Source organism: Somniosus microcephalus, chromosome 15 (genome assembly GCF_052327205.1).
Source record: "Somniosus microcephalus isolate GS21.2 chromosome 15, FLI_Smic_1.0, whole genome shotgun sequence".
Classification (NCBI taxonomy): Eukaryota; Metazoa; Chordata; class Chondrichthyes; order Squaliformes; family Somniosidae; genus Somniosus; species Somniosus microcephalus.
Genome location: NC_141001.1, coordinates 84229914 through 84374092, shown reverse-complemented (window position 1 = coordinate 84374092; position 144179 = coordinate 84229914).

Sequence of the window (144179 nt, the reverse complement as noted above, 5' to 3'; positions counted from 1 at the left end):
GCCAATCAAGTGGGCTGCTTTGTCCTGTATGGTGTCGAGCTTCTTGAGTGTTGTTGGAGCTGCACTCATCTAGGCAAGTGGAGAGTATTCCATCACACTCCGTACTTGTGCCTTGTAGATGGTGGAAAGTCTTTGGAGAGTCAGGAGGTGAGACACTCGCCGCAGAATTCCTAGCCTCTGACCTGCTCTTGTTACCACAGCATGCAATTCCCCACCCAGCAAGAGAAACATGCAATCACAAGTGCTTTTCACATTTGAAGCTCACCCATTGTATTAAAATGAGGCTGACCCTGGAGATACGCATTGGTCTGCACGCTGCATACTGCCCCCTTATTAATCATCTACTTTTCTAGTGTATCTTGACAAGACCCACACAAAAACATCTAACATTTCTGATTTCACAAAGTAATAGCATGTCAGGCATGTTTCCTCAACCCAAAATAAAAGTAATTGATCAGTGAAAGTCTGTACATATATCACCTGATGCAGGCAAAGGACATGGGAATCACTATTATCATGAAGTCAGTCGAACTCCATTCAAATACGGATTCTAATCACTAAGCAGCAAGGTGTTTTTCTGGAGATATACAACCATGTTGATTTAATGATGTTGATGTGGCGTGCTATCAATGGCAGTAGGCAGAACACAATACTCACTTTACATCTACTGCCAGTGTCAACCTGACAATTCAGGTCCAACCTCAACCTCTGGAGTATCCTCCACTACATCAGGTGACATCTGTGCTCTTCACTTTGCAAGAGCTGCTCTTTTCTGTCAATTGATGTGCATAGAAAAATAGCTCTAAGCTGCCAATCCAGCATTTTATTAGCACAACTGTATATTTCCAGAGAAAGAGGAGGGCGTTTATGTCAGAACGGTTAATTACAAAGTTTCAGTCTGTGAGGCATTGAGCTTTCAACACTGGGTATAAATCAATTTGATGCCATGTCAAGTTTATTTTCTCCTGGACTGCAGTAATCAAGAGTAATAGAAAATCATAAATGTACACGAGGATTTGGATCCAAACCTAGCACTGGGAACGCTCGGTTAGCACTCTATCCTGCCTAATTGATTTCTCTGATAATTTTAAGCATGATTTAAACTGCCTCTCTCCAAATTAACCTTGTCATACGTTCAATGACAATGTCAAAAAAAAAATGAACACCTGTTATTAGGAACCTTCAACACGCCGAGTTCAGCGGACAAACTGTACACCTGCATAATGACAGGACTCAGTCCTTGCTGCCATATGTTACAACAACAACAACTTGGATTTATATAGCGCCTTTAAGGTAGTAAAGCGTCACAAGGTGCTTCATAGGAGTACAGGAAACTCTCGATTTACCGACACCTCAATAACCGGAAATCTCTGTTAACCGGCAAAATTCAGGAGTAGGTTCAGGTGAGTTTTACTTCATATTAGTGGCAAGAATCGGCAGGAATCGCGGGCTGAGCGGCTGTATAAAGGCTCCCGAGACCCAGGTAAGGCCTCAGTGCGAGAATCGGCGGGAATTGCGGGCTGAGCGGCTGTATAAAGATTCCCGAGACCCAGGTAAGGCCTCAGTGCGAGAATCGGTGGGCTGAGCGGCTGTATAAAGGCTCCCGAGACCCAGGTAAGGCCTCAGTGCGAGAATCGGTGGGAATTGCGGGCTGAGCGGCTGTATAAAGGCTCCCGAGACCCAGGTAAGCCCTCAATGCGAGAATCGGCGGGAATCGCGGGCTGAGCGGCTGTATAAAGGCTCCCGAGACCCAGGTAAGGCCTCAGTGCGAGAATCAGCGGGAATCGCGGGCTGAGCGGCTGTATAGAGGCTCCCGAGACCCAGGTAAGGCCTCAGAGCGAGAATCGGCGGGAATCGCAGGCTGAGCGGCTGTATAAAGGCTCCCGAGACCCAGGTAAGGCCTCAGTGCGAGAATCAGCGGGAATCGCGGGCTGAGCGGCTGTATAGAGGCTCCCGAGACCCAGGTAGGGCCTCAGTGCGAGAATCGGCGGGAATCGTGGGCTGAGCGGCTGTATAAAGGCTCCCGAGACCCCGGTAAGGTGTACCAATCTCCAATCTTGGAACTCAGAGGGAAGGAGAGAGGAAAAAGTAATCCAAGTGTGATGTCACCAGAAAGCGGGTAAGTGATTGGTTGGTGAGTATTTCTCTCTTTTTAAGCTTAAACTCTGTGGTTTATAGTTTCTAAGGTGCGATATTCATCATCTAGAATCGGGGCTGAGGGTATTTAAGAATAATAATAAATTTAATTAATTACATAGAATGGGAGATCAGGTGATGTGTTGCTGCTGCAATATGTGGGAGCTGGTGGACACCATTGATGCTCACGGTGATCACATTTGCAGTAAGTGTTCGCTGCTCGAGGAATTCCGGCTCCGTGTTGAAGAGCTGGAGTCCCAGCTTCAAACACTGAGACACATCAGGGGGGGGGAGAGTTACCTGGACTCTGTGTATCAGGAGGTAGTCACACCAATTAGATTAATTAATTCAGATGTAGTCCGTGGCCAGGGTCAGGATGGTGTGACTAGAAGTGAGGCAGGTACGGGGATCCAGGAGGTAGTGTTGGAGGAGCCACAGCCCTTGCTCTTGTCCAACAGGTTTGAGGCTCTTACTCCCTGTGAGGATGGGAACGGGGACTGCGGGGAGGATGAGCAACCCGGCCACAGCACCATGGAGCGGGGTGCCATTCAAGTGGGGGGAGATAAAAGAAATGTTGTAGTGGTAGGGGATAGTATCGTTAGGGGGATAGATAGCATTCTTTGCAGCCGAGAGCGAGAGTCCCGAAGGCTGTGTTGCCTGCCCGGTGCCAGGGTTAAGGACATCTCCTCTGGGCTGGAGAGAAACTTGGAGTGGGAGGGGGAGGATCCAGTTGTCGTGGTCCATGTTGGTACCAACGACATAGATAGGACAAGGAAGGAGGTCCTGCTGAGGGAGCTTGAGCAGCTAGGGGCCAAATTAAAAAGCAGAACCACAAGGGTAATAATCTCTGGATTACTACCTGAGCCACGTGCAAATTTGGCTAGGGTAAATAAAATTAGAGAGTTAAATGCATGGCTCAAAGACTGGTGTGGAAGAAATGGGTTTTGCTTCCTGGGACACTGGCATCAGTACTGGGACAGGAGAGAGCTGTTCCGTTGGGACGGACTTCACTTGGCCAGTGCTGGGACTAGAGTCCTGGCGAATCGAATAACTAGGGCTGTAGAGAGGGCTTTAAACTAATTAGTGGGGGGGAGGTTTTAAGAGAGCAAAAAATAAAAATGACAGCGGAGAAGGCAATAGGGCAAGGTAGCAGTGGGGGAATTAAAAACCAGAGCATGTCAGGAAGGGACAGAATGTATAATGATAAAGGTAATGTAGTAAAAGGGGTAAAAGCAGGAATAAATTGTCAGAAAACATATTTGGAAGTTCTTTATCTGAATGCACGCAGCATTCGTAACAAAATTGACGAGTTGACGGTACAAATAACTGCACATGGGTATGATCTGGTGGCCATTACAGAAACATGGCTGCAAGATAATCATGACTGGGAACTAAACATACAAGGGTACTTGACAATTAGGAAGGACAGACAGGAAGGAAAGGGAGGTGGGGTTGCTATGTTAATCAAGGATGGATTCACTGCAATAGTCAGAAATGATATTGGGTCAAAGGATCAGGATAGTGAAATAGTTTGGGTGGAGATAAGGAATAATAAGGGGAAAAAGTCACTAGTGGGAGTAGTCTATAGGCCTCCTAACAGTTGCAACTCTGTTGGTCGGAGTATAAATCAGGAAATAGTTGGGGCTTGGAATAAGGGAACAGCTATAATCATGGGGGATTTTAACTTTCATATTGACTGGACTAATCAAATTGGGCATGGCAGCCTTGAGGAAGAGTTCATAGAGTGTATTAGGGACGGGTTCCTTGAGCAGTATGTAACTGAACCAACCAGGGGGCAGGCACTCTTAGATCTGGTCCTGTGTAATGAGACAGGATTAATAACAAATGTCCTAGTAAAAGATCCCCTTGGAATGAGTGACCATAATATGGTTGAATTCCAAATTCAGTTTGAGGATGAGAGAGATGGATCTCAAACCAGTGTACTGAGCTTTAATAAAGGAGACTATGAAGGTATGAGAGTAGAATGATTAAAGTGGACTGGGAAAACAGATTAAAGCGTAAGACGGTACAAGAGCAGTGGTCTACATTCAAGGAGATATTTCACATCTTTCAAGATAAATATATTCCACTGAGGAAAAAGGGGAGTAAAAGAAAAGACAGCCATCCGTGGCTTAGTAAAGTAATAAAGGATAGTATCCGACTGAAAACAAGGGCATATAAAGTAGCCAAATCTAGTGGAAGGATAGAAGATTGGGAAGCATTTAAAAGCCAGCAAACAATAACTCAAAGATTAATTAAGAAAGGGAAGATAGATTATGAAAGTAAACTAGCAAAAAATATAAAAACAGATAGCAAGAGTTTCTACAGCTATATAAAAAGAAAAAGGTTGGCTAAAGTGAACGTTGGTCCCTTAGAGGATGGGACCGGGAAACTAGTGGTGGGGAACATGGAGATGGCAAAGACTCTGAACAAATATTTTGTATCAGTCTTTACAGTAGAAGACACTAAAAATATCCCAACACTGGACAAACAGGGGGCAATGGGGGCGGGGGGGGGGAGGAGCTAAACACGATTAAAATCACTAAGGAGATGGTACTCAGTAAAATAATGGGACTTAAGGCAGATAAATCCCCTGGACCTGATGGCCTGCATCCTAGGGTCTTGAGAGAAGTGGCGTTAGGGATTGTGGATGCATTGGTGATTATTTTCCAGAACTCCCTGGACTCAGGAAAGGTCCCGGCAGATTGGAAAATTGCTAATGTAACACCCTTATTTAAGAAGGGAAGTAGACAAAAAGCTGGAAACTATAGACCAGTTAGCCTAACATCTGTGGTTGGCAAAATGTTGGAGTCCATTATTAAGGAAACAGTAACAGAGCATTTGGATAAACATAATTTAATAGGACAGAGTCAGCATGGTTTTATGAAGGGGAAGTCATGTTTGACAAATTTGTTCGAATTCTTTGAGGATGTAACATACAGGGTGGATAAAGGGGAACCAGTGGATGTAGCGTATTTGGACTTCCAAAAGGCATTTGACAAGGTTCCACACAAAAGATTACTGATCAAGATAAGAAATCACGGGATTGGGGGTAATATACTGGCATGGGTGGAAGATTGGCTATCTAACAGAAAACAAAGAGTTGGGATAAATGGTTCATTCTCGGGCTGGCAATCAGTAACTAGTGGTATTCCGCAGGGGTCAGTGCTGGGACCCCAGCTCTTTACAATCTATATTAACGATTTGGAGGAAGGGACCGAGTGCAACATATCCAAGTTTGCCGACGATACAAAGATGGGAGGGAAAGCAGTGAGTGAGGAGGGCATAAAAAACCTGCAATAGGACATAGACAGGCTAAGTGAGTGGGCAGAGATTTGGCAGATGCAATATAATGTTGGAAAGTGTGAGGTTATGCACTTTGGCAGAAAAAATCAAAGAGCAATTTATTATCTAAATGGAGAGAAACTGCAAAGTGCTACAGTACAAAGGGATCTGGGGGTCCTGGTGCATGAAACACAAAAAGTTAATATGCAGGTGCAGCAGGTGATCAGGAAGGCCAATGGAATCTTGGCTTTTATTGCGAGGGGGATGGAGTATAAAAACAGGGAAGTCTTGCTGCAGTTATACAGGGTATTGGTGAGGCCATACCTGGAATACTGCGTGCAGTTTTGGGTTCCATATTTAAAAAAAGATATACTTGCTCTCGAGGCGGCTCAGAGAAGGTTCACTCGGTTGATTCCGGAGATGAGGGGCTTGACGTATGAGGAAAGGTTGAGTAGGTTGGGACTCTACTCATTGGAGTTCAGAAGAATGAGAGGCGATCTTATCGAAACATATAAGATTGTGAGGGGGCTTGATCGGGCGGATGCGGTGAGGATGTTTCCACTGATGGGTGAGACTAGAACTAGGGGGCATAATCTAAGAATAAGGGGCTGCCCTTTCAAAACTGAGATGAGGAGAAACTTCTTCACTCAGAGGGTAGTAAATCTATGGAATTTTCTACCCCAGAGAGCTGCGGAAGCTGCAACATTAAATAAATTTAAAATGGAGATAGACAGTTTCCTAGCAGATAAGGGAATTAGGGGTTACGGGGAGAGGGCAGGGAAGTGGACGTGAGTATAGATTCGGATCCTCCATGATCCTATTGAATGGCGGAGCAGGCCCGAGGGGCCGTTTGGCCTACTCCTGCTCCTACTTCTTATGTTCTTATGTTCCTGGATCTGTGGTCGTGTAACTGGGGTTCCTGCACTTGTGGGATGCTTGGTCTGTGGCTGGAGTTCCTGCATCTGTTGCTAAGCAACAGGGAAGCTTGGATTTGTTGCTGTGTACGGAGCTCTCGTACCTTTTAACTATACTTCTCTGTAACCCGGACCTTTTGATAAACCAGCACCACGCCGGTCCCGTCGGTGCCGGATAAAAAAGTGTTTCCTGTATTATAAGACATATAAAATTTGACACAGAGCCACAGAAGGATAAATTAGGGAAGGTGACCAAAGCTTGGTCAATGAGGTAGATTTTAAGGAGCGTCTTAAAGGCGGATAGAGAGGAGGAGAGGTGGAGAGGTTTAGGCAGGGAATTCCAGAGCTTAGGGCCTAGGGAACAGAAGGCACGGCCACCAATGTTTGAGCGATTATAATCAGGGACGCTCAAGAGGGCAGAATTAGAGGAGCGCAGATATCAAAATATGTGTTGAAATATCCAATGGATGGTTCACCTTCCTATTAAACACTATACAAAGAATCAAACGTGTTCAAATTCAACGATCTGTTAATATAAAAATCAAATTTAGGTGCATGATGTCTTCTTCTCTTCTTAGGCATTCCCTCAGAACCGAGGATGACTTGCTTCCACACTAAAAATGAATTCTCAGGTGACTGATGAGTCCAATGCAGGACCTACAGTCTCTGTCACAGGTGGGGCAGACGGTGGTTGAAGGGACGGGTGGGTGGGGTGCTTGGGTTGACATGCGCTCCTTCCGCTGTTTGCGCTTGGCTTCCACTTGCTCCCGGCGAAGAGACTCGAGGTGTTCGGCGCCTTCCCGGATGCTTCTCCTCCACTTTTGTACGGTCTTGGGCTAGGGATTACCAGGTGTCGGTGGGGATGTTGCACTTCTTCAAGGAGGCTTTGAGGGTGTTCGTGAAGCACTTCCTCTGCCCACATGTGGCTCTCTTGCCGTGTCGGAGCTCCAAGTAGAGCGCTTGTTTTGGGAGTCTCGTATCGGGCATGCGGACGATGTGGCCCATCCATTGGAGCTGATCAAGTGTGGTCAAAGCTTCGATGCTGGGGATGTTGGCCTGAGTGAGGACACTGACATTGGTGCGCCTATCCTGCCAATGGATTTGCAGGATCTTGCGGAGGCAGCATTGATGTTACCACTCCAGTGCTTTGAGGTGCCTGCTGTACATGGTCCATGTCTCTGAAGCACACAGGAGGGTGGGTATCACTACTGCTCTGTAGACCATGAGCTTGGTGCTGTGTTTGAGGTCCTGGTCTTCAAACACTCTCTTCCTCAGGTGACTGAAGGCTGCACTGGCACACTTAAGGTGGTGTTGGACTTCGTCATCGACATCTGCCCTTGTTGACAATAGGCTCCCGAGGTATGGAAAGTGGTCCACGTTGTCCAAGGCCTCGTCATGGATTTTGATAATCGGGGAGCAGTACTCTGTGGCAGCGGCAGGTTGGTAGAGGACTTTTGTCTTACGAATGTTTAGTGTAAGGCCCATGCTCTCGTATGCTTCAGTGAAGATGTTGACGATGGTTTGGAGTTCGACCTCAGAGTGTGCGCAGACACAAGCGTTGTCTGCATACAGTAATTCGATGACAGAGGATGGGACAACCTTGGATCTGGACTGGAGGCGACGGAGGTTGAACAGTTTCCTGTTTGTTCTGTACATTAGCTCCACTCCAGCGGGGAGCTTACTGAGGGTGAGATGGAGCATTGTAGCCAGGAAGAGCGAGAAGTGGGTTGGTGCGATGACACAGCCTTGCTTGATCCCGGTCCGTATGTGAATTGGATCTGTAGTGGATCCGTTGGTCAGAATCATGGCTTGCATGTCGTCATGAAGCAGGCGGAGGATGGTGACAAACCTTTGAGGGCAGCCGAATTTGAGGAGGACTTTCCATAATCCCTCACGGTTGCCGGTGTCGAAGGCCTTTGTGAGGTCAAAGAAGGCCATGTATAGCGGTTGGTGCTGTTCCCTGCATTTCTCTTGTAGTTGACGCGCGGTGAAGATCATGTCCATTGTGCCCCTTAGTGGGTGGAATCTGCATTGCAACTCTGGGAGGAGCTCTTCAGTCACTGGGAGAAGGTGATTGAGGAGCATTCTTGTGATGACTTTCCCTGTGGCAGACAGCAGGGAGACTCCTCTGTAATTACCGTAATCGGCCTTGTCACCTTTCTTGAAGATGGTCACGATTACGGCATCTCTGAGATCCCCGGCACGCTCTCCTCCTTCCAAATAAGAGAAATGAGTTCATGTATTCCCGCCAATAGTGCTTCTCCGTCATGTTTTAGCGCCACGCCGGGGATTCCATCTGCTCCTGAGACGTTGTTGTTCTTCAGTTGGATGGCCTTTTCAGCCTCATGCCAGGCTAGGGTTGTGCTGAGGTGGTGGCGGGTGGCTTGCTGCGGGAATGAGTTGAGGACACTCGTGTCGAAGACAGAGTCGCGGTTAAGGAGATCTTCGAAGTGCTCCTTCCAGCGGGCACTGACTGCCTCTCTGTCCTTGATGGTTACCTCTCCGTTCTTGGCCCGAAGTGGGGTAGGACCTTGGGTGCTTGGGTCGTAGGTGGTCTTGACTGCGCTAAAGAATCCACGCACGTCGTGGTTGTCGGCTAGCTGCTGGATCTCCTGTGCGTTCTCCACCCACCATCTTTCCTTTAGGTTGCGAGTTTTTTGCTGGACCTTGGCCTTCAGGCGTCTGTATAGCTGCTTTTTTGCCCTCGAGTTCTGTTGCTGATGTATTTAGACATTGTCATCACATTTAAGAAATACTCCATTTTATCATATTTGCAATACACACTGGGTGTATCTTTGTGCAGGTGAATATTACTGTACTGTACGTGTCAGCTGGGGCTCAGTTGGTAGCACACATGCCTCTGAGTCAGAAGATTGTGGGTTCAAGTCCCACTCCATGGACTTGAGCACATAAAGCTATGCTGACACTGCAGTGCAGTGCTGAGGGAGTGCTGCACTGTCGGAGGTGCCGTCTTTCGGATGAGACGTTAAACTGATGAGAGTCTGCCCTCTAAAGTGGACGTAAAAGATCCCATGGCACTATTTCGAAGAAGAATAGGGGAGTTATCCCCGGTGTCCTGGCCAATATCTATCCCTCAACAAACATAACAAAAAAAACAGATTATTTGGTCATTATCACATTGCTGTTTGTGGGAGCTTGCTGTGCACAAAATTGGAGCTGCATTTCCTACATTACAACAGTGACTACACTTTAAAAGTACTTCATTGACTGTAAAGCGCTTTGAGACGTACGGTGGTCATGAAAGGCGCTATATAAATGCAAGTCTTTCTTTCTTTTTACTGTCTTTCTCTCCATTTGCCTGCCAGCCATATGGGTCAAATTGAAAAACAAAAAAGGGGTGATCACACTGCTGGGAGTGTACTACAGACCCCTAAACAGTGAGAGGGTGATAGAAGAGCAAATATGTAGACACATTTCTGAGCAGTGCAAAAACTCTAGGGCAGTAATAGTAGGAGATTTCAACTACCCCAATATTAACTGGGATAAAATTAGCGTGAAGGGTATAGAGGGTGCGGAATTCCTAAAATGCATCCAGGAGAATGTTTTTTAGCCAGTATGTAGCAAGCCCAACAAGGGAGGGGGTGGTTCTGGACTTAGTTTTCGGGAATGAATCTGGGCAGGTAGAAGGCATATCAGTGGGGGAGCATTTTGGTGCTAGTGAGTATAATTCAGTTAGATTTAAGGTAGTTATGGAAAAGGACAAGGACAGACCAGGAATAAAGATTCTAAATTGGGGAAAAACAAATTTTGCTAACCTCAGAGGGGATTTAGCCATAGTGGACTGGAGACAGCTACTTGAAGGTAAATTAGTGTCAGGGCAGTGGGAGGCATTCAAGGAGGAAATCCGGAGGGTTCAGACCAAATACGTGCCCTTAAAGAAAAAAGGTGGGACTAACAAATCTAGAGCCCCCTGGATGTCTAAGGACATACAAGGTAGGATAAAGAAAAAAAGGGAGGCTTATGGCAGATACCGAGGGCTAAATATTCCAGAATATTTAGAGGAGTACAGAAAGTGCAGTGGTGCAACTAAAAAGGATATTAGGAAAGCAAAGAGAGAGCATGAAAAATTCTTGGCAAGTAAAATCAAGGAAAACCCAAAGATGTTTTATAAATATATTAAGAGTAAGCGGATAACTAAAGAAAGGGTAGGGCCTATTGGAGATCATGAGGGTAATCTGTGTGTGGAGGCGGGAGATGTCGGTAGGGTTCTTAATGAATACTTTGCATCTGTTTTCACAAAGGAGAGGGGTGAAGCAGACATTGCTATCAGGGGGGAGGAGTGTGAAATATTAGATGAAATAAACATAGTGAGAGAGGAAGTATTAACGGGTTTAGCAGCTTTAAAAGTGGATAAAACCCCAGGCTCAGATGAAATGTATCCCAGGCTGTTAAGGAAAGCAAAAGAGGAAATAACAGAGGGCCTGACCATCATTTTCCAATCCTCTCTGGCTTCAGGTGTGGTGCCGGAGGACTGGAGGACTGCGAATGTGGTATCCTTGTTTAACAAGGGAGAAAAGGATAGACCGAGTAATTACAGGCCAGTCAGCCTAAGCTCGGTGGTGGGAAAATTATTGGAAAGAATTCTGAAGGACAGGATAAATCTTCATTTAGAAAGACATGGATTAATCAAGGATATTCAGCACGGATTTGTTAAGGGAAGGTCGTGTCTGACAAAATTGATTGAAGTTTTTCAGGAGGTACCAAGGAGGGTAGATGAGGGCAGTGTGTTTGATGTAGTGTATATGAACTTCAGCAAGGCTTTTGATAAGGTTCCACATGGCAGACTGGTCACGAAGTTAAAAGCCCATGGGATCCAGGGCAAAGTGTCAATTTGGATTCAAAACTGGCTCGGAGGCAGGAAGCAGAGGGTAATGGTTGATAGGTGCTTTTGTGACTGGAAGGCTGTTTCCAGTGGGGTTCTGCAGGGCTCAGTACTAGGTCCTTTGCTTTTTGTGCTACATATCAATGATCTAGACTTGAATATAGGGGGTATGATTAAGAAGTTTGCAGATGATACTAAAATCGGCTGTGTGGTTGAAACTGAAGAAGGAAGCTGTAGACTGCAGGAAGATATCAATAAATTGGTCAGGTGGGCACAGGAGTGGCAAATGGAATTCAATCCGGAGAAGTGTGAGGTAATGCATTTGGGGAGGGCTAACAAGGAAAGGGAATACACATTAAATGGTAGGATACTGAGTCGTGTAGAGGAAAAAAGGGACCTTGGAGTGCATGTCCACAGATCCCTGAAGGTAGCAGGCCAGGTAGATTAGGTGGTTAAGAAGGCATACGGAATGCTTGCCTTTATTAGCTGTGGCATAGAATACAAGAGCAGGGGGGGTTATGCTTCAACTGTATAAAACACTAGTTAGGCCTCAGCTAGAGTACTGCGTGCAGTTCTGGTCACCACATTACAGGAAATATGTGATTGCCCTAGAGAGGGTACAGAGGAGCTTTACAAGGGTGTTGCCAGGAGTACAGAATCTTAGCTATGTATAAAATTATGAGGGGCCTAGATAAAGTGGATAGAAAGAACCTATTTCCCTTAGCAGAGGGGTCAAAAACCAGGGAGCACAGATTTAAAGTAATTGGTGGAAGTTTTAGAGGGGATTTGAGGGGAAATTTCTTCACCCAGAGGGTTATGGGGGTCTGGAACTCACTGCCTAAAAGGGTGGTAGAGGCAGAAACCCTAACCACATTTAAAAAGTACTTGGATGTGCACTTGGGATGCTGTAACCTGCAGGGCTATGGACCAAGAGCTGGGAAGTGGGATTAGGCTGGCTAGCTCTATGTTGGCCGGCACGGACAGGATGGGCCGAAATGGCTCCTTCCGTGCTGTAACTTTCTATGATTCTATGAACAATAACTTGCATTTGTATAATGCCTGTCAACATGGAAGAATGACTCAGAGCAGTTTGCATGGAGAGTATTCTAAGGAGACCAATGGATTAAGTGCAGGGGGGACTGAAAGCATTGCCAAAGGGAGGCTTTTAGGAGGCTTTTGAGGGAAAGGAGAGAGATAATAAGGCAATAAGACTTAGAGGGAGCTGCAAAAAGCAGGGGAAAAGTGTCTGAAAGAACAGCTTTTAATAATGGAGCAGGTAACAAGGATTCATCCAAGTCAGAGGACTGGAGAGTATAGGCTGGGATATATGACTGGAAGAAATTCCTCAAAAAAGATGAAGTGAGTCCATTGAATGACTTTAAAATGCATGCAAAGTCTTTGAAGTTTGTATGCAAAGATAAGAGTGAGGGGTGCTGAGGGAGCAGAGCTCCAGGTTAACTGAAGCATGCGAAAGCGGAGGAGGAGACACCAAGAAGGAGAGTATCCCTCGGTAACTGAACGTAGGTAGTGAGCATAGGGGTGAGCAGAACTTCAAGGTGCTAGAGTTCACAATCAGTCTTGGCAGCATTCATACCGAATTTGATTTGGAAAATCTTGGTTAAATTTTACCCATTTGAATCATTGGGGTTTGAATGGTTCAGTACATGGCAACATGCACAAACTACCTTCTGCATGTGTGCACTACTATATATTTGATACTCATCATCCATGTATTTTCCAGTGGGCAAGATTGCTTGCACATTCTCTGGTGCTCTAGACAGACTTAAACATTGGCTGGCAGAATGAAGATCAATTATTTTGGATTGTTTTACAAAATGTCTGAAAGTTGGATCTCTAAAGTTAAATCTAAAGACAAATCTAAAAGTATTTAAGTTCTCACACTTGCAGATGAATTCTGTTTTCTGGCCGCCTGTCACACCACCTATATGGCTGAGAGTCGACCTGAGATCTCATTAATTAATAATGACACTAAATTATACTTATTTAACACAGTTTAGAAGATTAAGAAATCACCTTTTCTCATGTACAACATCTAGGCAAAAGTAAACAACAAATCCGAACCACATTTAATAGGAATGAAACAAAAGCAAAATACTGCAGATGCTGGAAATCTGAAACAAAATCCTGAAAACACTCAGCAGGTCAAGCAGCATTGTTGCCTTTCATCAGAACTACATTTAATGGCCCAGAAATTAGGTTCGGGGGCTTGCCGTGCGTGCAAGCCCCCGATGTGCTCTTACCCAGCGCGCCGACAGCTGAAGCCTGGGCCTGCTTGGAATTCCTGTCACTGGCCCGGTTTAGCTGTCGGCACGCTGTGCTTGCCTGATCCAGCGGCGTAGTTAGTTCGATGTGCCAGCTGGGATCAGGTGAGCACTGGGCAGCCAATCAGGGGAGGGAAAACTTCATTCATGAGTTTGATAGTAAGAACTGTCAAACTCATGAAAACTACGGGCGCCCAAAACACTACTTAAACTTTAAATAAAATGTAAAAAAAATCCCACTAATTAAATGAACTATAAATAACTTTAAAAAACTATTTTAAACAATTAATCAAATTTTTGAAAAAAGTAATTTTTTAAGAAATCGGGTCTAAAAATACACTTACCTTACTGTAAAGTCCTTAAAAACAATAAAGCTGTGGAAAAAAAGTTATAATTTTAAATAATAGACCACTTAAAGAATCAAGTCCTTACATCTCCTTTTCACATTTCTAAAAAGTTGAGGCCCTTACACACGGGCAAACCTGTCAAAAAGAAGGAAGTTCAACGCGTGCGCGCAGAGTCCTGTGCGCACGCGTTGGACCTCTGAACCCCTTGGAGGAAATGCCGGTTTCCCGCGCATGCGCTGTGCATGCTGAAATCTGGCACTTCCAACGGGCCCACGCGTGAGTACACCGTCCGTACTCACGCGTTGGGACCGGAATTACTGGCCCATTATCTAGTTTATAGTTTCTAGATCTAGTTTCCTCTTGGCTGAATATGATTCAGTTTGCAAAATGCAATTCTGCCACATTTTATAACACAAATCTATTTTTCCCTTATGTAAATCTACCCTCATCACAAAGCAAAGATTAAGAGGAGATATGATATCGTTTTTGAAATAAAGAAGGGAATTGATAAATGGATGTATTTTGGACAAACTAGGACAGAAGAGCTACATAACATTCTAATATGGAATGATCCAAACTTAGCATAAACATAATTTCTTTATACTAAGAACCTTCAATTTAAGGAATATTCTGTTACCTACTGTGATAAATCCTAACATTTGATCATTGGAAAATAATTTATATTCATTTCTCATTCAACAGTGTTTGCAGTGAAAATAGGATGAATTTTGCAAGGCTCCTCTCCTGGTACAGAGCCTTGCACAGTGGGAGTGAGGTTTGGTGAGTCAGGCACAGAAGTCAGATGCAAATCTAACTATGTTACTAAAAAACTGTATTTACCTCATGTGGTTACCAGGGGCTAATCCCCCAATCTTGGCCCACAATCACTCTTGAGCCAAGCCCTCACGTACCTACACCACAATTTAGCTTCCCCTAGAAGCTAGAGGCTTCTCTCTTTAAGCCTCAGCTCCAGAATTGGTCCCATTCCATCTCAATTTTAAAACCAATCTCCACTCTTTAACATCCTACATACCAGTCCCCCCAGTCCCCACATCCATTTCACAAACACAACAAAGTGACACACACACACACACACACAAACACACACTGGCACTCACACTTCCAAAGGCGAGATCATCTCTGTGGCTGTCAAAAGTTCACGACGCTCAATTTGCATCCAGCTCTGCATAAAAGGTGAAAGGAAAATAGAGATATACAATAGAAAGGGAACCAAAGATAAAGAAAGAGAAAGTGTATAAGATGTGTACAGTGTCAGCCAGAAAGACAGAGCAAAAGTGTGTGAGAGGTGTACAGAGATTAAAAGACAAACCGAGAGAGTAACAGGTATACAAAAGGGAGAAGACAGACAAAGATAGATTTACACAAAGTGGAGATAGAATGAGAAAAAGAGTCAGACCAACACTTGGATACAGTAACAACAAAAGGAGAAGTACCTACATTAACTCACTATACTCATTTTTTCCATATGCATTTTGCTAGTGTGAATTGACAATAGTATTAAACTGGTGAAAGTGATGATAGTCCCTTTGTTTGTTCAATTTTCTCCTCAGTTTTGATACCAAATACAGTGACAGCATTTAGATGTCAGCAAGAACATATCTTGTCAGTGAGCATTCAGTGGGGTATGGTAGAATAGTGGTTATGTTACTAGGCTAGTAATCCAGAGGCCTGGACTAATGATCCATGAGATGTGTGCTCAAATCCCACCATGGCAGCTGTGGAAATTAAATTCAATTAAATAATTCTGGGAATAAAATGCTAGTATCAGTAATGGTGACCATGAAACTACCGGATTGTCATAAACATTCATCTGGTTCACTAGGGAAGGAAATCTGCTGTCCTTATCAATAATACACGGACTGCAGGAGAACAATAATAACAGGTATTTACTGAACAGAGGGTACTCTTTTATTTGGACCCAAAAAAAACCCAATTGGACTGTAAATAAACAAAAGTTCAACTAAAACTTAACAAATCAAATTAAAATTTGGTTTTCCGGGTTGATAATGCACTCCAGTCCCTGCGGCACCCACCGGTCGCGGAAATACTCAAGCGCGCCGGTGGACACCGCATGCTCCATCTCCAGGGCCACCCGGGCGCGAACATGGCCGCGGAAGAGAGGCAGGCAATCCGGCTGGACGACCCCCTCGACCGCCCGCTGCCTGGACCAATTGATGGCTCTTTTAGCCAGGCCCAGGAGCAGGTCCACAAGGAGGTCCTCCAACCTGTCCGCTCCTCTCTGCACCGGGTGACCGTAGATCAAGAGCGTGGGACTGAAGTGCAACCAAAAATCAAGGAGCAGCCCATTCAAGTAGTGAAAGAGGGGCTGCAACCTCTCACACTCCATATAAACGTGAAACACGGACTCCTCCAGGCCGCAAAAAATGCAGGCGGCCTGGGAGTCCGTGAGCTTACTTAAAACCTTATTGCACGGGACCGCTCCGTGCAACACCCTCCAGGCCAAGTCCCCGATGGAACAAGGGAGGACTCCCGCATAGAGAGCCCTCCATTGGGGACCTCCACCACCGCCAGTCGGCAAGACGCCACGCCAAGGCGTGTCCGGACGGTAGACGAAGATGGCAAAGTGGAGAGTGTGCAGGAGCAGCCCGTACAGGAAATCCCTCCGTGCGGAATGAAAAGGCACGGAGGGTATTTCCTCGAGACGGCTCAAGTTGTGAGGCGCCGGTTCCCGAGGGGAGTTTCGGGGCCGGGCGCCGATGAGGAATTCCGTCTGAACGGGGGTACGCTCGGACGGGATCGCCCCACGTGCTTGAGCCGCCTCGATACACCTAGTGGAGTCGGGGCCCAGTGCCGCTTTCACCGATTCGATGGCTTCGACCGCGAGCCGGACGTTGGCCCAGGACAGGCGCCGCGCCAGCTCCTCCGGCACCATCCAGCCCGCTCCTCCACCATCGAGCAGGTCCCCGACTCTGGTCACCTTGCCAAGCACAGCCCTGTCCTCCGCCAGCTGCCTGAACCCGCGTTCGTGGAGGTGCGGATTCCTGAGCAGCGGCTCCCGAAGGAGAGCCGCCGCTCCTGACGGGGGAGAGCTCCGCCTGGAAGCAACGTAGTTCCAAACCCATAGCAGTTCCTGGTAGAAGACAGGCAGCTCCCGCAGGCCGGCACGCCTGCCACCCACTTTCGCGAACAGGAGCTGCGTGTCGTAATTGAGGCCGTGCAGCTGGCGGAAGAAAAACGTCGCCAGCGCACACCATCTCGGAGGATTCTCAACGTACAGGTATCTCTGCAGCGTCTGAAGATGGAAAGTCGCAGGCTGGGTGCGAAGGCACACCAGCGCCTGACCGCCCTCCCTAAGCGGGAGACACAGAACCGCGGCAGAGACCCAGTGCTTCCTTTTGTCCCAGAAGAAGTCGATGAGCTTCTTCTGCATCTTGGCGACAAACGCAGGGGGAGGGATCAAAGTGACCAACCGGTACCACAACATGGCGGCCACCAGCTGGTTTATGACCAGCACTCGACCCCTGTAGGACAACACTCGGAGCAGTCCTGTCCAGCGTCCTAGGCGAGCGGTGACTTTGGCCTCCAGCTCTTGCCAGTTCACCGGCCAGGCATCCTCGGCAGGGCTAAGGTAGACTCCCAAATAGAGGAGGTGCATGGTGCTCCAGGCGAGAGGCCTGAACTCCTCCGGCAGGGAGTCCACCCGCCACTGACCCACCAGGAATCCGGAACATTTCTCCCAGTTGATCTTGGCGGAGGATGTGTCCGAGTAAATCTGCTGGCATTCCCGCATCCTCCGCAAGTCAGTGGGATCCATGACCATGAGGAGCACGTCATCGGCGTAAGCCGAGAGGACCACCTCCACGCCTGGCCCTTGAAGAGCCAGTCCCGTCAACCTCTTCCGCAAGAGGCGCAGGAAAGGCTCCACGCAAATGGCATATAACTGACCGGACATGGGGCATCCCTGACGCACATGCCTCCCGAAGTGAAGGGGCGCTGTCAAGGACCTGTTAACTTTAATCAGACACTCCGCGGCGGCGTACAGAAGTCAGATCCGGGATACGAAATGCGTCCCGAACCCGAATGCGCGCAAAGTCCCGAAGAGATACTCGTGATCCACCCTGTCGAACGCCTTCTCCTGATCCAGGGAAAGGAAGGCGACCGACAGACCAGCCCTCTGGGAGTGGTGGACCAGGTCCCGGACCAGATGGATGTTATCGTGGATGGTCCGGCCCGGGACCGTGTAGGACTGGTCGGGGTGGATCATGTGGGCCAGCACGGTGCCAAGGCGAGCAGACATGGCCCTGGCAAAGATTTTATAGTCCGTGCTGAGGAGGGAGACCGGGCGCCAGTTCTTAAGGAGGCGGAGATCGCCCTTCTTAGGCAGCAGGACAATGACCACCCTGCGCCAAGAGAGGGGCGTCTCCCCGGTCACCAAACTTTCCCCCAGGACCCGTGCGTAGTCGCCCCCCAAGACATCCCAGAATGCCATGTGGAACTCCACAGTCAGCCCATCCAGCCCCGGGGACTTTCCCCTAGAGAGCTGGCGGAGGGCGCCAGTCAGCTCCGCCAGGCTTAGCGGAGCATCCAATTTTTCGGCGCACTCCAGGCTGACCTTCGGCAGGTCCTCCCACAAAACTCTGCGCGCATCCTCGCTGGACAGATCCGGAGAGAACAGAGCCCCGTAATAGGCGCGGGTCTCCGCGCTGATTCCCTCCAGATCCGAGACCAGTGATCCGTTGTCGGCCAGCAGCCCCAAGAGCTGCTTACGGACCCCCCGTCTTTTTTCCAGCGAGTAGAAGAAGGGGGAGCCGCGGTCCAGGTCCCGCAGGAGCTGGATCCGCGACCTCACGTACGCGCCTCGGGACCTGACGAGCTGCAGGTCCTTCAGCGCGCCCTTCTTCTCTTCGTAGAACTTCCGCAGGGCCGGGTCCTTGACGACCTGACCGAGACGGGACTCCAGGTCGAGCACCTCCTTCTCCAACCGCCCGACCCGGGCCTCCCGCCTCTTGGTCGACCCCTTCGCGTACTCCTGACAGAAGAGATGGATGTGAGCCTTGCCCACATCCCACCATAGCCTCAAGGAGGGGAAGCCCCCCCGCTTCCTTCTCCAGTCGGCCCAGAACCGACAAAACGAATCCCGGAACCGCGCGTCCTCCGGCAGCAGGTTGTTAAAATGACAGTACGCGGACCCCCCCCCACGCGCGCAGCGGAGTGAGCTCCGTCCACACCAGGTGGTGGTCTGTGCATGGCACCGGCCACATGGAAGCCGCCGGAACGCAGGAGACATACGCCCGGGAAATGTAGAGGCGGTCGATTCTGGACCTTCCTCCCCCAGACCTCACGCTAGTGAAGGCGCTGGAGTCGGGGTGGAGATTTCGCCAGACGTCCACCAAGTCGAAGGACCCGACCATGTCCCTCAACTTCTCCATCGCCGCCAGGCTTCACGGGGGACCCGAACGGTCCCTCGCCTCGAGGGTGCAGTTAAAATCCCCCCCCCGAGGATGACGCACTCGCCCGCGTCGACGGAGCCCAAAAGAGCAGACACTTCTTCGAAGAAGCGCACTTGCTGTGCACCGGTCTGAGGGGCGTACACGTTCACTAGATGGAGCGGCACGCCCCCCAGGCGAACAGTGACCTGGAGCAAGCGGCCCGGCACGTGCTCCTTGACCCCCAAGATCGCCAGCTGAAAATGCAGGGCCAGCAAGATAGCCACCCCGCTAGAATTGTTGGAGAGGTGACTCATGCTGACCCCTCCTTGCCACTCCAGGAGCCATGTGGCTTCGTCTCCTGGAACGGTGAGGGTTTCTTGCAGGAAACACACCGCATACTTCCCGTCCCGAAGGACCGAGAAGTTGTTGAATCTGCGGCGCGCCTCCCTGCTGCCGTTGATGTTGAGGCTGGATATGGTTATCTTCATGTCAGAAGCATAGTGCAACCTCTACCTACACCTAACGGGGGGAGGGAGCGCAGCCGCTTGTCAGCCGCCACTTCCTCAGCAGCCCAGTGAGAAACGTTCTGAGCCGACGCAGCTCGAGCGGGTCCACGCCCTCGTCTGCGCCCATGATTTTAACGGCGGCGCGGACGGACACGATGAGCAGCGCCAGCTCCGACCACCTTTCGAGGGCCAGCCGGATCTTATTTTGCTGACCCCGGCACGTGGCCATAAAGTCCCGGAGTTCCCTTACGGGAATGAGGAGAGACTCGGCGAGGGGCACGAGGTCATCCAGCGCCTCGTGGACGGTGGAGTCCAAATTGTCCTCCGTGCCCATCACCGAGTCCCCATCCTCCTCCAGGGGGTCGTCACCAGCGGCCGACCCGTCCGTCGCGCAGTGCGCAGCGAACGGCTCGGCCGCACCAGCCGGCCCCGCCTCCGCCCGGATCCCACCCCCAGGATTGGCGGCAGAGGATTCCTCCCTGGGCTCCTCTAGGGGCGCCGGGCCAGAATACGGCGGCGGTTCGGAGTCCCCCCCCACCTCAGATGCCAGAATGACCGGAGAAACTGGGGAGAGAACAATTCCCAGCTCCTCCAGTACGTCCGGCACCAGAGACGCAGCCAGGGGGCCATCCTCCTCTCTGCCACCAGCCTCCGACCCAGCGGATGGGGTGTTTTCAATTAAAACCTCCACTGGGATGAGTAGCCCCTGGGAGATTTCCGGGTCGCATTGGGCGAGCTCATTTTCCTCGAGCTCGCCCGACCCAGACCCCAAGCCGCCCGACCCAGCGAGGGGTAACAGCACCGATAAGATGTCAATAGCCGCGGGTTGTTCCGTGACCCCCCCCCACAGGCAGGGTCTCGTCCCCATCCCCGGGAGTCACGTGCCGGACAGACACATCTGCCTCAGCCCCCCTAGGGACAGGCGACCCCTGCTGATCGCTGGTGATGACGACAGCGGGGGGGGGCGCAGTACCCGTGGCGGGCGACGACTCCCCCTGCTCAGAGGGACCTTCCTCGTCCCGGTCCTCCTCCTCTTCCAGGGGGTCGCGCCTTCTTTTTAGCACGGAGGGAGCGAGGGAGACCTCCATGTCTGCAGAGGCCTCCTCCTCTGCTTCCTCCGGCGGAGCAGGTTTGTCGGGTTCCTCGGGCCCGAGCCCAGCCGCAGGTATTGGCGTTACCGCTGCGGCGGTTGCGGCCACAGGCTCGGGCACGAGGCCCCTCCCACTCGCGTCTGCCCCGATTAACTCAGCGAGGAGCGCGGGTGTAAGGGGCGCAAGGGGCAAGGGCTGGCCATCCACGGGGGGACCCGCCCTAAGGTGTTTATTTTTCCGCCGCGCCTTCTTTCCGGCCGGACGCACTCCCTCCCTCCCGGCGGAGGCCTTGGTGGCATCGGCCCCCGACGCCAACCGCGCATCAGACGTTCGCGATGCGCGGGCAGATCCGGGGGGAGGAGCGGCGGCTGCGCCAGCCTCGGCCGCACGAGATGATCCGGCGGCCTTGGAGGCAGGGCAGTTTTTCCGGATGTGCCCCACCTCCTTGCAGGCGTGGCACCGCACACCGTCCGACATCCAGAAGACGCGATAGGCGGTCCCCTCGTGGTGGACGACGAACGCCCCGTCGGTATCCTCCTCCCGCGCCAGCTGGATAAACAGCTGGCGCCAGAAGGAGAAGACGTGGCGAAGGCTGGCTTCCCGGAAGCCGAGCGGGATGGGCGTAATCCTCGACCTCACCTCCCCAAGTTGGCATAAATGGGGGAGGAGGAGCTCACCAGGGACATAGGGCGGGACGTTCGAGATGACGATCCTCTGCGCGGTGGCCTCGAGAGGATCCACCGGCAGGAAGGTTCCCGCCCACGGTGAGCCCCTTGGCGATGGCCAGGGACACCGCCCGCTCCGACCCCAGGAAGAACACAGCCTTCCCATACATTTTTGAGGCCGCGACGATGGCTGAGGGGCCGACAACCCCAGCCATGGCTTTAACGCAGGCCTCAATGGTCAAAGTGGGGTGAGTGTAGCTCTTCATCCCAAGCTTTTTTGTCATAAGTTTAAAAGGTGACGGGGCAGCAGAAGCAGCGGGAGCAGCTGTGGCTGTGGCTGCCACTCCCGCATAAGTCATGGCTGGCCCCGCCACCGGCGAAGATGCAGTCGCCATTATGGGGTGTTTTTATAAGGGCTACACTCACCCCAAGTCACAGGCCTGAAGGTGTTAATGGCCTCAGGTATTTTTTGGTCCTCTATTGAGCAGAGGGAGCTGTTTAAAATGAACACACACCTCTCCCTTTATTGATTGAAATTGGGAGAGGGGCCTTCTCCCCTCTGCTCAATAGGCAATTAATAAAAAAAGATGAAATTGAGGTGCCTCAGCGAAATAGGCAGAGAGGGACAAAGAGAGAGAGAGAGGGGGGGTGGGAAGGAGGGAGGCCGCAAAGGCAGCGTTGCCACTCAGGATGGTGCGTGGGTGGGTGTTGGCAGGGGTGCACTCTCCGATGGGAATTTAAAGTCTTCGAAGGTGGTCTTCTGGCAGGGGGAGAAGATGTCTTCACCTGGGAAAGCTGGAGATGCCCCAGGCTCAGTCCCACACCAGGTCTTAATGATATAATTGGACTTCACCTAGGCAGCTCCAGCTGTCCCAGGTCAGGCAATTGAAGGGGTGCTTATTAGTGGTGTGTGTGGCCTAGTTTTTAACAAGAGCCACACACACACACACAGACACCCCTTGATGATCCGGCCTTGTTTCTTCTTTTCTCCCCCCACCTAAAATACAAAGTCTTTGGGAGAGTGCACCAAATAGCACCCACCTGAAAGATGATGTTGTTCTTCCCTCCTTCCAAACAGTTGGTGGTTGTTGGTTGTTTCTCTCCCCTCTCTCCCTCTCCTGAAGTGGAGGCCAATTTGGGGAGGCAGTAATGGAAAGGCCTCTCCCCTGGTTGGTGTTGTTGCTGGCCTCCCTTCTCCTTCTCCTCCTCTGTCCTCTCTCTCCAGGCACCTCAGTTGCTATGATGATGGTGGAGGTGGAGGTGGTGGTGGTGGTCTATCAATATCCTCCTCTTCCTGGTCAGGAGACCACCACTTTCCACTCTCCTGGTTTGGCTGCTCCTTCTCCTCCTGCTGACTGAGGCAGCTGCACAGCCAGAAATGCTGAAGACTGAAGTACAGAAGCCTGCTATGGCTTTATATACAGGGGTGGTCACTGCCGGTACTGCAGTATAGAATCAGTTCTTCACTTAAAGGTACATACACAACAATTCCTCCCCTTTTAGATAAACAGTACATAACATTCATTTAACAACTAAATAATAACTAATTACAATTACAATTTTCTCTGTACTATATACATCAACTGAAATAATCCTTTATAAGTTCAGTTTTTGAGGAGGCTTCCTGATCCTGACTGGATAGCGCCTTTCTCGAGTATCCTGTTCTTGTGGTGGAGTTGATTCTGGCTCATTGTCACTGGTTGGTTCGTCAGCTTCCAATACCACTGCTTCTGAGGTAGACGCAATCTGTACTTCGGGTTGATTACCAGGTGCACCTGCTCGTGGTATGGGTTTGGCTTGTTCCTGTGACTCTAGAATCTGGTCAGCATGGCATCTCACGATGCTCTCTCCAACATCCACTGTGTACATTAGTGGTCCCTGCTGTGTGCATATCGTTCCTGGCTGCCATTTTTCTGTTCGGTAGTCGCGGGCCAAGACTGGTTGCCCTATCTTGAAGCTCGTGGTTGGCTTCTCATTTATGTGCTGGAATTGCTTATCCTCAACATCTCATCTTATGTTTGGTTTGAGCAAATCCAGGCGACATCTTAGCCTTCGGTTGAAGAACATTATGGCTGGAGCTTGGTTGGTGACTGCATGTGTCACATTCCGGTAAGCAAATAAGAAATTATCCACCTTTTGTTGCGGTGGTATGTCGTCGTTATACATCACATTTATTGCCTTTTTAAAGGTCTGAACAAACCTCTCAGCCAATCCATTTGTGGCTGGATGATATGGGGCAGATGTGTAATGTTTCACTCCATTATTCCTCAGAAACCTCCGGAAATCCTCGGACACAAACTGTGGCCCATTGTCGGAGCAAATCTGTTCTGGCACGCCATTCCTGGCGAAGATGGTCCGTAGGACTGCAATAGTTTTCTCTGTGGTGGTGAAGGACATTTTGATGACCTCTGGCCATTTTGAATGGGCGTGCACAGTGATTGGGAACATTGAGTCCATAAATGGACCAACAAAATCAATGTGTACCCGTTGCCATGGAGATGAGGGCCACTCCCATGGATGTAGCGGGGCCTGTGGTGGAGTGTTTTGGACCTTCTAGCATCCTGTGCATCTCTTGGTCATATCCTCGATTTCTTTATCGATTCCCGGCCACCACAAAAACGCCCTGGCTAGGCTCTTCATTTTTACCCCTCCCAGATGACCCTCATGAAGCTCATTGAGCACTCTATCTCTCAACTTGGGTGGAATTACCACTCGGGATCCACACATCAAGGTCTCCCGGCACACTGACAGCTGTTCTCTCCTTGGCGAGAATGCTGGCAACAGTGAGTCGCCATGTGCTGGCCATCCCTTCACCGTCAAATCATAGACCCGAGAGAGTGTCGGGTCATTCCGGGTTTCCTTCTCTATACTTGAGTTTGTAACAGGTAGACATTCAACTATGGTCGCATGGAATATCTCAACAGGGTCCACTGCAGGTGCTTCCTCTACTGTAGGCAACGGTAGGCGCGACAGCCCATCAGCATTTCCATGCTGTTTCGTACCCTTGTACTCTATGTCGTACTGATGTGCCCCTAGAAAAAGTGACCATCTTTGCAGCCGTTGCGCCGTCGTCACCGGAATGCCCTACTTTGGGTTAAAAATGGAGACCAGGGGCTGATGATCAGTCAGTAGGGTGAATTTCTGCCCGTGCAGATAGTGATTGAACTTCTTCACCCCCCACACCAGGCTGAGGGCCTCCCTCTCAATCTGGGCGTAGTTACGCTCGGCTGAGGTTAACGAGCGCGACGCAAAGGCTATTGGCCTCTCTGAACCGTCAAGGAATTTGTGTGACAGCACCGCTCCGATGCCGTAGGGAGACGCATCACATGCTAACCGAATCGGTAGTGTTGGATTGTAGTGGGCCAATACTTCTTTTGAAGTGATTCGGCATTTACATTTCTGAAAGGCACGTTTACACTCATCACTCCATTTCCATGTTACTCCAGTTTGCAGCAGGGCGTTCAGTGGGTGCAGAATTGTAGATAAATTCGGCAAGAACTTATGGTAGTAGTTCACCAACCCGAGGAACGACCTCAGTTGCGACACATTTTCTGGTGCTGGAGCCTAGAATACAGCCTCAATCTTGTCCGGCGACTTATGCAACCCTTCCTCATCAATCATGTGGCCACAATACGAAATTTGTCTCCTGAAGAACTCGCATTTGGGGCGGTTGGCTCGTAGCCCATATTCCTGTAATCTAGTGAGCACCTGCTCCAGGTTGGCAAGGTGTTCACTGTCATTTTCGCCCGTAACCAGGATGTCGTCCAAATAACACTGGGACCCCGGGATCCCTTGCAGGACTTGTTCCATCGCCCTCGCCAAATAACCGGGGTTGATGCTACCCCGAATACCAGTCGATTGTACTGGTAAAGGCCTTTGTGAGTATTTATCGATAGGTATTTCCTAGATGCTTCTTCCACCTCCATTTGTAGATACCCTTGGGCCAGATCAATCTTTGAAAAGCGTTTCCCTCCAGATAGTGAGGTGAAAATATCTTCTATCCGTGGAAGTGGATATTGTACTGTGTGCAGGACTGGGTCCACAGTTACCTTGAAGTCCCCACAGATGCAAACCTTCTTCGGCTCCCCAGGCGTGCTGCTCAATGATTTCTTCATTACAGGAACGATGGGTGTGGCCCACTCGCTCCAGTCCACCTTGGACAGCACACCCAAACGCTCCAGACTCTCCAGCTCTGCTTCAATGGCTGGGCGGATCACGTAAGGTACCGGTCTGGCCTTAAAAAATTTTGGGTTTGCGTTATCTTCGATTTTTATCGTTGCCGTTACTCCTTTTAGAGTCCCAAGTCCTTGTTGGAACACCTCTTTCGCGTCAGTTAGAATTTTTGACAGTTGTCCAGTTGTGACGTCATCATCCTTTTTGTCAGTCACAGTTAGCACCTGAATGGAATGCCAATACAATTGTATTTTTCGGATCCATTCACGTCCCAATAATGGTGGTCCTCCATCTTGTAGTATATATAGATACAGTTTCTGTGTTTCCTTGCCGTTGTATTCAACTGGCACCCTTATTTTTCCTCTGGGATAGACTTTTTGCCCCGTGTATGTCTTCAATACAGTGGACGTGTCCTTCAAGGGTATGTGTGAGAATAGCCGCTCATAGTCTCGTCGATTCATGACAGTTAGGGCTGATCCTGTGTCCAATTCCATCTTTACTGGGGACCCTGCTATCATGAGGGTGACCCAAATGGTTCGGTGATCCTCCTTTGCGATCACGTTGTGTAACTTTAGACAACTTAGTCTCCTGCTCCCAGAGTCCTTATCACTCTCCTAATCTTCTGAACTACTGTCTGTCAATTTCTTTACTTTCTTGTACTTTTCCTTAGTAGTTCTTGTAGTGCTGGTTTTCTTCCCCGACCTGCAGACTCTTGCTATGTGTCCCATTTTCCCACATTGCCTGCACACTTTGTCCTTAAACCAGCAGTCCTCCTGATCATGGGTTGTTCTGCCGCAGCGATAGCACTTTTCTGTTCCATACGCCATTTCGTTAGCGCTGTATTCTTGTGGTTTCTGTTGTATTTCCGCAGCTTCCCGTGCTGCTGCTTCATAGGATACTGCCACGCCGAAAGCCTGTTCTAGCATCAGGTCCTTTTCCGAAAGTAGTCGTTTCTGGGTTCCTTCACTCTGGAGCCCGCAGACAAACTTATCCCGTAAGGTGTCTGCCAGTCCTGCTCCGAACTGGCAGTGCTTCGATAACTTGCGTAGTTCCGTAAGATAGTCAGCATTGCTCTCATCTTTGTGCTGGTTTCTTTTATGGAACTTGAATCTTTCTGCTATCAGCAGCGGTGTAAGGTTTAGGTGTTCCTGTAAGATATTAACAATCTCTTCAAAACTTTTCTCCATTGGTTTAGCTGGGGTAATTAAATTCCGTAATAGGCCGTACGTTCTCGCGCCCATCAAATTTAATAATACCGAAGCCTTCTTTCCATTGGCCACCTCATTTGCCTTGCAGTACACTTCAATTCTTTCCACATACGTGGTCCAGTCTTCTACCTCGTTGTTGAAAGCAGTGATACTGCCACTTTTCGGCATCTTGGGTGATTTAAAATGGCACCTCCCGCGCTTTTTCTTCTTCCCCAATGGATTAAAATGGCGCCTCCCGCGCTTTTCCTTCTTCCCCAATGGAATAAAATGGCGCCTCCCGTGCTTTTCGTTCTTCCCCTTGCTGCCACGCTGCTCCTAGCATTCTGCAGGGTAATGGCGGCGACCCACGGCTTCGGCGCGTCTCACTTTTCCTTCCCCTTGTTTTATTTTCACTACGCTGCCCGGTTCTTGTGTGTGCTCCACCCTCTCTCTCTCTCTTTTCCTCCCGACGACGCTGCACGGCCCCTTTGCAGAGCCGCTCGATCGAGCTCGAGCCCGCCGCAGTCCAGAAGGGTCAGTGCACTACCTGCTACCAGCACGATTTGCTGGAACACCTTAACTGGGGAGCCAAGCCTAGCTCTCCACAGCCTCTCCTGCAACTCTCCGAACTCCGATGGATTCTTGGGCGGTTGCCCGCGGTCAACGCCCGTTGCTCTGACTTCGACCTCCAAGAAGCTTCTTCTCAGGGAAAGATCCCCGTGAGGTGATGCAGTACTGCAGGTGAGTTCGAACCTGTTCGTCGCCAATGTAGTGTCCGAGTATCAATAATACACGGACTGCAGGAGAACAATAATAACAGGTATTTACTGAACAGAGGGTAACTTAAGACTGAAGTACAGAAGCCTGCTATGGCTTTATATACAGGGGTGGTCACTGCCGATACTGCAGTATAGAATCAGTTCTTCTCTTAAAGGTACATACACAACACTTACCCGGTCCGGCCTACATGTGACTCCAGATCCACAGCAATGTGGTTGACTCTTAACTGCCCTCTGAAATGGCCTAGCAAGCCACTCAGATGTCAAGAAGACAGCTCACCACCAGCTTCTCAAGGGCAATTAGGGATGGGCAATAAATGCTGGCCTTTCCAGCAATGCCCACATTCCATGAACGAATAAAAAAAAAAGGTCTATTTATTCCCTTCATAATTTAAAATGTGGATGCCAAATATATTCTTAGATATGCACATTTCATGTCCATTGCAAATAATGATAACTTTCTGATAGCAATTGCATGGAAGGAGCAAAATAATGTTTCTGTACATGGATACAAGGTTAGTTTGTTCAGCCATAGCTTTCCATTCAAGTTATGGGATGCACCTGGAGAGGCTAAAACTGGCCCAAGGTATTTACCAAATATTTTATCATGGAATGTAGACTTTATTACTTCTACCATCATAAAAGTTTAATATTTCTGTTTTCAAATATTCTGGCCTAAAAATTCAGTTGCTTTGTGCCTCCCGTTAGCACTCTAAGAGGGAGCTAATGGGGCGCAAAGCAACTAGTGCCTGGGCGCGGCGCCACCAACGCCTCCCACGAAATTCAGTGTGAGGTTACTGGTGGCGGTAACCGTTAGCGCCCTGGCTGCAATCTTCGGTAGCGCCCCCTGACATACCGCCGGACGCTATGTCCGACGGGGTCAGGGGGTCCTACCTGCTGCCAGGGCAGCGCAAATTAAAGGGGAGGTGCCGGGTGGCTATTTTTGTTGCAGGCCGCCTGCCAGCACCTGCCCCCATTGCCGTCCCCGGCCTCCTGAGCAGCACCCCCGCAGAGTGCCGGCTGCGCTCCATGAGCCGGGCACTTCTCTTGAGTGCCGGGCTCTTTTGCCGGCACTCAAGAGAAGTGCTATGGGCCCTGACAACATCCCGGCTAAAGTGCTGAAGGCTTGTGCTCGAGAACTAGCCGCACCTCTAGCCAAGCTGTTCCAGTACATCTACAACACTGGCATCTATCCGACAATGTGAAAAACTGCCCAGGTATCTCCTGTCCACAAAAAGCAGGACAAATCCAATCCGGCCAATTACCATCCCATCAGTCTACTCTCAATCATCAGCAAAGTGATGGAAGGTGTCATCGAAAGTGCTACAAGCGGCACTTACTAACCAATAACCTGCTCACTGATGCCCAGTTTGGGTTCCGCCAAGACCACTCTACTCCCGACCTCATTACAGACTTGGTCCAAACATGGACAAAAGAGCTGAATTCCAGAGCTGAGGTGAGAGTGACTGCTCTTGATATCAAGGCAGCATTTGACTGAGTGTGGTATCAAGGAGCCCTAGTAAAACTGAAGTTAATGGGAATTGGGGGGAAAACTCTCCACTGGCTGGAGTCATACCTAGCACAAAGGAAGATGGTTGTGGTGATTGAAGGTCAATCATCACAGCCCCAGGACATCGCTGCAGGAGTTCCTCAGGGCAGTGTCTCCTAGGCCCAACCATCTTCAGCTGCTTCATCAATGACCTTCCCTCCAACATAAGGTCAGAAATGGGAATGTTCGCTGATGACTGTACAGTGTTCAGTGCCATTCACAACTCCTCAGATAATGAAGCAGTCCATGCCCGCATGCAACAAGACCTGGATGACGTTCAGGCTTGGGCAGGTAACATTCGCGCCACACAAATGCCAAACAATGACTATCTCCAACAAGTGAGAGTCTAACCACCACCCCTTGACATTCAATGGCATTACCATCGCCAAATCCCCCACCATCAAAATCCTGGGGGTCACCATTGACCAGAAACTTAACTGGACCAGCCACATAAATACTGTGGCTACAAGAGCAGGTCAGAGGCTAGGTATTCTGTGGCGAGTGTCTCACCTCCTGACTCCCCAAAGCCTTTCCACCATCTACAGGGAACAAGTAAGGAGTGTAATGGAACACTCACCACTTGCCTGGTTGAGTGCAGCTCCAACAACACTCAAGAAGCTCAACACCATAAAGTGCAAAGCAGCCCACTTGATTGGCACCCCATCTATGACCTTAAACATTCACTCCCTCCACCACCGGCGTACCGTGGCTGCAGTGTGTGCCATCTACAAGATGCACTGCAGCAAGTCGCCAAGGCTTCCTTGGCAGCACCTCCCAAACCCATGACCTCTTCCACCTAGAAGGACAAGGGCAACAGGTGCATGGGAACACCACCACCTCCAATTTCCCCTCCAAGTCACACACCATCCTGACTTAGAAGTATATCGCTGATCCGTCATCGTCGCTGGGTCAAAGTCCTGGAACTCCCTACCTAACAGCACTGTGGGAGTACCTTCACCACACGGACTGCAGCGATTCAAGAAGGTGGCTCACCACTACCTTCTCAAGGGCAATTAGGGATGGGCAATAAATGCTGGCCTTGCCAGCAACGCCCACATCCCATAAAAAAATGAATTAAAAAAAAACTCTGATCCTTGGTGGCCCAGCTGGGCCCCGGGTCGTGCTGTGCAAGGCCCCTCCCCTTTAAGAAGGGAAGGAAGGCCTCAGTACCATGGTGCGATGTGCTGCAGACCGTGGCGCTGCGGCACATAGCGCTACAATATTCACTCGCAGCGCCCCAACAGGGGGGCGGGGCGCTTCCAGTAGCACCCCGCTTCCCTCTTGGGGCGCTACCGGTGAACTACGGTCACGGGGGCGCTAGTTTGCACTAAAAGTTGCGCCCCGGCGAAGTTAGCGCCCCAAAGGGGGCGTGGCTCAATTTTTCCCACTCTGTGTCTTAACCCATCAATTTTCTGAAGTACAGCTCATTTTCTACCAGGCACTGTGGAATGTAGGACATTCATTTACAACCCCGTTGTCAATCACTAACAGTGCCATGTTGATTGTCTTTAAAAATGTAAAGAATTTTCAATACATTTTTCTTTTTCGGGAACTTCACTGTCCCAGTTTCATAAAATGTAATTCCAGCAGGAATATTGTGCCAATTATGTCTGTAATTTTGATGGTCTGTCAACTACTTTACATTTCATAGGTCTGTCAACTACTTAACATTTTAACATCAACAACAAATATCATTTAATTTTTTAATATAAAATCCTACGCTTCTGTCACCTACTTCTTCTGCCCGACAGTCCTATGCTAAATCTAAAAATAGAATTCAATCTTTGGCAGTGATAGTGAAATGGGTTCCCATCCAGATGTTGCACATGTTTCCATTATCTTTAATGAGACTAAGGGTGAGTATGCCTCGGATTCATAGCTCTGGTTAATGTTCTGTCAATAGTTTTCTTCCCCACTTAGAAAATATGCAGCACGTTCAAATTCTCCTCCAGTGTTCATCGCCATTTGGCCTAATTTTCAGGATATTATTGGGGATCATTCAGTAAACTGCATGAGTTCTTGATTTCAGCAAAGCCATCTAGAGCTGGCATCAACCAGCAACCAAGTGCTTTCCCATAGGGAGAAAAACCAGAAGGGAAATCAGTTACACCGCCTGAGCACTACCAAACTGATGGCTCATGAACACCATATGTAGGAACCAGGCCATGGATTGCCTGCTGAGCCAGAAAATGGCATTTAGCTCAAGAGACCTACAAAGGAAGAGGATCTAACTTGCTGTATTGTACTGTGTACAACTTACACAAATGTGTTTTTTCAATGAACTTCCTTTGAAATATAACAGAAACCCAAGCATTTGTCTTTCAGATACACCTTTATCATTAATGCTGCTGAGCTTATTGAAAAGCACTTACAGTTTATTTGCCTGTTACAATATTATTTTGCTTTTACAAGAATTTATTGCACAAAACAATAGGATCTCAGGTTTCATCCTGGATCACAGGTACAGGGCAGTTGCTTTCTTGCACATGTTATAACTCTTCTCCCAAGAGAGTAGGTTTGAGACTCTTTCACCAGCATTAGAATTGCAAGGTGATAGCAGTTCAAGATGAGAGGCAGTAAGGATGCAAAACTGTATAACAAGTTGTCCTTCTCCTCTGTGCCAGCCCACAGATTTAACCCACCAACTCAAATGGCCTGACTAAAATAAGGATCTCCACAAGTACAATGCTGAACTCACACTGACAAAATTATGCCCAACATCTGTGTAATGCTGAGATAGTTTGTATGGTTGCCACTTTAAAATTCAGATTTTCCAGTAAACTGAATTCGAACATTCTGAAACTTGCCCCTTGTACAAGCAACATTTAATTATTGCTGTTGAGGAGTAATAGATTTTTAATTATTTTTGAGTCTGTGAAAAAGAGTTGCATTAGTCATAAAATTAGTCTTTTTGTACTGTTGGGTCTTAACGCCATAGAGGACACTGGCTTGATTTTGAGCTTGTAGGTTAACTGCTTTAACTCAGCAATTCGGGAGCTCCGGCTCGTACTTTCATCTTCAGAACACAGGTGCAAATTCAGAATTACATAAAATTACATAGAATGTACAGCACAGAAACAGGCCATTCAGCCCAACTAATCTGTGCTGGTGTTTATGCTCCACACGAGTCTCCGCCCATTCCATCTGCCTCATTTCAGTCTTTCCGCATATCTTTCTATTGCCTTTTCTCTCATGTACTTGCCTAGTTTCCTTTTGAAGGCATCTAAGCTATTTGCCTCATCCACTTCCTGTGGTAGCAAGTTCCACATTCCAACCACTCTCTGACTAAGGAGATTTCTCCTTATTTCCCTATTGGATTTATTAGTAACTATCTTGTATTTACGGCCCCTAGTTTTGGATTCTCTCACAAGTGGAAATATTCTCTCCACATCTACCCTGTCCAACCCATTCATAATTTTTAAGACCTCTGTCAGGTCACCTCTAAGTCTTCTCTCTTCAAAAGAAAAAAGCCCCAATCTGTTCAATCTTTCCCCATAGCTGTAATCTCTCAGTTCTGGTACCATCCTTGTAAATCTTTCTTGCACTTTCTCTGGTGCTTCTATGTCCTTTATATAGTGTGGAGACCAGAACTCTGCACAGTACTCTTAAGTGCGTCCTGACCAGGGTCCTATACAAGTTTAATATAACTTCACTACTTTTGAATTCTATACCCCTAGAAATAAATCCCAGTGTTTTTTTAAAATTGCTTTGCTGACCTACAATTCTGCTTTTAATGATTTGTTCTCATGTATCCCTAAATCTCTTTGCGCTTCTACCCCATTCAGTTTCTTCTTTTCTAAGGTGTTGTAGGAGTCTGTGTTGTAGGAGTCTCTGCACTCCTAACAAAGAATCTATAACTTACTGGAAGTTAACAAACTGAATTTATTGTCTAGGAACTTTACAAAACAAGAAACTACAGGAGAAGCTCAAAACAGGTCTTTTCTCTTTCAATCCACACGAGGACTGGCTGGCCCCGCCCTCTACCTCTGATGTTGTCGATCTAGCTCTGTTTAACCAGAGCCAACTTGAAAGGTAATAACATTGGTTACAGACAATTAATGCTAGAGGTAATAACATTGGTTACAGACAATTATGTAAGTCACTGTAAGAGTCTCTTAGTGGTTTTGCCACATACGCCCCCCCAGAATTGTCTTTAACGAAAAGAGTCAATCGCTGAGGAGGTCGGACAAGTCTGTTGGACCGACTCCGAAATTCCCGGAGGGGAAAATGCTGAGCAGGCGGCCAACTGGTAGGCAGCACGGCGTTGTCAGGTGTGGTAGCGGCCGGCGGCCGGCCGCGGCGCGGGGGCTGCGCCAGCTCGATCGGTCGTTCGAGGTCCAGGTGCGCAGGCTTGAGGCGATCGACAGAGACGTGATCCAGTTTGCCCCCAACGTCAATCACGAAACTCTTGTCCCCTGCCTGCAAAACCTTGAAGGGTCCGGCATACGGTGGTGCGAGTGGGGTACAATGGCCATCCTGGCGCACAAACACGAACTTGGCTTTCGACAACTCCCCCGGGATGTTGGACGAAAGCAAACCGTGCCGTGAGGTCAGAACTGGGCGGAAACAGCGGGCTGCATCCCGGAGGGTCTCTTTTTGTGTGGCCGCGGACCATGGTCACGTAGGTAATGGCAGGAAATCACCTGGGACTCGAAGCAGTTGCCCGTAAACCACCTCCGCCGCCGACGACTGGAGATCTTCCTTCGGCGCCGTGCGGTGTCCTAACATCACCCACGGTAGTTTGTCGACCCAGGATGCATCCAGCAGGCTGGCCCTGAGCGACGCCTTCAAGGAGCGGTGGAACCGCTCGCACAAGCCGTTCGCTTGCGGGTGATAGGCCGTAGTGCGGTGGAGTTTAACGCCCAACACGGAAATCACCTCGTTCCACAGTTCGGACGAAAATTGCGGCCCCTGATCCGACGAAATATCCGCAGGGACACCAAAACGGGCTACCAAGGATGAAACGAAAGCTCAAGCAACGTCCGCAGATGTGGTGGATGTCAGGGGGACTGCCTCCGGCCACCTCGTGGTGCGATCCACCATTGTCAAAAGGTACGTAAAGCCCCGGGAAGGTGGGAGTGGTCCCACTAAGTCGATGTGAATATGATCAAATCGCCGTTCCGGGACCTCAAAGGTGGCGAGCGGGGCTCTGACATGGCGCTGCACCTTGGACCGTTGGCAAACAACACAAGTGTTCACCCAGTCCCTGACGTCTTTGCGTATTCCCCTCCATACGAATTTGGAGACCAGCAGTTTTTGCGATGCCCGCACTCCAGGGTGCGATAGGCCGTGTAAGGCATCGAAAATCGTACGACGCCATTTAGACGGGACGATCGGACGGGGTGCACCCAGCGAAACGTCGCAGAGCAGAGTGGTACCTGCGGAATGGAAAGGCACATCCCTCGGCTGGAGGCTGTTTGGAACCGAACGAAAACCCTGGGTCTCCGGGTCGTCCGCTTGGTCAACCGCCATCTGTGCGTAGTCAATGCCCAATTGGACGGCCTGGACGGCGGCGCGGGATAAGCAATCGGCGACGACGTTGTCCTTACCGGCCACATGTCGGATGTCGGTGGTGAACTCCGAAATGTACGTCAGCTGCCGTTGCTGCCGAGCCGACCATGGTTCCGCAGACTTGGCCATTGTGAACAGCAATGGCTTGTGGTCGACAAACGCGATGAAGCGTCATCCTTCGAGGAGGAAACTGAAATGGCGGATGGCCAAAAACAAAGCCAACAGCTCTCGATCGAAAGTACTGTAGCGGCGTTCATGCCGTTGTAGCTGGTGGCTAAAAAAGGCCAGGGGTTGCCACGCGCCATCGACCCACTGCTCCTGGACGGCCCCCACTGCGTAGTCTGACGCGTCCGTCGTGAGAGCGATGGTGGCTCCCGGCAGGGGGTGTGCTAACATGGTCGCATTGGCGAGTGCGGCTTTCGTCTCCTCGAAAGCACGATTCATGTCCTGTGACCATACCACAGGGTCCTTTCCCGTCGAGCCTCTGAGGGCCTCATATAGAGGATGCATGAGCTGTGCAGCCCTGGGGATGAAACGATGATAGAAGTTAACCATCCCCAGGAACTCCTGTAAAGCTTTCACGGATGTCGGTTTCGGGAACGCCGCAATTGCTTCCACCTTGTCCCGAAGTGGCGTTGCCCCCGTGGGGGTTATGCGGTGGCCCAGGAAATCCAGTTGCGATAGGCCGAAACGGCATTTGTCCGAGTTAACGATGAGGCCGTGCTGCTGAAGCCGTCTGAAAAGGACCCGAAGGTGCTCGAGGTGCTGGCAACCAGAATATCGTCCAAATAAACAAACAGAAAGTCAAGGTCCTGCAGGGCTGAACCCATGAGGCACTGAAACGCCTGTGCCGCGTTCTTAAGCCCAAAGGGCATTCGCAGGAATTCAAAGAGTCCAAAGGGGGTAATTACCGCTGTCTTTTCGACATCCTGAGGGTGCACCGGCACCTGATGGTTACCATGGACGAGGTCGATTTTGGAGAAGATGGACGTCCCCGCCAAATGTGCTGAGAAGTCCTGTATATGGGGAATGGGGTAGCGGTCGGGCGTCGTTATGTCATTGAGGCGGCGATAATCCCCACAGGGCCGCCATCCCCCGCCGGGCTTGGGGACGATGTGGAGAGGGGAGGACCAGGGGCTACTGGACCGACGGATGATCCCCGCTAGCTTGCTGGGCTCTAAACGTCACGCCCTGGCGTAAATGGGCGAGCCGGTAATCGAAATATGGTGCTCCACCCTATGCTTGACGGTCGGAGCCGAAAAGTTGGGCTTCGTCAGCTCGGGGGAAATCCTCGAGGAGGCGGGCAAAATTGTCGGGCTGCGGCCGTGCACATGAAATCGTGTGTGACGCAGCCGTGCTGCGCGCCCCCGAAATATCGTCGAGCGTGGCGGCGCGAACGAGGCGTCGATTTTTCACGTCCACCAACAGGCCGTTGGCGCCTAAAAAGTCAGCACCCAACAGGGCCTGTGAGATTTGAGCGGTGATGAAATTCCAGCTGAAAAACTGTCCACCGAAACATACTCGGACGAGGCACTTCCCGCAAGTGCGGATCGAACCCCAGTTGGCCGCTTGCATAGGGGGACCATGGCTGCTGGAGCGAAGGTCTATGACCGAGGCGGGCAGTATGCTGCATTGTGCCCCCGTGTCGCATAGAAAACGACGGCCGGAGATGGAGTCGGTTACGTAGGTGAGATTCCCGGAAGCACCGATCGCCATCGCGGCAGCGGGGGAAGTACCGGGACCGGCGTGCTTGACTCGCGGCAGTCTGTTCGACGGTCTGGTGACGAAACTGCACGGCGAGCGGCAGCAGCGGGCCTTCAGGCCGAAACGGGCATGGTAGTAGCAGAAACCGGTCATCGGAGGCGCCTTTGTCGGAGCCGGGGCCGGGCTCTTCGTGGTGGGGCGTTGCGCGAGGGCGCAGTATTGTTGCCGGACCGCGTAAATCTTATCCGCCTCTTCGGCGAGCGCGATGCAGTCTGCGGTTTCTGCTCGGGCGAGGGACGCCTGTACTTGCTCAGGAAGTTGAGTAAGGAGCAGTTCGCGAAACAGAAAGCACTGGGGCTCGGACCCCAGGAGAGTCAGCATATGACTCATCATTTCCGAGGGTTTGGAGTCTCCTAACCCTGGTAGAGCCAGTAAACGGCGAGCGCGCTCCGCTTTGGTGAGACCAAATACCTGCAGCAATCGTGTCTTGATGGCGACATACTTGTCAGCAGTCGGAGGACTCTCCAGCAGGCTGATGATTCTCGACGCCGTCGAGCTCTCGAGGGCAAAGACCACGTGGAGATATCTGGTCTGATCCTGAACGATGTTGCGGAGCTCAAATTGCGCCTCGGCTTGCACAAACCAAGAGGCTGCCTGTTGTTCCCAGAATTGGGGGAGCTTCAAGGCCACTGCATTGGCCTCCATCACTGGCCTGTGTTCGGCGTTCACCGCGAAAAACGATCGCGAGGAATCGGGGTCACCAATGTAGGAGTCTCTGCACTCCTAACAAAGAATCTATAACTTACTGGAAGTTAACAAACTGAATTTATTGTCTAAGAACTTTACAAAACAAGAAACTACAGGAGAAGCTCAAAACAGGTCTTTTCTCTTTCAATCCACACGAGGACTGGCTGGCCCCACCCTCTACCTCTGACGTCATGACGTCATCACGTTTCCCGCCGAAGGGGACGTCACGTGACCCACGTGATGACGTCATCGCGTCAGATCGCGATGTTGTCGATCTAGCTCTGTTTAACCAGAGCCAACTTGAAAGGTAATAACATTGGTTACAGACAATTAATGCTAGAGGTAATAACATTGGTTACAGACAATTATGTAAGTCACTGTAAGAGTCTCTTAGTGGTTTTGCCACAGTGTAGGTGATGTTTCTATTTTTCATACCAAAGTGCTTCACCTCACATTTAAAGTTAATTTGCCACTTAACTGCCCAGTCTGCAATTTTTCTAATGTCTTCTTATATTATGTTGCATTCTTCCTCAGTGTTAGTTATACCCCACACCACCCACCATGGTATCATCTGCAAATTTTGATATTGAGTTACTTGTTCCTAAATCCAAATCATTAATGTCAATTATGAATAACAGTGGTCCCAGCACTGATCCTTGTGGAACACTGCTTTCTACCTTCCTCCAATCTCAATAACTACCATTTGCCCCTATTCTCTGCTTTCTATTTTTAGCCGATAAATAAAGAGCTACTCCCTCTCTGCTGTTTGGGAGGATCCTATGTAAATTGAGTTTGGGCAAACTCAACCCAATTCCCAATAAGAAAGAAAGACTTGCATTTATAAAGCACCTTTCATGACCACTGGACGTCCCAAAGTGCTTCACAGCCAATGAAGTACTGTTTGAAGTGTAGTCACTGTTGTAATGTAGGAAACGCGACAGCCAATTTGCACACAGCAAACTCCCACAACAGCAATATCATAATGACCAGATGATCTGTTTTTGTTATGTTGATTGAGGGATAAATACTGGCCAGGACACCGGGGATAACTCCCCTGCTCTTCTTTGAAATGAGCTTTTACATCCACCTGAGAGGGCAGACGAGGCTTTGGTTTAATGTCTCATCTGAAAGACGGCATCTCCAACAGTATAGCACTCCTTCAGTACTGCACAGGAGTGTCAGCCTAGATTTTTGTGCTCAAGTCTCTGGAGTGGGACCTGAACCCACAACCTTCTGACTCAGAGGTGAGGGGGCTATCAACTTTTAATTTTTTAATTTTTATTATTTATTAAATATTAAAAACATTTACAACATCGTGATCATTCCATTGTATCATACAAATCCATTCCGCCGCTCTGCACAGCCATTCCTCCACCACATATTAACATCAAAACTTGAAGGTTAATTTGTCTCCCATAACATATACTAATCTATTGTACTTTTAAAATTAATCAGTAATCATGGCTCCGAATAAGGGAAGTGTGCCTGATAATCCCCCCATCATTTAATCTCCGGCCCTTCCCTTCTCTCATGCTCCTTCCCAACTTTTCGGGCAGCTGTTGCTTTCTCCTGCAGCCTCCGGCTCTTTTTCACCTCCTGTTTGAACCTTCCCTGTAGTTTCAGCCTCTTCCTTACATTTGATTTGGGCCAAGCAGCTGCCCTTTCTCCCTCCTTCTGCCCCTCACTAACCTTTCCCTTTCCACACGATGCCACCCCACCCCCACTTCCATGTCTCTGTCCCCCTCTGACTCCTCACTCTCAAGTTCTTCTGTAATCTCCAGTCTCTGCTCCCCATCAGATACATAATCTCCCTTAGAAAGTCTTCCTGCTATCACAGTTTCTCCAACAATGCCACTCCCTTTGGCCTCATCTCCACCGCTGACCCTTGCTCCCCGTTTCTTCTCTCTCTGGGACAATGGCGCATTTGCACCTATCTTGCTCCCTTCTAGCGTCTTTGTCTCCCTGCTCGCGTCCTGCTGCCCCTTTAAGGCTCCTGCCTCTTGCACCCTCTCCTTGTCTTACCCCCTCCTGCTCCCCGAGGTGTCCGACTCCCCGTCTTTCTTTGGAGTACTTACACTTACCACGCACCCCGCTCCCGCCTCCTCTCCCCCTGTGGACACCAGATTCTTTAGGGAGAGCCAAGCCGTATTATAGCTCGACTCTGCCCTTGACCCATGCTGCCCGTTGCTGTCTTTGTCCTTTTCCACTGTACTTAGTGTGTTTTCCACCATTTCCATCCTGTTCTCTTCTCTGCAATTTCTGCCTCTGCCTGCGCTCTTTTCTCCTTCCATTCATCAGCTGTGTCCTCCGCCTGCTCCGCTCCTTCAGCCGCTCCACTCACACCCCCTGCTCCTTCTCCTTCTCCCATCTCCTCATCACTCAAGGGGCTTCCTTCTGTCACATACTCACAGTGGGTGGGGCCTTTGTGACACACCCCCCCAGCTCTCCACCTTGCAGCTCCGAACGATGTGTCCAGACTCACCGCAGTTATAACAGGAAAAGTCTGGACATCTGCTTACAAGATGGTCGTGTCCAAGACAATAATAACAAACCTTCACTTGGTTATCATGCAGTACCTGGAAGTACTGCACTCCTTCCATTGTCTCAAATTTCATGTTGTACGGCAATGACTTCACCCCCTCTGGGAACCGCACCTTTACATAACAGGCTCCACCTGCTACCCGCGTTCCTGGATAGTATCTCCACTTTATTGCTGAGCAAATTTTAATGTCCCACGACGCCAACATTTTTATTAGTGCATCATCCTCAATATAAACCGGCAGGTTTAAGAATATCATAATCATAATCATAATCATAATCAACTTTATTGTCATTGTTAGTGCACAAGTGCAGTACAACAAAATGTAGGCTTGCGGCTCCCGAGAGTGTACATTTAGATTAAGACATTTAAACATTCAACATTCATTTGGCTTGTAATACATTAACATAAACATAACCATAATAAAGTGCATTGGCAGATGTGCAGGCTTTAGAGTTTATTTGTGGAGTTCAGTAGGATGACAGCCCTGGGAAAGAAGCTGTTCCTAAATCTGGTCGTTCGGGTGCGAACAAGACCACCACCTCTTCAGAATATAGCAGGGTTACCTTGAAGAACTTATCTCCAACCTTCAAACTCAGTAAAAGTCTTTCCACCTCCTCTCGGTCACTGACCGTCACCTCAAGCCCAACATTCTGCTTTGGTTGGCAGGCAAAACACCTTCCCTCACCGCAGTCCTCATGTACCACCTGGATAATATTCCAAGCTCGTACTTCCTTATCCTTGCACTGAACCACCACCATGTTTTCTTTGCCAAACGTCCTGAGGTCCTGGCCCAAATCTTTGGGCTTTTTTTTCCCCTTCCCCCAACATTTTCTCCCCTGATTAAATTCATCTTGGGAACATTGTCCTCTGAGGGACCCGGCACTCCGACCCCTCAGCAGACATCAGGCTGCTGTATAAGAACGAAAAAGCCCCTAAAACCTGAAAAAAAACACCAACTTTTTAGAAACTCAATCCAACTCTCTGCAGTAATCAAGCACCCAGCAGCACCTGCTCACTCCTAGCCCCTCTCACCTAGAGAGTGTGACCCACTCAGCCACTGGCTGACTTAAGTGAAGATACACAGCTCAAAATTACATGCAATTCAACACAAATTATCATCCTAAATCCAAGATGCAGGAAGGATGGCCAGCATAGAAAATGGGGGGTGGGGGGGGGTGGTGAAAAAAGCATCTATTGCACTGGAGTAGTGCTTCCCACACTTTTCCCATGCCAGCTCCCACCCTTTGATTTGACCTATTTTGCAAAGTTCACAAAATTGAAATAATGTCAGTACATATTTGTGAAGGTGTGGAATTGTGTAGTTCTTCAACACCTTTTGGAATCATACAAGAAACTCTGCAGTCCAGTTTGCTAAATAGGCTGGACGTTAGAGCAGCGAGAGAAATCATGTTGGATCAATCACATGGGATTTCCCCGAGTCAGCCTTATTTGCTATTCATAGCTCCTGGCGCAGCTTGGGCCTACTTCTGGGAGTTTACTGTCAGTGGGGGTGGGAAATAATGTTCAGCTGCAACACTTATAGGTACACAAGCTGAAAATACTGGAAAAAGGCACAGATCATCTCCATTTTCTAAGGCATGTCATTTGAGTGTGCCAAACAACCTGTAAGGTTTTAACTTTTGCTGTGCTTTTATCTCCTGATGTGGCTCAGTGTCAAATTTTGTTTGATAACACTCCTGTGAAGCTCCTTGGGATGTTTTACTGTGTTAAAGGTGCTGTATAGATGCAAGGTGTTGTTGTGCACCTTTGAAGTTGTGAATTACTAATTACCTGAACTACGATTCATAACAGAGTCCATGACAACTCTAGGGTCACCTGCTGTAGAACCCATAGTGTGAGAAATCCACCTTTTGTGAATGGTCAGTCTTCTCGGAGACCGGGGATAAAGGTAGCGTGGAGCAGAGGCCTGGGAGTCTAAGTGAGTGGACTACATGCGAGGGAAACAGTCGGCAAGCGACACAACATAGGAGTGATGTCAGAATTCAAAGGTGTCGCTGGCACAAAAAAACTTACCACAAGAGGTGAGTAGAGGGTGAGTAGAGGGTGAGTATTTGTGGTAAGTTTTTTTTGTTTTGTTTTGAGTATATTTCTGCTAAGTAGTTCATAGCCTATCTAATGGAGGGAAGTGCTGATTGGTGGGTAGCTGTTGAGTGTTTATTGTTAGGTTTTCAGCTTATTTCTGCTAAATTACCTCCATAGCCTGGTAAACAGAGGCATGGCAGGGCAGCTCAGTCCCGTGATTTGCACATCCTGTGCCACATAGGAAATCCTTCTTGCGGCCTGGACGACCAGGTGTGCAGGAAGTGTCGCCAACAGCAGCAACTCGAGCTCTGGGTTTCGGAGCTTGAGCGGCAGCTGGAGTCACGACACTGCATCCGTGAGGCTGAGAAATACTTGGAAAGCATGTTTCTAGAAGTAGTCACACCGCAGCCTCAGAATGTGCAGGCAGAGAGGGAATGGGTGACCACCAGACAGAGAAGGAGGACCAGGCAGGTAGGGCAGGAATCCCCAGAGTGCATCTCGCTCACTAACCGTTCTGGAAACTGGTGGGGGTGATGGCTCCTCTGGGGAGAGCAGCCAAAGCCAAGGCCACGGCACCATGGATGGCTCAGCTGCACAGCGGGGGAGGAAGAAGAGTGGAAGAACAATAGTGATAGGGGATTCATTGGTTAGGGGAACAGATAGGCATTTCTGTGGACGCAGACGTGACTCCAAGATGGTATGTTGCCTCCCTGATGCCAGGGTCAAGGATGTCACTGAGCAGCTGCAGGACACTCTGAGGGGGGAGGGTGAACAGCCAGGGTTCATTGTCCTTATTGGTGTAATGGCATAGGCAAAAGAGGGAGGCAGACTATAGGGAGCTCAGAAAGAGATTAAAAAGCAGGAACTCAAAGGTAGTAATCTCCGGATTACTCCCGGTGCCACATGCTAGTGAGTACAGGAATAGGAGGGTAGAACAGATGAATGCGTGACTGGAGAGATGGTGCAGGAGGGAGGGCTTTAGATTCCTGAGGCATAGGGACCATTTCTGGGAAAGGTGAGACCTGTACAGCCAGATGGGTTACACCTTAACAGAGCCGGGACCAATATTCTTGTGGGGAGGTTTGCTAGTGTTGTTGGGGAGGGTTTAAACTAGCTTGCCAGGGGGCTGGGCACCAGCATATAGGAGTAGAAAAGCGGAATAAGGTGCATAAAAGAGTGATTGTGTTGGATAGTACTAGAGAAGAAAGTAGTACTAGAGGCGGAAATAGTAGCATATTAGATAGGAGCAGACGAAGAAAGACTACGAAAAATTCAAAAATGGGTTTAGAATGTATGTACGTAAACACACAAAATGTGGTGAATAAGGTTGGTGAGCTACAAGCACAATTAGCTGTGTGGCAATATGATGTTGTGGCAATACTGGAAATGTGGCTTAAAAACAGTGAGGACTGGGCACTTAATATTCAAGGGTACAAAGGCCTAGAAATTCAGTTGTTAGCGCCAGCCGCTAGCGCCTTAGGAGGAGGAGAAGTGGGGCGCTAAGCGGCTAGCGCCCGGGCGAGGTGCGATCTGCGCCTCGCGCGAACTCCACTCAAGATTTAGCGGCGGCACTAAACCGCAGTGCCCGCTCAGATGCGCGCGCAGATCGTGACGTCATTTCATGGTGCAACGCCCTTGGTGCGCCCCGAACCAGAGCTTCAGTGGCGCCGCCCTTCTTTGCGCCTGGCGCCCCCAGCGACTGGTAGAGGGGAACAGTTCCCAGTCGCTGCGGGGCGCGGGGGGTGCTAATTAAAGGGGACTCCTCCTGCATTATAAGTGGCAGCCATTTTGTGCCAATCCTTCTGTGTGAGAGACGGATATTTGGAGAGAGACAAAGGCAGAGAGCTTTCTGCTTTGACTCAACGCTCGCACAGGTACTTCTGGCTTCAGGCCAGAGCTTCGCACTTGGATTTCACTTTCAGTGCCATAGCCTTGAGTCGCCACATATAATGGGGGCTGCAATGGGTGGAAACGTTGGCTTTCTGCATTGCATTCAAAGGGATCAGAGATGCCATGAGAGAGTGCCAGTCATGGCCAGACGGAGAAGGGCCAACAGGCGTCGGCACAGGAGGCCTTACCCACCCAGGGTATTCCGCCAGCAGTTATCATATCTGAACATGTCTGAGGAGCAGTGTGTTCAGAGGCTGCGATTCAGAAGGGAGGTGGTCACTGAGATCTGCCACCTGCTTTGCAGAGATCTGCAGTCACAGCTGAGGAGCAGGACGTCTCTGTTGGTGGCAGTGAAGTTGACGGTGGCTCTCAACTTCTATGCCACCGGCTCCTTCCAATCCGCTACTGGGGACATTGCCAACATCTCCCAGTTCGCGGTACATTGCTGCATCAGCCAGGTGAACAATGCCCTTTTCAGAAGGAGACGTCAGTACATCTCCTTCCCCATGACCCTGGACAAGCAGCAAGAGCGTGCAATGGGATTTGGAAGAATAGCGGGCTTCCCCATGGTCCAGGGCGTAGAACTGATGAACCAGCAATGGTCAGGCCTTGCTTCAGGGCTGCAGTGTGCAGGGCATGGCAGCCAAACAAGTCGACCCTCCCCCTTTAAGAGCAGCCAGCGTGTCTGCCTTCATTCAGAAACTCGCCGCACCTGTGCTGCGCCCGCCCTCGGTGTTAGCGCCTCGGCATGCCGGCTTAGCGCCTTATGATAGTCGTGCATCGCCTGCTTTAGTGCAGCAGCAACCTCTTGGGGTGATGTAACTGAATATCGGTGAAGGTGGCGTTAAGTTGCGTCGGGCGCAACATTTAGCGAACGCCCGGCTGTAGCACCCCAAACGTGGCTATACTGAATTTCTAGGCCAAAGTGTTCAGAAAAGATAGGGAAGGAAAAAAGGGAGGTGTGGTGGCAGTGCTGATTAAGGAAGACATTGTACTGTTGGAATGGGAGGATGTCCTTGAGGGGACAAGGACAGAATCCATTTGCTTAGAGTTGAGGAACAAAAAGGGTATGATTATGCTATTGGAGGTATTCTATAAGCCTCCAAATAGTGAGAAGGAGGTAGAGGAGCAAATCTGCAGGGAAATCGCAGAGATATGCAAGAGCTATAGAGCGGTGATATTGAGGGACTTTAATTACCCAAATATTGTTTGGGATGATGCTAGGGTAAAGCAAAAGGAGGAGGAGGAATTTCTGAAATGTGTTCAGGAAAATTTCCTTGACCAGTATGTTCTTGGCCCAACTAGGAAGGAGACATTGCTGGATCTGGTGCTGGGGAATGAGGTGGGCCAGGTCGACCAAGTGTTTGTGGGAGAACACTTGGGTACAAGTGATCATCGTATCATAAGATTTAGATTAGCAATGGAGAGGAGCAAGGAACAATCTAGAGTGGAACTTCTAAACTGGAATAGGGCTAACTTCAATGGGATGCGAAAGGATCTAGCCAGGGTAAAATAGAACCAAAGATTGACAGGAAAAGCTGTAATGGAACAATGGGTGATCTTTAAGGAGGAGATATTCCAAATACAGGCTAGGTACGTTCCAATAAGAGGGAAGGGTAAGGGAATCAAAGCAAGGGTTCCTTGGATGACGAGAGAGATAGAGAAGATGATGAAACAAAAAAAGAGGGTGTTTGATGAATGTCAGGTGAATTCTTCAAGGGAGAACCGACCAAATACAATAAGTTGAGAGGGGAAATGAAGATGAAAATAGGATTGGCAAAGAGAGAATATGAGAGTAGAATGATGGTTAACATAAAAGGGAACCCAAAAATCTTCTACCAGCATGTAAACAGTAAGCGGGTAGTAAGAGGCGGGATGGGGCCTATTAGGGACAAAGAAGGTGATATATGCTTAGAGGCACAGGGCAAGGCTGGAGTATTCAATTAGTACTTTGTATCGGTGTTTACTAAGGAGGTGGATGCTGACACCATTGTTCAAGAAAGGGTGTAAGGACAATCCTAGTAACTACAGGCCGGTCAGTTTAACATCAGTGGTGGGTAAAGCTTTAGAGACAATAATCAAGGAAAAAATTAACAGGCACTTGGAGAGGTTTAAGCTAATTATGGAGAGCCAACAGGGATTTGTAAAAGGCAGATCATGTTTGACTAATCTAATTGAATTTTTTGATGAAGTAACAGGGAGGATCGATGAAGGAAATGCAATGGATGTTGTCTACATGGATTTTAGGAAGGCATTTGACAAAGTACCACATAGAAGGTTGGTTAACAAAATTGAGGCTCATGGAATAGGTGGGTCAGTGGCAGCTTGGATAAGGAATTGGCTTAAGGATAGAAAACAGTGAGTTGTGGTAAATGGCTGTTTTTCAGACTGGAGGATAATAGTGGTGTTTCCCAAGGGTCAATACTGGGGCCACTGCTTATTTTGATATATATAAATGACCTGGATATTGAAATACAGAGTAGAATTTCTAAATTTGTTGATGACACCAAACTTGGGGGTGTGGCAAACAGTGAGGATGATACCAATCGACTGCAACAGGACATAGAAAGACTAGCCGAATGGGCAGACAAGTGGCAGATGGAATTTAATACAGAGAAGTGTGAGGTGGTGCATTTTGGCAGAAGGAACAGGGAGAGGCAATATACTTAATGGCATAGTTTTAAAGAGTGTGGAGGGACAGAGGGACCTGGGAGTTAATGTGCATAGGTCCCTGAAGGTGGTGGGACATATTGAGTGAGTGGTTAGAAGATCATGAAACCTCTTCCTGCACTGAAGCCCGGTTCTGCGGATCATTCACAACGAGTTGACCTCCTGGGCCACCTGGATCCACACATAAATAGAGGTATTGAGTACAAAAGTAGAGAAGTTATGCTGAACCTTTATAAAGCGCTGGTTAGAGCACAACTGGAGTATTGCATCCAGTTCTGGTCACCACTCTTTCGAAAGGATGTGAAGGCAGTTGAAAGGTGCAGAGGAGATTTACCAGAATGGTTCCGGGGATTGTGGGATCTTAGCTACATGGACAGGTTGGAGAAGTTGGATTTGTTTTCATTAGAGCAAAGGACGTTGTGGTGTGATTTGATAGAGGTGTACAAGATTATGACGGGTTTGGATAGGCTAGATGGGGAATGGCTGTTCCCACTAGTTGATGCTACAAGGACTAGGGGACACAGATTTAAGATTTTGGGCAAGAGATACAGGGGGGAGGTGAGGAAAAACTTTTTTACACAGCGAGTGGTGAGGACCTGGAACTTGCTGCCAACGGAAGTGGTGGAGGTGGAGACACTCAACGTTTTCAAGGGGAGACTGGATATGCACTTGAGGGAAATAAACTTGCAGGTCTACGGGGATAGAGTGGGGGAATGGGACTGACTGAATTGCTCTACAGAGAGCCGGCACGGACTTGATGGGCTGAATGGCCTTCTTCTGTGCCGTTATGACTCTATGGGCTGGTTTTTTTCTTTGGGGTGGGCTGGGGTCGTGTCATCCGCTTTTCGTGTTATCCGCTTTTCGTGTTATCCACCCGATTCCAAATCGATGTGGGAGATTGATGCGATTTTCACATAATTGGGTAATTGAGTCCCAGCATGTGGGAACCCATGGCCCAATTAGTTTTTTCAGTCTGAAACTCACCTCCGATGATGTCATCATTGCTGCTGCATTTAAGGTCTGCAAGAAGCCTTGCTTCTTCTGCAGACTGCCAACCTTTTGGCCTTTGCAGTGAGAGGGACCCGGAGGCAGACTGAGCAGCGGGAGACCCAAGTCTGCTCCCAGATTTGATGACGTTGTCCTGCACGCTTTGGTGGAGGGAGCAAGAGCTAGTAAGGAGGTGCTCTTCCCTTCTTCAGGGAGGGAGAAGCCTCCCCAACAGACGAAGGCTGTATGGATCCAGATGGCCCAGGAGGTCAACTCTTTGTCGATAACCTGCAGAACCGGGCTTCAGTGCAGGAAGAGGTTTCATGATCTTCTGTGCACTGGAAAAGTGAGTATGACTTTGCCATCACCCTCAATCTGATCCCCATTACCTCTCCTCACCAGCACTCAGCTTTAGCAACCTCTTCCTCCACATCCCACTTGACACTGACATCCATGCACCCTTACCCATTCCCTCTCTCTCTATGCTCACATTCACCTAACTATTCGACTATGCAGCCCTCACACTCCCTATCACTGTGATGATATGAAAACAACTTACAAAACACAGGGAGGGCCCTTAGTCTTGCCATCTTTGCATCTTTGTCTCCTTCTAAGGATCTATGCTATGGATTCTCTACACTCACTCCTTCATTCTCACTCAAACACCACTTGTCTCTCTCATTGCAGGAAAAGAAAGCTCACAATAAGAGGGAAAGAGCGAGGACAGTGTTGCGTTTGCAAAGATAATCCAGAGGCCGTATGCAGAGCTCAGTTCATGTTGCTTTTAATGGCTGATCCAAACACCCTCTTACAGGCAAAAGGAATCAAATACCTATATCCAATGTCAGACACAATACAACGATAACAGCACTATCAAACTCCATGTGCTCAGGCCAAGGCAATCGAGTACCTATCACCAATGTCAGACATAACAGACAGCAGGAGGGCCACCCTCAGTAGCCCACCTCACCCCTTGGGAGGAGGCAGTCCTGGGGATCGTGGGACTCGAGGACGATGCGCAAGTGGGGGACGGACAGACGGGTACATCAGAGAAAGTTGGTGACAGAATAGTTTTTCATCTCTCTCATTGACATTGCATGAGTCGCTGATAATGATTCTGAAGCTCTAACAGATGGACTTATGATCATCTGCAATATGCAATGTGCATGTAACCTTGGCCTCACATCTCTGACTCTTTCCTTTACTCCCCCACAGGAACATCGCAAGCAACCATACCCAATATCCAGGAGGAACAGCCTGAGCCTCCAGACTCATCAGAGGAAGCTGCAACCTCTGAGGGCGCAGTGACAGCAGAATTCAGCCAACCCAGTGCAGTGTATGTGCCTTTAAGACAGAACTACTTTTACAGCTCCTGTATACTGTAGTACCGGCAGTGACCACACCTGTATATAAGCCTTGCGCATGCCTCTGTACCCCCAGTCTTGAGACTACCCTCCTCCAGTAAAGACCTGTTTATTGTTAAGTTACAGCATCCGTGTGGTTATTGAAAAACATCATACTCTCAGAATCACGGATCCAACACCCAGCACCAGCGCAGACACTCACACCTCGGTGGGACCATCGCGAGATAGAGTAGTGTTGGCACTTGGTGTATCACAGCTCACAAGTGAGCATCAGCAGATTGTGGAGACAGGGACAGCAGTGGAGAGTCCTAGTCGGAGGGCACAGGACTCTGCCAGCTCGGTTCAGCTGCATGTCGACCCTCTGCCTCTGGGTCCATCCAGAAGAACAGCGGTGCTGGAACTCCAGGAACAGGTACAGGAGTCTCTGGCAGGTTTTGTCTCCAGGGTTGCTGCGAGTGTGGAGCGAATGGAGGAATCCATCGCGAACATGAGCAGAGACTTTGTGGAGTCATTGGCGCATGAATGCATCACCATGGAAAGGATGGCAATCTCCGTGGAAAGGATGGCTACAGTAGATGAGAGGATGGCTACGGCCATGGAGGTGCTAAGTTACCAGAGTGTAGAAAACATGGTGAGTGTTCAGACTAGACTGACATCTCTGGAGGAGCGATGGTCAGCTATTGAACAGAGAAACCAAACCTTCATGGAATTCCTTCTGAGTAGGACTGCCAGTGCAGATACGGGTCCCCATGGCCCCCCTGATGTGCAGCAAGGTGCTCTCAAGCCACTTGCAAGCGCTGAGGTGGACCTGACCCTTGAGAGGGATGTCGGTGGCAGAGAACAAGGAAGTGGGGGCTCCTCTCCAAACACCCACCCTTCCATGCCACTGCCAAGTCCTTGGTCAGATCCCCACCAGATTTCCCACCCATCTGAGAGCGGCATCTCAACCCCTGCACAGCCACAGGAGCAGGGGACTGTTGCCGAGCCCTCACAGGTTCGCAACCCCAGAGGATGCTCGCCAAAGGTGTCGAGACAGGAGCAGCAAAAACGTGAGCAAGGGGCCTCCACATCTGCTGAAGCCACAGGGGAAGCACCACGTAGGAGCACGCGTAAGAGAAAGATGCTGCACAAATAGTCACAAGGGTAGTCACTTGGGTGAAATGTTGTGTTTATTTTTTAAATGCCACAATAGAAACATAGAAACATAGAAGATAGGAGCAGGAGTAGGCCATTCGGCCCAACGAGCCTGCTCCGCAATTCTATGCGATCATGGCTAATCATCCAAATTCAGTACCCTGTTCCTGCCTTCTCTCCATATCCCTTGATCCCTTTAGCCTTAAGAAATATATCCAACTCCTTCTTGAATATATTTAATGCATTGGCCTCTACTGCCTTCTTTGGCAGAGAATTCCACAGGTTCACCACTCTCTGGGTGAAGAAATTCCTCCTCATCTCTGTCTTAAATGGCTTACCCCTTATCCTTAGATTGTGACCCCTGGTTCTGGACTCCCCAAACACCGGGAACATCCTTCCAGCTTCTAGTCTGTCTAGTCCTGTTAGAATTTTATAAGTTTCAATGAGATCCCCTCTCATTCTTCTCAACTCCAGCGAGTACAAGCCCAATCGACCCAATCTCTCCTTATACGTCATTCCTGCCATCCCAGGTATCAGCCTGGTGAATCTTCGCTGCACTCCTTCCATGGCAAGAACATCTTTCCTCAGATAAGGCGACCAAAACTGCACACAATACTCAAGATGTGGTCTCACCAAGGCCCTGTACAACTGCAGCAAGACATCCTTGTTCCTGTACTCAAACCCTCTCGCTACGAAGGCCAACATACCATTTGCCTTCTTAACCGCCTGCTGCACCTGCATGCTTACTTTCAGCGACTGATGCACAAGGATGCCCAGGTCTTGTTGCACTTCCCCTTCTCCCAATCTATTGCCATTCAGATAATAATCTGCCTTCCTGTTTTTGACACCAAAGTGGACAACCTCGCATTTATCCACGTTATATTGCATCTGCCATGCTTCTGCCCAATCACCCACCTGTCCAAATCATCCTGGAGTTTCTCGGCATCCTCCTCACAGCACACACGCCCACCCAGCTTTGTGTCATCTGCAAACATGGGGATATAACATCCAATTCCCTCACCCAGATCATTAATATATATTGTGAATAGCTGGGGTCCAAGGACAGATCCCTGCGGTACCCCAGTAGTCACTGCCTGCCACTCAGAAAAAGAGCCGTTTATTCCAACTCTTTGCTTTCTGTCTGCCAACCAGTTCTCTATCCAAGTCAATACCTTGCCCCCAATACCATGTGCCTTAATTTTACACGCTAATCTCTTATGCGGGACCTTATCGAAAGCCTTTTGAAAATCCAAATACACCACATCCACTGGTTCTCCCTTATCTATTTTACCAGTTACATCCTCAAAAAATTCCAGTAGATTAGTCAAGCATGATTTACCTTTTGTAAATCCATGTTGACTTTGTCAGATCCAGTCACTGCTTTCCAAGTGCTCTGCTATTACATCCTTTATAATGGACACTAGCATTTTCCCCACTACCGATGTCAGGCTTACCGGTCTGTAATTCCCCGTTTTCTCTCTAACACCCTTTTTGAACAGTGGGGTAACATTAGCTACCCGCCAATCCATGGGTACTGTTCCAGAGTCTATCGAATTTTGGAAGATGACCAGCAATTCATCTACTATTTCTAGGGCCACTTCCTTAAGTACCCTAGGATGTAGATTATCAGGCCGTGGGATTTATCGGCCCTCAATCCCATCAATTTCCCTAACACCATTTCCCTACAAATACTGATTTCTATCAGTTCCTCCCTTTCATTAGACCCTATGTCCCCGACATCTTTGGGAGGTTATTTGTGTCCTCCATTGTGAAGACAGAACCACAATATGTATTTAATTGGTCAGCCATTTCTTTGTTCCCCATTATAAATTCCCCTGATTCTGACTGCAAGGGACCTACGTTTGACTTCACCAATCTTTTTCTCTTCACATATCTATAAAAGCTTTTACAGTCAGTTTTTATGTTCCCATCAGTTGGTTATTGTAAATAAAAATTCTGATGGCAACTGTTGCAGTTGTGGCGTGTGTCATTTCGCAAATGGGACTTCCACATTGAGGGCTTAGGATTACTTGCAATTGTCAGTATGGTGGTCAGAGTGCTAGGAATCTGCTGGTTCTTGGCCATTGTCGATGCTCTGGTAAGAAGTTACGAGGCAAAAGTGCTTGATTGACTAGGCTAAGCAAATCTGGCCAAAATGAATGCGTTCCTTGCATCCCGGGCAGCAATGTTCTCACGTACTGCTGATGCTGGTTGATGGGCCTCTGCAAGATGTTCGTTTTCGCTCTCCTCCTCCTCCTCATCTGAGGAGGATATGTGAGGAGCCACTTGGTCCTCAGGAATCTGCAAGCCATGATGCTGTGCCATGTTGCAAACCACGATGATTCTGGAGACCCTGGCTGCTGAGTACTGCAGGGCTCCACCTGATCTATCCAGGCATCTGAAGCGCATCTTCAGCATGCCAATGGTTTGCTCAATTATGGATCTGGTGGAAATATGTCTGTAGTTGTAGCTCTCCTCAGCTTCGTTGGATGGGCTCCTCAACGGCGTCATTAGCCATGTCTTCAGGGGATAGCCCTTGTCTCCAAGTAGCCATCCGTTAAGTTGGTCTGGCAGACTGAAGAGCGGAGGCACACTAGACTGTTGCAATATGAAGGATTCATGGCAACTGCCAGGGTACTTGGCACAAACATGCAAAATTTCCTTCTTGTGGTCACACACCAGCTGCACGTTGAGGGAGTGAAAGCCCTTGCGGTTGACAAAATTACCTGAATTACGATTGGGTGCCTTAAGGGCCACATGTGTGCAGTCAACGATGCCCTGCACCCTTGGAAAGCCTGCCAGATTAGCTAATCCAACCACACACGCCGTGACACTTGCTTGATCCTTGGAGAAATGGATGTGATTGTGCGCGATGGCAAAGAGGGCATCGGCTACCTGCGTGATGCAAGTGTGTGCGGCTGCCTGGGAGATGCCGCTGATGTCTGCTGCTGATCCCTGGAATGAGCCTGAAGCAGAAAAGTTGAGTGCAGTGGTGACTTTGACAGCCACTGTTAAGGGGTGTACACCTGCTCCTCTGGGCTCCAGGTCTTGCTACACCATTGCGCAGATGTCACCCACTACCTCTCGTGAATATCGGAGCTGCCTTTCGCACTGCTGCTCACTCATGTTGAGGTAGTTGATCCTCTGTCTGTAGACCCTGTTTGGGGGGTATCGCCTGCTCCGACGGGCTTCCATAGGCTGACGCCTTCTGGCCTGTGCAGCTTCAGGTGGGTGAGCAGCAGCTTGGCGCTCCTGTTGTTGCCACTGCTGTTGGTGCTGCTGTTGTTCATGGTTCTGCTGTTGATGTGGCTGGCCTTCGTCCGAATCTGATGTCCAGGAGGATAGGAAATAAATGGTTCCCATGCTTCTGATAGATGCCTCAGTTGAGGAAACGCTCAGTCAATGTGGCGAGAGGGTTTCCCAGGAGGTCACACTGGAGATGGGTGTCAGGCTCCAAACTTCCACAGCTATGGTTATGCCTGCTAAAAGTTCCCCCAGACCTGCGAGAACAAAGTCCTACCACCTGCAAATGTTGACTGATCAAATCTCCTATTTAATTGTGGAGCTGCAGCTGATAGTCAGCAATTCTGCTCCCATCAGGTTTCACCGTTGTGTTTCAGAGGAGACGTGAAGCACGTGGGAAACATGTTAAAATCAGAAAGGCCTCTCAAAATGGGATTATAGAGGCAATTTAATGGTTGTTAAGGGCCTTAAGGGCCTATCCCGCCTCTTGGAAGCGGGACGGAGACGGGATCAGAAACCACGCATTTGGGAAAATTGCTTGGAGGCGGGATGGATGCGGGTTGGGCCTTCCCGCCACTTTTTGCAATTTTAACACCCCACACGCCTCCATTCCCGTCTCCTCGGGCCTGGCAAAATCCAGCCCTATGACTCTATGACTCTTCTTTGCTTTGCCATTTCCAAAAAGCTACCTTGCTCTCGCACAGATCAGTGAGCATGACGAAACAGTGCCCAGTAGCAGAGAGATGGCTGGAGTAGGTTGTTGCCTCTCAGTGCCATGCCACACCTGGCCTCTCCAGTCAACCCCCTCTAATTATAGTTGAAAGTGAGGAGGGCTGGGCAGGGCTACCACTTGATGCAGCACAAGGAGGCAGATGCTCGCTGCAATTGCAACTGGCCCCCACTGACACCATAAGCCAGCCATGTCACTTATTCCTACCACTGGGAGTGAATGTGGTTTTGCCTGCTTAGATAAATTAAAACATATTCCTGTTCATATCTTGCTGTCAGACATACGTAAATTAGGTTAAAATTCTCGCAGAAATCAATAGCAAAATGAATTCTTAGCAATCCATTGGCAGGGTCACTCCCTGTCCATGACTATGCTCGCTGCGGCATATTCTCATTATTTTTCCAGCAAAATGTGCAGATCGGTGAGCACAATGGTTTAATTTATGGCATTCAATGCCAATATCGTCGTCGCGAAAGAACAGGAGAGGAAAGGAAAACAGAAAACAAAGCAGGGAGACTGAAAGAGCGAGTCAGAATTAAATGGAAGTTCTTCAAAGAGCTGCCTGACTTCTCAGGAGTAGGAGCTACTACCTAACTGTCGAGCTTATGTAAGGCAATTGAAATGTTAAAAGATTTTGTGGCAACCTAATTTTGACAGGCTGACTGATTAACATACAAACAGTGAAAGCTTCTTCAAATGCCAATCCTTGAAGTAGGTTTATCTTTAGCTGTTGCATAGAAAAATGTGAGGCTGTATTTTCTGGTCATCATTGATGCTGGTCCTGGATTGTAAACAGGCTCTCGGGGGTTGTGTCAGGAGGCTGGGCGGAGATCAATCTGTAATTCTTCAAAAGTGGTGTGACTATACAGTACTGCCCTAATTTTGGGTTCCATAAATGGGTACACGTGGGGCATACTGTAGCTCATGGTCTACAGAGCAGTAGTGATACCTGCCCTCCTGTATGCCTCAGAGACATGGACCATGCACAGTAGGCACCTCAAAGCACTGGAGAGATACCACCAATGCTGCCTCCGCAAGATCCTGTAAATCCGTTGGCAGTTTAGACGCACCAACGGCAGTGTTCTCGCTCAGGTCAACATCCCCAGCATTGAAGCTCTGACCACACTTGATCAGCTCCGATGGAAGGGTCACATCGTCAGCATGCCCGATACGAGACTCCCAAAACAAGCTCTCTACTCGGAGCTCCGACATGGCAAGAGAGGCCCAGGTGGGCAGAGGAAACGCTTCAAGGACACCCTCAAAGCCTTCTTGAAAAAGTGCAACATCCCCACCGACACCTGGGAATCCCTGGCCCAAGACTGCACAAAGTGGAGGAGAAGCATCCGGGAAGGTGCCGAACACTTCGAGTCTCTTCGAGCAAGCGGAAGCCAAGCGCAGGCAGCGCAAGGTGTGCACATCAACCCAAGCACCCCACCCACCCGCCCCTTCAACCACCGCCTGCCCCACATGTGACAGAGACTGTAGGCTCGATTTTTGTCATGGCATGGGCTGGGGACTTGTCATCCGCTTTTCGTGTTACCCACCCGATTCCAAATTGATGTGGGAGAATGATGTGATTTTCTCATTGGGCAATTGAGTTCCAGCTCGTGGGAACCCATGCCCCAATTAGTTTTTTCAGTCTGAAACTTGCCACCGATGACGTCATCATTGCTGCTGCATTTAAGATCTGCAAGAAGCCTTGCTTCTTCTGCAGCCTGCCAACCTTTTGGCCTTTGCTGTGAGAGGGACCTGGAGGGAAAATGAGCAGCGGGAAACCTAAGTCTGCTCCCAGATTTGATGATGTCATCCTGTAAGCTTTAGTGGAGGGAGCAAGAGCTAATAAAGAGGTGCTCTTCCCTTTTAAGGGAGGAAGAAGCCTCCCCAGCAGACGAAGGCTGTGTGGATCCAGGTGGCCCAGGAGGTCAACTCATTGTCGCTGATCCGCAGAACCTGGCTTCAGTGCAGGAAAAGGTTTCATGACCTTCTGCACACTGGAAAAGTGAGTATGACTTTCCCATCACTCTCAATCTGATCCCCTTTGCCTCTCCTCACCAGCACTCAGCTTTAGCAGCCTCTTCCTCCACATCCCACTTGACACTGACATCCCTGCACCCTTACCCATCCCCTCTCTCTCTCTATGGTCACATTCACCTAACTATTCGACTATACTGCCCTCACACTCCCTATCACTGTGATGCTATGAAAACAACTTACAAAACACAGGGAGGGCCCTTGGTCTTGCCACCTCACTCCTTCTTTGTCTCCTTCTAAGCATCTATGCTATGGATTCTCTACACTCACTCCTTCATTCTCACTCAAACTCCACTTGTCTCCCTCATTGCAGGAAAAGAGAGCTCACAATAAGAGGGAAAGAGTGAGGACAGGAGGAGGGCCACCCTCAGTAGCCCACCTCACCCCTTGGGAGGAGGTGGCCCTGGAGATTGTGGGACTCGAGGATGATGCGCAAGTGGGGGATGGACAGACAGGTGCATCACAGCAAGCTGGTGACAGAATAGTTTTTCATTTCTCTCATTGACATTTCATGAGTTGCTGATAATGGTTCTAAAGCTCTAACAGATGGACTTACGATCATCTGCAATATGCAATGTGCATGTAACCTTGGCCTCACATCTCTGACTCTTTCCTTTACTCCCACACAGGACCATCGCAAGCACCTGTCCCAACTATCACGGAGGAACAGCATGAGCCTCCAGACTCCTCAGAGGAAGCTACAACCTCTGAGGGCGCAGTGTCAGCAGAATTCAGCCAACACAGCACCAGCGCAGACACTCACACCTCGGTGGGACCATCGCGAGATAGAGTAGAGTTGTCACCTGGTGTATCACAGCTCACAAGTGAGCATCAGCAGATTGTGGAGACAGGGAAAGCAGTGGAGAGTACTAGTCGGAGGGCGCAGGACACTCCCAGCTCAGCTCAGCTGCATGTCGACCCTCTGCCTCTGGGTCCATCCAGAAGAACAGCGGTGCTGGAACTCCAGGAATAGATGCAGGAGTCTCTGGCAGGTTTTGTCTCCAGGGTCGCTGCGAGTGTGGAGCGAATGGAGGAGTCCATCGCGAACATGAGCAGAGCCTTTGTGGACTCATTGGCGCATGAACGCAGCACCACGGAAACGATGGCAACCTCCGTGGAAAGGATGGCTACAGTAGACGAGAGGATGGCTATGTCCATGGAGGAGCTAAGTCGCCAGAGTATAGAAAACATGGTGAGTGTTCAGAATAGACTGACATCTTTGGAGGAGCGATGGTCAGCTATTGAACAGAGAAACCAGTCCTTCATGGAAGTCCTTCTGAGTAGGACTGCCAGTGCAGATATGGGTACCCATGGCCCCCCTGATATGCAGCAAGGTGATCTCTAGCCATTTGCAAGCGCTGAGGTGGACCTAACTGTAAAGTTCTCAAAATTCCCACATTCCCCCAAGGTTATTAATAAAAGGAACCCTGCATGGACAATTTAAAAAGGGTACCCAAAAGATGGCATCCGCACCTCGTGACCAAAAGCCTGTAAGATTTTAAAAGCTTTGACTCTGCAGCAGCACAGGCAGCTTTGGGAAATCGAAACTTAAAATGCATTTCTGTGAAAAAGTACTTTGTGTTTGAAAAACCAGACAGTTAGGCAAACACTGAATATGCATTGCGTCAGATCAAACCCAGTTAGGCCTATACATGAGGCCATCAGTTTGTCCGCATAAATAATCGGAAACAGCTCAAGGGAGCCACCAAGGCTGGACAGGCCGATTAAAATGCATTAATGACAATACAATCCGGACATTGAGGCCATCAAGTGCAATAAACAGCCATTAAAATCAGTTAACTTAGATTGGTATAATCATTTAGTACAGCCCGCCAAAAGTTAAAAAATGGACTGACCTGATTTGGCGTGCAGATAGGAGACGAAGGAACGGGTATAATTGTAGGCCCTCTGTAGCTATCATTCTCTTACTCTTGCCCCTTACTCTTGCTCTCGTGGCTCCGGCCTCTTGGGGCTGCTGTCGCTCATACTTGTGCCCTGGCCTCGTGGCGGGTTTTCTTCTCACTCCCCACATTGTGTGAGCAACCAAGGACATCCATACCAACTACAGAGAGGGGAACGAGACCCGAGTCCAAAGCCATACAGGACACACAGGCTGCAAAAGGGGCGAGACGAAATGAGACGAGACAAGGAGAGACGAAGAAGAAGGTAACAACCCGATAAGAGCAGAGAAGGGCAGCGAAAGACGCATTGATAAAGACCGGGCGCCTAGTTATAAGCTGGCGCTTGGGGAAGAAATGTATGGACAGTGACAATAAGTTGGCTATTGAAGACTGCGAATGAGCTGGCGTTAAACACAGGTGTCCACGCCACAACAAATATACTGCCGTTTGACGCTTGGGTAGTAAAATCTAAGAAGTAAAGACTGCCAACCATCCCATAAACGCAACGTTACCGCCGCCGACCGCCCGAGGGAAAAGAAGAAGAGAACCCATCGCGACGAGACGACAACGGTAGCTGAGGAGAGGGAAGGTGTGTCGCAGCAGCAGCTCCAGCGCCGTGCCCTGAGACCACGTGGTGATGGAGTACCCCAAAGAACAGAAGACCAAACCTCAAAACTCGCATCTGTTAAAGCAACAGGCCTTTGGATTGGTGAGCATGAATTCTGGCCCCTCATAGCTTAATCTAGTTAGGTATAGGGGTGGATTAAGGATAAGGGGATTGTTAATGTAATTGTTTTTCCCTCGATGTGCCGTGTGTTCCCCATTCCCTGTATAAGTATAATTTTTGTATTTGCCTGTATTTTATACTAGTGACTTCTCCTAAGACTGTGTTTTATTTCTGTTTTAATAAAATCTTGGTTTTCTTAAACTAAACCACTTGTCTACTCGATTTTCTGTATCGCCGCCTGTACCTAAGTCCGGTGTCTAGAGCCCAGGGGCGTGGGAGTGATTCGAACCGCTCACAGACAGTCAGGGGCATAACTGACTGGGCGCACACGCCACCCGCCTCCCCCTACATGACCCATGAGAGGGATGTTGGTGGCAGAGAATAAGGAAGTGGGGGCTACTCTCCAAGCGCTCACACGACCATACCACTGCAAAGCCCTCGGTCAGAGTCCCACCAGAGTCCCCACCCAACTGAGATCAGCGTCTCAACCCCTGCATAGCCACAGGAGCAGCAGACTGTTGCCGAGCCCTCACAGGTTTGCAACCCCAGAGGATGCCCACCAAAGGTGTCAAAATACGAGCAGCAAGGAAGTGAGCAAGGGGGCCTCCACATCTGCTGATGCCACAGGGGAACCATCACGTAGGAGCATGCGTATGAGAAAGATACTGCACAAATAGTCACAAGGGTAGTCACTTGGGTGAAATGTGATGTTTAATGTTGAAAAGCCATCAGTTGCTTATTGTAAATAAAAATTCTGATGGCAACTGTTGCAGTTGTGGTGTGTGTCATTTTGCTAATGGGACTTCCACATTGAGGGCTTAGGATTACTTGCAATTGTCAGGATGGTGGGCAGAGTGTTAGGAATCCGCTGGCTCTTGGCCATTGTCGATGCTCTGGTAAGAAGCTGTGAGGCTAAAGTGTTTGATTGGCTAGGCTAAGCAAATCTGGCCAAGATGAGTGCATTCCTTGCATCCCAGGCAGCAATGTTTTCGCGTACTGCTGCCACTGGTTGGTGGGCCTCTGCAGGATGTTCGTTTTCGCTCTCCTCTTCTGCCTCCTCCTCCTCATCTGAGGAGGATATGTGAGGAGCCATTTGGTCCTCAGGAATCTGCAAGCCACGACGCTGTGCCATGTTGTGAAGTGCACAGCAAACCACGACGATTCTGGAGTCCCTAGCTGCTCAGTACTGCAGGGCTGCACCTGATCTATCCAGGCAACTGAAGCGCATCTTCAGCAAGCCGATGGTTTGCTCAATTATGGCTCTGGTGGACATGTGGCTGGAGTTGTAGCTCTCCTCAGATTCGTTGGATGGGCTCTTCAACGGCGTCATTAGCCACGTCTTCAGGGGATAGCCCTTGTCTCCAAGTAGCCATCTGTTAAGTTGGTCTGGCAGACTGAAGAGTGGAGGCACACTAGGCTGGTGCAGTATGAAGGAGTCATGGCAACTGCCAGGGTACTTGGCACCAACATGCAAAATTTCCTTCTTGTGGTCACACACCAGCTGCACTTTGAGGGAGTGGAAGCCTTTGCAGTTGACAAAAATACCTGGATTGCGATGGGGGGCCTTAAGGGCCATATGTGTGCAGTCAACGACGTCCTGCACCCTTGGAAAGCCTGCCAGATTAGCTAATCCAACTGCATGCGCCATGACACTTGCTTGATCCTTGGAGAAATGGATGTGATTGTGCGCGATGGCAAAGAGGGCATCGGTTACCTGCGTGATGCAAGTGTGTGCGGCTGCCTGGGAGATGCCGCTGATGTCTGCTGCTGTTCCCTGGAATGAGCCTGAAGCAGAAAGGTTGAGTGCAGTGGTGACTTTGATGGCCACTGGTAAGGGGTGTCCACCTGCTCCTCTGGGCTCCAGGTCTTGTTGCACCATTGCACAGATGTCACCCACTACCTCTCGCGAATGTCGGAGCCACCTTTGGCACTGCTGCTCAGTCATGTTGAGGTAGCTGATCCTCTGTCTGTAGACTCTGTTTGGGAAGTATCTCCTGCGCTGACGGGCTTCCATGCGCTGGTGCCTTCTGGCCTGTGCAGCTTCAGGTGAGTGAGCAGCAGCCTGGCGCTCCTGTTGTTGGTGCTGCTGTTGGTGCTGCTGTTGTTCATGGTTCTGCTGCTGCCGCGGCTGGTCTTCATCCGAATCTGATGTCCAGGAGGAAAGGAAATAAATTGTTCCCATGCTTCTGGTAGATGCCTCAGTTGAGGAAGCGCTCAGTCAAGGTGGCGAGAGGGGTTTCCCAGGAGGTCACACTGGAGATGGGTGTCAGGCTCCAAACTTCCACAGCTATGGTTATGCCTTCTAAAAGTTCCCCCAGACCTGAGACAACAAAGTCCTGCCACCTGCAAATGATGACTGATCAAATCTTCTATTTAATGGTGGAGCTGCAGCTGATAGTCAGCAATCCAATTGTGCTACCACCAGGTTTCACTGTCATGTTTCAGAGGAGACGTGCATCACGTGGGAAAAGTGTTAAAATCAGAAAGGCCTTTCAAAATGGGATTATAGAGGCAATTCAGTGGTTGTTAAGGGTGTTAAAGGCCTATCCCGCCTCTTGGAGTAGGGACGGAGACGGGATCAGAAACCACGCATTTGGGAAAATTGCTTGGAGGCGGGATGGAGGCGAGGTTGGGCCCGTCCGCCATTTTTTGCAATTTTAACACCCCACACGCCTCCATTCCCATCTCCTCGGGCCTGGCAAAATCGAGCCCTGTAGGTCCCGCATTAGACTCATCAGTCACCTGAAAACTCATTTTTAATGTGAAAGCAAGTCATCCCCAGTTCCGAGGAACTGCCTAAGAAGAAGAAGAGGAGTAGCAGAAATGTGGGTGGCGATCAGTTGCACTCGATGTCTGCCCATAAGGTGCATCATATTAATTTCTAGTTGTGTTCAACAGTGCAGGAAGCTCCCACCAAGGAGAGGTGGGATTTATATTTTAATGGGTTGTGGGGGGATGTCATCCCTCCTTATTTCCTGAGCCTTGAATTTCTTCAGTGTTTGTGCCCATTAACACGCCTAATTTGGGCACATAACAATTACTTGGCTGAAAAGATAGTGGAATTTTGGGCATGAGTTATATACGTAACTATAATACGCCCAGATCGAGTTTCCTGCTGTTGAGCTTGCCCAAAATTACAACCTGATTTTCAGGCACAGCAGGAAACAAAGTCTATTTTTCTGGTATTTTGTTGCAATTCTTTTAAGCGTTTTAAAAAATTTATCCTCGCTGAGACCTGCGCCGTATTTTCTGTTTCTTTTAATACATTTTTATGGCATAAGTATAAGTTACATTAAAAATTGAAAAGCTTCCCCGATTGCAGGTTCTTAAACATGCTGTGCCGGATGTGCATGAATGATGGTTAAATGAGCTGAAACTTTAATTTGCATACTTAACGAAGGAATATATGGTGTAAGTTGGAGCCCCGATTGTTAAGGCTGACATATGCCATTTATGTTCATTTTTTTCTATTGAGGCTAAAGGGATCAAGGGATATGGGGAGAAAGCAGGGACAGGGTACTGAGTTTGGATGATCAGCCATGATCTCATTGAATGGTGGAGCAGACTTGAGGGGCCGAATTGTAAGGGGTTTTCCTCGAGAGGTTTCCCTGAGGTTTCTCTCTCTAGAGGCCTCTCTCTCTTGCACAGTAAACCTTGAGTGGTTCGACCCACTCACCCCTTAGATTCTGTACTCTGGACTTGGGGCAGGAACTACAATGTAGAGAAAACTCTTGTAGACCAAGTTTGATGAAACAAAATGAAATTTTATTGCATAAGGAAAAATATCAAATCAAATGCAAGCAGATAAGGGAGTACATGGGAGGGAAAAACACACAAACGAATCATAATGACACAGTACTAACTAAAGCAAATACAGGCATCTTATACTCTACAAAGATCATCATGAAATAAGGAAACACACGGAACATCGAGGGACAACAACGCATGTTAATTGTACCCTTAAATCCACCCCCTAATTAAACCTATCTAGATCTGATTGTGAAGGGCCAGAAACATGCTCACCAATCCCACTAGGAAGTGCAAGGTTTTGAAATCGAGTCTGTGTTTGGTCCTTTCAGGCGTTTCGTCTCCACATGGATCGTGGAGCCCCTGCGAGCTGCGCCACACCTCTCTCCTGAGGTGGGGGTCGGGGGCGGCTGGATACCAGCGGGCCTGGATGTCGACGGGGTCGAGGATCGTCGGCTCGACCCTGGTTAGAGGAGCCTTGGGCTGGCTCCCATCGCTTCTTCAGGTTCCTTTTCTCTCTTCTCCCGAGCCGGGGTGGCTGGAAGGTTTCTTCGCTTGGGACCTTTATTTTTTTTGTCTCTTCTCCCAAGTTGGGTCGATGGCCTCTCGTTCCGGCAACGGCCCGGGGATGGTCGATGATCTCCCAATGTGTTTCCCCGGGGCGGGACGCCGGCTTCGAGACGGCCTTCTCGATGTTGGCTTTCTTCTTCCTCCTGCGAGTGCCTGCTTCTTCTTCTGAGTGTTCGGATTCAAACTCGACACAAGCTGCAACTGTCTCCAAGCTTGCAACTGTGTTCCAGCTTTCCACCCTAACCCCCCTCCAACTGTAACTCCAGTTATACCTTTTCTTCAGAGGCTTTACTTTCCGCCCAAAATCAGGTTAGTCTTTGTTTTATTTTTGGCGGGCTGGGAGCACAGCGGGGTAGTTATTATATTTTAAAATGTCTTAAACGGCTGGTAAAGGCCCATCTCTGGTCTGGAATGACCTTCATTGTTTTTAATGTCCTGCTGATCTCGTTATCTAGTCCTGGGTGCTGTTCTCATGAATATGAAATTGTCCCCTTTTGTCTGGGTCAACATTTTGATGGCCTCTGTCTCCAGGCCGATCTCGACTGGATCTGCATCTAATCCATATGCATACGTGTGGGTCTGGTTTCGTTCTCTCAGAAACGGCTTCCAGAACTTGCTGTAGGTTGAATCCACAAAGCTGTCTGAGGTTGCGCAGGAACCATTTTAAAGTGTCCCAATAAGCTGGTCACATGGTATGGTGCCATTTTGTATGCCCCTTTTTCTGGGCTACTTTTAAAACAGTCTTTAAAATCATGGCCTCTTCTGCCATTTGACCCTTATTAATACAAAGTCCAATTTTGCGAATCCTACAGAATGGCCTACTCCTGCTCCTATCTTCTATGTTTCTATGTTTCTATTTTTACATTCTACTGAGATTGGCAGGAAATTTGAGGGTAATGTGACACGGCAGAATGGGCCCGGGAATTGGCGAATTTTCGGGTCTAACTTCTGGGTGGCGCTGTTGGAGGAAATTCCAGGCTCTTGTGTTTTCACCAGATCTAGACTCTGACACCTACTCGCCCAGGCACAGTAGGTGTCACTGGGTAGCTGTTCAATTCAGAAGTGAAGATTTAATGGGTCCTCATGCACCTTTGCCAGGTATGAAACACAGGTTGGGTCCTGGCTGCTCCTTCACTTTCCCATAGATCCTGCATTCTTGCTCCACCTTGGGGTTCCTTTCACTTCATCCTTTTATCTTTTCACCCTCTCCTCCTTCAACCTACGGGTTCCACCAGATTGAAATGTTTTTTAACCCTTCCTAAATGCTGTAGGAATTATTTCCTCCTATGGATCATTTCACCTACACTGCAATTTTATGGTCATTCCCTCTCCATCTCCCCCCCGCCTCCACTGCCCCCCTACCCCCACGCCATTAAGCTTGCTCCCTGCCCAACGAAAAAGCTGCATTTGGAGTTGTAACTAATTATGGAAATGAGCTGATCGGGGAAGAATTGCAAGCAGTCATTGCATTATACTTACAGCCAGATATACATTAGCTCCTAGTTATTCTGAGCAAAATTTTGCCAGGGCCCAACAACGATGCATATAACAGTATGATGAAGGTGCAATTAAACAGCCTTGATTTATGTTGAGACTTTGCACACAGCGCTTGACTACTTGCAATGAAATTTAATTAACATCCAGTCTACCATTACTAACATAAAGCACACAACATCCATGTGTTTAAAAACAAATTATTAATAACATTATTGATCATCTAATTAAATTCTATGAAGCTGGGTGCATCACTTAACTACAATTTAAATGATTATTAAAAGTTGAGTAACAGCTTTTTTTAATCACATAAGTCATCAGTAAAAATTGGAATATCCAAGGTTAACTACAATTCTAATAAAAAGGCGATAATTTTAACCTAAAAATACAGGTGGGTTGGGGGGCGTGTGGTTAGCTAAAGTGGTAAGAATCTGAATCCCGACCTGAACCCGCCTCCAACCAGCCCACTTCCAGGGGCAGGTTGGAGGCGGGTTTAGGTCAGGATTCTGAGGCAGGACGGAGGGGCTGACAGCCAACCCGCTCCCAAGAGGTGGGTCATCTATTTAAATATTACAATGAGTTTGGAAGCATCTGCTTTCACCTCCATTTTGTATTTAACTTTAGCTGGTCAGGTTGTGCACACCTTGTGGAAACCGCCAGCTAATGCAAGGTGAAGACTGTTGGATCCAGGAGGTAAGTGCCTTTACACTTACCTCCTGGACCCAGGGTCCCTGTCTAACCCACCCCCGCAATCGGAGACCCCCCCCACAAGGCCTCCGATCCCCCCCCCCCCCCCGACAGGTCAACAATCCCACCACCCCCACTACTGCTCCGCTGGCCGTCGATCTTTGCTGACACCACGACCACCCGTGCTTTTCCCAGCCTGTGGTCGCAACAACACTCCCCACATCCACGCTCCTCCCGGCCCACGATCTCTACACCCACCTCCCGTGCTCCTCCCGGCCTGCAATCCTCGCGATTTCTCCCTCCCCATCCAGCTCCTCTGGCTGCTCCACGACCCCCAATCTTTGTGATTTCCCCCTCTCCCCCCGGTTATCTGGCCACTCCATGGCCCACAATCTTCGTCGGACCCCCTGAAGGGATAATTACTAGTCCTAGCCCTTTTCGGGCTACCCCAGATCAGGCGTATTCCCCAGACGTTCACCTTCAACTAAAGTTAGAGGTAGCCGAATTCTATAAGACGCTTAAATGGGTCTAAAGGCTCAGACTATCTCTTGCTAAAGGAAAGGAATGACATGAAGATGTTACCGTCCTCCGGACAGCACTTTTAATAAGTTTAACTAGACTGTAACCTTCCGGATATTATGAGCGTCTGGAAAACCCCCCAGAATTCTGCAACTCCTTACAAAAGAGTGTACAGAAATTGAGTTCACAAGTTTGATACAGAAATACTATTTGAGACAATTCTAAAAATATATAGATTTATTTAAGAGCCGACATACAGTTGATAGCTGTGAGTCAATCACAACTTTAACGGTTCAAAAACAAATAGCTTACATTTCTTATTATTTCTAATCCAGAATATCCACCAAAGTCAAATTAAAAGTACCCTTTGATCCCCGAGACTCAAAGAATTAAAAACTTACAGAGCATGCCTCTGAAGTTAAGAGTCGCTCACCCCTTTCCAGCGACTTCTGACTGTCTATCTGAAAAGCTCTATTTTTATACCTTTTTTTAGTGGTTTATCCTTTGAAGTTTTCTGCTGATGTAAGCTAATTATCTCTAGTCATCTTCCTGTTGAATTTTCTCTATACTTACTGCCAATTCAACTGTTAGCTTGCAGACTTCTGTCTGTTGTTTAGGTGTTCCAAACTTATCATAACATGGCTACAACAGATTAATCTCTTTGATGTCATTCTTATCGAACGTCTTCCATTCAATTCTTAATATTGGCTTAAATGTTTGAAAGCAGACGTTGTGTCTACTAACTATTCCATTTTCAATACAAAAACCATGTGATTGCTTGGTGTCATCTATTGAAGTCATATCTTCAAAGTGTTCTGTTGGTATCATATTTACAACATCTAAATTAAAGACACTTCAACTAGGGTGTTTGTTTTCCTAGCCATCTTAGTTGTTTATATTATAATCATGTTTCCTGTTTCATTTGATGTTACTTTTACAAAGGCACATGTTTTTTTAATATTCTGTGTTCCTGTTCAAAGTGTTAGTTTTTAACACTTTACTTGGGTCATTCCATTGTGTTTCTCCCAAACTCCAGACCTTCTGGAAGCGGCAAACTGCTATTTCAATAGGGCCATTGTTTTAGTATTTTTAACCAATTCCCATTTCAAAAGCTTGTGTGTTAACACTTCATCTTATCTCAGAAGCCTGTATTGACACAGCCCATGTCGCCGAGGCTTTCCAGACTTTTAAACCCAGCATGTCATGTTTTAATAATATCAGAAATCTGTGTTGTATCGCTTGGAATTTGGCTTTTTCCTTTACACCCCCCCATCCCTCTCCCCCCCCAGTGCTCCTCCCAGCCTGCGATCCTCATGATTTCCCCCCTTCGCCCCCCCCCCGCTACTCTGGCTGCTCCCCGGCCCCTGGTCTTCATGATTCCTCCCCTCCCGTCGCTTATCTGGCCGCTCCACAGCCCGAGATCTTTGTTGGACCACCCCCCCACTCCCAGCCTGCGATCCTCGCAATTTCCCCCCTTCCCCACACCGCTCCTCCGTCTACTCCCCGGCCCCTGGTCTTCGTGATTCCTCCCCTCCCATCGCTTTTCTGGCCTCTCCACAGCCTGTGATCTTCGTCAGACACCCTGCACCCCGCAGTGCTCCTCTGGCCGCACTCCCGGCCCCTGGTTTTCATGATTCCTCCCTTCCCATCACTTTTCTGGCCTCTCCATTGTCCACGATCTTCGGCAGACCACCCCCCCCCGCCAGTGCTCCTCCGGCTGCACTCCCGGCCCCTAAACGATCCCTCCCTCCCTCCTCTGTGCGGCCTAGTCCCGCAGGCCTATCTGCCCAGAGCCAGCCAGCCACTCAATCTGGCTGGCTGTGGGTGGGACACAGATGCTTCCCATTCAAATCAGGGCTTGCCATTAAATTCGGAAGGGCCTGTGGGAAACCTGTTCTCCCAGGTTTCCCAACCGCCTCGGAGACCCCTCCTGCCCCAACTCACCTTCCCCATTAAAATTCAGCGCATAATCTTTCATTTAAATTTTTTAAAATGTTGTTCCACTGCAGCATCTGGTCCAGCCACATCACTGTGTGAGTTTTAGATTGCAGTTACACTGCCACTTTTACAAGATACAGAGGACCTTTGAATGAGTCAGGTCCCCATCTGACTACAGAAAGCATTATAGCCATTCAGAATGTTTGGGCATGGTACTGTTTGAGGTATATCTCCAGTGCTGTCTGAAGCAGGGTTTAAAAAACTTGCTGCTGAATTTTTTTTGAAACCTTTTGAGAAACATTAGAGGGCCAAAAATCTGTGGTCCTTCCAGAACATAATGTTGGTTGGAGTCCAATGAAAGGGCTTTAAATTAGTCCTGGATTCAGATATGCCGGGTAATGACCTACACAATTTCTAAATGGCCTTTTGGGGGCCAAGCCTCGAACTTGCCCAAATAAGTCCATCAACATAAAGGGGAGGGTGAGGTCAGGAGTTACCACTTTCCTGATCTTCAGGTTGACTTGGTAGGATCAGCGGAGGTACGTCTGGTAAGACGAGGCAGCAGCAGAAGTGGGACCCACATGGAAGAAATTTGTCATTTTAAAAACCTTTTAAAATAGGACCGTTACAAAGGGGCAGCTTATAGCTATTTCCGAGAGACCACTCACTGACCGACTGGACTTGCAATCTTCTTCTGCTGGCAGACATCCGAGATGCACTCTTAGTGGCACAGTTGCCCATCATTGTGACTGAAAAAAGGGACTTAACCCCCTGACCGTGCCAAATTTGGCAGGGTCAGTGGCGGAAGTCCCAGGCCAGTACATCTCCGTACATACACCAGGACGTACACACCTGCAGATTCTTCTTTGCCGAAAAATTTACTATTTGGGAAGCAGATAAGCACATACATATATGTGGAGTTATATTATGGTGTGCAGATTACGATTACCAGCCAGGCACAGCTCACCATATAACATGGGACTTGCTACCAGCATCAGACTAGTAGTATAATATAACAGCAGCCTCATTTCCCTGATTTTCCCTTCTGTTCTTTTGTAAAATCTTTTTTCTCACACCGACGCTGTCGCCTTGTTTCTCCTTCATTTTGTTATACTGGAATCTATCATTGCTACTGTAAAGTCTGTAAGTTGTGCAGTAAATAACTTCAGAGACTTTAGAAGTACAAACAAAACAGGTCTTTACTATTCAGAGGTCTGGGCGATTTCCGCCCTAGTTAACGTATCACAACCCTTATATACTGGTGTGGTCACTATCGGTATTACAGTATACATGAGCCAATAAATAGTGCCACCCTGAAGTAGTGCTCTTAAAGGCGAACGGTCACATTCTATAGTTCCCTTAAAGGTAAACGGTTACATACACAACACTCCTCCCTTCCTAGCTTATTACTTACAGAATCCCGTTAAACATACAATCTTCAATTTTATATAAACAGGTTGCAGATATACTCTCGATGGAGTCAACGTCATATAACAATTTACAGATATACTCTCGATGGAGTCAACGTCATATAACTTCATGTTTAACATAACATAATAACATATATATCTTCATGTCAAAACAGATCACAGATTCAGTCTCTGTGGAAAACAGTTCATAGATTCAGTCTCTGTGGTGTAGTCGGTTCACATTGCTGGAGTGACTCATTCAAAAGTCCTTCCATGGGTTTAACAGTTTGAACTTCCGAACTGAATTGGCTCCGTTCGGAGGGACGACCACGTGTGTGATCTGGTAGAGGTAATCATGGTTCAGATGGGTCATCTTCTGTTTTGACTTTTCCTTTTCTGCTTCTTGGAGACTCTCTGGGCTCCACTGTCAGCTGCCAGCTGTATGCGCAGTTCCTCCTTCTCTTCCTCCTTTTTCCGTAGTAGAGCCACCTTCTCCCGATGTTCCGTAGACTTTCGGTGCTCCTCCATGATTTCTGTATGGTGGGAGTCGAAGTTACAAGTTGGGCAGGACAGGACATAGTAATATTCGGAGTCGTCCTGAGCTAGGCCAGCGAGAGGGTCTTCTATATCCTCCCTACCCAGCTGGACGTCAGCCAATTTTTGTTCCAAATCCAGACATCTTTCCTGAAGAGACTTCTTCACGTGTTCCGCTTCCTCTAACTTTTTCTGGGCTTTCAGCAAGTTGTTTACTAATGACCTCATTTGTGATTTTAATACTTCAACTTCCTTTGGAGATTGATTGATCGGACTATTCAATCCCTCTACCGGAGCAGTTGTTTCAGCGTTCTGTTGTTCAACCTTGACATGAGTCAGCGTACTTTTGGTATCTAAGGGTTGCTCTGCTGCCATCTTCTCCGTCTGTGTTGCAACCTCGGCTATTTCAATAACTTTTGAGAGCTCCAAACCCTTCTCCTCTGACGATTTAAGCTCATGTTCATGGCCCATTCTTACGGTCTCTGTGTTTCTTACAGTTCCCTTTTCTTCCACTGAAAAGATTTCCAGTTGCATCTGTTCTTCAAGTCGTTGGACCTCGGCCATTGCCGCTTCATATTTATTTTGTGTTTCCTTTAATAATTTAACGAGTTCTTGGACATCCTGAATTCCCTGTTCTGGTATGTCTTCCACCACTAATTTTTTTCCTATGGATTGAATCCCTAACGATGAGTCAGCCTTGGCCTGAAGCTCATCAAACATTTCCTGCAGACTTTGTAATTCTTGCTTATGGTCAACCTTTAGTCGTTCATGTTCTTTCACTAACACGAGCTTTTCGGAAGTTGCCAAGTTAACCCCTTCCAGGATTGTAGTCCGAGCCTGTTCATACTGTTCTTTCAACTCGTTACACTCTGCTTGCAACAAGTCGTAGAGGTGAACTGGAATACCATCCTGACTTCCTGAAGATTCCTCTTCCTTTGGATCGTTCTGTGTATATTCTAGTTCCTGAACAGCCTCAGGGAGATGTGATTGGTACTTGACCACGATGGCTCTATGGTCGCTCTCTGCTTGAGCGGGCTGTCTCTGTTGTCTTTCCAGGGACTCCCATTCGGTGTCCCAGAACTTTTTCACCTTTTCCATCTCTTGTAGGAGACGGGCACTCAACTGTTCTAATTGTCGTTGTACTTTGACATAACGTTGAGTTCTAGCCCAGTGTTCCTCCGTAATGCATCTGTCTGTAGCTTGAACAGACTCAGAATTCTCTGTCTTTATGCACGCCATCGATTTCCCAACCTTAGTCCGTGAGTTCATGTTAATCTTGTTTTTCATACATAAGCTGGACTTATCGTCTTCCGGCTCGGAGTCTGAGCTGCTTGTCTGCACCGAGTCCTCACTCGTCATTGCTTGTCGGTAGTGCCATTCCATGTCTATTTTCTTGATCCACTCCCGTCCCAGAAGTGGTGGTCCTCCCTCAGGTAGTACGTACAGATACATTCGTGGGTGTTCTTTACCCCTATCTCTCACCTTGACTCGTATTTTTCCTAGGGGGTATACATGATGCCCCGTGTATGTCTGTAATACGAATTTTGTATTTCTTAAGGGTATGTGAGAGAATAGCCGGTGATAGTCCTTTTGGTTGATGACGGATACAGCTGATCCCGTGTCCAGCTCCATTCGTACTTGGACTCCCGCTATTTTTAGTGTGACCCAGATCAACTGTAGATCAGTTACTTTACCCACATGGTGGATTCTCAGACTATCCAGCTCCTGGCTGTTTGGGTCTGAGTCTGAATTTTGTTCGTCTGAACTCTTTTCAGCCACCTGATGCACCTTGTTGTACTTTCCTTGTGGTGGTGGCTTCCTTTGCTTGTTGGTCTTCTTTCCGGACCTGCATACCTTCGCGATGTGACCCAGTTTGCCACATTTCCTGCACTCTTGGTTCTTAAACCAGCACTGATTCTGGTCGTGCGTTGTCTTTCCACAATGGTAGCATTTGGGAGTGCTTGTTGTAATTTGGTCCACCCCGAGTGCCGCCGCCTTTAGCTGCATTTCCGCCGTCCCTTTCGCTGCGGCTTCGTGCGATGAAGCTATGAGGACAGCCCTGTCCAGTGTGAGGTCGTTTTCTTCCAGAAGTCGCTTCTGCGTTCCTTCTTTGGCCAAGCCGCATACGAACTTGTCCCGCAGCGCCTCTGTCAAATTCCCTCCAACTGGCAGTATTTCGCTAGCTTACGCAGTTCGACTAAGTATTCCGCATTGCTTTCATCTTGCCTCTGGGTTCTGGCGTAAAATTTAAATCGTTCAGCCAGCATCAACGGTGTGGGGTTCAAGTGATCCTTCAACACTGTTACGATCTCTTCGAAGGTCTGGTCCACTGGTTTAACTGGTGCTATTAGATGTTTCAAAAGCCCGTATGTTTTTGCTCCCATCGAATTTAACAAAGTTATTGCCTTGTTGTCATCCTCAATTTCGTTGGCTACGCAATATATTTCTATGCGTTCCACATACGTGGCCCAGTCTTCTATTTCTGCATTAAAGTCATTAATATTTCCTCGCTTAGGCATCTTCTTCTCTTTTTGAGAACAGTACAAGTATTACTTTACTTATTATTAATTTTCTTCTCTCTTCTTGAGAACACACCAGCCTTTCTGAAAAATCTTATTACTTTTCTGAAATTCTTAATAATTTCCAAGATGGCGGTTTCCCGCTTCTTCCTTCTTCTTCGGCGGTTTTCCCGCGAAAAATGGCGGCTTTCCCGCGCTTCTCGGCTCTCCCCGCCCACTTTAATGGCGGTTTTCCCCGCGCTTTTCTGTTCTCCCCGCCCACGGCAATGGCGGTTTCCCGCTTCTTCCCCTGGCGGGAGGGGTACACTTTCCCCCGCGGGCGACGGCCGCTGGCTACCGGTCCCCAGCCTGTGCGTCGGCTTCAGCGCTCTCCGCTGGCTTTCAGACCCCCAGCCCGCGCGTCGGCTTCAGCGCTCTCCGCTGGTTTTCAGATCCCCAGCCCGCGCGTCGGCTTCAGCGCTCTCCGCTGGCTTTCAGATCCCCAGCCCGTGCGTCGGCTTCAGCGCTCTCCTTCCCGCGGCAGGCAACCGGCTCCGGGTACCCCCGATGACGGCGGACAGTTACAGCCTCTGAACTGGCTCTCGGCCAATTCCCGATTTCTCGGCTCTGTCTCACCCGGCCTGCTCCCGGTCTCAGCGCCTCTGGACCCGACTTTGTCTGGCTCCTTTCCCCCTCGACCATGGTCGAGTGTACCGCCCTTATCCTCTGGTTTTACTCCTTCCTTATTTTCTTTTACTGTTCCCTTACTCACAGTCCGTGGCAGCCTTGCCTCTCTTGTCGATCGGCTCGCTCCTCACTGTGGCAGAAGGGACCGTCAGTGCCTGTTGCAGATGGAAGTTTTCAATGCCAAAATCTTCCTCTTTGCTATCGCTGCAGCCTCGAGTTTTCACCCAGCAGAACGACGAGGGCGGGTGCCTCACTTCGACGCTCCTTAGTTGCTTAGGAACTACTGTTGCCGCAGGGTACGATCGGCCTCGTCGCCATTGTAAAGTCTGTAAGTTGTGCAGTAAATAACTTCAGAGACTTTAGAAGTACAAACAAAACAGGTCTTTACTATTCAGAGGTCTGGGCGATTTCCGCCCTAGTTAACGTATCACAACCCTTATATACTGGTGTGGTCACTATCGGTATTACAGTATACATGAGCCAATAAATAGTGCCACCCTGAAGTAGTGCTCTTAAAGGCGAACGGTCACATTCTATAGTTCCCTTAAAGGTAAACGGTTACATACACAACAGCTACCTCTTGTGAATCTCTGTTATCTTTCATTTATTTTACCATGATCTTCAGTAGCTTTCAGACAATTGCCTCTACTCTTCAGACATCTACAATTCCTGCATTACAACAGTGGCTACACTTCAAAAGTACTTTATTGGCTGTAAAGTGCTTTGCACTATCCTGAGATCGTGAAAGATGCTATAAATGCAAGTTCTTTCTTTCTTTCACACCTCTTGGATCTTCCTTGGTTACCATCTGACTTGCTCAATCTGTGTCATTTCTTTCTCTCAGATCATCTCCTGATCAATGATGTTCTGCTATTCTTCTTCAACTTTTTATGCCATTGCTCATGTTGAATAAAAAGTACTTGCTGTGTTCAACAAACATCTAGAGATGCTGATAGATCAGAATTGTATTTAGAAACAATGTGAAACAGGCACATCAGAATCTGAATTGAAATAAACTTGAACTTTTGCAAATTTTATGAAAAAGTTTTGGGGGCTAACGGGAGCTAACAGGGCGCAAATTGCTTTGTGACCAGGCGCGGCGCTGACATCGACTCCTGCCATATTCGGTGGGAGTTTTACGGCGGCGCTATGGTGTTGCACCCCGGTCTCATTCGCCCAGTGATCGTGACATCATCGCTGTGTGCATCGCCCCAGTCGTGCCCCGGACCTGGAATTGACTTCTGCCCCCTGCAGCAGCGCCGATCAAAAACACCGACAGCTGCAGGAGGCGTGCATTGGGCGGCTGGCTGCTTCGGGGGTGATGATTAAAGGCGAGGCGGCCAAGGTAAGTAAAAAAAACTTACCTTTCTTGTTCCAGTTTTTTTCGCGGGTTCCTGCCGCAATCGATTGATTATACCGGCACGCTGCCTTGGTGGTCCAGGTAGGTACTTTTTATATTACGGAGCCTGCAGCGATGGCTCTTCCCTTTAAGGGAGGGAAGGAGCCTTTGAACGTGACAGTGCTGCACGGCCCAGTGTGCAGTGCTGCTGAAGCCTCCGCCCCGCCTGCTGCTGATTGCATTCCAAGAAGGAAGTGGAACGCTTGATTTAATGCTCCACTTCCTTCTTGGAGCGCAAAACCACATTTTTTAAAAGTTTAGAAACATTAGCGCCTGGCGCTAATTTTCTCAACTTTTAAAAGTTAGCGCCCCAAACGGGGCTATAATGAATTTCTCCCCCAAGGATGAATGTAGAGTTCCTCCTGACTATCTGATTGGTCTTTAATAACTGCAGTTACGGCCAGATTGTAAACCATAAAACAGAAAATGGCTAGTACACTCACCGATGTTGATACTGATTTGAAATATTTGAAATATTCGTGCTTTAAAACCCAGGTTCTGATTCCTGGCTATAAGAGCAGAGCAGAGCAAAGCAGTACTGCTGGAAATGGGATGTTCACTCCCACTGAGATGTGGTGATGCTTTCTGTTTGTTTAATTTGTTCCCGATTAGCAAACAAACTGTTTCTGCTGGCAGGTTCTTTTTGAGGCGAGTGCTTTTTCTTAATTCTCACCTCACTCATCTGATGGGAATATGAGGTAGGCTTCCTGTTGGTACTTGGCAGGCCCATGTTTAGACCAATATGTCCCCAGCCTCACCATGAGCAATGCCACATGAAATCCACTGGTATATGCAATTTGCCCACACCGTATTTGAATTTTCCACTTAGTTAAAATGCATGACTTGAAGAGTTGAGTTGAGTTCAAAAGACAGAAAATACAGAAAAAAACAGGAATCCCAACGCCTACCAATAGATACTGTTACTCCTAAAGGCCAGCTTCTCTGATTACATATACTTCAGGAGAATCAGGGATTTAAATGGAAGCACAATTTGCAGACATGAAGGAGATAATGGGGTCATTTAAAAATAATTATTGATCCTATTCAGGGAATACAGTACTCTCCTGCCAACTTAATCTTCCTTAATTGCTTTTATAATTTATTTCTTCCGTTTTATTACATACTTCTTTATTAATTGTCTGTTTTTATCTATCTGATGTAACTACTTCAGCAGTCTATCTCTTAATTCCAGAGACAGCAATCTACCAAAAGGTAATGAAGAGAACCGAGGAGAGGTTATGTAGTCCTTTTCAGAAATAGTTTAGTTGCAATGCCTCCTTGTTAGTTTGCAAATGTTTTTGTGATGATTTCAAGTACAGTGAGCGTACAGTGGTGGGGAAATAGGCTTTGTGCACAACCGAGTTACAAATAATCATTTTCATGATTATTTCTGTGTCAGACCCCATTTTGCATACACAGTGAGCCCCTACATCCTACAATGAGAAGAATTAAAGCCAGTGGTGAAAGAAAGAGATCTAGGGGCTAGATTTTCAGTATAGGCAGTTTTGGGGCGCTAACCTTAGCGCCCGCCCGAAGTTAGCGCCCGCCCCAAAGTAGCGCCCCGTTGCCGGGAATTCAGTGGCTTCGCCCTAAGAGGTTGGTGGAGCGCTAAAAGAGGCGTTCCACTACTCTCTTTAGGCGCTAAGCCGGCGGTCCAGAGGGATAGCGCCCAGGCGGGGCGCAGCACGGGTGCGGTCATTTTTGCACTGACAGCAGACCCCGTGGTGCCGACCAGCTCTTAAAGGGGGAAGGGACGAATTGGTCTGCTGCCACGCCCTGCACACTGCAGCCTTGCAAAGAGGCCTCAACACTACTGCTCAGCCCCAGGGAGTCATGGCAACGCCAGAGAAGGCCCGTCAGCGTGCCCTGCGCTTCTCAGAGGGTGATCTGGACATAATGGTCACAGCTCTGGAGGTGAGGCGCAAGATCTTGTTTCCAGAGAGTGGGAGGAATCCAACCCACCACGACTACACCAAAGCCTGGAAGCAGATCGCCCAGAGGGTGACGTTCACCGGCGAGGCCCCCAGGACCCACACACAATGCCGTAAGAAATACAACGATCTGACCAGGATTGTGAGGGTGAGTAGCCTTTCCAGTCTCCTCCTCATTCTTGCATGTACACCTGACATGATGGGCAAAGGGACCTGAAAGTCCTTTTGGCCAGCCCTCAGCCAGCAGCATTGGGACAGTCATGAGCATCAAATGGCCATTCGGCACTCTACACTTTGGCCAAGCTATTCCACCATGGGAGGCAGTGGACAGTACATCAGGGCTTCACTCTGTCCAAGCTATTCCACCATGGGAGGCAGTGCACACTCCATCAGGGCTTCACTCTGTCCAAGCTATTCCACCATGGGAGGCAGTGCACACTACATCAGGGCTTCACTGCGCACTTACAGCCCGTCCTTTCTCTTGCAGGCTAAAGTAGCGTTTAATCGCCAGGCCCGTGCCAGGGGTGGCCGCGCCAAGCTGCAGAAGCTCACTCGGCTGGAGGAGCGCGTGTGTGTGCTCATGGGAGCACGTGTGATTGTCCCCACAGCGTGCGGTGTATCCGACCCTCCACTGCCCGGCAATGGTAAGGACCTCGCCTTTTGGCCCTCTCGCGTCGCACTGGCCCATCCGAGCTACCTCCTTTGCCACTGTCCCACCAATGCGCTGAATCCCACCAGTCCTAACTCCCTCGCTGACGCCGTCTCCTCACTCTGAAGCTACTCTTGTGCATTCCTGCTTTCAGCTGGTGACGACCAGGACCCTGAGGCTGCCAGTGACAGCACCTCCAACCAGGAGGAGGAGGAGGAGCAAGCCGGACCTTCGGGGGAACAGTCACGTCCCGCAGGAGAGGAGGAAATGCTCGACACCTCCTCACTGGACGAGTGCCTGGAGGAACTGTCGCAGGGCAATGCAGCTTCTGGGACCAGTGGCGTCCAGCCACCCAGCAGCCGTGCGCGTGGCCCGCGGCCTTCCCCCCAAAGGGGGGAAGGATCAGAGGGGAGTGCTGCTGCTCGGCACACTCGCCGTCACCAACGCGGCAAGGGTCCCCTAGTTCGGCCCCCTCCTCCCCAGCGGGAGAGTCGCGACTCCAGTCCGGACACCTTCACTTCGGAGGAGGTGCGGAAGCTCGATCAGATGGCCGACGACTCGGACCGGTGCCACACGGAGCTCATGAGCGTGGTGGGGCGCATGCCTGAGGCCATCGAGTCGCTGGCGACCAGTGTGCGCGAGTTCGGGGCAGCAACTGCCGCGACTGGCCGCATGCTAACTGATGCCGTCAAGACCCTGGCGGATGTGATGCGCGCGCACACCAGGACCACAGGGCCACTCACTGCTGCCACACGCGCTGTCTCAGGCAGGCATCGCCAGGGCAGGCGCCGCGCTGGACCATCCCAGCAAGCCGGCCGTCGGCTGATTGCTGCGGATCCTGCAGTGCGGGCCCGGCCGAGTGCCACCGCGCCACAGCACCAGCCAGCGCATCCCAGACGCCAGCTGGCCCACATTGCGCCATCCGTCACCGCCATTCCCCCTCTGGGGCATCAAGGGCAAGCGGCTGCAGCTGATGGTGGCCAGGCTCAGGTGCGCCACTCAGGAGACGGCCCCTCGAGGCCCAAACGCCGTGTAGGCCGCCCCCCAGCGGCATCTGGCGGAAGGGCATCTGAGCCTCAGGCGCCTTCCCCCAGCCTCGCAGCAGCCACTGGGCAGAGCTTGCGAAGGAGCAGCAGGCAGGGCAGGGGAGGCAAAATGCTGGCCAAGGTCTCGCCCTCGCGGGCCACTCAGTAGAGGGTGTGGCCAGCTTTCCTTTAATATGGCGGTGGCCATCTTTATTTTGCCCATGGTTGTGCTTTTGGAGGGCTTTTTTTTTGCGTTAGGCCGACGTTGAGGCCCGGTTTCAATAAAGGTGGAGTGGCTCCTCCCCAGTTTGTGGGAGTGAGTCGTTTGTTGGGCTTTTTGTGGGGCCCGTTTATTGTTTTTGGGGATTCATGTGGGAAGGGCTTTTCATTTTTGTTTAATAAAAAATTATCTTTATTCATGCAGTCTCCATGGTTGTTCTTCTTAGTGTTTGTTGGCTTCGCTGGCTGAGGGCTTGCGGAGCGGCTGCATTCATCTTCCCTCATGGCCCCTGGCCATTCCCTGACAGGGGGCTTAGAAGTACCGTGTAATAAGGTGGCGTCGTGCGGCCCTTGGCCCTGGTCGCTCCCTCCTGGGAACGTACTCCTGCTCCTCCTCCTCCTCCTCCTCCTCCTCCTCATGCTCCTCCTGCTCCTCCTCCTGAGGTGCTGGTCCAACGTCAGGTGGCAGTGCCTGAGTCCTGCGGATAGCCAGGTTGTGTAGCATGCAGCAAACCACCACAAATTGGGAGACCCGGTCCGGCGAATACTGGAGAGCTCCTCCGGAGCGATCAAGGCAGCGGAACCGCTGCTTGAGGACCCCAATAGTTAGCTCGATGATGTTGCGGGTGGTTTGATGGCTCTCGTTGTAGGCCTCTTCAGCAGCGGTCCTGGGCGCGCGGAGCGGGGTCATGAGCCAGGTGCACAAAGGATAGCCTTTGTCCCCGAGTAGCCATCCTCTTGGGGGAGGCTGTGCCTGGAACATGTCATGCACAGTACTCTGCCGCAGGATAAAGGCATCGTGGCTGCTGCCTGGGAAGCTGGCATTGACTGCCATGATGCGCTGCTTGTGGTCACAGACCAGCTGCACATTCAGAGAATGGTAGCCCTTCCTGTTGCGATACTGCTCGCCATGCTCCAGAGGGGCCCGCAAAGCCACATGCGTACAGTCAATGGCGCCCTGCACCAAGGGGAATTCCCCGAGTCTGGAAAATCCCAATGCGCGCTGATGCTGGCTCTCCAGGGCCATGGGGAAGGAGATGAATTGGCTTCTCCTTCTGAACAGTGCTTCGGTCACCTGGCGGATGCAGCGATGCGCGCCGTACTGGGAGATGTTTGCTATGTCCCCAGCAGCGTATTGGAAGGAGCCGGTGGCATAGAAGTTCAATGCCACCGTCACCTTCACTTCCACCGACAGAGACGTCCTGCACCTGAGCTTTGGCCGCAGATCTCGGCGAAGCAGGTGGCAGATCTCTGCAATCACCCCCTTTCGGAATCGGAGCCTTTTAACACATCGCGCGGCACTCATGTTTAGGTAGGAGTGCTGCTGGCGGTATAGCCTGACTGGGTAAGGCCTACGTGGCCGACGCCTGTAGCCCCCTCTGCCTCTAGCCAGGGCTGCCCCTCTCACAATGCGTCTGCGAGCCCTACGGACATGGAGCTGCAGCTCCGCGTTGGCACCCCATGCAACCCCCATCAAATCCTGGCAAACAGTCTAATTTCCAAATGGCCACTTGCAGCGCTATTGCCTGAGTCCAAAAATACCTGGCTCTTGCTGCTTGAAACCAGTTAGCTATCCTCCTTGTTGTGTCTCCAGAAATGCGTTGCACAAGACTGTTTTCAGAAAAAAGGATGGCCTTTATACTGGAGAGGACGTTCCCTTTAATTAGCGCCCCCCGGGGCCCGCGCTGGTTGTGTTGCGTTCCTTTTTCCAAATGCTCCGGCCGCCCGCCGCACAATGGGGCGGTCCGACTGAAGTTTGCAATCGGGGCGGCCAAAGGGCGTTGCACGAGGATGTGACGTCATTTTCTGCGCGCGCATCCGGGCGGGCGCTAAACTTTGCGCCGGCGCTAACGGGCAACTTAATTTGGGGCGGGGCGCAAACTGCGCTGCGCCCGGGCGCTACACGCATAGCGCCCGGAAATCACTTCTCTTAAGGCGCTAACTGCTGGCGCAAGCAACTGAAAATCTAGCCCTAGGTGTTTTAGTATATCAATCTCTGATTGTTTGTAACCAATGCCATGAAGCTATAGCTAAAGAAAACAGGGTTCTAGGGTGTATTTACAGGACAATTCGTTATAAAACAAAGCATACCATTTTGTCCTTGGACAAGACCTTGGTTATGCTTCAGTTAGAATACTGTTTCCAGTTTTGGTCTGCTCACATGGTGGGGGAAATTAAAGGTTTGAAAAGGAAGCAGAGGAGGGCCACAAGATTCATTCCCAACTAAAACACCTTAGTTATCCAGAGAGGCTCAACAAGCTGGATCTCTATACTTTAGAGAAGCGTAAACTTCAGGGTGACTTGATCAAGGCTAATAAACAAATGATTGTGTTTATGTAGACCAATTATTTCAACTGGATAGGTTAAGGAGGACCAGGAGTTATGCTTACAAGTTATGTAAGGGCAGGACTAGGATGAATGTTAGATGGTTCTTCTTTTTCCAGAGAATAGTGGACCTTTGGAACAGGTTGCCAGCTAGTGCGGTGAATGCTGATTCACTGTATTCCTTAAAGCAAAAGCTGGCCCTGTTTCTGACTGGGGTGGAGATCACCTTGTACAAGAGACAGGTGTCCTGTAATATAAATGAGGACCAATGTGATCTCCTGGCCTAGTTTTGATCACCTAAGGGGGTCGGAGAGGAATTGTCCAGTTTTTTCCCCCCTTTTTAGCTTGGGTTTTTATGTTTTTGGCCTCTCCCAGGAGATTACATGGTTCTGGGTGGATGGGGCTTGTAGCTATTGTGATGCATAAGGCATCACAACTGTGTGGGACAGGCTTGGTGAACCTGTACGTCTTTTCCTGTCCACGCATTTTTGTATGTTCGTATGACTCCGTGGGTAAGGATGCATGTGGTCAGACTACCTCCGATGCCAGTGCCTCTCTCTAGCATTCACTCTTTCTTCTACCTTGTCCAGAAAATTTATGCAGAGGGGAGTAGAAAGTGCAAAACAAGTCAAAGGATCAGGATAGTGAAACAGTTTGGGTGGAGATAAGGAATAATAAGGGGAAAAAGTCACTCGTTGGCATAGTCTATAGGCCTCCTAATAATTGCAACTCTGTTGGTCGGAGTATATATCAGGAAATAGTTGGGGCTTGTAATAAGGGAACAGCTATAATCATGGGGGATTTTAACTTTCATATTGACTGGACTAATCAAATTGGGCATGGCAGCCTTGAGGAAGAGTTCATAGAGTGTATTAGGGATGGGTTCCTTGAGCAGTATGTAACTGAACCAACCAGGGGGCAGGCAATCTTAGATCTGGTCCTGTGTAATGAGACAGGATTAATAAAAAATGTCCTAGTAAAGGATCCCCTTGGAATGAGTGACTATAATATGGTTGAATTCCAAATTCAGTTTGAAGGTGAGAGGGTTGGATCTCAAACCAGCGTACTGAGCTTAAATAAAGGAGAATATGAAGGTATGAGAGTAGAATTGACTGAAGTGAACTGGGAAAACAGATTGAAGTGTAAGACGGTACAAGAGCAGTGGTTTACATTCAAGGAGATATTTCACATCTTTCAAGATAAATATATTCCACTGAGGAAAAAGGGGAGTAAAAGAAAAGACAGCCATCCATGGCTTAGTAAAGTATAAAGGATAGTATCCGACTGAAAACAAGGGCATATAAAGTAGTCAAATCTAGTGGGAGGACAGAAGATTGGGAAGCATTTAAAAGCCAGCAAACAATAACTAAAAGATTAATTAAGAAAGGGAGGATAGATTATGAAAGTAAACTAGCAAAAAATATAAAAACAGATAGCAAGAGTTTCTACAGCTATATAAAAAGAAAAAGGGTGGCTAAAGTGAACATTGGTCCTTTAGAGGATGAGACCGGGAAACTAGTGGTGGGGTACATGGAGATGGCAAAGACGCTGAACAAATATTTTGTATCAGTCTTTACAGTAGAGGACACTAAAAATATCCCAACACTGGACAAACAGGGGGCAAGGGGGGGGGAGGAGCTAAACATGATTAAAATCACTAAGGAGATGGTACTCGGTAAAATAATGGGACTTAAGGCGGATAAATCCCCCGGACCTGATGGCCTACATCCTAGGGTCTTGAGAGAAGTGGCGGTAGGGATTGTGGATGCATTGGTGATTATTTTCCAAAACTCCCTGGGCTCAGGAAAGGTCCCAGCAGATTGGAAAACTGCTAATGTAACACCCTTATTTAAGAAGGGAAGTAGACAAAAAGCTGGAAACTATAGACCAGTTAGCCTAACATCTGTGGTTGGCAAAATGTTGGAGTCCATTATTAAGGAAACAGTAACAGAGCATTTGGATAAACATAATTTATTGGGACAGAGTCAGCATGGTTTTATGAAGGGAAAGTCATGTTTGACAAATTTGCTCGAATTCTTTGAGGACGTAACATACAGGGTGGATAAAGGGGAACCAGTGGATGTAGTGTATTTGGACTTCCAAAAGGCATTTGACAAGGTTCCACACAAAAGATTACTGATCAAGATAAAAAATCATGGGATTGGGGGTAATATATTGGCATGGGTGGAAGGTTGGCTATCTAACAGAAAACAAAGAGTTGGGATAAATGGTTCGTTCTCGGGCTGGCAATCAGTAACTAGTGGTGTTCCGCAGGGGTCAGTGCTGGGACCCCAACTCTTTACAATCTATATTAACAATTTGGAGGAAGGGACCGAGTGCAACAAGTTTGCCGACAATACAAAGATGGGAGGGAAAGCAGTGAGTGAGGAGGACATAAAAAACCTGCAAAAGGACATAGACAGGCTAAGTGAGTGGGCAAAGATTTGGCAGATGGAATATAATATTGGAAAGTGTGAGGTTATGCACTTTGGCAGAAAAAATCAAAGAGCAAGTTATTATCTAAATGGAGAGAACCTGCAAAGTTCTACAGTACAAAGGGATCTGGGGGTCCTGGTGCATGAAACACAAAAAGTTAGTATGCAGGTGCAACAGGTGATCAGGAAGGCCAATGGAATCTTGGCTTTTATTGCAAGGGGGATGGAGTATAAAAACAGGGAAGTCTTGCTGCAGTTATACAGGGTATTGGTAAGGCCACACCTGGAATACTGCGTGCAGTTTTGGGTTCCATATTTAAGAAAAGATATACTTGCTCTCAAGGCGGTTCAGAGAAGGTTCACTCGGTTGATTCCGGAGATGAGGGGGTTGACGTATGAGGAAAGGTTGAGTAGGTTGGGCCTCTACTCATTGGAGTTCAGAAGAATGAGAGGCGATCTTATCGAAACATATAAGATTGTGAGGGGGCTTGATCGGGTGGATGCGGTGAGGATGTTTCCACTGATGGGTGAGACTAGAACTAGGGGGCATAATCTTAGAATAAGGGGCTGCTCTTTCAAAACTGAGATGAGGAGAAACTTCTTCACTCAGAGGGTAGTAAATCTATGGAATTTGCTACCCCAGAGAGCTGTGGAAGCTGCAACATTAAACTAATTTAAAACGGAGATAGACAGTTTCCTAGCAGATAAGGGAATTAGGGGCTACGGGTAGAGGGCAGGGAAGTGGACGTGAGTCTAGATTCAGATCAGCCATGATCCTATTGAGTGGCGGAGCAGGCCCGAGGGGCCGTATGGCCTACTCCTGCTCTTACTTCTTATGTTCTTATGTTCTTATATTTGTTGCATCAACTTAAAAGACCAGGGGCTAGATTTTCAGTATGGACAGTTTTGGGGCGCTAACCTTAGCGCCCGCCCGAAGTTAGCGCCCGCCCCAAAGTAGCGCCCCGTTGCCGGAAATTCAGTGGCTTCGCCCTAAGAGGTTGGTGGAGCGCTAAAAGAGGCGTTCCACTACTATCTTTAGGCGCTAAGCCGGCTGTGCAGAGCGCAACACCCGAGCTCGGGTGCAGCGCACGGCAGACACTCTGGTGCCAGTGAGCTCTTAAAGGGGAAGGGTGCATCTGTTTTGTTCAAAGGCAGAGTCTGGGGGGGAAATGAGGATGAGGATGAGGATGAGGATGATGATGAGGAGGAGGAGGAGGAGGAGGAGGAGGATGATGATGATGATGAGGAGGAGGAGGAGGAAGAGGAGGAGGAGGAGGAAAACATAAATACACCGTTCACAACAACACACTGGATCCTTCCACACAACACATGCAGACTGCCTTTTATAGTGCAGGAGGAGTGCCCTTTAATTTGCGCTCCCCAGGGTGTGTTGCGTTCCATTTTACAAACGCTCTGGACGCCAGCCGCACAATGGGGCGGTCCGACTGAAGTTTGGATTCGGGGCGGCCAAAGGGCGTTGCACGAGGATGTGACGTCATTTTCTGCGCGCGCATCCGGGCGGCCGCTAAACTTTGCGCCGGCGCTAACGGGCAACTTAATTTGGGGCGGGGCGCAAACTGCGCTGCGCCCGGGCGCTACACGCATAGCGCCCGAAAATCACTTCTCTTAAGGCGCTAACTGCTGGCGCAAGCAACTGAAAATCTAGCCCCTAAATTTTCCTTTCAGAAACACAGGGGGTGAAATTTGTCAATGCCAGTAGTGCAAAATGGGCTGATAGCTTTCCACCCATTTCGAGTGGACATCTGACCAGCTCATCCCATTGAGTGCTCCCCAAAGATTTCCAACATGAGCCATTACTTTGCTAGATGCGATGGGGTAGTAGGTGGTAAGGTACTGATTAGAGTGTTAATGCTTCTTCAGTGGAATGCTCTAGACCTCCCAGCAGTGATTTCAAAAGCAATGCTTAAAGAAGCCTGATAACAAGTAATTTGTCTACCCCTGGGCCTTACTCATGCAGCAAGAGGGACTTAAAAGAGGGGAGCAAAATAACAATAATATTTTTATAAACATATGAAGGAGTGCTTGATAAGCTGTTGCAATGTTAATGATTGAGGATCAAGCCAAGAGTGACTGCCATAGGAAGCACTATCAGCACCAAAAGCTAAAGAACAATTCAGAATAAACTTATAGCAAAACGATACAGTTAACAACTGAAATGAATAATTGTAATAATACGAATGATCCTCGGTGTACTTCACAATTAAGCACATGTTCTATATTAAAATATACACCTTGAATACAAGCAACATGAATGATCTATATGGAAACAGATAACATTGAAGATCTAATAATGCTTCTAAACATGGATACTAGATTGAACAGTAAAATTACTCTCAGTGAGAGCTATAAGAGCTAAATACAATTGTTAATGAAATCCAGTTTATACTATCTATCACAAATAGGTATTGCATCCTAAAACAATCCTAAAGACAAAAATATTCATCAAACTGAGCCAAATCTGGAAGATTTATTGTGGCTAATAAAATCTCTATTAAGTATCTTGTCTGTGCTGTCAACCCCATATTTATGAAGTGCAAACTTTACTTTACAGTCGTTGATCCATCCTCCCAATTTTTACAAGTGGCAAGCTCAGACATATTTCATGTTGGTTGCTAGGCAATATTTTAAATTGTTATAAATCATGCTCCTGCATGACTAATTATTAGCCTGTTCCCCTGACCTAGTAATACCAACAATTTCGCACAATTTGTGTGCAAGATCATTCTTCTCTGCCTGATGTCTGCTCTCTGTAGGGAAGACTCGGGCTTTCCTCAAGGTATTAACAAAACCTGTCGCAGTACAGTATTTGTTCGCTGCAAAATTGTGCTTGGGTAAGCTAACAGATTCATTTTTAAAGCTTTTTTAAAAACTTTTTTTTTCCTTTCTGGCCATTTTTCTGACCTTTTGTGAAAGCATTGACTCCACTGGGATACAGTTCCATGTCACACTCTAGGAGCTCCAACAAATGGCCATGATTCTAATGTGAGTCTTGACAACAAGTGTCAGTAGGTTATTTACCCATGGGATATCAGGGCTGAGCCTGATCTTGTCCTTATTCAATGTCCAATGCCAACCGGAGTAGCTGGATAGCAATCATTCAGTGGTGGGAACCCTGGCTGGTTTCTCTTCCCTACAACAATAGCACAGAGGTCATTTTAGTACCACCTCCAACTCATCTGAGATCAGTTAACTTCCACAGATTGGAGATCAAACTTGGGACCATCTGTGTCTGTGTGGCTTAGCTACTCCCAGGATAAACTCTGAATCATAAGGGCTGCTCAATCTTTTTTTGGTGAAATCACTCTGATTCTACTATCCGATGAAAACAATTCTGAAGCCCTTATGATATGTGACCATCATTCCCCCTACTGTATCATAAGCAGAATCAAATGGTCCTATATTAGGGTCAAATGAAGCCAATCATCCTGGCACCATGGAGGCAGGGCATTCTCTTGCTGACCTCCGTCCCTCCAAAGGCCAGCTTCCCAGATACCTCCAGCTGTTGCTCCCTTTAATAAGCCACCTGCAGTGAAGGGCCAAGCCACTCCAAAGGAACTCCACTGCTGATGGTCTTCACACAACCTGAAACCCTGCAGCAAACAGCAGGTTCTGAACCTCTGGCCAGAATTTTCGGGGGTCCATGCGGGTGCAATCGGAGGCGGGCCGAGTGGGATTTTTGAAATATCGTACAGCGGGTCAGGAACCCACCGTCATTCTGTCCCCACGCACCTTTCCCTCTGGCGCATTTGCCAGCGCGGCAGTGACCCGAACGACAGAGGTGGGCTAGCTAATTTAAATCATTATTAGGTATTTCTCAGAGCCTTAAGTGTCTTTTAAACCCTACCTTTCAAATTTCACTTAACTTTACGCAGTACACCCACATAGCTGCCACATGCTGCACCAGGTTGGCACCACCCCAACAGCACCATAAAGCATCCCTGCAATGCCCAAGTCATTCCTTTTACACTGACTACCATTGCTGGAGGTAATGTTATGTCGCACCATTCACTCCAACTCACTAAGCCACTTCCAAAGGTGCACACAAATTTGTCCATGACCGGAAAGTGGTGAAAATAAAGATTTTCATGTGTGACATTACAGTAATGGAAACTTTACAGAATCATTTAACAAAACACCCAAGTGGCTACCCTTGTGAATATATTTGGGTGTCATTTTTCTCTTGCATGTGCTTCTACGAGGTGCTACCAGTGTGGCTTCAGCAGAGGTAGGCAGCCTGCTTTACTTCCCTGCTGCGACTACTTAGGTGCTTTTGGCGGACGTCCTCTGGGTTTTGGAGCCTGTGATGGCCCCGCCAAAGTCTGCTCCTCCTGCGACTGTGCAGGGGTAGACTCGGCCCTCGCGATCCGAGGAGGCATCTGGGCCTCTGAATGAGTGGATGGCAACGGGGGAGAAGTGTGAGTGCCTTGAGAGTAGCCCCCACTTTCATGTCCTCTCTCACCATCATCCCTCTCATGGGCCACCCGCACTTCCCTGTTAGCAAGAAGCTGGAGAGCACCTTGCTGCACAGCAGTGGGGCCATGAGGACCCATTTCTGCATTGACATCCCTCCTAGAGAGGAAGTCTATGAACCTCTGCCATCTATTCTCCATAAATAGCCATCTATTCTCTGTAAATAGCCATCTACTCTCCATAGATTCCATGTGCTCCTGTGAGTGGCACATAGCTGCTCCATGCAGGTGGCCATAATATCCATTGAAGAGCCTACAGTCGCCATCGCCTGCGACACAGTGGTGCTCATGTTGGAGATGTACTCCTCCATTCTCTGCACATTTACAGACATCATGGTCACAAAACCTGTTAAAGCCTCTTGCACTTCTTGCTGCACCTCCAGAATCGCCCTCTTTCTGGATAGCCCCCGAGGATCAGCGTCTGCATCAAGCTGAGCAGAGCTGGGGGCGTCCTGTGCCCTCCGGCAAAGACTCTCCGCTGCTATCCCTGTCTCCCCCATCTGTTCTTGCTCACTTGTGACTTGTGAGACACCAGGTGACAACACGACTCTATCTCGCGTGGGACCCATCGAGGTGTGCGTCTCTGCGCTGGTGCTGGTTGTGCTTATGTCTGGTGATGGTGTGTCCTCAGAGGCTGGAGGCTCCTCTGAGGAGTCATCTTCCACTTCCTACTGGATAATTGCGAGGGCTCTTGATGGGCCTGTGGGAGAGTAAAGATATGAGTTAGATATGTCAGATAAAGAATGGGTACAGATACCATTCTGCACATGATGACCATTCACTGGCTGCTGACATCAGTCCCCATATGAGTGACTGATGTATGCCATGTGGCTGTATGATACGTAATTCTGTCACCAGGTTGCTGCGATATCCCCCTCTCTCCATCTCCCCCGTCCAGCTGCTCGGCGACTCCAGAAACTTCCAAGGCAGCCTCCTCTGCTTTTGTTAGGGTCACCAATGATGACGTGCCACCTCGTTCTCTCCCTCTCCCTCTTATTTTGGGCTCTCTTTTCCTACTAGGAGAGAAAGAAGAGAAGGTTGAGTGAGAGTGATGGAATGAGTAAGGAATGGATGGGTTCGATCTTTAGAGGGAGACTATGATGGAGTGGGGTGCCAAAGCCATGTGGCCTTCTTGTGTGTTGTTAGTTGGTATGATTGCACTAGGATGAGGGTGAGTGTGAGGGATGGTTAGTCAGATGGGGATGTGATAATGTAGATAGATAGAGAGGAATAGGTGGACATGTAAGCTCTGTTGGTGTGAGTAAGGATGTGCAGCAGCAGGGTTGGGAAGGCAGAGTGATGGGGATGTGATGAGAGGCACAGCAGGATGAAGTTGAGTGTGGCTTTGTACTCACCTTTCCTGATCTAATGAGATCATTGAAATGTTTGCGGCACTGCACCCAGGTCCTCCTCACAACATCCCTGCTGTTTACCTCATCTGCTATTTGGAGCCAGGCTCTTTTGGTCTCCTAGGGAGGTTTCTTCGGCACATTAGAAGAGAAGAGGACCTCCCTGCGTGCTGTGACTTCCTCCACAAGTCATTGGAGCACCTGGGTGTAGCCCTCGGTCTCAGTGCAGTCATATTTGTCACTCTTTCCAGCAGTCCAATTGTGCAGTGTGCTGCCTGCACACTCCTAGATGAGCCTTCAATTGCAATGTGGCCATGGCTCCTTTATGTATCCCGGCTGAAAACACATCATCGATGATGTCATCAGACCTGCACCATTTAATAGGGCTGGGAAACACGCAAGGCGGCATTAAAAGTCCCCATTAACGCAAATTCGATCTGAGCAGCAGCATAGAATCAAGAACGGGGTCACGACCTGCCACAGCGACCGCCCGTGCCCGACCCACACAGGTACGGAAAATTCCGGCCTCTATCTCTAAATAGTTCTAAACGATTGACCTCCAGATAGTCCCAATCAGTCCTGGACCACTGACCAACAGGTATTCCCACAGTGCTAACCTGTCCCAGAAATCTTTCGTGTCAGCTTCGAATGCATGGTATTAAATGCTCAGCTGATGCTGGGATTGATGGCCCTTCTCAGTTCCCCACTCAATATTACCCCTTCTGGCCTCTTCTCCTATCGCTGCTCCATGCTCAAAATCCTCCAGGACATGCTCAGCCTTACCACTGCTGCATTCTAAGCAGCCGCCAGTACATCCACTGCGGCACCCACTGTTTCCCGAGAGCAGCAACCTCAATTGCTTTATCCTCCTTTCCCAGAAAACATCCCACCCAGTTTATTTTTTGGGGGGGAGGGGGGATTAATCTCTGTAATATTAAATTAAAAGCAGTTGTAATGAGTTACAATTGACTCTTGATTTTTGTGCCATGAGAATGCAATATACAGTGGGGTAGATTTTGACTTGTGCAATAGCAAGTCGGCAGCCCATTTTACATCTCTCACGATTTTTATTTAAAGTGAGGACATCACACAATTTTTATTAATGAATGGAAAATCGATGGCTATGCACCTGCAATTTCCCAACGTGCACTCCCAGTGGGCAAGGCTCTGCACTGCAAATGTGCAATCGGAAAATTTACCCTTCTTCATGACCGTAGTAGACCTGTACTGATCCTCACTTTTATTGCATTTTAATGGTTGGTACCCAAATCCTGTTTCTCAATCAGTTTTGTTTGCTGTTTCCTAAAATAAGCAAATTCTTCCCCTCCTGCACAAAATGTGTAGATGCTAGGATCCCCTGTTGGTGATCCAATGACAGAGTGCGTTTGCTCTCTGTATTCTAGTGGAGTGTGGAGGTGGGAGGTACCTGAAGGGGCAGAGGAGAGGTGCACCCATCGCCTCGGAACGTCCTCGGTGCTCTTCCAGCTCCACCACTGGAACTTTGCTAGAGTTGCAGCAGTGGAGCTGGAACATGGGTAAATGGTGTTTACGCTGTGAATTTCGGCAAAGTTCCAGTGGTAGAGCGGGAGCAGCTCCGAGGAAGCTCCCGGCCATCTTCTCTGGTGGTTTAGGTAGGAGGGATTCAGTTATTGGGATTGATCTTCAGTGAATATATAACCCCACCTTCCCAAGAGGATTTTGGAATATTTCAATTGTTCTTTGCTTGGATTAGCCTTTCTATTAATGGTAGTGCTGAACGTTTAAAATAATTGATATTGATGCAATTATGGAATCGTTTACACTTGGGGTAGGAATTGATGCACCAGAATTCACTGGATAAGAATTATGTTTGGATCAGAAATACTGGAAATGAATTGGTTGAGGAATAATAGAATGAAAGAAGGGGGATGAGGAACACCCTGCGTTGATGAATTGGAGCAAGAGAAGCGACTTGGAACAAATGTTAAAAGCACTATATAAATACAAGTAACTCTTGAGTTACTAACCATATCTTGGACAAATAATCCAATAGTAAAGACATGGATGAGTGATAGGTTAGGACGTAGCAGGGAAATTGGACTCCCATCTTTAAAGGTCACACACAATTCAACCCAACACAGATGCCAATGCATACAGGGAATATTTTGCATGGAGATTGCACAAGTCTTCAGTTACGAGATCATTAATTCTTTACTATCTCACTATACAATGAGTTGAAGTGCATACAAACCTTGTTTTTTTTTTGCATCTTTCTTTGGAACTTAGTCACAAAAATTAATAGCTTCATAATAAATTAACATTTCTTTGAATCATAAATGCACATTGAAAATCATTCAAATGTAATGTTCATCCTATTAGCCATTTTCCAATCTGGCTTCCCAGTTACCAGAGTATGCAGAAAGCTCAATGATGTCCCACATTGATGCTAATGATATTATAGTAATGCACAATTGAAATTGCAACATGATATGATAATAATGAATGTTTCAATGACTCTGAAAACGGATTAAAGCACAAGGTGCAGCCAAATGCTTTAATCAGTTCAAAGACTTTTATTCTAACATAAAACATGTTGGGATGTTCGCTACTATCATTAGTAGGTATTGGGCCATTTTAGGAATCCAGGAATCACAAATTAATGACTTTTACCTTAGCTAATTTTAACACTCATTTTGTTTAATCCATTCATTGCCTATAGAAATAATTAGAGATAACAGAGCCCAAAATGCAGGTCCGATGCCGTAGCAGCGGAAGTCCTGTTCTTTGGGCGCTATGTATGAATGAAATGCTATGAACAGACCTTGCACTCTAACACACAGTCAGTTGCGAGTACATGTCGCAGGCAGTAAAAGGGCATTTGTGGCTCATGAAATTTATCAAGGAGCTAACAATAGGCACTCAATCCATACAAGTTACTTGCATTCTGCATGTTCACAGACTCGAATAAAGTGGTTAATGACCAGGATCCTGTCTGGAGGCTGTATTTCTTCTTTTCCACCTGTCCCATAACAATGGCTCTTTGCAGGGCAAGATTGTGTAAGACACAACAGATTGCAATTATCTTGAATACCTTGACTAGCATGCTTCTTCTGATCCTGTTTTTCCTATTCTACAACCAGCAGATTGGTATGAACAAATTAATTTGCATTAACTTTTCAAATTCTCAGATCATCCCAAAGCCACTCACAGCCAACGACTTACTTTTGAATAATATAGTCACTACAACCAATTTATAGAAGGCAAGGCAGGACAAAGAGCAATGAGATTAATGACCAGTTAATCTGGTTTGGTAGTATTGATTGAGGGATCAGTGTTGGGCAAGACTTTGGGAGGATTCTTTGCACTTCTTTGAAAAATGCCGTGGAATCTTTAAAGTGCGCAGAAACAGGCAGGCAGCCTAGTTTAACATCACATCTAAAAGACATTAACTTAGCAATGCAGTAGTCTCTCAATGCTGCACTAAAATGCCAGCCTAGACTATGTGCTCAAGTCCTGGAGTGGGTAGTGTAGTGTATGTACCTTTAAGAGAGAACTACTTTTACAGCTCCTGTATACTGTAGTACCGGCAGTGACCACACCTGTATATAAGCCCTGAGCAGGCATCTGTACTGTTAGTTTTTAGACTACCCTCATCCAGTAAACACCTGTTGATTGTTGATCTGCAGTCTCCGTCTATTTATTGAAGAACACCATACCTTAAGATTCCCGGATTTAATAGTGGCGACGAGGTCGATTCGAACCTACCTGCAACTCTGCATTTCCTCCCAAGGATTCGCTCCTGGAGGACAGTGGAAGAAAGTCGAGGCCAGAAGCACGGGCGTCGACCACGAGCAACTGCCCAGTCATCTGGCAGAGAGTGAGCATCGCAGGGGAGGCTGTTGAGAGCTGGGCTTGGTTCTCCAGCCGCGATGATCCAGCACCAGACTGGCAACAGGTACAGCGCAGGCTCTTCCCGGACAGCGGCGGCTGGAGCCGACCGACGGAACAGAAAAGGCCGAGCAGCGTCGACAGGGTAAGAGAGAGGGTAAAGCGCACAGGGCGCAGCCGGGGGTTGAAGACCGAGCAGCGTCGACGGAAAACAAAAAGAGAGAGAGGGTAAAGCACAGCTGGGGTTCAAGACCGAGCGGCGGCAACGAGAGAGGCGCACAGGAAAAGGCGCAGAGCGCAGCCAGGGCTCAAGGGCTGAGCAGCGTCCGCGGGGAAGAAAGGAAGCGCGGGAGACGCCATTTGAGCCGCGGAGAAGAAGGGAGAGCGCGGGAGGCGCCATTTTTGAAGCCGCAGCGGAGAAGAAGAGCGAGCGCGGGAAGAAAGGGAAGCGCAGGAGACGCCATTTTGAGCCAGCGGAGAAGAAGGGCGAGCGTGGGAGACGCCATTTTAGCCAGTCTAACCTCACCCAGGGATGCGGAAGAGTGGCAGTGTCACAGCGTTCAACAATGAAGTCGAAGATTGGGCGACATATGTGGAATGCATTGAGGTGTACTGCAAGGCGAATGAAGTGCCAGATGCCAAGAAAGCACTGGTTTTGTTGAATTCCATGGGTGCAAAATCCTATGGCTTACTGCGAAACCTAATAACCCCAGAGAAGCCAGTGGATAAGGATTTCGAAAACATAGTGGAAATCCTACAGGACTACTTAAACCCCACATCGCTGCTGATAGCAGAAAGATTTAAGTTTCACAAAAGGAACCAGCATAAAGATGAAAGTAATGCTGAGTATTTAACGGAACTGCGCAAGCTAACGAAACACTGCCAGTTTGGAATGGGACTAGCAGATACGTTAAGGGACAAGTTTGTGTGTGGGCTTCAAAGTGAAGGAACCCAGAAACGGCTTCTATCAGAAAAGGATCTTACGCTGGACAAGGCTTTCAGCATGGCAGTATCACACGAAGCAGCCGCACGGGGCGCTGCAGAGATACAACGGAGACCGCAAGAATATGGCACCAATGAAATGTCATATGGAGCAGGGAAGTGTTATCACTGCGGCAGAACAACACATGACCAGAAGGATTGTTGGTTCAAGGACCAAGTGTGCAGACAGTGTGGAAAAGCAGGACACATCGCAAGAGTCTGCAGGTCGGGGAAGAAAACCAGCAGCAAGAAATCTCCACAGGAGAAGTACAAAAAGGTACATAAGCTGACGGAGAGTAGTTCAGACGAACAGAAAAGTGATACAGACTCTGGAAGCAAGGAGCTGGGTTGTCTGAAACTACATAATGTAATCAAAATGGAGGATCACCAGACTATCTGGGTCACGCTCAAGATAGATGGAGTCCAAGTGAAAATGGAATTGGACACAGGATCAGCCCTAACAGTCATAAACCGAAGGGACTACAAACGGCTATTCTCACATATACCCTTGAGAGCTACAGAGGTTGTCTTGAAGATGTACACGGGGCAAAAAGTCTACCCCAAAGGAAAAATAAGGGTGAAAGTGATATACAACGGCCAGGAAATACCAAAAATGGACCTATATATATTGCCAGATGGAGGACCACCACTACTAGCACGTGAATGGATCTGGAAGATACAATTAGATTGGCATTCCATACAGGCACTGACGGTAGAGGCCAAAAAGAATGATGACGTCACACCTGGACGACTGTCAAAAATGCTAATTGACACACAAGAATTGTTCGAGGAGGAACTCGGAACACTAAACGGCATAACAGCGACGATCAAAATAGAGGAAAATGCAAGCCCAAAGTTTTTAAAAGGCAGACCGGTGCCTTATGCGATCCGCCCAGCCATCGAAGCAGAGCTGGAAGGTTTGGAACGTTCAGGGGTACTGTCCAAAGTAGACTGGAGCGACTGGGCTACACCCATCGTTCCTGTAATGAAGAGGTCGTTGAGTAATACGCCTGGGGAACCAAAGAAGGTTCGCATCTGTGGGGACTTTAAGGTGACAGTGAACCCAGTCCTTCACACGGTACAATATCCGCTTCCGCGGTATGAAGATATTTTCGCCTCACTATCTGGAGGAAAACGCTTCACTAAGATTGATCTGGCCCAGGCGTGCCTGCAAATGGAGGTAGAAGAAGCCTCGAAACAATACCTCACGATCAATACTCACAAAGGTCTCTACCAATACAACCGGCTGGTGTTCGGGGTAGCATCGGCTCCGGCTATTTGGCAAAGGGCAATGGATCAAGTCCTGCAAGGGATTCCAGGGACCCAGTGTTATTTGGACGACATCCTGGTCACGGGCAAAAATGACAGTGATCACCTCGCCAACCTGGAGCAGGTGCTCACTAGATTGAAGGGATATGGGCTACAAGCTAATCGCCACAAATGCGAGTTTTTCCAGAAGCAGATCTCGTATTGTGGCCACGTTATTGATGAAGAGGGGTTACATAAGTCCCCTGAAAAGATTGAGGCAGTAGTCAAGGCTCCAGCACCGGAAAATGTGTCACAACTGAGGTCGTTCCTCGGGCTGGTGAACTACTACCATAAGTTCTTACCAAATTTGTCTACAGTATTACACCCACTGAACACCCTACTGCAGACGGGGGTACCATGGAAGTGGAATGACGAATGTAAACGAGCTTTCCAGAAGTGCAAAGAATTGATCACATCAAAAGAGGTGTTGGCCCATTTCAACCCAGCACTACCAATTCGGTTGGCATGTGATGCATCACCCTATGGTATTGGAGCGGTGCTGTTGCACAAATTCCCAGATGGGTTGGAGAGGCCAGTAGCCTTTGCTCCTCGGTCACTAACCTCAGCTGAGCGCAACTATGCCCAGATTGACAGGGAGGCCCTCAGCCTAGTATGGGGAGTAAAAAAGTTCAACCACTATCTGCACGGGCAGAAGTTCACCTTGCTGACTGACCACCAACCACTTGTCTCCATCTTTAATCCAAAGAAGGGCGTTCCGGTGATGACTGCGCACCGGCTACAAAGATGGTCCCTTTTTCTAGGGGCGAACCTATATGAAATAGAGTATAAGGGCACGATACAGCATGGAAATGCTGATGGGCTATCTCGCCTGCCACTGCCTACTGCGGAGGAAGCACCAGCAGTGGACCCTGTCAAAATATTTTATTCGTCGATAATTGAATGCTTGCCAGTAACTAACGCGGATATAGAGAAGGAGACCCGAAATGATCCGACACTGTCTTGGGTATATGAGTTGACGGTGAAGGGATGGCCAACACATAGCGACTCACTGTTGCCAGCATTCTCATCCAGAAGAGAACAGCTGTCAGTATGCCAGGGGACAGTGATGTGTGGACCCCGAGTGGTAATTCCACCCAAGTTAAGGGAGAGAGTGCGCAATGAGCTTCACTAAGGCCATCTGGGAGGGGTGAAAATGAAAAGTCTTGCTAGGGCTTATGTGTGGTGGCCGGGAATCGATCAACAAATCGAGGACCTAACAAAGAGCTGCTCAGGATGCCAGAAAGTCCAAAATGCACCACCACATGCCCCTCTGCAGCACGGTGGCATAGTGGTTAGCACTGTTGCCTCACAGCACCAGGGACCTGGGTTCAAATCCGGCCTTGGGTGACTGTCTGTGTGGAGTTTGCACATTCTCCCCGTGTTTGCGTGGGTTTCCTCCGGGTGCTCCGGTTTCCTCCCACAGTCCAAAGATGTGTGGGTTAGGTTGATTGGCCATGATAAAAATTGGCCCTTAGTGTTAGGGGGGATTAACTACGTGGGGTTACGGGGATAGGGCTTGGGTGGGATGGCTGTCAGTGTAGGGACCGGGTGCTATGTTTTGGATGATCAGCCATGATCTCGTTGAATGGCGGAGCAGGCTCGAAGGGCCGAATGGCCTACTCCTGCTCCTAGTTTCTATGTTTCTATGTCTACACCCATGGGAGTGGCCCTCTCTCCATGGCAACGGGTGCATATTGATTTTGCTGGTCCATTCATGGACTCAATGTTCTTAATAGCTGTGGATGCGCACTCGAAATGGCCTGAGGTGATCAAAATGTCCTCCACCACTACGGAGAAAACGATTGCAGTCCTACGGACCATATTTGCCAGGAACGGCTTGCCAGAGCAGATTTGCTCTGATAACGGACCACAGTTTGTGTCCGAAGAGTTTCGGAAATTTATGAGAAGGAATGGGGTAAGGCATTACACACCCGCCCCGTATCATCCAGCCACAAATGGATTGGCTGAGAGGTTCGTACAAACCTTTAAAAAGGCAGTAAGGGCCATGTGCGATGACGACATTCCACTGCAGCATAAGGTGGACAATTTCCTGTTGGCCTACAGAAATGCGACACATGCAGTTACCAACCAGACCTCGGCTATGATGTTCTTTAACCGAAGGTTGAGATCTCGTCTGGATTTGCTCAGACCAAATGTGCGAAGAAATGTTGAGAATAAGCAATTCCAGCACATCAATGAGAAGCCGACAAGGAGCTTCAATGTAGGACAACCAGTCTTGGCCCGCGACTACCGAACAGAGAAATGGCAACCCGGAACGATATGCACACGGCAGGGGCCACTAATGTACACAGTCGATGTCGGGGAGAACATTGTGAGACGCCATGTCGACCAGATCCTAGCTTCACAGGAATGAGTCAACCCCATGTCTCGCGTACCTGGTGATGAACCCGACATACTGGTAGCATCTACCCCAGAAACAGTAGCATTGGAAACTGATGAACTAACCGACGACAGGGGGCCAGAATCGCCTCCGCACCAAGAACAAGACACTCAGGAAAGGCGCTATCCAGAAAGGATCAGGAAGCCACCCCAAAGACTGAATCTATAAATGGACTATTTCAGTTAATGTGCATGTTAAAAGTGTTAACTGTTATTTGAATGTTATGGTACTGTTAATCTAAAAGGGGAGGAATTGTAGTGTATTTACCTTTAAGAGAGAACTACTTTTACAGCTCCTGTATACTGTAGTACCGGCAGTGACCACACCTGTATATAAGCCCTGAGCAGGCATCTGTACTGTTAGTTTTTAGACTACCCTCATCCAGTAAACACCTGTTGATTGTTGATCTGCAGTCTCCGTCTATTTATTGAAGAACACCATACCTTAAGATTCCCGAATTTATTAGGCAGAGCTCAATTACAGTTCCTTTGGCTAATATCCTCAGATGGTAGAGTGAATGCTGCTTTAAGATGATGTGAACAGCTGTAATAGTGAAACCAAGGATGCCAAGAAATAAACAGAGGAACTGTTAGGTAAAAATGCTGCTACTTGACGCAACTCCTTAACAGACTCCCTTTTAAGGAATAGAAACTAACAGTACATAACGTAAGTGTAGCAAGCCTGGGAGGAACTTGGGAGGTGACTTTGGACATATGGGGGGAGAAATTTGGTTGGTTAGCACCTCCCGTTAGCGCCTGGGTGGGTGCTAATGGGGCGCTAAGCGGTTAGCGAATGCAGCGACGCCCGCGAACTTCAGTGCTGGTTTAGCGCTGGCGCTATCTCTTACCGCCTGGGCCGCTAGTACCTCGCAGATCGTGACATCATAAAGTGCACAGTGCCCCGTTATCGCCCCGGATGTGAAATTGCCTCCTGCCCCCTGCCGTATCGCCGGGCGTGAACAACGGCAGTAAGAGGAGGCGTTGCCAACTCAGCTGGCCGGCTGGGGAGTGCTAATTAAAGGTAGGCCAACCTTTATTATTTGCACCAGTCTGGTGCCTGCTCAAAATTTTTGAGGTTTCATTGCTGCAAGATGTTCAAGCCTTCCACTTTGTGAGAGTGTTTGGGGCTGTAATGGCAGTCGCACTGGTCACCTTGCAATGCAGAACTGCTGACAAGTAGGTTGTGCACCATCATTGGCCCTTCCCTTTAAGCGCGGGAAGCAGCCTCTTTAGTGAGTGGTGTGTACAGTCAGCTTTGCTCCTGATTGGTTTTTGAGCGGTTCGAATCGCTCCCACACCCCTTGGTTCTAGACACCGGACTTAGGTACAGGCTGCGATACAGAATTTGAGTAGACAACTGGTTTGGTACAAGAAAACTGTATTTTTATTAGAGTCACAATAAAATTACACACTTAAATTACTGGAGTAGTTACAGACATTCAAGAATACACTTAATTAAGAATGGGGAACACACGGCACAACAAGGGAAAATCACATTAATAATCCCCCTACCCTTGTCCCACCCCCAATACTTAACTAAATTGCACTACAAGAGCCAGGGATTATGCTCACCAATAGGGGTTTCTTGACAGTTCGAATCCTGTCAATTAAGCCGGTTGCATTTTGGGGTTCGCTCTTTGTGTCCTTTGGGGCCTGCCGTCGCCACATGGCCCCAGTCCTAGAATCTGCGAAGATTCTTCAGTTGGGTGGAATACACAGATGCGGTAAGGGCGCGGTTGTGGATTTGTCTGGGTAAGTACCTTCTTTCCTTCGTTAGAAATATGGAGTAAAGTCTTTGTTGGGTACTTTAGCTTGTAGAGTGGAAAACTTCGGGTTTTGTTCCTCCGGTGGTGGTCTGGTCGTCGAGTTTTGTTGCGGTTGGGGTTCAGTTGGCGGTCTTCGGTGTCGGCTCGGTCGCGGTGGCCTAGATCATTACCTGTGCAGTGGTAATGATCTGAAGGTATGGTTTACCCGGTCCTTTGTTACCGCGGTGCTCGTGGTCAGTCTCTGTGTAAGGCTGCGGTTGCGGCCTAGTCGTCTTCGGTCGAGCCTGCCCCACCGTGCCTCCTCGCCGTGATGTTCCGTGAGCCTTCCGGTTGGATGCCCCTGTGGCCTGAAGGTTCCTGTGAGTATTGTCAGCGTACCTGCCATCTCCCCGCTTCTTTGAGTTTCGAGTATCCCTGGACCCGAGCATGTGCCTGCTTGTGTGTATGTGCTTGGTTACCAGTGGGCCTATAATTATACTGGTTTTGAGTTCGTTATCTGCGCGCCAAATCAGGGCTAGTTCTTCGTCTGATTTTTGGCGAGCTCGTTAAGGTGATTGTAGCCATTCACCTTAACTGTTTTTTGGGTGGTTGTCCTGTTGTTAAATGGTTTTTAATGTCTTGGTGTTTGTTTATGCACAATGTAAATCGGTGTCTTCCTGGCTTGGTAGTTAGTTTGAACTGTAGGCGATTATATATGTATAGTCTTGATGGGTTTTAAGTTTGTGCAAGATTAAGCCTCTTCCTGAGTTGATTTGTTTTAAAGGGAAGAATGCGTGTTCTGTCTCCTTCAGCTGTCTGGTTCTAAATCACAAATCAAAGCTGTCTCCCACAGGTCCGGGCATGTCAGGTTTTGAGTTTTGAACTTGACATGCTGTGCAGGGCCCTGCTTTAACCTTGCAGTCTTTGCCATAAAGTCCAGAAGCCATTGTCCTTCAGGGTTCCCTTATTTAATAACTTGTTCTTCAGGGTTCCCTTATTTAATAACTTGTCCTTCAGGGTCCCTTATTTAATAACTTGGGAAATGTGGGAATTCTGAGAATCCTACACCTCTGATGCTGTTAGCAATACGCTCCAAACTATTCAGCTCTCTGCCGCCACCGCCCCACTCTCAGACATTAGCGCCCTAAGAGAAGTGGTTAGCGCTTGATTTAGTGCTCCACTTCCCTCTTGGAGCACTAAAGCTGAATTTCCCGGCAGGAGAGAATCATTAGCACCTGGCGCTAATTTTTCTACTTTTCAGAAGTTAGGGGCACTATGGAATTTCTAGCCCATTGTTCCCAAAGCTTTCCATCACTGGTGGGTTTTTCTTCCCTCATGTTTGGATCTCTTGTAGATGAATTGATAATGATTTTATAGAATGACAGGATTCTGGAATGTCTAGGGATTATAGATTGTACCACCAAGGCCCTACATATTCTATTACATAATGTCATTACATACATCAAACAGAAATTATTACACTCTCTATGTTCAGCTCATTTGCAACTATTATCTTACAAATTCCTGCAACTAAGTTCTAACAAAAGGTCATCAACCTGAAACGTTAACTCTGTTTCTCTCTCCACAGAAGCTGCCTGGCCTGCTGAGCATTTCCAGCATTTTCTGTATTTATTTCAGATTTCCAGCATCCACAGTATTTTGCTTTTGCTAACTATTATCACTTGTTTATGCAACTCAATGTTCACTTTTCAGACTGCTGTCATGATGCTTTTGCTTTAAGACAGTTCATCATCCCATCAATATTTCATCCACACGGGCAATTCTCAGGATAGCTCCCGGGCAATGAAGGCTGCCATCTGCAATGATAGTTATGATACTTATGTGGTATTCAAGACACCAGCTGAGCAAAGACGTAATCAGATGCTAGCACCAACCAGAGCAATTACAGGGTATCAAGAACACCATTGGCAGCACATTAGATACCTGGAAAGCTCTTGGAGCATCCTGCAATGCAACTCAGCCAAGGCGTCAAGGATTGCTGTTGTGTGCTGCAAAGTGGCTAAATAATAGAGGCTGTGGATTAAGAGAGCCTTCAAGTACAACAAGGAGCAGCTTATGATGGTCAGTGAAAGCGGACTCCCTATACTAGCTCATTTCCACCGGGAGAATTTCTTCCGCTTTCTGTACATGATTTAAATCTAATTATCTGAGAAATAAGCTCTCGCTGGCATCCAGCATTCTTTCCATGACATCCTTTCAAACAAGGTTACAGACTTTATAATGTCAGAACCCATTAGGCCGGCCCTCACAAACGGCTGAGTGGCCAAGTATATATGTTAAATTACATTACCATGGAATATTGTTTTTTTTTGTACCTTTATTATTTTCAATAACCTAATTTTAGCCTATACTTGCCAGATTGAGGACAAAAACAAAATGACAGATGATTCTCCCCCCACTCACCCGCAGCCCCCCCACTCACGCGCAGCCACCTCCCCACTCACCTGCGGCCTCCCCACTCACCTGCGGCCCCCCCACTCAACCGCAGCCCCCCCCACTCACCCGCAGCCACCCCCCCACTCACCTGCGGCCCCCCCCACTCAACCACAGCCCCCCCACTCACCCGCAGCCCCCCCACTCACTCGCAGCCCCCCCCACTCACTTGCAGCCCTCCCACTTACCCGCAGCCCCCCCACTCACCCGCAGCCCCCCACTCACTTGCAGCCCCCCCACTCACTCGCAGCCCCCTCCACTCACCCGCAGCCCCCCCACTCACCCACAGCCCCCCCCACTCACCCACAGCCCCCCCACTCACCTGCAGCCCCCCACTCACCCACAGCCCCCCCCCACTCACCCACAGCCCCCCAGTCACCCACAGCCACCCCACTCACCCGCAGCCCCCCCCACTCACCCGCGGCCCCCCCACTCACCCACAGCACCCCCCCCACTCACCCGCAGCCTCCCCACTCACCCGCAGCCCCCCACTCACCCGCAGCCCCCCACTCACTCGCAGCCCCCCCACTCACCCGCGGCCCCCCACTCACCCGCAGCCCCCCCACTCACCCGTGGCCCCCCACTCACCCGCAGCCCCCCCCACTCACCCACAGCCCCCCCAGTCATCCGCAGCCCCCCCACTCATCCGCAGCCCCCCACTCACCCGCAGCCCCCCACTCACCCACAGCCCCCCTCTCACCCACAGCCCCCCACTCACCCGCAGCCCCCCACTCACCCACAGCCCCCCACTCACTCACGGCCCCCCACTCACCCGCGGCCCCCCACTCACCCACAGCCCCCCACTCACCCGCAGCCCCCCACTCACCCACAGCCCCCCACTCACCCACAGCCCCCCCACTCACCCACAGCCCCCTACTCAACCGCGGCCCCCCACTCACCCAAAGCCCCCCCACTCACCCACAACCCCCCACTCACCCACAGCCCCCCACTCACCCACAGCCCCCCCAGTCACCCGCAGCCCCCCCACTCATCCGCAGCCCCCCACTCACCCGCAGCCCCCCACTCACCCACAGCCCCCCTCTCACCCACAGCCCCCCACTCACCCGCAGCCCCCCACTCACCCACAGCCCCCCACTCACCCACGGCCCCCCACTCACCCGCAGCCCCCCACTCACCCACAGCCCCCCACTCACCCGCAGCCCCCCACTCACCCACAGCCCCCCACTCACCCACAGCCCCCCCACTCACCCACAGCCCCCCACTCAACCGCGGCCCCCCACTCACCCAAAGCCCCCCCACTCACCCACAACCCCCCACTCACCCACAGCCCCCCACTCACCCACAGCCCCCCACTCACCCACGGCCCCCCACTCACCCGCGGCCCCCCGCTCACCCAAAGCCCCCCACTCACCCACAGCCCTCCACTCACCCGCAGCCCCCCACTCACCCGCGGCCCCCCCACTCACCCGCGGCCCCCCCACTCACCCGCGGCCCCCCCACTCACCCGCAGCCCCCCCACTCACCCGCAGCCCCCCACTCACCCGCAGCCCCCCCACTCACCCGCAGCCCCCCCCACTCACCAGCAGACCCCCCCACTCACCCACAGCCCCCCACTCACCCGCAGCCCCCCCACTCACCCGCAGCCCCCCCCACTCACCCACAGCCCCCCCCACTCACCCGCAGCCCCCCCCACTCACCCGCAGCACCCCCCCCCACAACCCCCAAGAGTGTTTGGAGTGATTTGATTAGTTTGCCTTTTCCTTTATTTTAATCATAGATTCTCCTGATTGGTCATTTAGGATTGTTTATTTGCATAGATCCTTTGTAAGTTCTCATTTGTAGTTTTCTCATCACTCTCCTTAGTTTTCATTTACACATTCCCTACCTCCTCAGTTCTGATCTGTTGATGTTGTGACACAATTGGGACATCTGACATGTGATGGTCACTTGACAGGAAGTATGTGCAAATGTACCATTTTTACAAAATGATAGATTGATATGTTATGTAAAATTCATTAACCATAAATGTATTGTTTCATTTCTGAATAGATTTTCATGCAGATGAATTATCTGTTTTGAATGGATGTATTAAGAATTGATATTATCTATGCCCATGGTTAGAAGACTTTCCAATTAGATGTTCTTCTAATGCTGATAGATATAATATTAAATCAAATACTTTTCATTCAAAGAATTTCATTTAACTAATATAATTTAATATACATTCTTGTTTCATTCCAAACTTTATGCTACTAAATGCAATAACTATCATGACATATTAATGTCCAACTTTTCATTTTTCTCACACTCCAATACAACTGTAGATGAATATTACATGATATTACATGATTTCTGCTGTAATTGTTTAACCCTAAGATTCTGCACCAAAAGCAAAACATAACGGCCTAGAAATTCAGTCTGGACACTTTTGGGGCGCTAAAGTCGGGCGCTCGCTAAAGTTAGCGCCCGCCGGAAAGTGTAGGCCACATCGCCGAAATTCAGTAGAGTTGGCCCTAAGTTTGGCCGAGCGCTGAAACTGGCGTTGAAATGCTGTGTTCCGGCGCTAAGCCGGCGATGCGGCCTAATAACGCCGAAGCCGGGCGCAGCGCAGGTGTGGTCATGTTTTGATTGACAGCAGACACCCTGACGCCGGCCAGCTCTTAAAGGGGGAAGGGTCAACTTTGACTGCTGCCACGCCCTGCATACTGGAGCCCTGCAGCTAGGCCTCAGCACTACTGGTGTGCCAAAATAGCACCTGGAGCAATGGAGAGGGCCCGTGAGCGAGCGTAGCGCTTCTCAGAGCATGCTCTGAGTGTGCTCATTCATGGTGTGGAGAAGAGAAGAGAGATCCTGTGCCCGGACAGTGGCAGGAAGGCTCCCAGGAGCCAGTACAGGAGAGCCTGGGGCAAAATCGCCCGCAGGGTGTCATCCACCTGTGATGTCCCCAGGAGTGCGGACCAATGCCGCAAGAAGTTCAACGACCTCACTCGGATGGTGAAGGTGAGTACCCTTTCCAGTGTCCCCCTCATCCTTGCATGTGCACCTCACATTATGGGCAAAGGGACCTCAAAGGCCTAATGGGCAGCCCTCCTCCCGCAGCAATGGCACTTGCATGTTCATCAATAGCACTTTCTGCACTTAACACACTGGCCAAGCTATTCGACCATGGGAGGCAGTGCACCCAGCAACAGGGCACCACACTGGCCAAGCTATTCGACCATGGGAGGCAGTGCACCCAGCAACAGGGCACCACACTGGCCAAGCTATTCCACCATGGGAGGCAGTGCACCCAGCAACAGGGCACCACACTGTACTTAGAGGCCGTCCTTTCTCTTGCAGGCCAAGCTGGCGAGCAATGTAAGGAGCCAGGCTGTCACTGGTGGAGGCCGTCCCGAGTACCAGGCGCTCACTGATCTGGAGGAGAGCGTGGCACGACTCATGCGTGGCCGGGTGACTGGCCCTGTCGCGATCGGCGAGGCGGACCCTGTACTGGTACCCACTGGTAAGGACATGACCGGTTGCACCTCTCTCGTTGCCCTCGCGCTTCAGATCTACATCCTTTCCCACTGACCGACAAATGCGCATAATGCACCACTCAGGCCTCCCTCGCTGACGGCCTGTCCTCACTCTAAAGCTACTCTTGTGCCTTCCTGCTTTCAGCTGGTGAGGAGGAGGTGGTCCCTGAAGCACAGAGAGCCAGGCCCTTGGAGGAGGAGGACGTCGAGGACCAGGAGGAAGGCGGCACATCGGGGGAACCCTCCTCCGCGCCAGGGGATGGCAATGGAGGGGAGACGTCTGGCCTGCAGGAGAGCCAGGGGGAGGTGTTGGAGGGGAGGGCCGAAGCTGGTCCCAATAGGGTGGACGCACGCGGGAAGGCTCCGGCAGCACGCCGGCCTTCTGCCCAGAGGGGGGAGGTGTTGGAGGGGAGGGCAGAACCTGGCCCAAGTGGGGTCGACGCACGCAGGAAGGGTCGGCCAGCTCGGCGGCCTTCTCCCCGGAGGGAGAGTCCGCCCTCCAGTCCGGACACGGTCCTCGCCCAGGAGGTGCGCGTCCTCGATGAGATGTCGGCGGCGTCTGAGCGGCGCCACCAAGAGTTCATGGGGGTGGTTGAACAGATGCCTCACGCCATTGAGTCCTTGGCTCAGAGTGTGGTGGCTTTCGGGGAATCACAGGCCAGGGGGTTCGAACAACTCACGGCAGCGCACGACAGGGGTGTCCAGCAACTGGCCGCAGCGCACGACAGGGGTGTGCAGCAACTCGCGGCAGCGCAGGACGCGGGTGTGCAGCAACTGGCGGCAGCGCAGGACGCGGGTGTGCAGCAACTGGCGGCAGCGCAGGACGCGACTCGCGAGATGAGTGGTGCCGTCCACACACTGGCAGAGCTGATGCGGGCACATACCAGGGCAGTTCGGGCACTCACTTCTGCCACACTCGCTGTGGCACGGAGGCATCGCCATGGCACCCGCCGCCCTGCTGCAGCACAGCGGTCTGGCCTCCCCCAGATTGCTGCGCTTGCTACACTGCCAGCCCGGCCGAGTGCCAGTGTCTCTGGCGAGCAGCGCGCACCTTCCATCAGCCAGCTTGCCCCCAATGGTGCTGCCGACACTGCCACTCCCCCAGCCAAGGTGCGACGAGCTGCTGCTAAGACTGATGCTGCCCAGCCACAGCTGCAGCAGTCAGGAGGCGGCCCCTCCCGGGCCAGGACTCGTCTAGGCCGACCCCCAAGGGCATCTGCCGACACGCTTTGTGGCCCTCATGAGCCTTCCCCCAGCCTCGCCACACCCGCAGGGCCCAGGTTGAGGCGGAGCAGCAGGTCGGCCAGGGGCCGGAGAAGCCTGTCTAAGGACTCGCCCTCTCGGCACACCCATTAGAGTGTGGTGAGAGCGGTTTCTTTTATATTGGGGGGCTTGTGTTGTGGGGGGCATTATTTTGTTAAGGCCGAGGATCAAGGCATTTTTTGTTCTCATGGGGGTGTCTCTGTTGTGGGGGGGGGCTTATTTTTGTAAGGCCGCTGTTGAAGGCCTTTTGGATGGGCAAGTTTTGTTAGTCCTCCCCAGGTTTTGGGAGTGACAGATGTTTTTGACTGTTTTTTGGGGGTCTTGTCTGTTTTTCTGTTTCATGTGGGAAGGGCCCTGAGTTTGTGAAATAAAGCTTTTGATTTATTCAGCATGTCCAGGTGTCATGTTTGAAGTGGTTGTTGCGTTAACCGGCTTGCGGAGCGGCTGCCTCAGGTGCGTTCATTGCCACAGGCCATTCCCTGACAGGGGGCCTAGAAGTGTAGATCAATAAGCCCCCGGCGGACGGCCCTTGGCCCTTGTCGCTCCCTCCTGGGCTGGTCCTCCTCCTCCTCCTCCTCCTCCTCCTCCTGCTCGTCCTCCTGAGGTGGTGGTGCAATGCCAGGTGGCAGTGCCTGAGTCCTGTGGATAGCCAGGTTGTGCAGCATGCAGCACACGACGACGAACTGGGAGACTCTATCCGGCGAATACTGTAGAGATCCGTCGGAATGATCCAGGCAGCGGAACCGTTGCTTGAGGACGCCTATTGTTTGCTCTATGATGTTCCTTGTGGCTTGATGGCTTTCGTTGTATGCCTCCTCCGCTGGGGTCCTGGGCGCGCGGATGAGGGTCATGAGCCATGTACACAAAGGGTAGCCCTTGTCCCCGATAAGCCATCCCCTTGGTGGAGGCTGTGCCTCGAACATGTCAGCCACAGTAGTCTGGCGCAGGATAAATGCATCGTGGCTGCTTCCTGGGAAGCGGGCATTGACAGCTAGGATGCGCTGCCTGTGGTCACACACCAGCTGTACATTTAGGGAATGGTAGCCCTTCCGGTTGCGGTAATCCTCGGCATTGTGGATAGGTGCCCGCATAGCCACATGCGTGCAGTCAATGGTGCCCTGCACCATGGGGAAGCCCGCAATCCTGCCAAATCCGACTGCACGCTGCTCCTGCCTCTGTCGGGTCATGGGGAAGGAGATGAATTGGTGTCTCCTCGCGTAAAGTGCATCGGTGACCTGCCGGATGCAGCGATGCGCGACGAACTGGGAGATGTTCGCTATGTCCGCAGCAGCGGCTTGGAAGGAGCCACTTGCATAAAAGTTCAGAGCCACCGTGACCTTCACTTCCACCGAGAGAGACGTCCTGCACGTCAGCTGTGGACGCAGATCTGTGTGAAGCAGCTGGCAGATCTCTGCAACCACCTCCCTTCTGAAGCGCAGCCTCTTCACACAATGCGCCGCAGTCATGGTGAGATAGGACACCTGCTGCCGGTATTGCCTGAGTGGGTAAGGCCTACGTTGCCGACGCCTGATGGCCCCTCTGCGTCTAGGCATGGCTGGCCCTCTCTCACAGCGTCTGCGAGCCCTTCGCACATAATGCTGCAACTGAGGGTTGGCCCCCCATACAGCCCCCATAATAAAGTTGAGAACAGATAAATCACAATGAATCAAATGTCAAAGCACTGGCCAGAAGCCAAAAATACCTCTCCTATGTTGTCCCAAATCAGTAACCTCTGTCCCTTGGTCTCTGTCCAGAAATCCAAAGCAGTAAAGTCATTGCAGCAAAATGGCTGGGCTTTATAGGTCAGTGTAAGTGCCCTTTAATTTGCGCTCCCCGAGGCCCACAGGGCCTCTTTTGCGTTCCACCTCACAGTTCTTAGCAGCGCCACGCCCACATTGGGCGGGCGCCACTGAATTTCCGGTTTGGGGCGCACAAACAGCGTTGCGCGACGATATGACATCATAAGCTGCGCGCGCACCTGAGCGGGCGCAAACACTTTGCACCGGCGCTAAATGTCAACTGAATTTGGGCGTCGGCGCAGATCGGACTGCGTTCAGGCGCTAAGTGTCTAGCGCCGGAAATATAGCCCTTTTATGGCGTTAGCGGCTGGCGCAACTCACTGAATTTCTAGGCCAACAGGTTTTGGGTTCATTCATCGGAAACTGGTCATACAAAGGTACTGGCCTGGACTTTGCGGTCGGGGCGAAGTGCTGCTCACTACGTTGATAGCTTCCCACAAAGTTTTTGTGGGCTTTTGAACACATACTTGCTCAAATCTGGTGCTGTGCCCTCAACAGGGCATCTACATAGGATTACATAGGATATACAGCACAGAAACAGGCCATTCGGCCCAAGCAGACCATGCCAGCATTTATGCTCCACTAGAGCTTCCCCCATCTTTCCTCATCTAACTCTATTGGCATAACCCTCTATTCCCTTCTCTCTCGTGTGTTTATCTAGCCTCCCCTTAAATGCATCTATATTATTCGCTTCAACTACTCCCTGTGGTATCGAGCTCCACATTCTCACCACTCTCTGGGTAAAGAAGCTTCTCCTGAATTCCCTATTGGATTTGGCATCTGTGGCATCTGTGAGCAGATCAAGAAACAGCATGGCTCTTCAACCAATAAGATTGAACAATCCTCACTGAAACACGCAGAGGCTAAACCAGGAAGTATAAAGAAAGTTCTGACGAAAGGTCATCGACCTGAAACGTTAACTCTGTTTCTGTCTCCACCGATGCTGCCTGGCCTGCTGAGTTTTTCCAGCGTTTCCTTTTGTAATTTAGTATAAAGAAAGACTCGCATTTATATGCGACTTTCATGACCACCGGACATCCCAAAGCACTTTACAGCCAATGAAGTACTTTTGAAGCATAGTCACAGTTGTAATGTAGGAAAGGCAGCAGCCAATTTGTGCACAGCAAGCTTCCACAAACAGCAAACTGAAAATAACCAGATAATCTGTTTTTGTTCTGTTGATTGAGGGATAAATATTGGTCAGGACAGTGGGGATAACTCCCCTGCTCTTCCTTCAAATACTGCCATAGGATTTTTTGCATCCACCTGAGAGAGCAGACAAGGCCTTGATTTAACATCTCATCTGAAAGACTGCACCTCTGACAGTGCAGCACTCCCTCAGTACTGCACTGGAGTGTCAGCCAGGATTTATGTGCTCAAGTTGCCTCAAGTGGGCCTTGAACCCACAAGCCTTCTGGCTCAGAAGCAGACGGTGCTACCAACTGAGCCATTGTTTAAAAGATAGAGATAAAAGAGACAGATAGAAAAATTGTATTTAAAAAAAAGTCTCCAACACTAATTACCTTCTGAAGGAATAAGACTTGTAAAATTTAATTTTCAGGGCCAGAGAGGTTGTTTGGCAGTAATTATCAATTATCATGCCATTAAAAAGTCACTTACTCCTGAATGCACAGCCCTAACTTTTTATGGCATCTTTAGTGGGGAACTAATACCCCAAGTTCTAGTCTTTCAATGCCAAGTCTATCGGCGAGGACTGTTATAGCGTACCCTGTGAAGGAGCGGGGTATCTCTGACAGCAACATCCGATTTCCGTGTTTAAATGCACATTTGCGGATGATGGAAGTTGATGTCCAATTTTCTCTGCAACAACAGTGAGCGCTGATATCCTCACCGTTACTCTCCATGCAAAATCTGGGCTGCTTCAGCGATTTCTACCTTGCCAGACAAAAATTTGTGTATGTCTGTAAATTGGTCTTTCGGAGATGGTATCTGGGTGGTGAACAGTAATAGTTATTCTTTAATAACATCTTACAAGTTGTCAAAATCCAGGTATGAGTAAAATAAATTAATTGACAGCATTATGAGCCAGTCAATTAAATTGCACCATTTCACTTCACAAGAAATATATAATAGTAAACAAAGCAAGCTATAAATTGACACAAGGTAGCGTGAGCTCACACACAAACAATGCTTTTAGGTAAAAGCAACCAGTGAGCTGTCACCATTAATATATTAATGTGAATGTTAACTTCATTTAGAGACAGGCTTAAGTACATCATGCTTTAAAAAATAATTTCTGTTTTTCCTGGTCATGATGGTAATGTCGGTTTTGTGTGCAAATTTTTTGATTTTTTTTTTACACAAATCTGTTACCATTTTCTACTTCAAGCATCTCTGATCTACTCCTTCGTAAAAAGGTCACAAATATCTCCATGGATACTGTCAATGCCACTCTTTGGTCTGCCAACCAGAATGTATGTTTGTATGGTGTGGCTCTCCCTTTTGCTTGTTCCTCTATTAATAAGATCAACTTAAACACTGCACATTATATCAAGAGATAAGACATTTAAAAAAAAAACTGCTTTATAGTGAGCATCTGCTCTATTAAATAAAACCAACAAATCTTTTGCTTGATGAATACTGTAAATTATATAAGTTGTCCCTGAGAGGAATATGTCTGCATATTTTCTAACTTTGTAATCATAATCACTGTTTGACATCAGTTTTATGCTGCCTGTACCTTGATAAATTGCTTTATTTGTCCTGTTTTTTCTCTCTGTGAATCATGGTTAGCAACTTAGCTCTGCTACTCAAAGTAAATCAGGCCCTCAGAATCTTTTAAATTGTGCTATTTCTGAAACTTATAGGTAGCAGGGTTTTCTTAGCAACAATGTAGTACGGTTCAAGAAGACGGCTCACCACCACCTTTTCAAGGGCAATTAGGGATGGGCAATAAATGCTGGCCTTGCCATCGACGCCCACATCCCATGAACAAATATAAGAAAAACCGCAGCCCTCATAATATATTACAAGATGCTGTGAACCAACAGTTAAAGTGTCATTTGTTAACAAGTGGTAGACAACCAATAACCTTTATACTCATTGCTCAAATACCAAATTCAAACAACATCTTATAATTTTCTAAAAAAAACACTCTGACTGTTTATTTACTGCGATAACATTTGTCAAAATTACTCTGCAAATCCTCTTATTCACAGATATACATGTATGCTTCAAATGTTCAGTTTGTAAATACAAATTCCTTTCACATTGTCGTGATAGGGCAGCAGATACCCTTATGCCTGTTAGATCCGTGATTCTGAGAGTATGATGTTTTCAAATAACTACACGGATGCTGTAACTTAACAATCAACAGGTGTTTACTGGAGTAGGGTAGTCTCAAGACTGGGGGTACAGAGGCATGCTCAAGGCTTATATACAGGTGTGGTCACTGCCGGTACTACAGTATACAGGAGCTGTAAAAGTAGTTCTCTCTTAAAGGTACATACACTACAATGCCAGTGCAATTTTTTAATATCAGATTTGCTCTTGGAGTCTCTTCATCACTATCTTGGTGTTTATTGTGGAGTTGTCGGCATGTTACCAACATAGGATGAAAATGCATCTCCTGGATACATCCCCAAGGATTAGTGGGGTGGGTGGGGAGTGGTCTCTCATGAGATCTCTCTCTTAGCATTTTTGTCCCAGGGTCTCTCAAGAGCTCACTCTCTCAAAATGTCTCCTTTGGATTAATGGATTCCAACTAGATACACATGATACACATACACAACCAGATATGGCAAGATTGGGATTTGAGCTTGTAACATCAAATATTTTTTTTTGTGTTTAATCTCGCAATGTTATATTAATGTATTCATATTTGACTAGAAACAGACAGTTATAATGCACTGTTACATGTTTGTTTGCTGCATGTATAATTTCAGAGGTGATTATATTTAGGGAAAGAAGTGATCAGCATGTGTTCAAACAACTTAATTGATCCAGAAATCTTTCTGAAATGAACCACTTTCTCAGTGAGGTATTGGTCTGAATTTGTTGACTGTTAGTCCTATATTTAAAATCTATAGAGTATATACACCTCCCAACCATACTGAGGCCAGGGAGAACAGTGAAACAAAAAAAAAGTTTAAAAATTAAATTTAATTCCATAATGAACAGGGAAAAGCAGGTCTAGGAACACATGACAGTCAGACGGCATATGTCAGTCTTTTGCTAATCAAACGACATTGTGAAAAGCAAGGGCCAATTTACAAATCTGATGAGAAAATCAAGTGGCAGAACAATAAAGTACTAACGTACCAAGAATCAGAGTGGTGATGTGGACATCTGAAATAATCACAGCGGGTGGAGAGAAATGAAAACTGATTATTAAAGAACGTGGTGAATTATATCAAAGTTTGCAAAGATAGCACATTATCAATGAACTAGAGTTTCATTTGTAAAGTGAAAACCTTTGAATTTTATAACACAACTTTCTTCTTTGTCAGTTATTTCATAAGAATGTTTGGGATGATACACAGGGGCCGAAATTCATTACTTCCCAAACCTGGCGTGGTTCATGCTGCGCACACCCAAGGCGAGCCAGAACAGAGGGGCCTGAGAACTGTCCTAAATTGGTCCTCAGGCCTCATCATCATAAGTCTAGTGGGGGCGTGACCAATTTTTGCCAGCTCAGATGCCGGCCGAGGCCAGACACGAGTTCTGGTGGAAAGGAGGCGATCGAGAGGGGGTGGTGAGCACAGGCCAGCAGTGGCCGCAGTCTTAAAGTGGAAACAGGAAGAGCAGCCTTGCTCCCCCTGAGTCCACATTAAGGTAAGTTACCTGCAGGCTTCTTCTGAGCTGCTGTAGAGCCTGAAATGGGCGCAGGTGCCTCATTTCAATATTGAAATGAGGCCTGTGCTCAGCCACCTAATAAAAGTAACAGTGTTGTAACAAAAATGTAACAGTGGCCCAACCATGGGCCTTCCCATTGGTAAACTTTAATTTCTACTCCAGATTTTCTACTAACAACTATGTTCCAGAAGATTGAGTGACCTCAGCATATACAAATAGAAACTCTCGCAACACAAAATATTTTACTTGTATGTATATTATATTTATATATACATTACTGCATTCCATTTACAGCTAATTGCGATACAGTTAATTTCCAGCTGATTTATTTTTAGAGGAAAGAAAACAGCTTTGAAATATGAAAGTAAAATTTGCATGGTGCAGCAAATAGTATAACTTCAATTTTAAGTGCTAAGATGATTTTTTATATTGAACACAAGGTGATGGAGTAAAACTTGTATTGGGCATAAAGTTTTCCAGTAACAATGGCAAATCATTTATTAATAAGCTTGCAGTAATAATTATTAATCCTCAAAAGCGAAGATTATAATGCATCAATGGCACAGAGCTCTGATGGTTAATCTTTGCACCAACAGCTGCTGCCAGCACATAAGAGGACCCAAAATTGAATAAAATGTTCTCAATTAATATTCATAATGAATATGTATATATATTACTAAGGTTTACAAACTTCAGTTTTACGCCAAATTTCAAAATGAGAAATCAGTGGGGTGCAACTTTGTCGATGGACTTTGTAGTGTGACTTTTGTGATATTCTTACTGTATGCAAGTTTTGATAAATAAACAAATCCTTCAACTACTGAAAGATCTCTGCAGTTTTCAAAATGTTTTTTTCTCTAAAACGTATCCTCCGTAAAGTTGCAAAGTTAAGTTTTAAGTCAAGTTTGAGATTTTGAGCTTCAGTGTTTTGGGTTCTTGTCATATTCCTGGAATGAGTTATTATCTTGTACTCTTGATACATTGGTGCTGGACTGCTCGCAGGGTCAATACTGCAAACAGAAGTTGCGGCACAAGCCACCTGAAGGTAACAGAAGACATATTGATAGTGGCTGTAGAGTACAGCATCAGTCTAAGGGGAAGCGGTATAAATTAAATTCTGAAGCAACGTGCATTGAAAAGTAATGCATTTTATTTTGCACATCCTAAAGTCATGGCTGCTTCCCACAGGTAGATTGTACCATCAAGTTTTTATAAATCTCAGAAGTCCCAAGGAAAATGAGATACTCAATCCTAGCATTATCATTAATTACTATTTATATACTAGTCGATCCCACATGACATTGCACATGGAGAAGCAAGACGTCAAGTGTAGTCTCCAGGTGAAGCAGAGTTAGAAGGCAGGGGAGTAATTGAACCAGGGCACACGGATTTAATTCAATTCCAATTTTAAAGTCATACATTCTGTCCTTATTTTTATATTTCCCATAAATTCCTATGTTCACATTTAGAATGTGTCGATGTAAATTGTCATGCTGTAATTATATTATCCTGCCAGTGATGATATTGCTGCGGTTTCATTGGCAGGAGAGTGCAATTATAGTGTGACAGGCTTCCATAGGAAGTTTCTATATAAGTACAGATATAAGAATTTAGATATGGAAAATGTTGACAGGCAGTGCTCACAGACTTAAAATTTTTAATATAAAGGTTTACATAGAATTTTGTGCATCATATATGTTACAAGATAAATTACTAAAGAATGGAATTTGGGATAGATTTAAAAAAAGTCTCTTCTTTAAAAAGTGCATTATATTTTCTGACATGTACAAGTAATGTTCCATGCGGCTATATCAAGTCTTTTGCACCTTGTGTTGTAGTAAGGCACTCCAAATTTCATTATAAAGAGCAATTATGATGTTATTGATGATTTAGCCATGTGGAATCACTTTGGCTTAATGAATATTTGATATTGTAGAAATGAAAGCTCAATCCAAAGAAACATTTCAAAGCATTTCACCTACAGTGAATTACATTGGAGTGCACTGATTGTTGATATGTAGGCAAACATCTTAGCCATTTTGCAAACAGGAAGATGTCAAGAAGCTATAAAATGAATGACAAATAATGTGTGATTGTTTTGGTCATTTGGCTATCAATGTAGCAATCATTCAATACCATACTGCCAATATTGGCAGCTTAGAACCATAGAAGATATCAGCATAGATGACGTTCAACCCAATGTCCATATTTACTCTTTGCTAGAGCAATCCAAAACTAATCCCATTGCACCACTTTATCCCCATAGACTGTATCTTTCTCTGCTTTAAATATGTATCCAACTTTCCCTTAATGATTCCCTCTGGCAAAGCATTCCATCCTGCAATAACCCTCTGTATAAAAAAATTCCCTTAAATTTTCTCCTCACTCTCTGAGTGACAATTATACATTGATAACTCCTTGTCATTGACTTTTCCAACCAGAGGAAATAGTCTTCTTTTATTCATCCTATTAAACCATTGATCATTTTAAAATACCTCTATTAGATCTTCGTGTTCCAGTGAAAATAGTATCTCAAGTCTCTCCTCACAACTATAATTTCTCATTGCTTTAATATCCTTTCTATAACCACTGTCTTGTTCAAATTTACTGTTATCTCTTTGCTCTTGTACTCTATCTTCATATTTATAAAGCCCAAAATACTATCGACCTTTTTTTGCAGCTTTATCTACCTGCAACTTTCAAGTAATTGTGTATTTGAATCCCCAAGTCTCTCTATTCACATCCTTCAGCCTCTTTCCATTGGGTGTATACATTCATTTCTTGTTTATCCTCCCTAATATGCTACCTTACACTTCTTGTATTAAATCTGACCATGTTGATAATTTGTCAATATCCTCTTAACTTAGGACAACAGCTGAAGTCCTGAAGTGGAGCTTGAACCCAAAATCTTCTAACCCTGAGATGAAAATGCTGCCAAACAAGCCAAATAGACACTGGGGGCTGGATTTTATCAACCTCGGTGATTCCGTGGTTCTTGACATCGCTCCAGCCCACTGTCCAAAATGATTTTCACCTGATTGGACTTGTTAAGCCCACCCAGCGTGTTTGCCAGCCAATTGAAGGAAGCAGGTCTGATGATGTCATTTGATGACACGTCATCTGCTGGTTCCCTTAAGCAGACCATGCACAAATTGATTTTGAAAGTTGTGCTGTCAGTGTTCCAGAGCATTGAGGTGCTGCAAACACTGACAAGCACTGCACAGAGGTGCACGGCTACACACAGGCTCTCCCATGACTCCCTCCATTTGCTTATGGAGTGAGTCACAGCAAGCAGGGAGGTACTCTTCCATTCCAATGGGCGGAAGAGACCTCCCAAGGAGATCAATGTAGCCTGGTTGCACATTGCAAAGGAGGACACAAGCAGGGATGTCATCAGGAGGATCAGGCTGCAGTGGTGCAAACCTTTCAATGATCTCAGTAGATCACAAAATGTTACTGCAAAGCCACACTCAACCTCATTTTGCTGTGCCACTCATCACATCCCCATCACTCTGCCTTCCCTACCCTACTCCTGCACATCCTTACTCACACCAACTTACCTTGCATCTCCGCCCATCCCTCTCTCTCTACATTATCACTTCCCCATCTCACTAGCTGCCCCTCACAGTCACCCTCATCCTTGTGCAATCATACCAACTAACAACACACAAGGGTAGGCTCTTGGGTGTTTTATGCAATGTTCATGTAAAGTTTCTGTTAATGTGGTGTCAAACATTGAAAGCTTTATTTTCAACACTTTGCGTTCTTGGATAGATTTGTGTGCACCTTTGGAAGTGGCATAGTGAGTTGCAGTAGATGGTGAGACATAACGGTACCCCCCACAATGGTGATGAGTATGAAAGGCATTGTAGGGATGCTTTATGGTGTTGGTGTGGGGTGGTGCCAACCTGGCACATCATGTGGCAGCCAGGGTGTACAGCATCAAGTGAAGTAAATCTGGCCATGGTGAGGCCATCCTTGGCCTCGCGGGCAGCAATGTGGTCGGGTGCTGATGCCCTGTGTCCTGTGTGGCATCAGTTGATTGCGGAGAAGATTGGTGTTGTTATTTGCACTGCTGGTGTGCCTGGTGCTGCTGGTGTTGGGGCTGATCGTGGTGGGATTCTGAGGACCAAGTTGAAATAGTATGAACGGTACCCATTCTGATGGAATAGATGGCAGGTGAATTTGAGATGACAGAAGCAATCTGACAATGGTGAGAGAAGTTGCTGTAATGAGCGTTTGCTCCCAACACTTGCAACCTGCATAAAACTTGTCTTCCAAATGCAGTAAGCAACAGATTCTGAGCTTGGAAAGTGAACAGCTGTGCGATGGGAACTTTTATAGCGAATTTGCAACTGTCAAGTAATGAGATGATTCCATGGCCATTCAACCCCCACCCGGCTTACCTGACGTGATCCCCGAGTAGCGTGGACCCTGTGGCCAACCTGGTAAACTGAAGGTGAGCTGAAAATAGTTCTTAATGCTCTGTTGACAAGGTCATAATGACCTAAATTGCCTCCCCTGCCATTGTGTGTCGGGCCTGCTCAGCGCTGACAGACCCCAAATTTGGGAAAGGCACGTGGCAGCGAATTGACAGCGGGGTCCCGATCCACTGTCAAAAAAAACATTTTCCCACCCAACCTGCCACTGATCGCACCCACTGACCCCCCAGAAAATTTCCCCCTGATTTTTAGGATCTCCAACAACTGCCACAGAAGAGTTTTATTCAATGAAACCCAATCCCCAGACGGGAAAGGACAGACTTCTATCAGTATTCAATGCAGCTCTACAAATTGCTATTTTAATATCTTTTTTAAAAACCCTAAAAAGTCAAAGCTGTTACTAATTTTGGTGACTGCTACATAAATGGAAGGATTCAGCTTTAAGTGATCCTGAACTGAACATAAATTAGACTTAAAAACATCTTTCCTTTCCCCTTTGAACAAATTTGTGGTCATTAATGGAGGGGCTCTAATTTCTATACTGATCAAGACCAAGCAATTCAAGTTAGGTGAAGTGTATGCTGGATACCCCCATCTTATCTATCCAATTAATGCAGCTTCAGCCCAACTACTATAGAGCATCATGTATTGTTCCAGTGTGTAACTTCCCACAACCTGTCATCTACCTGGGGGTCAGATAGTAAATGTAGTGCTAATTAGTTTGGAACTATAAGTAGTTACAAGTTATTCACATCTAACAGGATCTGAGTTGACTCTGCCCAAACTTACTTCACCTTAAAGCTTATAGAATATTATAGCAAAATGAGAAAGCAAACTTCTATCCTATTAGGTTGTGATGGATGGAAATCCATGGAGGCAATAGATATTATACTTCCCCTGCTTGCTGCTATGTAATTTGCATCTTATTATCCTTTCAATGTGCCGTGATTAGATATTTTCTTGCAATCATGGTTTATTCTTCAATACCTCATATTGAGCCATTTCCACATAGATGTAAACTGTATGCCCCGCAACAAAATAAAAATAAAATTCCCAGAGAATTAAAGACCAAATTATTAACAGCTGGATTCATTTATAAGTATCGCTGAAAGCACTCAGAATGTGCTTTTGACCATATGTTGAACAAAATTAATATTTCATTATTGTTAATCACCGGCTATAAATCAAACTTTATTTATTCTGTAGCAAGTCATGTTTGTCTTTCATGAAATACTTAAATTATTTAGTTGGTTATCAATTCATTATTTTGATGCTTCAAGACCAGTTATAATGCTTGTTGACATGGCCCAGAGAGAGCTGGGATCCAAACTGAAGTGACCCGAGTAAGGCAATTTCAGATTAATTTGCAAAGACCTGAACTTTGGTCATTTCAGGTCATGTTGGATTGGGTAGTCCTAAATCTGTCATGCAAAGAGACACAACAGACCGTTCCATGTACCTGTGGTGAATTTTTCTCTACACTGCATAAGTTTTCACATCAATGGCCTGGATTTTGCGGGGCCGATGATGCAGTACGCACAGCGTACGCCGTCATAAGTCATCAGAATGGCCCCGCAAGTTCCGAGTAACCGCATGCGCAGTGCAAAGTTTCTCCTTGACAGATCGTCCGCATGTGCTCCAAAAACACTTTCGCTGGCGCAGAGTTGGGCTATTTGCCCAACAAATGCCCACAAAACCCTTACACCCATGTAAGGGTTAAAATAAAGGTGAAATTAACATTTTAAAAATGATTAAAACATAAAATCATTTAAAATGAGTTTATGTAAATTTTGGCCAGGATTAAAATGTCTAACATTATTTTTCAAAAAATTACATTTTTATTTTAAATGCTTAATCAAAGGGACTTTTAATTAATTTTTATTGTGGGAATATTTGTTTTTATTAGAGTTGTGTTAATTATTTATTTATTTGGAGATTTCTCATAAGTTTATGGGGAATCCTGCTTTCTAATAGGTGATCACAGGGATGCTTCCAAACCGCCTGCGTCCGGGATCCATGGGCCTTTACGCAGGCGAATGCCTGCAGACCCAGGACCCGGAAGCAGCGATTTTCTCAATCGATGCAGTTTGGGAGCAGGTCAGCTGGTTTCCGGGTTCCAGTCCCGCCTCCAACTACATCCGGCCCACAGACGTGATTTTACATCGATTGGCCTTGTTAAGCCCGCCCTGTGGGCTTGCTGACAAATTAAGAGGAAGCCGGTCAGATAACATCATTTGATGATATGTCATCTGCCGGTTTTCTTAAAGGGACCATGCACAATTTTTTTTGACAGCTCATTTCTGAGTGTTTGACAGCATTGAGGTGCTGCAAACACTGACAATGACTGTTCACAGGTGAGCTCTTGCACCCAGGCTCTCCAGTGACTCCCTCCTTAGGCTAGAGCAGATGACAGCTGCAGGTGAGGTTACAGAAATGATCTGTCACTGGTGAGAGAGGTTCTCCCAATGAGGTGGGACTACACATACAATTCAAAACTTGTTACCTGCAGAAAAGTCTAAATGCATTAAAAATGAATTTCCAATATTTTCTTACCTCTGAAACTCACCAGTGCACCATTGGATCCTTCACACCACTTCTGCAGCTGTCATCAATGCAGAAACATTACAGCAGACTCATGACACGCCACACTTACCTGGAAGCCCGAAGTAGAAGTGTCAAAATTGAAAAAAGACCCTGTTAGCTGGTAGTTAAGTGGCTATAATCCTCTTCCCGCCACTAGGTGTTGGGCCCATGTGCAAAGCGGGGACCCGACACTTAGGAAGATTGATTGGAGGTAGGTTGACAGTGGGTTTCCTGCCCGCTGTCAATCTTTGCGATTTTGCCAGTGGTCCTGCCTCCAAACCCACCCCCTGAGCACCGGCAAAATTCCAGCCGAAGACTCCGAAGCCCGGGAGGCAGCAGGTAAGTTTGTATTTTTTGGGGAGTCAGAAACGTACTCTGGAGGTACGCCTCTGACTGTAAAGTTCAGCCCATTATGTTGGATGGCAAATACCTACTGCTGATCGTTTATTTTAATAAGGTATAAGCATAGATGTTGCTGTCATAGCAATAGAGGAACGCAGGAACAGGAGTAGGTCATTCAGCCCCTCTAGCCAGTTCCGCCATTCAAGCAGATCATGGCTGATCTTTACCTCAACTCCATTAACCTGCCTTTCCCCATATTACTTGCTACTCTTACCAAACAAAAATCTATTGATCTCAGTCTTGAAAATTTCAATTGACCCAGCATCCACAGCTTTTTGGGATTTGGGATTTCCACGACCCTTTGCGTGAAAAAGTGCACACTGATTTCACTCCTAAATGGTCTTGCTCTAATTTTACATTTATGCCCCCTCATTCTGGATTCCCCCAACAGAGGAAATAGTTTCTATCTACTCTTTAGAATCCCTTTATTTTAAACACGTCAATTAAATAACCCATCAACCTTGTAAACTCAAGGGAATACAAACCAGATTTATGCAACCTGCCCTCATAATTTAGCTCTTTAAGCCCTGGTATCATTCTGGGGAAACTGCGCTGTACTCCTTCCAAGACCAAATTAACTTTCCTGAGCTGTGGTGCTCAAAACTGACACGGTACTCTAGATGGGATCTGACTAAGGCTCTATGCAACTAAAGCATCACTTCCTCACTTTTGTGTTCCAACCCCCTTGAGATCAAGGCCAACATTTCATTAACCTTTTTAGTTATTTTTTGTACCTGTGCTTAAAGTTTCCTGTATGCTGTGCTTTGTTCAGCGCGGCCTTTTAAAAAAAATTTCCTTTAAATTTCTGCACATGCGCAATATTTACAATGTAAAAGCCGGTGAGCAGCCTGCGCGGGATCTTTCAGATTACTGTGCAGCCACACGCACACCTTAGCGGGAACATTGCCTGTGCACAGACACTCAACTCCCTTTGCTCCTCCGCTGCTCTTAGTATCTCACCATTACGAAAGTATTCCAATTTGACATTCTCAGATGCCAAGTGAATAACTTCACACTTCTCCACCTTGTACTCCATCTGCTATAGTTTTGCCCACTCACTTAGTCTGCCTATGTCCCTTTTTATCTTCCTGCTCCCATTTGCACAACTTACTGTGCCTCCTAACTTAGTGTCATCTGCAAACTTGGATATACAACTCTCTATTCCTTCGTCCAAATTATTAATATATATGATAAAAATGTGAGACCTCAGTAATGATCTTGGAAGACACCACTAGACACATCCTGCAAGCAGAGAGCATTTCCTTTATCCCTACTCTGTGTCTCCTGCCTCTCAATCAATTATCAATCCATGTCACAAGCTCCAATTCTGTGCGCTTTTATTTTTGCTCATAATGTCTTGTGTGGAACCTAAACAAATGCCTTCTGGAAGTCCATATAGACAACATCTATAGACACTAGTACGATAGCAAAATACTGCAGATGCTGGAAATCTGAAATAACAACAGAAAATGCTGGAAAAACTCAGCAGGCCAGGCAACATCCATGGAGAGAAAATAGAGTCAACATTTCGGGAGAACCCTTTGTCAAGACTAAAGAGGCACAGGAAATGAAATAGATTAAGAGGCCAGGCTGGGAGAGAACAAAAGAGAAGAGACATTAAGAGGTATTCAAAACGAGATGAGATGGTGATAGGACTAGTGGAGACAAAAGACGGCTCTAGATTAGGTGTGAAATGCGCTGGCAGAATGGGAGACAGCTGCCATGTGAGAGAGAGAAAAAAAAAGAAAGGGGGGGGGGGAAGGCCAAAACAAAGGTGTGGATTAAAAATATAAGTAAAAATGTAATAGGGGCCGAGGTTATGATCTGAAATTGTTGAACTCGATATTGAGTCCAGAAGGCTGTAAATTGCCTAATCGGAAGATGAGGTGCTGTTCCTCGAATTTACGGTGAGCTTCTGTGGAACAAGGCAAGAGGCCGAGGACAGTGAGGTCCGAGTGGGAATGGTGCGGTGAATTAAAATGACAGGCAACCGGAAGCTCGGGGTCACACTTACGGACTGAACAGACACTGCCTATCCATCATACTAGTGACCCCCTCAAAGAATTCAACTAGATTAGTCAAACATGAGTTACCCGTCACAAATCCATGTTGACTCTCTTGGATCAGCTGATACTTATTGAAGGGCTCAGTCAATGATCCTGATGTTAAACTGACAGATCTGTGGTTACCCGGTGTCTCCCTCTGTCCTGTCTTAAATAATTTAGTGTATAGTGATAAAGTGATACCTTTTGTTGGGAAGAACGAGGCAAGGCAATATAAACTAAAGGGTACAATTCTAAAGGGGGTGCATAAACAGAGAGACCTGGGGGTATATGTGCAGAAATCATTGAATGTGGCAGGGCAGGTTGAGAAAGTGGTTAAAAAAGCATATGGGATCCTGGGCTTCATAAATAGAGGCATAGAGTACAAAAGCAAGGAAATTATGATGAACCTTTATAAAACACTGGTTCGGCCTCAACTGGAGTATTGTGTCCAATTCTGGGCACCGCACTTTAGGAAGGATGTGAAGGCCTTAGAGAGGGTACAGAAAAGATTTACAAGAATGGTTCCAGGGATGAGGGACTTCAGTTACGTGGATAGACTGGAGAAGCTGGGGTTGTTCTTCTTAGAGCAGCAAAGATTGAGAGGAGATTTGATAGAGGTGTTCAAAATCATGAGGGTTCTAGACAGAGTAAATAGAGAGAAACTGTTCCCATTGGTGGAAGGGTTGAGAACCAGAGGACACAGATTTAAGGTGATTGGCAGAAGAACCAAAGGCGACATCAGGAAAAACTTTTTTACTCAGCGAGTGGTTAGGATCTGGAATGCACTGCCTGAAAGGGTGGTGGCAGCAGACTCAATCATGGCTTTCAAAAGGAAATTGGATAAGTACCTGAAGGAAAAAAATTTGCAGGGCTACAGGAAAAGGGCGGGGGAGTGGGACTAGTTGAAGTGCTCTTGCAGAAACTCGGCACGAGCTCGACGGGCTGAATGGCCTTTTTCTGTGCTGTAACCATTCCATTCTATAAGTGCATAGGTGCAGGTGGAGCAATCTTTGGTGGGGCCTTACAGGCTCCAAAACCCAGAGAATGTCGGCCACGTGTATCTCAGCAATCAGAGCAAGGATCTGAGCAGACTGCCTCTACCTCTGCTAAAGCCACAGGGGTTGCTTCAGACTGGAGCGATAGGAAAAGGAAAAGTAAAGCTTTGTAGTTGCACAAGCATATGCACATGGGTGTTTGAGAACATTTTATGTTGTGAAGTTTCAGTTCTTAGTAGAATCACAAAAATGTTATTTTTTTCACCACTTTCCCGTCTTGCCCATTCTTGGTTTCTGGGTGGCAATTTGCCTTTTAACTTGCTTGATGATGAATGGGAAGACATGACTGAAAGATATTTAGATTCACCCTTGTCCTCCAATCTGTCAAACAGTTTCCAAAGTCCAGACCCGTCGAGCAAACAACACAAAACCCAAGGATTCAGGAATAAATTCCTTTAATTAAAATCAGCAAGAGGTTACAAGTAAGTTCACACAAAACTGCTGCATATAATACTCCTGATAATATCTAAGCACCCATAGATTTATTCCCTTACTTTAAGATCAAGTGATAATGGCCCAGGAATTCGTGTCGGGGGCTTCCCGCGGGTGCAAGCCCCCGACCTACACTTACATAGCGTGCTGACAGTTGAAGCCTGGGCCTGCGTGGATTTCCTGTCTGTGGCCCGGTTCAGCTCCCGGCGCGCTGTGCTTGCGTGACCCAGTGGCGTACTTAGTGCGATGCATCGGCTGGGATCACGTGAGCACTGGGCAACCAATCGGAGGATGCAAAAGTTTATTCATGAGTTTGACAGTAAGAACTGTCAAACTCATGAAAACTCCGGGCGCCCAAAACAGTACTTAAACTTGAAATAAAATTTAAAAAAACATCACACTATTTAAATGAACTATAAATAACTTTAAATAACTGTCTTAAACAATAAATTAAATTTTTGAAAAAAGTAATTTTATAAAAAATCAGGGCTAAAAATACACTTACCTTACTGTAAAGTCTTTAAAAATAATAAACCCGTGGAAAACAATTCTAATTTTAATTATTAGACCACTTACCTTTTAAAATTAAGTCCTTACGTCTGCTTTTTTCAAGTGTAAAAAGTGGAGGCCTTCGCGCACGGGCAAACCTGGAAAAAAAAAGGAAGTTCAACGCGCACGCACAGACTCCTGCGCGCACGCGTTCGACCTCTGAACCCCTTGGTTCAGAGGATTGGAAATGCCGGTTTCCCGCGCATGCGTAGTGCATGCAAGATTCCGGCACTTCCATCGGGTCCACGCGTGAGTACTCCGTCCGTACTCATGCGTTGGGACCCGAATTTCTGGGCCAATAAGTCAACAATACATACGTATTAACACCAGTGAGTGGTCAATTCAGCGATGACTAGACGTACGACTTTAATTGGCAACTGACCAAGTTGCCCCCGACTGCAGCAGCTTCGAATGTCTTGAAACAGCATCTCTTACACCCTAAAACTTGGCAACCCTCCCAATGTGTACGTGTCTCTAACTATACGGACAATGTCATCAGTTGTTTTTCAGTTCTTCTTATCAATAGTTTGTTAAGCATCCGTGGGCCTTCAAGGCCGGTTACATTCCATAGTCTGAAGATGTTTCCACAGTTCAATAGTCTGTTCCCACAGGACTCTCAAAGCATGCTTTTTTTATCTTGGTAAAAGGCAGCTGGCAGTCTTTCACAGCTTACAACCGTAACAGTTCATTTTACATTTTTTAGCAGAAAAAAGTCTCTGCTTCTGCCCAAGGTCTTCCTAATCTATCATTGGTTTTTGTATAAGAGTTTTCACAGGAACCAGCTTCTCAGCTTCCCAAAGCATGCTGGTATATTAAAATGTGGTCAACTTTTTAAGTTTGGTCAAGCTACAGCAAAAATTACAGCAAATGGCTTATTCTTACATGACTTGACAGGGACCAATGGGGGGATATGCAAGGGGTGGTTGGTTGGTTGCAATACAGCTTTGTGTCAGTGGCATTGGGGGGAACAGGAAGAGTGGCCATTGCATGTGTTTCTGATATCGGTCCACTGGTGCAACCTAGGTGAACCTTGCATCAATAAGGGCATCCTTGGCATTTCCCCCACAATTTCTGAGTCAAGAAAGCTTTGGGAAACTTTAACTAACTCATTTGCAATTTCCTCACCTATTTTGTTTAATACTTTGGGGTGAAAACTATCAGGTCCTGGAGATTTGTCTGTTTTAAGTCCCATTATTTTCCCCATTAACATTTTTAACATAATTGCTTTGATGTTTTTTGCATTAAAAATATTCCTTGATATATTTAAGGGTGGTAACCTGGTGTAGTTTTATTAATACAGTTGAAAATGGGTTTATTGCATAAAATAAGCATTTTTAATCAGAGTGTCTTGTCCATTAACTCTGAGTAACCAATTTTTAAATAATAGAAAATTACTTTATGAAACTATACAGAACCATTTACTAATTACATTGGTGTACAGTCGTCAGTTTCTTAGTAAACTGAATATTTTTTAATATTTAAAAGCTTTTAAAAGGTGTTTATTAGTGTCCTTGTTCCTAAAAAAAAAGCAGCTTAATTTTATGAGCCTCCCTGAAGGCTTGCAAACTGGCACAATTTATGGAAACTCGCCATGGTGATTAATTGGATCTGGGAGGGAGCCAGTTTTGTGGGCGAGGCCGGCTTCAGCACAATGTTTTTTAAACCAGCACAAAAGATCGTGGAAACCTGATTTGAGCTGGACGTAACTTGCACTTAAAATTCCGCAATCGTTTGCGCTGGCTGGCTGATTTAGGGTGAACAGTTCTGACAAAAGGTCTTCGACCTGAAATGTTAACTCTGTTTCTCTCTCCACAGATGCTGCCTGGCTTGTTGAGTTTTCCAGCGTTTTCTGTTGTTATTTCGCATTTCCTGCTCTTGTTAGTCCTCCTTTGCTAAGTTGAGTACTAGTATGCAAAAAACTTGGAAGCTTTAACTAAAGTAAGCAGCAGTTCACCTTTAACTAAAGACCTCAGGTCACTGATTCAGCCTTTACAGCCACGCCGGATCAATATGAGGCAAACAATACAGTTCTACTAACAAACCGCAGTGAGGTTAACAGCTATCACTTGTGTCTTTCATGCTGCAGTGCTCAACTTTCACCCCACTGGAATTTGGTAGCATTTGTAAAATAGGGTGGGGTAAGTGGGATCTACCCAGCATTCACTAAGTTACTGCTCAGTAACACTGATAAAGAAGGATGCCACAAAGGAGGGTATCCATGAGTGACTACAAGGCAGTGAGGAGCATATGGTTGCCCATGGGGAAAACAATACAGACAGTAATAATATTTGAGCCAAAGACTGAAACTATTTGGTTACAGTTAAGGAACAGATAAGGAACTGTTACTGTGGATGTTTACTATAGACCCCCAAATAGTGAGAAGGAGACAGAGAAGAAAATTTGTAGGCAAATTTCAAAGAAATGTCAAAATAATACAGCAACAATAGTAGGGCACTTCAACTACCCTAATATAGACTGGGAGGAAAAACAGTGCAAAGGGCAAGGACGGTGAAGAATTCCTAAAATGTGAACAGGAGAACTTTCTTAATCAGTATGTTTCTCAAGCAGCAAGGAAGGAAGCAGTGCTGGATCTAGTTCTAGGAAATGAAGTAGAGTGTGTTTCAGTGGGAGAACATCTGGGTAACAGTGATCATAATATAATTAGGTTTAAAGTAGTTATGGAAAGGGACAAAGAAAAGTCAAAGGTGAAAATACTGGAAAAGAGCCAAATTCATTGATTTGAGTAGGGAGCTAGCGCAGGTGAACTGGAAACACAGATTGGCCAAAGAATCAGTAAATAAGCAATGGTAGGCTGTCAAGGTGGAGAGAGATCGGGTACAAATCAAGAATATTCTTGTAAGGAGGAAAGATAGATAACAAAGGAAATAGAGATTATAATAAAACAGAAAAAAGGGGTTAATGACAAATGTCAGGTATAGAATCATAGAAAGTTACAGCACGGAAGGAGGCCATTTCAGCCCATTGTGTCTGCGCCGGCCAACAAAGAGCTATCCAGCCTAATCCTACTTCCCAGCTCTTGGCCCATAGCCCTGCAGGTTAGAGCATCCCAAGTGCACATCCAAGTACTTTTTAAATGTTGCTAGGGTTCCTGCCTCTACCATCCTTTCAGGCAGTGAGTTCCAGACCTCCACAACCCTCTGGGTGAAGAAATTTCCCCTCAAATCCCCTCTAAACCTTCCCCCAATTACTTTAAATCTGTGCCCCCAGGGTTTTGACCCCTCTGCTAAGGGAAATAGTTCCTTTGTATCCACTTTATCTATGCCCCTCATTATTTTATGCACCTCAATAAGGTCTCCCCTCAGCCTCCTCTGTTCCAAGAAAAACAGACCCAGTCTATCCAGTCTTTCCTCATAGCTAAGATTCTCTTCTCCTGGCAACATCCTTGTAAATCTCCTCTGTATCCTCTCCAGTGCAATCACATCTTGCCTGTAATGTGATGACCAGAACTGCACACAGTACTCTAGCTGAGGCCTAACTAGTGTTCTATACAGTCGAAGCATAACCCCCCTGCTCTTGTATTCTATGCCACGGCTAATAAAGGCAAGCATTCCATATGCCTTTTTAACCACCTTATCTACTTGGCCTGCTACCTTCAGTATCTGTGGACATGCACTCCAATTCCCTTTGTTCCTCTACACTACTCAGTGTCCTACCATTTAATGGCCCAGAAATTTGGGTCGGGGGCTTCCCGCGGGTGTAAGCCCCCGACCTACACTTACCTTGCGTGCCGGCTGTTGAGCTGTAGGGCCCCGTGGAATTCCGCTCCGGGGCCTGGCCCAGCTGCCGGCGCACTGTGCTTGCGTGTCCCAGGGGCGTAGTTAGTGTGATGTGTCCCCTGGGATCACGTGAGCCATGGGCAGCCAATCGGAGGACGGAAAAGCCCATTCATAAGATTGACAGGAAGACCTGTGAAAACTTATGAATACTATGGGCCCCAAAATAGCAGTAAACCTTCAAATAAATTTTTTTAAAAATCACACTTTTTAAATAAACTATAAATTACATTAAATAACTATTTTAAACAATAATTTAAATTTTTGAAAAAAATAATTTTATAAAAAAACAGGGCTAAAAATAAACTTACCTTGCTTTAAAGTATTTAAAAATAATAAACCTGTGGAAAAAATGTTTTAATTTTAATTAATTGACCTCTTACCTTGTAAAAAGCAAGCCTTACGCCTGCTTTTTAAATGTGTAAATAAGAACATAAGAACATAAGAACTTAAGAAATAGGAGCAGGAGTAGGCCAATCGGCCCCTCGAGCCTGCTCCACCATTCAATAAGATCATGGCTGATCTGATCCTAACCTCAAATCTTCTATCACTCTGCATCCACCCGAACCCATGTGATCTCCCGGGAGAGGCGAAAAACCAGATAAAGACCCAATGGCCAATTTGGGAGAAAAAAATCTGGGAAATTCCTCTCCGACCCATCTAGGCGATCGAAATTCTTCCAGGAGATCACTCTGTCCCAATATTTTCTACAGTACTTACCTTCTGTAAAGGCGATCTCCACCCCAGCCAGGAACAGGAATAAAACCATCTCCTGAAATCTAACACAGAATTAGAACACAGTAGGAGCAGAACAAGGCTACACGGCCTCGCGTGAAAACCTGCAAAAAAAAACTAAGTTCAAAGTGCACGCGCAGCCTCCCCTGCGCGTGCGTTCGACCTCTGAACCCCTTCGTTCAGAGGATCGGAAGTGCCGGTTTCCCGCGCAAGCACAGTGCATGCAGGAAACCGGAATTTCCATTCGGCCTACGGGTGAGTACTCCGTGCATACTCAATCGTGGAGAGCCAAATTTCTGGGCCAATGTGAATTCCCTTTCCTTGTTAGCCCTCCCCAAATGCATTACCTCACACTTCTCCGGATTGAATTCCATTCGCCACTCTTCTGCCCACCTGACCAATTTATTGATGTCTTCCTGCAGTCTACAGCTTCCTCCTTCAGTATCAACCACACAGCCAATTTTAGAAACATCTGCAAACTTCTTAATCATACCCCCTATATTCAAATCAAGATCATTGATCTATATACCACAAAAAGCAAGGGACTTAATACTGAGCCCTGCGGAACCCCACTGGAAACAGCCTTCCAGTCACAAAAACACCCATCGACCATTACCCTCTGCTTCCTGTCTCCAAGCCAGTTTTGAATCCAACTTGAAACTGTGCCTTGGATCCCATAGGCTTTTAACTTTGTGACCAGTCTATCATGAGGAACCTTATCAAAGGCCTTGCTAAAGTCTATATACACTACATCAAATGCACTACTCTCATCTACCCTCCTTGTTACCTCCTCAAAAAATTCAATCAAGTTTGTCAGACAAGACCTTCCCTTAATAGAATACAGGAGAAAACCAGGCAGAATACAGAGAGTGTAGGGGGAAATTGAAAATGGATAGAGGGAGGGCAAAGAGACACGATGAGAAAGATTAGCGGGTAACATAAAAGGAACCCCAAAATCTTTTATAAACATAAGGAAAGATGGGGCCAATTAGGGAGAGAAAAAGGAAATGTGGAGTCAGAGGGCATGACTGAGATACTGAATGAGTACTTTGCATCTGTCTTCACAAAAGAAGAGGATGAAGACAATGTCACACTAGAGGAGGAGGGAGTAGAGTTATTGGAAAAGATAAAAATAGGTAGAAAGGAGGTGCTAAATAGTTTGGCAATAATCAAAGTTGACAAGTCACTTAGTCCAGATGGGATGCATCCTTTTGCTGAGGGAAGCTGGGGTGGATATAACAGAAGCCCTGACCACAATCTTTCAATCCTCCCTGGATATGGAAATGGGGCCAGAGGACTACAGGATTGCAAATGTTACACCCATGTTCAAAAAAGGGGAGAGGGATAAACCTGGTAACTACATGCTAGTCTGTTTAACATCAGTGATGGGAAAACTACCAGACACCATTGTCAAGGAAAAAATTAATCCTTACTTAGAGAAGTCTGGGTTAATAAAGGACAACCAGCACAGATTTGTTAAAGGCAAATACTGTCTGACTAACCTGATGGAGTTCTTTGATGAAGTAACAGGGAGGGTTGATGAAGGTAGTGCAGTAGCTATTGTATGTGTGGACTTCCTGACATCGGTGGTGGGGAAGATGCTGGAGTCCATTATAAAAGATGTAATAGCAGAGCACTTGGAAAACAGTGACAGGATCAGACAAAGTCAACATGGATTTACAAAGGGTAAATCGTGCTTGACTAATCTACTGGAATTTTTTGAGGATGTAACTGGTAAAATAGATAAGGGAGAACCAGTGGATGTGGTGTATTTGGACTTTCAGAAGGCTTTTGATAAGGTCCCGCATAAGAGATAAGCATGTAAAGTTAAGGCACATGGGATTGGGGGCAAGGTACTGACTTGGATAGAGAACTGGTTGGCAGACAGAAAGCAAAGAGTTGGAATAAACAGGTCTTTTTCCGAGTGGCAGGCAGTGACTAGTGGGGTACCGCAGGGATCGGTCCTTGGACCCCAGCTATTCACAATATATATTAATGATCTAGACAAGGGAACTAGATGTAATATCTCCAAATTTGCAGACGACACAAAGCTGGGTGGGCGTGTGTGCTGTGAGGAGGATGCCGAGAAACTCCAGGATGATTTGGACAGGTTGGGTGATTGGGCAGAAGCATGGCAGATGCAATATAATGTGGATAAATGTGAGGTTATCCACTTTGGTAGCAAAAACAGGAAGGCAGATTATTATCTGAATGGCAATAGATTGGGAGAAGGGGAAGTGCAATGAGACCTGGGTGTCCTTGTGCACCAGTCGCTGAAGGTAAGCATGCATGCAGGCGATTAAGAAGGCAAATGGTATGTTGGCCTTCGTAGCGAGAGGGTTTGAGTACAGGAACAAGGATGTCTTGCTGCAGTTGTACAGGGCCTTGGTGAGACCACATCTTGAGTATTGTGTGCAGTTTTGGTCGCCTTATCTGAGGAAGGATGTTCTTGCCATGGAAGGAGTTCAGTGACGATTCAGCAGGCTGATACCTGGGATGGCAGGAATGACGTATGAGGAGAGATTGGATCGATTGGGCTTGTACTCGCTGGAGTTTAGAAGAAGGAGAGGGGATCTCATCGAAACTTATAAAATTCTAACAGGACTAGACAGATTAGATGCTGGAAGGATGTTCCCGATGGTCGGGGAGTCCAGAACCAGGGGTCACAGTCTAAGGATAAGGGGTAGGCCATTTAGGACAGAAATGAGGAGGAATTTCTTCACCCAGAGAGTGGTGAACCTGTAGCATTTTCTACCACAGAAGGCAGTAGAGGCCAATTCATTAAATATATTCAAGAAGGAGTTGGATATATTTCTCAAGGCTAAAGGGATCAAGGGGTATGGGGAGAAAGCAGGGACCGGGTACTGAATTTGGATGATCAGCCATGATAGCATTGAATGGCGGAGCAGGCTCGAGGGGCCGAATGGCCTACTCCTGCGCCTATCTTCTATGTTTTTATGTTTCTATGTTTCCAAATCGCATTTGATAAAGTACCACATAACAGACTTATTTGAAAAATAGAAGCACATGGTATTACAGGGGCAGTGGTAATTTGGGTTAATAATTGGCTAAGGGATAGGAAGCAGAGCATATTGTTGAATGGATGTTTTGAAGGGATGACTTGAGAGAAGTATGCAGTGATGTTCCCCCATAGGTCAGTATTACGACCATTGCTTTTCTTGTTATATATAAATGACCTGGAGTTGGGTGTAGGAATACAATTTTGAAGTTTTCAGATGATGCACAACTTGACAACATAGTAAATAGTGAGTAAGATAGTAGAAGACTCAGGAGGACATATACAGACTGGTGAAATGGGCAGACACATGGCAGATGCAATTTAATACAGATAAGTGCGAAGTAAAGCATTTTGGGAGGAAGAACATGGATGGGTAGTATAATCTAAATGGTACTATTTTGAGGGAGGTGCAAGAGCAGAGGAACATGGGGGATTCATATTCACAAATCTTTGAAGGTGGCAAGGCAAGTGGGTAAGATCATTAAGAAAGCATATGGGATACTTAGCTTTGTAAAGAAGGACATTGAATACAAAAACAAGGAAGTCATGCAAAACTTTTACAAATCACTGGTTAGTTTTCAGCTGGAGTATTGTGTACAATTCTGAGCACTATACTTTAGGAAGGATGTCAAGGATTTGGAGAGGGTACAGACAAAGTTTACCAGGATGATACCAGGGTTGAGAGACTTCAGTTATGTGGCAAGATTAGGAGAAGCTGAGATTGTTCTCCTTAGAGCAGAAAAGGTTAAGGGGAGACCTAACAGAGGTATTCAAAATTACGAGCGGTTTTGATAGAGCAAGTAGGGAGAAACTGTTTCCTCTGGCAAGTGGGTCAGTAACCAAAGGTGATAGATTTAAAATAATTGGCAAAAGAACTAGAGGGGAAATGAGGAGACATTTTTTTCATACAGAGAGCTGTTAAGATCTGGAATGCACCACCTGAAAGTGTGATGGAAGCAGATTCCATAGGAACTTTCAAAAGGCAATTGGACAAGTAATTAAAGAGAAATAACAACCAAAAACGCTGGAAAAACTCAGCAGGCCAGGCAACATCCGCAGAGAGAGAAATAGAGTCAATGTTTCAGGTCGACCTAGCTTCCCTCAGCAATAGGATGCATCCCATCTGAACTGAGTGACTTGTTAACTTTGATTAATGCCAACCTATTTAGCACCACCTTTCTACCTATTTTTATCTTTTCCAATATCTCTACTCCCTCCTCCTCTAGTGTGACATTTGTAGGATTCACAAAATTTCCACATTTCCCCAAAGGTTACTATTAATAAAAGGGACCCTGCGTGGACATTTAAAATAAAGGGTAACCAAAGATGGCATCCGCACCTCGTGGAGGTGGAGGCGGAGGTGGAGCAACCCACGCCAGAGAGGTCAGAGCCGGGACCAATGTGCCCAGCACGGCATCGGAGGTTCGGCCCACCCGCTAATGGCGACAATGAGGGACCCCTCCAAAACCAGTTCGTATTACCCTTTAACACCCAACAGCTTAGGGCCATGGTCAACCCTATCCCGAGGCTCTCCGAAAAAGGAGACCCCTCGATCCACTTCAGGGAAATAGAGCAGGCAGCCAGCGTCAACGACTGCGATGACGCTGAGAAGGCCAAGATGCTGCTATTCTCCCTGGAGAGTAGTCTCCTCCAATCCCTCTCTGACGAGTGTAAAAGGGGGCAGAGCGGGTACGAGGAGCTTAGAGATGCAGTTCCGGAGGCCATGGGGATGAATGAGGGAAGTCCTTTCTCCCGTGTGGAGAAGACGATCCAGCTCCCAGGGGAAACCCCGCAGGCTTTTGCGGACCGGCTGTGGCCGGTGTACAGGAGGGCCTGTCTGGGGACGCTGGACCGAGTGTTCCTGAACGGGGATCTCCTGGCCCATTGGCTCCGTTGCCTGGTGGCGAACAGCTTGCCACAGGTCCGGGCCAAGGCAAAAGCCTGGTTCGACCCCAAAAATCCCCAGACCACCGAACTTACGGTGATTAGGCAGCTCACTCTGGCCTATAAAAATGGTGGGGGAGCCGATGCACACCCACCCAAGGGAAAGGTGCATGAGGTAAAACCCGGACCGGGTAGGAAAGAGTGGCACCAGGAAGGGAGTAACCCCCCCAACAACAAGACCAATTGTTACGGGTGTGGGAAGGATGGTCACTGGCGGAAGGAGTGCAAAAACCCTTGGAAAGATAACAAGGGAAAGAATCCCACAGCCCCAGCCCAAAAGGCGGGGGCAGGGATCCCTTCCACAGAGGTCGAGTCACTTTTGGACACCATGAGGTCCTTATTGATTGGCCAGGGGAGAGTAGCAGCCGCCACCGGTGCTCTCACCCCGTCAGCCCCATCCAACCCACAGCCGTGACTAGAGCCAGCACAGCCTGTTTATCTGTGTTCTCTCTGGTATGATGAGTGGAAAAGACCCCTCTTGGAGATGGAGGTAGAAAAGATGACAGGGACCTATCTGTTAGACACGGGGGCATCATGCACCGTGGTCTACTCAGCTAACCCCATCACCTCACCTCTCTCTAACGGGGTCCCATACAGTCTATCGGGGTTCACGGGTAAAGAACAGGCTGGCTCATTTTCCATCCCGCTCGCCATTCGGTTAGGACCACTCCGCTCCAAGTGGACCTGTGTCCTGATGAAATGGGAAGTGGAGGGTGGAAGAGGGGTCCTGGGGGCCGACTTTATTGTAGGCCACGGGATCCTAGTGGATTTGAGGAATCACTGCCTTTGGGGGGCAGGTAAAGTAAAGAACGGTGAGATCGTAGTAATCCCAGGAAAGGAAGGGAAGAGGTCCCTCTGCACCATGAAGCCCAAAGAGGATTATAACCTCGGGCTCATGGTCAGCAACACCCCACCAGAGTTCCAGGCATTTGTGCAGGCCCACCTGGCCACATTTGCCACTCACAAACACGACCGCGGGAGGGCCACAGGGTTTGAGGTCAGCGTAGACGGGGACCATGGCCCGACCACAGAAACAGTATAAATTCCCCAGGGAAGCAGAGCCAGACATGGAAGCAGCCATGTCCTCGTTAGTGCAGCAGGGAGTTCCAAGACCGATAGCTACTCACGTGAATTCTCCTTTATGGCCGGTCAGAAAGCCGGACAATTCCTGGAGGGCCACGGTGAACTATCGGGTGCTCAATAGTAACATCCCAGCCTGTGCACCCACAGTAGCAGCAGTTGCTGACCTCATAGGGAGTATTCCAGCATCCGCGACCACTTTCACGGTGCTGGATATTTACAATGGGTTTTGGTCCATCCCTGTAAGGAGGGAGGATCAGTACAAGTTTGCCTTTACGTTTAAAGGGCAACAGTACTCGTGGAACTGCTTGCCGCAGGGCTTCCACAACAGCCCCAACATTTTCCATCAGTGCATGGCAAACAGTTTGAAGGATTTTAGCCAGCCCAGACAGTTGGTCCAATATGTGGATGACCTGCTCCTGTTCACTGATTCGAAAGAGGAGCGTGCCCCACTATTGGCCAAACTGCTGGAGCTGCTAGGGCAGAAGGGTTTCAAAGTGAATCCCAAGAAAGCGCAGATCGGCCAGCAAGAGGTGAAATTCCTTGGCCTGACCGTGCGCGCTGGAGAAAGAGCCATAGATAAGGCTAGGAGGGAGGTGGTACAAGAACTATCGGTCCCTAACACAGTAACGGGTGTGAGGTCGTTTCTAGGGCTGACTGGGTATTGTAGAGACTTTATTGAGGACTATGCAGCCACTGCAGCCCCTCTGCTCCGACTCCTACACAAGGGAGTGGAGTGGCTTTGGGATGAGGGTTGCCAGGCAGCATTCGTCAGGCTCAAGAAGGACTTGCAGACCGCACCAGCTCTAGGGGCTATAGATGGGGGGAAAGAGTTTTTCCTGGAGGTAGCAGCCAGCGGGGACAGCCTGAGTGCTGTGCTGCTCCAAGAGCAGCACGGCCGGCTGCGGCCGGTGGTCTACTCCTCCAGGATACTCACAGATGTGGAAAGAAGCTATTCCAACTGTAAGCGGCACCTTTTGGCCACACATTGAGCTGTGAAAAGATCATTGATCTTCACAGGCACCTCTCCCATCACCCTCCTCACCCATCACACACCCACCCAGATGCTTCTGGACGGGAGGATCAATGATGGAACAGTGAGCAGTGCCCGCATTGTTCGCTGGACCCTGCTCCTCTCACAGATGGATCTGAAGGTGAAGGATCTCTGTGAGCCAAAGCTCGCAGCCAACTTGGTATATCCTGGAACAGCCCACCGGTGTTCCATAGAAAGGGTTTGGGAAGTAAACATAGGTTTACGGGCCGGGATACATCCCACAGGCCGCAAGATCTATGTAGACAGTTCCAGCACGGTACCTGCTGGTGAGCGTCTCACGGGGTGTGGAGTTTACGACCCAGCGGCAAACACTGCCCTGGCGATTAAGCTCCCCAGCACCATGAGCGCCCAGCAGGCTGAACTGTCCGCGGTAGTGTACGTCGTTACACACCCCGAAATCTTCCCCACCCCCTACACGATTTGCTCGGACAGCAGGTTCACGTGCAATTCATGTACGTAGTACCTGGCCATCTGGTCCCACCGCGGATACACCTCCGACGACAGGAGGCCCCTCACAGTAAAACCCCTGCTGGAAAAGATCCTGGCAGCAGTGGGGGAGGAAGGGGAGGTTTTCATCCACAAGGTGAAAGCCCATTCCTCCACAGAACCCCGCAGCCAAGGCAACCAGCAGGCTGACTTGCTCGCCAAGGAGGGTGCCCGCACAGGCATTTTCTGGGGCCCATGGCGATGGTCAGAGGTGTTACGTCCGTGTAATAATAAGAAAAGGACTGCAGAGAACGGTACAACAGGTGTTTAATCAACGTGGTTCAAACTGCAACTGAAACAACAGATTACTACTCAGCGTTATATACAGGTGTGGTCACTGCCGATACTACAGTATACATGAGCTGTAGAAAGTAGTTCCCCCCTTAAAGGTACATACATTACAATTCCTCCCGTTTTAGATTAACAGTAACATAACACTCATTTAACAATTAAATATCAAACTTATTATGTCCGTGTATCATTAAGACACGGACAGCAGGAGTTGAACAAAAAAAGTCTTTACTGAAAGGAGTCAATCAGGAAACTGAAACTACAGATGCTTACTAGCGCCTTTTATACAGGGGTGGTCACTGCCGGTACTGCAGTCTGAGACCAGTTATTCTCTTAAAGGTACATACACAACAATTCCTCCCCTTTTAGATAAACAGTACATAACATTCATTTAACAACTAAATGATAACTAATTACAATCACAATTACGGTTGCTAGATACATTGGTTAAGTTTAAGCAATTATAAGTTCAGTCTTTGAGGAGGCTTCCTGATTCTGTCTGGATAACGCCTCTTTGGGGTATCAGGTTCCTCTGGCAAGGTTGAGTCGGGATCAATGTCGTTGTTTGGTTCACCTGCTTCCAATATCACCGATTCTGCGGTAGCTGCAATTGGTACGTCGATTTCATTACCAGGTGTATCAGATCGTGGTGTGGAGTTGACGTTTTCCAGTGACTCTAGAATCTGGTCAGCATGACGTCTTACAATGCTCTCTCCAACGTCCACGGTATACATGAGAGGTCCTTGCCATGTACAAATCGTTCCTGGCTGCCATTTCTCAGTGCGGTAGTCTCGGGCCAAAACTGGTTGACCTATCTTAAAACTCCTGGTCGGCCTTTCATTCATATTCTGAAACTGCCTGTTCTCCACATCTCTTCGGACGTTTGGCTTAACCAAATCCAAGCGGCATCGTAGTCTTCGATTGAAGAACATCATGGCTGGAGTTTGGTTGGTAACCACATGTGTCGCATTCCGGTAGGCAAACAAGAAGTTGTCCACCTTCTGTTGTAGGGGTATATCTTCATGACACATTGCCTTGATAGCCTTCTTGAATGTTTGAACAAACCTCTCAGCCAATCCATTAGTGGCTGGATGATATGGGGCAGATGTGTAATGCTTAACACCATTGTTCTTTAAGGACCTCCGGAACTCTTCAGACACAAACTGTGGTCCATTGTCAGAGCAAATCTGTTCAGGCAGCCCATTCCTGGCGAATATGGTTCGTAAAACTGTGATAGTTTTTTCCATGGTGGTTGAGGACATTTTTATTACCTCTGGCCACTTTGAATGTGCATCCACCGCAATTAAAAACATCGAGTCCATGAAGGGACCAGCAAAATCAACGTGCATCCTTTGCCATGGAGATGAGGGCCACTCCCATGGATGTAGAGGAGCTTGTGGTGGGGCGTTTTGGACCTTCTGGCATCCTGCACAGCTCTTGGTCATCTCTTCGATTTCTCTATCGATTCCCGGCCACCACACAAACGCTCTGGCTAAGTTTTTCATTTTTACCCCACCCAGATGACCCTCATGAAGCTCATGGAGCACTCTATCCGTCAACTTAGGTGGAATTACTACTCTGGATCCACACATCAAGGTTCCTCTGCACACTGACAGCTGTTCTCTTCTCAGCGAGAATGCTGGCAGCAGTGGTTCGCCATGTGCTGGCCAACCCTTCACCGTTAAATCATAGACCCGTGATAGTGTCGGGTCATTCCGTGTTTCCTTTTCTATGTTTGCATTCGTCACAGGGAGACATTCGACTATGGTCGAGTGGAATAACTCCATTGGATCCACTGCAAGGTCTTCTTCTTCCACCGTCGGCAACGGTAGGTGTGACAATCCATCAGCATTCCCATGCTGTTTAGTTCCTTTGTACTCGATGTCATATTGGTGTGCCCCTAGGAAAAGGGACCACCTCTGCAGCCGTTGCGCTGTCATTATTGGTACGCCCTTCTGAGGGTTGAAAATGGAGACAAGAGGTTGATGATCGGTTAGTAGAGTAAATTTTTGACCGTGCAGGTAGTGATTGAACTTCTTCACCCCCCACACTAGGCTGAGGGCCTCTCTGTCAATCTGGGCGTAGTTACGTTCGGCAGAAGTTAACGAGCGTGACACAAAAGCTATCGGCCTCTCTAAACCATCAAGGAATTTATGTGACAGTACCGCCCCGATGCCGTAGGGAGATGCATCACACGCCAGTCTGATCGGCAGTGCTGGGTTGTAGTGAGGCAATACTTCTCTTGAAGTGATTAAGTCCTTGCTCTTCTGAAAGCCCCGCTTACAGTCATTGCTCCATTTCCATGCTACTCCCGTTCGTAGCAGGGCATTCAGTGGGTGCAGGATTGTCGACAAATTCGGCAAAAACTTATGGTAGTAATTCACCAATCCGAGGAATGACCTCAGTTGCGACACATTTTCAGGCGCTGGGGCCTTAACAACTGCTTCAATTTTGTCAGGGGACTTATGTAACCCCTCTTCATCAATCACGTGGCCACAATACGATATCTGTTTCTTAAAAAACTCGCACTTGGGGCGGTTGGCTCGTAGCCCATGTTCCCGTAGTCTAGTGAGCACCTGTTCTAGGTTGTTAAGGTGTTCACTGTCATCTTCACCTGTCACAAGGATGTCGTCCAAGTAACACTGAGTCCCCGGAATCCCTTGCAGGACTTGTTCCATCACTCTTTGCCATATCGCCGGAGCTGATGCTACTCCGAATACCAATCGATGATACTGGTAAAGACCTTTGTGAGTGTTTATCGTGAGGTACTTCCTAGAGGATTCTTCAACCTCCATCTGCAAATATGCTTGTGCTAGGTCAATTTTTGTAAAATGCTTCCCTCCAGACAGTGAGGCGAAGATGTCTTCTATCCTTGGAAGAGGATATTGTACTGTGTGAGGGACTGGGTTCACCGTCACCTTGAAATCCCTACAGATGCGAACCTTCCTTGGCTCCTCAGACTTATTGCTTAACGTTTTCTTCATGACAGGAACGATGGGTGTCGCCCACTCGCTCCAGTCGACCTTAGACAACACGCCTGCCTTCTCCAGATTATTCAGCTCTGCCTCGACGGCTGGGCGAATTGCATATGGTACCGGTCTTGCTTTGAAAAACTTGGGAATTGCATTCTCTTCTATTTTTATCGAGGCGGTTACGCCTTTAAGAGTGCCCAGTTCTTGTTGAAGTACCTCTTTGGCGTTAGCTAAGATTGTTGACAATCGTCCAGGAGTGACGTCTTCATCTTTTTTACCGTCCACCATCATTGCATGCATGGAGTGCCAATATAAGCTTATCTTCCTGATCCATTCACGGCCCAATAACGGTGGTCCACGATTTTGCAGTATGTAGAGATACAATTTCCGTATTTTCTTGCCGTTGTATTCGACAGGCACCCTTATTTTTCCTCTGGGGTATAATTTTTGCCCTGTATACGTCGTCAAGACGATGGATGTCTCTCTCAAGTGTATGTGTGAGAATAGCCGCTCGTAGTCTCGTCGATTCATGACGGTTAGCACTGATCCTGTATCCAATTCCATTTTAACTTGGGACCCTGCTATCGTGAGGGTGACCCAAATGGTTCGGTGATCCTCTTTTGCGATTAAATTGTGAAGTTTGAGACAGCTTAGTCTCCTGTTCCCGGATTCACTATCACTCATCTGGTCTTCGGAACTACCGTCCGTCATCTTTTGTACTTTCTTGTACGGTTCCTTAGTAGCATTTTTGTTGTCGCTGGTCTTCTCCCCAGACCTGCAAACTCGTGCAATGTGTCCCATCTTTCCGCATTGCCTGCATATTTTGTCCTTGGACCAGCAGTCCTTCTGGTCATGGTTAGTTCTGCCGCAGCGATAACATTTTGCAAATCCCCGTGTCATTTCGTGGGTGCCGTATTCCTGTGGCTTTTGTTGAATTTCCGCAGCTCCCCTGGCTGCTGCTTTGTATGATACTGCCACGCTGAAAGCCTTATCTAGCATCAGCTCTTTCTCTGAGAGTAACTTCTTCTGTGTTCCTTCACTCAGGAGTCCACAGACAAATTTGTCCCGTAGTGTATCTGCCAGTCCTGCTCCGAACTGGCAGTGCTTTGATAGCTTGCGTAGTTCTGTAAGGTACTCAGCATTGCTCTCATTTTTATGCTGAGTTCTCCTGTGGAATTTAAATCTTTCGGCTATCAACAGCGGTGCAGGGTTTAGGTGTTCCTGTAGGACAGCAACAATTTCATTAAAACTCTTCGCCTTCGGTTTGGCTGGAGTTATCAGGTCCCGCAATAGGCCGTGCGTTCTAGCGGCCATTAAGTTTAGCAATACCGATGCCTTTTTCTTATCGGCTACTTCGTTTGCCTCGCAATATACCTCGACTCTTTCCACATACGTGGTCCAGTCCTCTATTGTATTATCAAAGGCAGTGATACAGCCAATCTTCGGTATCTTGAAAATCTAAAATGGTGCCTCCCGCGCTTTGCCTTCTTCCCCGCTGATTAAGATGGCGCCTCCCGCGCTTTTGCCTTCTGCCCCACTGTTGCTAGCGCTGCTTTCCGTGGTTTCCATTGCAACCTGCAGCTCCTCGCGGTTTCCTGCGCGTTTAATATTTCTTTTTTTATTATTTTCCCGTCGTGGAACAACCCTGTGGGACTCTTGCCTCCCTCTTCTCGGGTCTATACGCAGCCCGGCTTCGTAGCACCGGCCGCGCCCTGTGTGCTCCACCCTCTCTCTCTCCTCTTCCTGACAACGCTGCTCGGCCCCGTTGCAAGCAACCCGCTCGAGTTCGCGACCGCCGCAGCCCAGGAAGGATCAGTGTACTCCCTGCCACCAGCCCGATTAGCTGAAGTACCGTCAACAGGAACCAGGCCCCGCTTTCGACAGCTTCTCCAGCAATCTTCAACTCCGCTAACACAGGGGCGGATGCCCACGGTCGACGCCCGTTTCTACTGCTTCTTTCTTCCTTCTGGCCTCGACCTCTGCGCACTTCGCTGCAGGAATGGATCCCAGGAGGTGGTGCAGACTGTAGGTAAGTTCGTATCTGCTCGTCGCCAGTATTATATCCGTGTATGATTGAGACATGGACAGCAGGAGTTGAACAAAACAAGTCTTTACTGAAAGGAGTCAATCGGGAAACTGAAACTACAGATGCTTACTAGCGCCTTTTATACAGGGGTGGTCACTGCCGGTACTGCAGTCTGAGACCAGTTATTCTCTTAAAGGTACATACACAACAAAACTAATTACAATTAACACTTTTAACATGCAACATTAGCTGAAAATAGTCTATTTATAAATTCAGTCTTTGGGGAGGCTTCCTGATCCTTTCTGGATAGCGCCTTTCCCAAGTGTCTTGCTCTTGGTGCGGAGGCGATTCTGGCCCCCTGTCGTCGGTTGGTTCATCAGCTTCCGATGCCACTGTTTCTGGGGTAGATGCGACCTGTACGTCGGGTTCCTCACCAGGTACGTATGGGCGAGGCATGGGGTTGACTTTTTCCCGTGACTCTAGGATCTGGTCAGCATGGCGTCTCACGATGCTCTCCCCAACGTCCACTGTGTACATTAGTGGCCCCTGCCATGTGCATATCGTTCCTGGTTGCCATTTCTCTGTTCGGTAGTCGCGGGCCAAGACTGGTTGCCCTACATTGAAGCTCCTTGTCGGCTTCTCATTAATGTGCTGGAATTGCTTACTCTCAACATCTCTTCGTACATTTGGTCTGAGCAAATCCATACGAGATCTCAACCTTCGGTTAAAGAACATCATGGCCGGGGCCTGGTTGGTGACTGCATGTGTCTCATTTCTGTAGTCTAACAGGAAATTGTCCACCTTATGCTGCAGTGGAATGTCGTCATCGCACATGGCCTTTACTGCTTTTTTAAAGGTATGTATAAAAGACTCCAGAGACCAGGTAAGGCCTCACAGCGTTGGCGGGAAACCTGAGCGGCAGAGCGGGGTATAAAAGTCCCCAGAGACCAGGTAAGGCCTCACAGCGTCGGCGGGAAACCTGAGCGGCAGAGCGGGGTATAAAAGTCCCCAGAGACCAGGTAATGCCTCACAGCGTCGGCGGGAAACCTGAGCGGCAGAGCGGGGTATAAAAGTCCCCAGAGGCCAGGTAAGGCCTCACAGCGTCGGCGGGAATCCTGAGCGGCAGAGCGGGGCTATAAAAGTCCCCAGAGGCCAGGTAATGCCTCACAGCGTCGGCGGGAAACCTGAGCGGCAGAGCGGGGCTATAAAAGTCCCAGAGACCAGGTAAGGTTTACCAGTCTTCAGTCTGGAAGGAGAGAGGTAAAAAGTAATCCAAGTGTGACGTCATCAGAAAGCGGGTAAGTGATTGGTTGGTGAGTATTTCTCCCTTTTAAGCTTAAATCTCTTTGGTTTATAGTTCTAAGGTGTGATATTCACCATCTAGAATCGGGGCAGAGGATATTTAAGAATAATATTAATAAATTTAATTAATTACATAGAATGGGAGATCAGGTGATGTGTTGCTGCTGCAATATGTGGGAGCTGGTGAACACCATTGATGCTCACGGTGATCACATTTGCAGTAAGTGTTGGCTGCTCGAGGAACTCCGGCTCCGTGTTGAAGAGCTGGAGTCCGAGCTTCAAACACTGAGAAACATCAGGGAGGGGGAGAGTTACCTGGACTCTGTGTATCACGAGGTAGTCACACCAATTAGATTAATTAATTCAGATGTAGTCCGTGGCCAGGGTCAGGATGGTGTGACTAGAAGTGAGGCAGGTACGGGGATCCAGGAGGTAGTGTTGGAGGAGCCGCAGCCCTTGCACTTGTCCAACAGGTTCGAGGCACTTACTCCCTGTGGGGACAGGAGCAGGGACTGCAGGGAGGATGAGCAACCTGGCCACAGCACCGTGGAGCAGGGGGCCATTCAAGTGGGGGGAGTTGAAAGAAATGTTGTAGTGGTAGGGGATAGTATCGTTAGGGGGATAGATAGAGTTCTTTGCAGCCGAGAGCGAGAGTCCCGAAGGCTGTGTTGCCTGCCCGGTGCCAGGGTTAAGGACATCTCCTCTGGACTGGAAAGAAACTTGGAGTGGGAGGGGGAGGATCCAGTTGTCGTGGTCCATGTTGGTACCAACGACATAGATAGGACAAGGAAGGAGGTTCTGCTGAGGGAGTTTGAGCAGCTAGGGGCCAAATTAAAAAGCAGAACCACAAGGGTAATAATCTCTGGATTATTACCTGAGCCATGAGCGAATTTGGCTAGGACAAATAAAATTAGAGAGTTAAATGCGTGGCTCAAAGACTGGTGTGGGAGAAATCGGTTTTGCTTCCTGGGACACTGGCACCAGTACTGGGGCAGGAGGGAGCTGTTCCGTTGGGACGGGCTTCACTTGGCCAGTGCTGGGACTAGAGTCCTGGCGGATCATATAACTAGGGCTGTAGAGAGGGCTTTAAACTAACCAGTGGGGGGGAGGTTCCTAGAGAGCAAATAATAAAAATGACAACAGAGAAGGTCATAGACTTAGGTAGCAGTGGGGAAATTAAAAACCAGAGCGTGTCAGGAAGGGGCAGAAGGTATGAAGTAAAAGGTAAAGTAATAAAAAGGGCAAAAGCAGGAACTAAGTGTCACAAAACATCTTTGAAAGTTCTCTATCTGAATGCACGTAGCATTCGTAACAAAATAGACAAGTTAATGGCACAAATAATTACATATGGGTATGATCTTGTGGCCATTACAGAAACATGGCTGCAGGGTGACAATGCCTGGGAATTAAACATACCAGGTTATTTAACGATCAGGAAGGACAGGCAGGAAGGAAGGGGAGGTGGGGTGGCTATGTTAATAAAGGAAGGAATCACTGTAATACAGAGAAATGATATTGGGTCAAAAGATCAGGATAATGAAACAGTTTGAGTGGAGGTAAGGA